Source organism: Rhinolophus ferrumequinum, chromosome X (assembly GCF_004115265.2).
Source record: "Rhinolophus ferrumequinum isolate MPI-CBG mRhiFer1 chromosome X, mRhiFer1_v1.p, whole genome shotgun sequence".
NCBI classification, from domain to species: domain Eukaryota; kingdom Metazoa; phylum Chordata; class Mammalia; order Chiroptera; family Rhinolophidae; genus Rhinolophus; species Rhinolophus ferrumequinum.
In genome coordinates this window covers 51186965-51331143 of record NC_046284.1, presented here as the reverse complement: position 1 = coordinate 51331143, position 144179 = coordinate 51186965, and the positions used below count along the sequence as shown (strand labels likewise).

General features: G+C 43.9%; 3 protein-coding genes and 1 pseudogene across 7 annotated transcripts; 2 read left to right on the top strand and 2 right to left on the bottom strand.

Moving 5' to 3' along the window:
* The first annotated feature begins 17620 nt into the window (after positions 1-17620).
* Positions 17621-19707, top strand: TCEAL1 (transcription elongation factor A like 1). Of its 4 annotated transcripts, XM_033107188.1 has the most exons (3): positions 17647-17774; positions 18232-18285; positions 18636-19707. In XM_033107188.1, the coding sequence occupies exon 3, from the start codon at positions 18648-18650 to the stop codon at positions 19155-19157; it is 510 nt and encodes a 169-aa protein (XP_032963079.1). In that variant the 5' UTR covers positions 17647-17774; positions 18232-18285; positions 18636-18647; the 3' UTR covers positions 19158-19707. The 4 variants fall into 4 exon arrangements, with proteins under 4 accessions (XP_032963070.1, XP_032963079.1, XP_032963062.1 ...); XM_033107179.1 differs by lacking the exon at positions 18232-18285 and having other exon boundaries at positions 17621-17774; XM_033107171.1 differs by lacking the exon at positions 18232-18285 and having other exon boundaries at positions 17669-17774; positions 18618-19707.
* A 17936-nt stretch (positions 19708-37643) lies between these two features.
* On the top strand, positions 37644-60975 carry LOC117022662 (glutathione S-transferase Mu 1-like; annotated as a pseudogene).
* Positions 60976-64986: 4011 nt separating this feature from the next.
* MORF4L2 (mortality factor 4 like 2) lies at positions 64987-77240 on the bottom strand. Of its 2 annotated transcripts, none has more exons than XM_033106812.1 (4): positions 77222-77240; positions 74485-74556; positions 68140-68242; positions 64987-65935 (listed from the first exon to the last, which is right to left on the bottom strand). In XM_033106812.1, exon 4 carries the CDS (start codon positions 65909-65911, stop codon positions 65045-65047), a length of 867 nt encoding a protein of 288 aa, XP_032962703.1. In that variant the 5' UTR covers positions 65912-65935; positions 68140-68242; positions 74485-74556; positions 77222-77240; the 3' UTR covers positions 64987-65044. The 2 variants fall into 2 exon arrangements, with proteins under 2 accessions (XP_032962703.1, XP_032962694.1); XM_033106803.1 differs by lacking the exon at positions 77222-77240 and adding an exon at positions 75943-76125.
* A 16717-nt stretch (positions 77241-93957) lies between these two features.
* LOC117024875 (glycine receptor subunit alpha-4) lies at positions 93958-119295 on the bottom strand. The gene is made up of 9 exons (XM_033110521.1): positions 118915-119295; positions 115249-115379; positions 114912-114979; positions 114038-114261; positions 113817-113899; positions 112150-112290; positions 109175-109389; positions 104389-104538; positions 93958-95668 (listed from the first exon to the last, which is right to left on the bottom strand). Exons 1-9 carry the CDS (start codon positions 118983-118985, stop codon positions 95378-95380), a joined length of 1374 nt encoding a protein of 457 aa, XP_032966412.1. The 5' UTR covers positions 118986-119295; the 3' UTR covers positions 93958-95377.
* Positions 119296-144179: the final 24884 nt, after the last annotated feature.

The following is a 144179-nucleotide window of genomic DNA, read 5'->3' as shown; positions in this document are numbered from 1 at the left end:
CTATGTCCTTGGATCAGTAATCTTTAAATTGTTTACCAGGAGCCGGTTGGGCTCCCCACCCACTTCCTGCATCTGGGCTGGTATCCGATGGGGCAGGCCTTCCCACCTAGCTCCCTTTTCTACATTTTTTTCCTGTTAGTTACTGTTCTCTTTGGCCTTGAGTTGAGGTCCTCAGTTTTCCCATCTCACTTTGACACTGTCTGGGCCTTGATGCCCTCCACCGGGTCCTGTCCCTAACTGCCTATGGCTTTCCTATCTCAATATAGCCACGCAAAACTTAAACACAAATGTTCATTGCAACATTGTTTATAATAGCCAATGGAAAAAGTGGAAAAAAATCCCAAATGTCCATCAACTGATGAATAGATAAGTGATAACTGATGTGGTATATATCATATAATAGAATATATTTCACAATAAAAAGAAGTACTGAAACATGCTACAACATGGATGAACCTTTAAAACATGCTAAGTGAAAGAAGTCAGTCACAAAAGACCCCATATTTTATGCAATTTATAAGAAATTGCCATATCAGCAAATGGATAGAGACAGAAAGTAGATTAGCAGTTGCTTGGGGCTGGCAGCAGGGTAGGGATAGGAAATGATTGGTAATGGATACCAGGTTTCTTTTTTGGGATAATGAAAATGTTTTAAAATTAGGTTGGGTGATGGTTGCCCAACCCTGTGAACGTACTGAAAACCATTGATTTGTATTCTTTATACGAGTGAATTATATGGCATATAAATTATATTTCAATAACACTGTTAAAGAGAAATAATTATACAATAAAAATAATAATAACATATTGTAGGGTTGTAACACATGTAGAAGAAAAACGTAAAATAACAATAGAATAAAGGATGAGAGGAGGAATATAGAGTTGTAAAGTTCTTCCATTATCCACAGTCATATAATATTATTTGAAGTTATGCTGTGATAATATAAAACAAATACTGTAAACTCCAGAGCCATGGTTCAGATATTTCACCTGGGCAGAGAAGCAGTCTATAAAACAGAGTTGCAAATCTCTTTTCAAAGAAAGTGACTTCATTTGCACAGAGTATAGAGAAGATCAAGCCTAAAGTTGCTCTTGAAAATAGTGGAGGTTGTGGTGTGTTGTATAATAAAATATATATATATTTGGGTTTTGTCTCCAGGTCCTGGCACAGAGCTCCTAAAACTCGGGGTTTCCTAAATAACAGGAATGTCTTTTGTTATTCATAATGAGCTCCTTTTGACCACATCTGGGTTTATACTAATGAAGTGACTCACCCCTAGTTTCAGGATGAGGGATGGTCACCAGAAAGATAAAACAAATGATTAGAGGATTGGAACTTGCGGAGTCACCCCACCTCTAGGGAGGGAAGAGGGGCTAGAGATTTGAGTTCAATCACCAATGACCAATGATTTAATCAATCATACCTATGTGATAAAACCCTACATCACTCCCTCCCCCCAATATTTTCCTCTATGCCTCTCTTCCATTTAGCTAAGTCGTATCCTTCAAAATAAACTGGTACTAGTAACTAAGGCACTTGAGTTTTGTGAGTTGTTTTAGTAAATTATCAAAATTGAGGAGGGGGTCATGGAACCCTCAAATTTGTAGTTGGCTGGACAAAAGTGTGGGTAGCCTGGGCACCCCATTTGTGGCTGGTGTTTGAAGTGGGGCCATTCTAGTAAGATTCAACCCTTAACCTATGATACCATAGGTTAACCTATGATCCTGCATTCACTCTGATGAGTTAGTATCAGAATTGAATTGAATTGTAGGACACCTATTTGGTGTTGGAGAATTAAGAGAATTGGTTGGTGTTGAAAAACACAACGCCTTTGGTGTTAGAAGTGAAAAGCAATTAAGAGGGCAATGGTAGATTCATTGGAGATACAGACTAAATGCTACGTCTGCTCATTGATCTGAGAAAACCTGGGGGAGAGAGAGCTAGGAGGAGACCTAAGAGCATAGTCTGTGTAACAATTTATTCCTCAGGGCATTGTTGAAAACAATAGGGCAACCAGCAGGCAATCAGTGGCATGTAAAAAGCTGTGTGTGGTCAGGGAAACAGACAGTCAAAAAGAGCCCTGCCAAAACCACTGTCTTCCCGGAGTGACTGGGTCCACCGAGGAGCAAAATAAGAGGTTTCACACTGTGTGTGGGCACAGACATTATTTGTTTAGAGACTAGCTAGATTATCAAAAATAATCTAAATCATCTAAAATAATCCAGCTAGGGGCCGGCCTGGTGGCTCAGGCGGTTAGAGCTCCATGCTCCTAACTCCGAAGGCTGCCAGTTCGATTCCCACCTGGGCCAATGGGCTCTCCACCACAAGGTTGCCAGTTCAATTCCTCGAGTCCCGCAAGGGATGGTGGGCAGTGCCCCCTGCAACTAAGATTGAACATGGCACCTGGAGCTGAGCTGTTGCTGAGCTCCCGAATGGCTCAGTTGGTTGGAGTGCGTCCTCTCAACCACAAGGTTGCCAGTTCAACTCCCGCAAGGGATGGTGGGCTGCGACCCTGCAACTAACAACGGCAACTGGACCTGAAGCTGAGCTGCACCCTCCACAACTAAGACTGAAAGGACAACAACTTGAAGCTGAACGGCAACCTCCACAACTAAAACTGAAAGGACAACAACTTGACTGGAAGTACGCACTGTTCCCCAATAAAGTCCTGAAAAAAAATAAAAAATAAAATAATCCAGCTAGTCACTAAAAAATAAACATGAAAATAACAATAACAAGCCCCAGACGAGGAGGGGGAAGAAATATCCAGAGTTGCTGCGATACAGTATCTAAAATGTCCAGTTTCCAATACAAATTTATGATGTGAAAAAAAGAGAAAAAACTAACAAACAAACAAAAAACAGGAAAGTATGACCTATATATCAGAAAAAAAGCAGGCAACAAAACCTGCCTGAGCGAGTAACCAGATGTCAGATTTAACAAAGACTTCAAACTAGCCACTATAAATGTGATCACAGAAATAAAGGAAACCATGATTAAAGAAGTAAAGGTAGATGTGACAACAATGTGAAATCAAATACAGAATATCAATAGACCAATTATTTTTAAAAAAGAACAAATGGAAATTCAGGAGTTGAAAAGTACAGTAACTGAAATGAAAAATTCAACAGTGGATTTGAACTGGAAGACTAATTAAATGAACTTGAAGACAGACTGATAGAGATTAAGCAATCTGAACAACAGAGAGAAAAATGTACAGAGCCTCAGAGAAATGTGGACAATATTAAGTGCTACAATGGCTAAGGAAATGACTCCCAATGGTAACTCAAATCCAGAGGAATCAAGTGAAGAGATCCAGAAATATGTAAGAAGGTTAATATAACAAAAACTATGGATATATACTCACTTTCTTTTTTTCTCTCTGAGTCTTTAAAATATATAGTTACATAAAGTAATAATTATAACAGTATATTTTTGGGTTTGTAAGATATATAGGTGTAATATATATAACCAGAAAATCACAAAAAAAGGGCAAAGGAATAGAGCTACCATAGGAGTAATATTTCTGTATCTCACTAGAATTAAGTTAATATAAGTCTGAAGCTGATTCTGATAAGTTAATATGTATATAGTAAGTACTAATGCAAACACTAAGGGTATAACTACAAATACAGCAAAACAACATCAAAGAAATTAAAATGCAACATTAGAAAATATTCACTTAATGGAAGAGAGGAATAGAGAACAAAAGATATGAGACATATAGAAAACAAAAAGTAAAATGGCAGATGGAAATCTACCTATATCAGTAATAACATAAAGTGTGAATGGATTAAACTATCCAGCAAAAGGGAGAGTTGTCACACTGGATATAAAAAGCAAAATCTAATGATATGCTACCTATAGGAGACACACTTTAAATTCAAAGATATAAATGGATTGAAAATGATAAAGGAGTTATATCATACAAACGGCAATCACAAGAAAGCTGGGGTGGCTGTAGAAAAATTAGACTTTAGAACAACAATGTTAGTAGAGATAACAAGAGACTTTTTATAATGATATTCCATCAGCAATATATAACAGTTATAAACATGTATGCACCTAATAAGAGGGCATCAAAATGCATGAAGAAAAAAGACAAAAATAAAGGGAGAAATAGACAACTCAACAGTAGTTAAAGACTTTCAACTTGTAATAATGGATAGAAAAACTAGGCAGGAGATCAACAAGAAAATGGAAGACCTGAACAATACTATAAACCAACTAGACCTAACGGACATCTATCGAATATTCCACCCAACAACAGGATATACATTCAAGTGCACATGGAATATACGCTATAATAGACCATATGCTAGGCAATAAAACAAACCACAATAAACCTGAAATATTATAAATAATACTAAGTATGTTTTTTGCTAACATGGACTGAAAGTAGAAAACGAAAACAAAAAAAATTTTGGGAAAATCACAAATATGTGGAAATTAAACAATACACTCCTAAATGACCAATGGATCAAAGAAGAAATCAAAAGGGAAATTAGAAAATATATTGAGATGAACGAAAATGAAGACACAACATACGGACATTTATTGCTGTAAATGCCTATATTAAAAAAGAAGAAAGGGCCAAAGATGTCATCGAGGAGTACTTCAAATGCAAGAAATGAACAAATAAACTTGACTTTTGTTTTTCAAAAAAAAAAAAAAGAAGAAGAAAGATCTCAAATCAATAATATAATCTACCAGGGGCGGCTGGTTAACTCAGTTGGTTAGAGTATGTGCTCTTAATAACAAGGTTGCCAGTTGGATTCCCGCATGGGATGGTGGGCTGCGCCCCGGCAACTAAGATTGAAAACTACGACTGGACTTGGAGCTGAGCTGTGCCCTCCACAACTAGATTGAAGGACAACGACTTGACTTGGAGCTGAAGGGTCCTGGAAAAAACAGTTACCCAATAAAATTTTAAAAAAGGAAAAAAAAAGATAGATATATATATATATATATATATATATATATATATATATATATATATCTCAAATCTTCCACCATAAGACCCTAAAAAAGAGAGCAAACTAAACCTAAGACAAACAGAAGGAAGAAAGAAATAAAGACTAAACAGAAACTAATGAAATAGAGAATTTAAAAAATATAAACCAGAGAACATCGAAAACCAAAAGCTGATTCTCTGTAAATATCAATAAAATTGACAAACCTTTAGATTGAGTACCCAGGGAAAAAAGAAAACTCAAAACTAATAGAGTTAGAAATGAAAGAGGACATTACTACTGACTTTACAGAAATAAAAAGATTATGAAGGAATACTATGAATAATTGCATGCCAATACATTAGATAACTTAGATGAAATGGACAAATTCCTAGAAAGACACAAACTACCAAAACTGACTCGAGACGAAAAAGCAAATATGAATATACCTATAAGTAAAGAGGACTAATTAGTAAACAAAAGCTACCGAGAAGGAAAAGTCCAGGCCCAGATGGCTTCACTGATGAATTCTACAAAACATGTAAGGAAGAATATCGCTTCTTCACAAACTTTTCCAAAAGATAGAAGAGAATACTTCCTTACTCATTCTACGAGGGCAGTATTATCCTGTTACTAAAAACATACAAAGACATCACATGAAAAGAAAACTATAGACTAATATTTCATGTAAATCTGGATGCAAAAATCTACCACAAAAATGCTAAAACACTGAATCCAGCAACATATAAAAAGAATTATACACCATAACCAAGTGGGATTTATTCCAGAAATGTGAAGTTGGTTTAACATCCAACAATAAATCAATGTAAAACATCACGTCAGTAGAATAAAAAACAAAAACCACACAACAATCTCAAAAGGTGCAGAAAAAGCATTTAAAAAAATCCAACAGGTTTTCATGATAAAAACACACAACAAACTAGGAATAGAAAAGAACTTTCTCAACCTGACAAAAGTCATCTATGAAAAATGCACAGCTAACAACTTAATGGTGAAACATTGGAATTTTTACCCTTAAGATCAGGAAGAAGACAAGGATGTCTGCTCTTTCCACTTCTACTCAACACGTGCTAGCAGTTCTAGCCATGGAAGTTAGGCAAGAACAAGAAATAAAAGGCATCCAGACTGAAAGAGGTAGAAGTGAAAGTATCTCTATTCACGATGACGTGATTTTACATGGAAAATCCTAAGGAATCCACTAAAACAACTGCTAGAACAAAATTGTATCCTGTTACCACAAGGTAGCAGGATATGATTTCAATATACAAAAATCAATTGTATTTCTATATACTTACAATAAATAATCTAAAAGTGAAATTAAGAAAGCAATTTCATTTACAATAGCATTAAAAAGGATGAAATATTTAGGGGTAAATTTAACAAAAGAAGTACAAGAATTGTACATTAAAAACTAAAAAACACTATTTAAAGAAGATCTAAAAATGGAAAAACATCTCGTTTATGGATTGGAAATTTAATATTATTAAAATGACAATAATCCCCAAACTGATTTACAGGTTAATGCAATCCCTTTCTGAATCCCTGCGAATGTTTATAGAAGCATTATTTATAATAGTGAAAAGCAAAAAACAAATCCAATTGTCCATCAACTGATGAATGGGTAAAAAAAAATGTGGTACGAAATATTATTTGGCTATAAAAACCAAAAATGTACTAATACATGATACAACATGGATGGACCTTGAAAACATCTTGCTAAGTGAAAGAAGCCAGTGACAAAAGACCACATATTACATGATTCCATTTACATTAAAGTTTCACAAAAGGCAAATCCATAGACACAGGAAGTAGATTAGTAGTTGCTTAGGGTTGGGGAGGATGGGGGAGATGAGGGGTGATAACTAAAGGGTATGGGCTTTCTTTCTTTCTTTTTAAATAAAAACAACCCTACAGCATTTATTGTCATCTGGTAATAACAAGGACAATCCAAACAATATGAATAAATGTCTAAGAATTATACTCCCAACAAAGGACACCTAAAAAACATAAACTGCATTGCCTTCTCAACAATTTCTCACTTCATTAGTCATTTCTAGTTGGAGACATTTTGGAGCAGAGTAAGATTATCTCCGTTTAGCATTATCTGATCCAGTTGTTTCCTTTGTTTTAGAATGAATCTCTTCCGCATCATTTAACACAAGGTGCACAGGCTCATCAAAACCAACGATACAGCCCTCTATCCACACATTCACTTGCTCATAAAGCCACACCTGAATCTGAGACCTATTTTGCAAGTATCTGAAGGTGAGGTTGACAGGCTGCACCATCACCTTCTGCACGTTTTGGCCCTGGCCACAGTACCCACGGTGGAAGCTGACAAAGACCACCCTAACCCGCACCTGAGCTTTCCTTTTTGAGATGATGAAAATGCTCTAATACTGACTGTGGTTGCACATATCTGTGAATATACTAAAAACCACTGAACTGTACATTTTCAATGGGTAAATTGCATGGTATGTGAACAATATCACATCACAATAAAGCTGTTAAAAAAAAAGAAAAAAAGAAAAAAATGAAAAGGGGCCATCATTATAGATCCTCCAAACATTTAAAGGATAGTATAGGAATATTATGAACAACTTTATGCCAATAAACTCAATGATGTTGATAAAACTGTCAGATTCCTTGAAAAACACAAATTATCAAACTCACTTAAAAAATAAATAGAAAACCTGAACAGAAGAGTGGTATTTCACCACCAGGTCTCTAGAAGAAAAGAAAGCCCCTGATTGATAAGCATATCTGATTTCTGTGGTGTAAACCAAGGCCAATTTTAAGCATCAATGTGACATTACTGCATGAGGATTTAAGAGATGGTAACAATCAGCTCTTATTAGCTGGTACAAGCCAGCTCCAGAATGCCACTGCCTATATCTATAAAAGAAAATTGGTTACTAAAAACAGTCTAAGAAAACTAACTCCAGGCCCAGATGTGTTCACTAGTGAATTCTATCAAACATTTAAGGGTGAAATAATACCAATTTTAAGCAAACTCTTTCAAAAAGTAGAGGAAGCGGTCTCCTCTATGTATAGTAAAGCCAAAATTACCCTGATACGAACACAAAAACATTATAAGAAAACTAAGACCAATATACTTTATGAAAATAAACATAAAAGTCCTTTAAAAATATTTGGGAAATTCAATCCAGCTATACATATATAAGAAATATAATAGGGGCCAGCCCGGTGGCTCAGGCGGTTGGAGCTCCATGCTCCTAACTCCGAAGGGTGCCAGTTCGATTCCCACATGGGCCAGTGGGATCTCAACCACAAGGTTGCTGGTTCGACTCCTCTACTCCCGCAAGGGATGGTGGGCTCTGCCCCCTGCAACCAAGATTGAACACGGCACCTTGAGCTGAGCTGCGGCTGAGCTCCCCGATGGCTTAGTTGGTTAGAGCGCATCCTCTCAACCACAAGGTTGCCAGTTCGACTCCCGCAAGGGATGGTGGGCTGCGCCCCCTGCAACTAACAACGGCAACTGGACCTGGAGCTGAACTGCGCCCTCCACAACTGCAATCGAAAGGACAACAACTTGACTTGGAAAAAATCCTGGAAGTATACACTGTTCCCCAATAAAGTCCTGTTCCCCTTCCCCAATAAAATCTTAAAAAAAAAAAAAAAGAAAGAAAAAGAAAAAAAAAAAGAAAGAAAAGAAAAAGAAATATAATAAATACATCATGACCAAGTGAGGTTTATCCCAGGAATGCAAAGTTGGTTCAGCATTGTTGGGGCAGCCGGATGGCTCAGTTGGTTAGAGCGCAAGCTCTCAACAACAAGGTTGCTGGTTCAATTCCCACATGGAACGGTGGACTGTGTCCCCTGCAATTAAGACTGAAAACAGTGACTGGGCTTGGAGCTGAGCTGCGCCGTCCACAACTAGATTGAAGGACAACAACTTGGAGCTGATGGGCTCTGAAGAAACACACTATCCCCCAATGTTCCCCAATAAAATTTATGAAAAAAGTAAGTCAATGTAATTCCCTGGGCATTGCTTCCGTTTGTTTGTGCCTTTAAACACTCACCAGGAGAACTTGCCTCTCTGGATCTGTGAGACTTGAACTAGTTCTCCTATGTAGAGAGGGATTTTTGTTGTTGTTTTTTAATTAGTCCAATTTATACTTTTGGTTGATTTTTTTAAATCTCTATTTTCCCTTCAAAATCCCAGTGAGCCCCACTATGAATTTAAACACTGATAGTGCTCTATTCTCTATCTAAACACTTAGAAAGACAAAATTCATTGTTTTTCAAGGTAACATATTCTTTTTTTTCCTGTGTAAAAAAATGACTGTAATGTATTCAGTAACCTGTCTTATATTGAGCCCAAATTTGTCTTGTTGGTTATAATTCCCTTTACTAGAGCATCCAGAAAAGCTAACTCACCCTTCCATATAAAAGCTCTTTAATCACTTTAAAATAGCTAACAAAGTCTTGACGCCTTTTTCTCTTTATATTTTTCTTGTGTTACCTTGTCTTGTCAAAAGTGAACATTTTTAGAATTTAATGTTTGCCAAGTCAACATAAGGATAAATCATCATTAGTAAAGAATAAACATTAGGGGCTGGCCCAGTGGCTCAGGCGGTTAGAGCTCCATGCTCCTAACTCCGAAGGCTGCCGGTTCGATTCCCACATGAACCAGTAGGCTCTCAACCACAAGGTTGCCAGTTCAATTCCTCGAGTCCCGCAAGGGATGGTGGGCTGCGCCCCCTGCAACTAAGATTGAACACAGCACCTTGAGCTGAGCTGCCTCCTGGATGGCTCAGTTGGTTGGAGCGCGTCCTCTCAACCACAAGGTTGCCAGTTCGATTCCTCGACTCCCACAAGGGATGGTGGGCTGCGCCCCCTACAACTAGCAATAGCAACTGGACCTGGAGCTGAGCTGCGCCCTCCACAACTAAGACTGAAAGGACAACAACTTGAAGCTGAACGGCACCCTCCACAACTAAGATCGAAAGGACAACAACTTGACTTGGAAAAAAGTCCTGGAAGTACACACACTGTTCCCCAATAAAGTCCTGTTCCCCTTCCCCAATTAAATCTTTTTTAAAAAAGAATAAACATTAGCCATATTGTTACATTAAAAAAAGTCAATGTACTTCAACAAATTAACATAACAAAGGAAAAATTACGATTATCTCAATAGATACAGAAAAGGCATTTGATCAAAGACAATATGTATTTATGATAAAAATCTCTCAGGAAACTATATTTATAGTTTCTATCTATAAAGAAAATTCCTCAGCCTGAAATAAGGCATCTGAAAAAACTACAGCTGACATCATATTTAACAGTGAAAGACTGAATGCTTTCCTCCTATAATAGGGTCTGTTATTACCGCTGCTATTTGACAATGTATTGGAAATTCTAGTTAGTGCAATAAGGCAAGGAAAAAAGGCCTGTTAGACGGGAAAAGAAGCAAAACTCTATTTGCAGGAATATCATGAGCATGTACATAGAATGCCTTAAGAATCTATTAGGTTGGTGCACAAGTAATTGCGGTTTTTGCAATTGTTTTTAAGCTTTTAAACCGCAATTACTTTTGCACCAACCTAATACAAATAGTTATTAGAACTAACAAGTGAATTTAGCATGGTCTCAAGGTCAATATATAAAAATCAAGTATATATCTTATATACTAGAAATAATTAGAAAATGAAAACATTTAAATACCATTTGCAATGGCATCAAAAAGCATGAAGTAATTTGGGATAAATTTTATACAATACATGAAGACTATGATATATTGCAGAGAGTAATTATGGAAGACCTAAAAAAATGACAAAGTATACCATGTATGTCAGGAGTATATCAGAAGACTCAATATTGTCCAAGTGGCAATTCTCCCCAGATTCATCTGTATAGTCAATATAATTCCAAGTAAGATCCCAGCTGACTTTTTGTGTGAAAATCGACAAGCTGATTCTAAAATTTGTGAGGAAATGTACAGGATCTGTAGCAGTTCAAATGATCTTGAAAAAGAACAATATCAGAGGACTGACTCTGAGCCTCCTATAAAGTTGCAGTAATAGAGACAGCATGGTATTTGCAAAAGGGCAGGAGAGGAGAAATGCAATGTGCATCTGCCATTGTTGCTGACCCACTTGCACACTGCATTGCCTGTGCCCCAGAAGCACAAAATACCAGTGGACTCAAAGCAAGTAAATAATAAGCATGTTACTTCTATGACTGCTGACAGCCAGGAAAGGCCACCCTTTTGGCTCCATTCAGAACTTACTTCCAACACAGAATCACATTTTAAGAAACACAAATGACCAAGAAACCCAATCATCCATTTTTACATGTGCTACTTCCCTGTATTTGTCAACCACTTCTGTTGAAAATGACGACAAAGAAGGGAAAGATAGAGCAACCCACAGTTTCTTTTCCTTTCAATCCTGTAGAATGTGCACATGTGCACGCATCCAGAAATGAAATAAAAACAGTTAGTTCTGAGCAGCGTTTCCACTGTGCTGGTAAGAAGTAAATACGTAGGCATGTACAGGCTACAAAATATGACTTGCGTGATTTTGGTGATTCTGCATGAATCTTGTATTTGCATTTAGAACTGGCATTGTACAACATAAACTATTTAATTCATACTAATTACTTAAAATTTTAATTTCCCTTTACTTAGAACAACATTAAATGATAACTGAAAAGCACCATGACAAGGTCAACATCAATGGTCATAAATCATATCGATAGCACGTAGCCTTGATAATGATGTGATGAAATGGCACTTTATCTCTGTGATCTTCCTCCCTAAAACCCATAATCTCAGTCTAACCAAGAGAAAAACACCAGCCAAATCCCAACAGACAAGTATTCTACAAATACCTGACTAGTATACTCAGAATTATAAAGGTCGTCAAAATCAGAAAAAGTCTGAGACACTGTGACATGACAACTAAAAGTAACAGGGTATTCTAGATGGTATCCAGAAGAAGACAAAAAAGGGCATTAGGTAAAAACAAAGGAAATTTGAAAGAAGTATAGACTTTAACTAAAGTATAGACTTTAGTTAATGACAATGTACCAACATTGGTTCATTAATTATAATACACGTGCCATACTATTGTAAGATGCTACTGGGAGTATATGAGAATTCTCTATAGTATCTTCTCAATTTCTCTGTAAATCTAAAACTGTTTTAAAAAATGAAGTCTATTTAAAAAAAAACAAAACATGCAAGTTGAAAGAGAGACCACAGTCGAAAGAAAAGCTTTATATCTGTATTTCAGTACCTTTAATGGTGATTTTCTTCTTATTTTTTAAAAGTATTCCAAAATGAAGAGTTTATTTTTTTTCTTGGTTTTTGAACAAGAGGTCTTACATTGTCATTTTCACTAGGTCCCACAAAGTAGTAGCTTACCTTGCCTCTGTCCCAACACTTGTCACCCAGACCTCAGAATGAGGTTGTTCTGGGCCCTTCTGAGTCTCTGGAAGGCCAAGAGTAAGGCTGTGAGCGTGCAGGAGCTGGGCAGGGAAGGTCAGCTTAGGGTGAGCTCTGTCCTCTGAGCTAGACTGGAACCTGGGAAAGGCAGCTGCAGCCACAGTCTGCAGAGATCCCCTCTCAGGCTGAAGGGTGTTCCGAAGAAAAGCCCCTCCTCCCCGTGGCAGGCAGCACCATGCCATAGGATCCCAGAGCTGGAAGAGATCTCATTCATTGTTCTACCACAGCCCCTTCCTCCACCTTATAGGGAGAAGGAGGAGGACACAGAGGTGTGGAGAGAGGTAGAAGGCTCCCAGGCTTCTGGAGCCCTCTGGCGAGTGACAGCCCAAGTCCTGCGCAGCCCAGAGCCTGGTGCTGCCTCCCCTCAACACAAATTAGACCTGCCTTCCCTGTCCCTGCGTGTTTCCCAGCAGCCTGATTTTTTGCTACCCCACCTTTCCTCAGAGCCCTTTTCTTATTTCTCTGGGCATGTACAAGTGTCTCTCTCTCTCTCTCTCTCTCTCTCTCTCTCTCTGCCCAGGCAGGATGAGACCAGAAGCAGAAAAGAGAAGGCTGTAGTCACTGCATTTCCCACCTGGCTATTTCCCATGGGGCTGGGGAGCCACAGGCTGGACAGGGCCTGCTGCAGCCCACAGCAGCAAGTCTTGAGGCCAAAGTACTGCCATGGGTGTCATTAGGAAAGAACGCAGAGGCAGCAGCAGTAGGGGGAACTGGGCTGGAGAGGGCAGAATTCCTCAACTCCAAGCAGATAAGCCCTGCACAGTAAAATGAGAGAGACCTCGGTGGAGTTTGTGCTGTAGAAGGGCTTTGAGGGAGGGGGTGCTCTGGCACTGCCACAGAAGTGCAGCCTCACCAGGGTACAGAAATCCCTGAACCAGAAACCCACCCTGGGTTTCCTTAGATCCCTCAGAGAAAGGCCACGCCCCTGGAGACTACTGTCATGGGAGCAGCTGCCAGGGGCTGACTGCCCTCCCCCTTGCAGGCATGGCTGCTCTGCCCACCTTCAGCTCCTGCGACATGAAAAGGCCTGTGCTGCACATAAACATGTCTGGAGCCCACTGCCCAGGAGCGGTTTTACAAACTGCTTAAAGGTTCAATCTCTCATGTCATACTGCAGGGTTTAAATCCCATCTCAGCTGCTTACTAGCTCATGTGTTTCCATGGAAACAATCTGCAACCTCCTAGAGCCTTAGCTATCTCACCTGTTAAACAGAGGTACTTAGACTTAAACCTTCACTACCGTGTTTTCCCGAAAATAAGACCTAGCCAGACCATCAGCTCTGATGTGTCTTTTGGAACAAAAATTGATATAAGACCCGGTATTATATTATATTACCCAGTCTTATAGTAACATAAGACCGGGTCTTATATTAAGTTTTGCTCCAAAAGACACATCAGAGCTGATGGTCCAGCTAGGTCTTATTTTTGGGGAAACACGGAAGCAGTAGTGAGCTCAGCAACATGTCCTCCCGGGACCCTAAATCAGCACTATCAAATCAAATTCATCAGAAGGATTATTTCACAGCCCCACACCCCGACCAGACACAAACACGTAGCTGATCACATTCCTTTGTAACAAATGGTTGTCACCATGGCAGAACCACCTTCACCTATTCCTTCTTAAAGAGCCCTCTCTCTCAAGGGAACCCCAAATCAGCTACTGTCAGGCAGAGACTTAGAGCCAATATATGAAGACACTGTGTCCCTTCCTCCTTTCCTGGTTCTAATTCCTCCTATCTCCCTTGCTGAGCCCATCACGCTTACCAAGTTCTCACGAGGGTTAATTTGTACTGGCTTGGGAGCCTTCAGGGGCAACTGTGTCTTCTATCAGCAGCACTAGCAAGTAATCCCACCCTGAGAAGTCACACTGAGAGAGGAAAGGAAGAGAAACTGGCCGAGTAGGGTACACTCCTGGCTGCCACAGAGAAAAGGAATTTTTTCATTTGGAGTCAGAGCTCCTTGCCGATCGCTCCTAGATCTTTGCTGAGCTTGTTGAAGTTGCCAGCCTATTTACATAGTACTAATGGTGTGCTTTAAATTAATACTTTGTAGCTAATGTACTGAATGACAAAATCTGGATTCAGAGAATGAGGGAATGAATTGAAGACATTTAACCCAGAAAAACAGAAGCTTCTGTACTTGGGTTAAAACTAAAATGACTTACAGAAGTGCATTAACAGGGATGTATGAAACAGATCTGAGGGTTTCAGTTGACTAACTTAAAGTGGATTCAACTGTATTGTATGGTATCCACAAAAATCTACTATGATCTTAGGATGCATCTATAGATACATAGTGGCTATTCTAGAATGAAGGGTGTGATAAGATCACTCCATTCTACATTAGGCAGAACATTCAGTATTTTCAGAGCCATTTACAAATTCAGGAGTATGTAGGATAGTGAGTGACTTTAAAAAAATATGTCACATCAGAAAGAGGTGAAATAACTGGGGAGGTTCTTGGTAAGAACATAATTGTTTAAGGATTAAATGAGATAGCATACTGAAAGTGTTCAGTGAAATGTCCGGCATAAGTGCTCAATTAATAATAAGAGAATGATAATTAGTAATGTTATTAGCACTGTCATACGACTATTATGATTACTATTATTATAGTTAAGGCTTATAGAGTGCTTTCTATATGCTAGGGACTATTTCAGATCCTTTACATATACTGACTTATTTATTCCTCTTACCCATCCTATGAGGTAAGTACTACTATGTTTCCAATTTTGCAGATGAGGAAGCTGAGTCACAGAAAGGTCAAGTAGATTGCCCAGTGTGTCTCACAGATGGGAAGGGGAAAGAACCAGAACATTAACTCTGGCAGTGTCAGGCTACCAAGGGTAAAAGGCTCTTTCATTCTTTCATACTTGTTTTGTACCACTCCAGAGGGCAGAACCAGGACCAAATATGTACAAACTACTGGGAGGAAGATTTCAGCTCAACAACAACAAGAAACCACTCTGAATGATTAGAACTGCCTGAAATCTCAGTAGGGTGTCTTTTAAGGTAGTGAGTTCTCCATCATGGGATGTAAGGGAAAAAAGAATACAAATGAAGAAATGAAAGAAATGGAGCTCCTCTTGGAAAGAAACCATACAAATGATGAAGTCAACCCTTGGTGCAAAGAATAAGGAAGACATAGTGAAACTTGGTTTAAAAGACATTACTGAAAAATTGAAAAGTTATGGAAAAGATATAAAGGTGAACTGATACCTGTCTTGCTGCTATCTCAGCTCAAAGTAACTTAGATGTTGAATAAAAAGCAACAAAATGGTATATTTCACATATGAATTTGTTTAGAAACTCACTAGACAGCCTGGATTTGAAAGAAGCAATCCCAGGATCCTCACAGATCTGATGGCCACCTACGTTGAAAGTGTAAAATACAGACAGGAGAGGTATAGTCTGCTCTCTGGAAGAAAGGGCATCTGCCTGAGAAAATAGCATCAAGGCTGATGTGAGTAGGTGAGATGCAGGCATGAGGTTGAAGATTATAAAACACCATTAGATCCAAAAATACAGACTTGTAATGACAATTGAGTATGTTACCATGATTTTAATCCTGCTACACAGTATGTGGTCAACAGACTTATTTCACAGTTTAATATGAATGTCGTCTGTGCTGAATCTATCTTTCTGGGTACAGCAGTCCCACGATCCAAATATTTGCTGATTTAATATAAACTTTCTCAACCAGCAACACCAAGCGGTGGCTAGTTAAGGATCTGAGTACCAGCAAAATATCTTACTTCTATTATGAAAAAATGACTGAATAGTATATATACATATATATAATAGTATATGTATAGATAATAGTATATATATTAGTATGTTATATATAATAGTATACACATACATACACACACACACACACACACACACACACACACATATATACTGGGGGGTGCCAAAAAAACGTATACAAGTGGAGACTTTGGTCAATGTTGCTCAAGCGGTAGTTTGCCATAATCAGAAGTATCTGGATGCTGATGGTAACCACTTTGAGCACCTCTTGTAACTGCAGAAGTCAAACGTGACTTGTATTCATCTTTTGTTACCAGTATATATTGAGTATTACAATTTTAGTAGTTTTCCTTTCTTAAAATGTGTCTACATTTTTTTTGGCACCTTCTGTATATAATAATATCACACTCTCCACCAAAAATGCTCCCATTTCACATAGTAAATAAGTTTTCAGACTATTTGTACTTGGACAAAGGTGTATTTTGATTTATGAAATTCAAAGTATTTGGTCTTTTTAGACTTACAAACTTAATTCTTTCTAGCATTCTAGCACTGAATGATTACCAATTTAGACAGGAGCTTCTATTTGTCATATAGGTCTGGGGCTCACAAAAAATAAAACCATGTGGGGGCAGCCGGTTGGCTCAGTTGGTTAGAGCGTGGTGCTCTTAACAACAAGGTTACCGGTTCGATCCCCACACAGGCCAGTGTGAGCTGCACCCTCCACAACTAGATTGAAACAACTACCATGTTTCCCGAAAAATAAGACCTAGCCGGACCATCATCTCTAATGCTGTCTTTCGGAGCAAAAATTAATATAAGAGCCGATCTTATATTATACTATATTATATTATGTTATATTAAAGACCCTGTCTTATATTATAATAAAATAAGACCGGGTCTTATATTAATTTTTGCTCTGAAAGACAGCATTAGAGATGATGGTCCAGCTAGGTCTTATTTTTGGGAAACACAGTACTTGACTTGGAGCTGATGGGTCCTGGGAAAACAAACTTAAAGTAAATAAAAGTTTAAAATAAAATAAAATCATGAAGTCATGGAAAAGTGAAAGCTTATCTCCCATGAAAGTCACAAGAGATGAAAACCATACTGACAGAGCCTAAATGAACACGATGGAGTTATAGACGTGGATTAAAACTGGGAGAGGTGGCATATGATATTGATTCGTTAAAGAGAAATAGTCAACTTCAGCGCAGGATCTGAACTGTAGGGAAAATAATGGGCCTTGATGGCTGATGAAGCCAGAATGAGAGGAAGAGGAAAAGGCAATAACCCCCAGCACTGGACGCTGACCGTCTCGGGTAACCAGGAAAAGGCAAACATAAACAAAGAGCTATGTGACGATGCCTGGAGCGTTGGGGGGTCAGGAAATACTAGCAGGTTCCTGCAGCAAGGCCGCGGGTCAAAGTGGTAACTGGGGATCTGAGCTCCGCGGTGACGCGCGGCTCTCACGTGACCAGGAGCCTATGTCTGCCCAAGTCCCTCTCGTCCTGGTCCTTTTTGCCTGTCCACACACCATCTGTGTATTGCCCTTTGGTCGAAGGGAAAAGCAGAAATAAGTAAGTTCCCTTGGTCCTTTGAAATCGGTGTGAGTGCCGGTGCTGCCCTGTAACCCCTGGGATCGGGATGGCAGAGGCCAGGCCTATCCCTATGCCAGCACCGCGCACGCACTTCGGTGCAGAAAATGGTGGTCTTGGGGGGTGGGGTGGGGTGGGGTGGTGAGTGGGCCACCCCCAGGGGAGAGCTACACTTAGAAATAGTTTCTAAGTAATCCTTCGCTTCCACTTCCCGCCTGAAAAGAAATAACGAGCATTACGGGGTGGGGGTGGGGGCACGGAAGACGAAGCTTGAGATGGGGGGAGACATGGGGGTGAGGGGAGGCATGGGGGGAGCCAGAAGGGGATGGCGCGGGGGCGGCGGCTGGTGTCTAGAAAAGGGGCGTGAGTGTCGGTCAGTCCTTCCCCCTCCCCTCCCCCCGCCCCCTACCCTGTCAGGCGTCTGTCTGCTGGTCTGCAGGTCACAGCGGGGCACCTCCAGGAGAGAACGCTCGGGAGCCAACAGCCTGGAGAGGTCCGGGAAGGGGTGGGCAGGGGACCGAGATGGGGTCCCAGGGAGGACGCCGGTGGGAGCGGAGCAGGCGGCGCCGCCGCCCCGCCCCTACCACTGCGGGAGAGGCCCGGGGCAAGGCCTGCTGGGAAAACGGTGGGCTTTCGGGAAGGAGGGGGCGAGCCGGGCGGGGGCACTAGAGGCGGCCGGGTCCCCGGGACCTGAGCCTCTCGGCTTGTGTAGGTGGGAGGACCTGGGTCCTCAATCAGCAAAAGGCAAGTATTGGAACCCGAGGCCGGGGTTTTGGTCCAACCACCAAGTATGCTGACTCGACTCTGCCTTTCTTGTCTCCTCTGAATTAACTGCTCATGAAGACCATTGCCAACATGGAAAAATCCTGCCAAGCAAATGAAGAACAGCCACAGAGCGCGCCCAAGACGGAGGAGGAGCAACCTCCCGCGGAGCAGTCTTCCGAAGAGCCGAGTCCAGAGGAGCCGTCGTCCGAAGAGCCGAGTCTAGAGGAGCAGTCCTCCGAGGAGCAGTCCTCGGAGGAGGAGTTCTTTCCCGAGGAACTCCTGCCCGAGCTCCTGCCGGAGATGCTGGTGGCGGAGGAGCGCCCCCCTCAGGAGCGCCTTTCTCGGAAGGACCTGTTCGAGGCGCGCCCTCCCATGGAGCAGCCTCCTTGTGGAGTGGGGAAACATAAGCTGGAAGAAGGAAGCTTTAAGGAAAGGCTGGCTCGTTCTCGCCCGCAATTTAGAGGGGACATACACGGTAGAAATTTGAGCAACGAGGAGATGATAAAGGTAGCAGAGGAGATGGAAGAGATGAAAAGAGTACGAAACAAATTGATGATCATGCACTGGAAGGCCAGACGGAACCGTCCTTATCCTATGTAATGTGTCAGGCCTTCGATGCTAGTTGGCCTGATTTAAGTATTGCCACCTGAACTTTGCATTGTCTCGTATCCCTCTGGCCATCTTCTTCATTTTAATTTTTTGTGTGGCTTTATTTAAGGTGTTTCACTTGGGCTTCCACTCCATCCCCCATCTGCAATTCTCTCTCTTCCAATCATGTGTCTCACCTATTTGCATGTCAAGATGGACGTTATATATTGTGAAGTGAAAAGAGCAATTTTTGAAAAGTATATGTAATATCCTGCTTTTGTAAAAAATGTATATTTATATATTAATATGCAAAGAAAAACTGAAAGTATATACTTCAAAGGCTTAACAGTGGCTATCTAAGTGTGATAAGATAATAGATGACTTTTTTGTCTGTTTTCTTTCCATGTTTGCTTTGTTGGAACTTCTCGTTTTTTCAAGACGAACACATTTGTGTTGCAAAAAAAAACCCAATATAATGGGAAAAAATGTAAAGCAATTAAAAAACTGTCTATCAGTTTATAAAGACAATGTGGCACTTAATAAATACTTGTCAGAACTTAAAGTAAATCTCATGTTTCTTCTGAAGCTCTTAGGCAGAAATATAAACCAAGTACTTATATTTAAGGGTCATTCTTTTCCCATTTAAATAGGAATAATACTTGACTTGCAGGGCTGCTGTGGAATCAAATGAGGTAAAGATCGTTTGAGCTGTGTGTTTTTCTCCCCACCTGCAACATGCAGGACCCCAACCCCAATAGAGCCCCTTCAAATCCTGGGGCTGGTACCCAAAGGAGGGCTCACATGCACATGCACTCACAATTCCTGTGAGATTCCAGGTGAGTGCCACATTCTGTTTCTGTCCTGTTATTATCTTCCCTTGGATACTGCCATGTGTGCTGGGCACAGCTGCCCCTTCTCCTGGATCCTGCTTCTTCCACGGCTTCCATCACAGCCAATCCTTTAGTGCAGAGCCTCACCGATTGCTTCCGAGTTCCTGCTGGACCAAAGCTGAACTGTGTCTCCCACAGGTATCTGGTGAATGCCCCTCCTCCAGCTTTCATGTTACACTTATCCAAGTGGATACCATCCCAGTGCTGCCTAAATCTCAATGTCTTAAAGAATTCTTAGCAAAATAGTCCTTTCCAATTTTTTCCTGAAGCCTCCGTTTTATCCACTGGACTGGAACATGAGTTCACCTGGACCTAGGCTTAGGAGACAAATTTGTGAGCCAGACACTATGTTGTGTACTCAGAATTGGAACCTCCATCCCAAATAATATCCAAGGGTAACTATGTTTTTAATTGCCTCGGGTGAGTTCTCTCCGAGGGGCTTCTGGCAGGCTTGCCTTATGGGTTCAGCTGACTTGTTCAACTTGGCTACACTTGGCTACAAAGAGGAAAATAAGACTTAAGCTCAAGTTAGGACATTTCCCTTCTACCTCACTCACATCAACAAGAAACATGCAAAAGTACTTTGTAAGTCATTAAAGTACTGTATATGTATATGCATATACATATGGGGAGGGGGCGTGTGCCAACAAAAAAAAGTATATACATTTTAAGAAATGTTACCTTAAAATGTGTATACATTTTTTTGTCAACCTCTGTATATGTATCACCCTCTGTTGTATGTATCAGATACTATGATTTCTCTGTTAAACTACCCTTATAAACTAAGATTTTGCTCTATTGTTCCTGTTAATTCTAGAAACACAGATAGTGGTTAATATTTTTTTAAAAGTATGGCCCAATCATAAGCCCTGGATTTCTGTTTGATTGACTGTAAGCTTCAGTAAGTGTGTTCACTTCTCTGGAAAGTATGATTTTCAATTCCAAAAGAATCAGAGTGGGGGGGATTGTTTCTCCAATTTAACATTAAAATTATATATTTTATATATCAGTGTTTCTCTTATAAAAAAATACAGAGACCTGGGCTGTACCCTAGACCTACTAAATCTACTTTTCTGTAAATTAGCACACAAATTGGAGAGATGCTGCTATATACAACATACTTCTGGTTTTAGTAAGAATAAACTATGAAATAAATAGAAGAAAATACAGATGATTGTATCATAATTAAAAGGGTGAAAGTCTTGTCCAAGCATATTTTTAAAGGAAGAAACTAAAATCAAACTTCACCAGTTTTACTACATAACATTTAGATTTCTTGCAGCAAAGCAAGACCATGTACAAAATAAAAGGCTAAGAGAGATGACAAAATAGCAAGATTTATTTTCTGTGACAGACATTATGTAATGCCTTGCATTGCTTCCTTCCAATATGAGTAAAATGCATCAGAAATAAATTCAGTTCTCCTTTGGTTGTCAACCCACAAAATGCAAAGCCAGCCATGTGCCCTTGACTTTGTTTTTGTTTTTATTCTTTCACTGTGTGATGTCATTTGGGGGGATCTTCATGTCTCCAGACCAGTCTTCAAGGTTATGGCAGCCTGACGGTTGCTGGTGGGGCTGGATTCCAGCTGGGTGAGACGAGGGTCCAGAAACTCACTGGCAGTTTTACAGACAGGACGAGTCCATCTCCCTGGCACTCTGACGGGTGGCGCTCAGGCGGGATGTGGAAGGGCTCACCCCAATCACACTCCTCTCCAGGGTGGTCTGACTTCAGTTTCTCTGCTCCAGCCTGCAGCGGGCACCAGACCCTCCTACGCTCATGGACTTGCTGTCCTGGACACATTTGCCTGGAGGATGACTGTCTCCATTACAGGTCAGAGCACACTGCCTTTTCCTCATTTCCCTTTCTATTTTGGGGAATTTTTTTAGGAGAGGAGAGGAACCCCCTAAGGATTCTTAGCTGCAAACATTGGTCGGGATCGTCTTTGAGCAGGCAGGTGTCCAACCTGACCGGGTAACTTGGGGCTGAAGCAGAAGGGGCTAGCCCTTCTCCCAGAGCCCAGTGAAGTAGCCTCCCAAAAATGGGGGTAGACCTCACCCATCCCTTTCCTATCCACCTTGCTCGAACTCCCAGAAGGGCCTCGGATGTGCCGCAGCCTGTTTTGCTGGTTCTATGGTGACTGTAGCTGTGTGTGATCCCGGTGCAGTGCTTGTGATGTCTGCATCCCCCCCAGGCCCAGAGGCACAGGGACCCCAGGTAAAGGGAGCTTGGAAGGCACGTGGTCCTACAGCTCAGGAGAAAAGGGGTGTCAGCACTCTGTGAACACCCCTACGCGCTGCAGGCCCAACCCATGACTTGGGGGCCAGGGCCATCAAGCTGTGGATCGGTGTGAAGATGGTTTTGAAGGTACTGATGGTGGAGGGTGAGCAGCATCCAGAGCCTGGTTCGCTGGGCCCCTCACCACCTCCCTCCCCAGGCAGAAGGTTGTTATCTCCATCACATGTCCAGAAGGCAGCTTGCCTGGCCAGCACCAGAGCACAAAGCACTGCGGGTCCAGGACCCTAGGGAGAGAACCCTCTGCTAACCAAGATGCCCTGGCTCTTAGGAGACAGTGCATGAGAGTGGGAGTCCCTGTGGTGAGGCAGCAGAGGGGGCTCAGGTTCAGAGTCCAAGCAAAATTCCCAGAGACTCCTCCCTGTCCCATTTAGAAATACTAATCCAAATTCAATTATTTTTTTACAAATGAAGAATAACATTATACAGATAAATAAGAGGCCGATCCTGTATTCTAACTCAGATTTGTCTTAATCAAATTCTGCCTTCTCCCCACTCTACCACACTGCCCCCAATTTAGATTGTAGCTTTCTGAGGCTTAGGGAATAATTGATTTAGACTTGCTAAATATTGTATCCTTATTGTGCATTTGGGTGAGTTTTCACATTAGTATCTTTCTCCAGGTATAAATTTCCAATAGGCAGTTAGATATAAGTGTCCAGAGTTTGGAAAGGAAATTGGCATGGAACTATGGATGATGGCTGTTGATACCTGGCAGAGTCAGCACCCTATGAATATTTATTGAATTAAATGAATGAAGAATCCACTTGTATATCCTTTTCTATGAATATGTATTTTTCAAACAGAAGTGGGATTCTACTGAATGCATTGATTCATAACCTATATGTAAAAGTGAACTTTTTCTTTAGACCTCTACCAAGACAGTATGTTTTGAAGAGTATTTATAAAATAGTGAGCGAGCGCGCCATCTGTTGACCAGAGCGAGAACTGCGAGTTGAACACAGCTAACAGAGGAGGGAGGGAGAGAAACTATTGAGGCGTTGGGAGTAGACTTGATATTGGACAGGGAAATGCCTCAACAATGACTCAACCTGGACGGACACAGTATCAGTCTCTTCCTGAGGGGTGAGGTGGCACAAGAAGCAATATATAGTTGCATGGTTTTTCCATGTCTCAAGTCGAGATGTGTATGTGTGCATGTGTGTTTAAACTGAATGGTCTTACACTATTTTTACTTTTTCTCTTATTGTGGAAGTTTTATGTTTGTACTAGAAAATATCTGCAAATGTAGAAAAGTATCAAAGAAAATATGTTACCTATAGTTCCTCTACCGAGAGAAAATAATTGTTAATGTTAACACGTGTACTTGCATTGTGTGTATATGTATATCTCCTTTTACATACTCTTATCAATTTCCTTTTTTATATAGTATATATGTATATTACTTTATATATTACACATTCAAATACCTTTATGTATTCATATATATATTTGTAATTATCTCTTATATAGCATATATTTTTTTCTTTTCTTATTCTATGTACATGACATTCATCTGTCTGAGTATTCCATCAACCATACCCCTTGATGAGAGAGACAATCTTACCTTAGTCAAGCTGGCTAAAATGGAATGAATTTCTTCATAAGGGTTTTAAACATAAGCTTTAATGCCAATAGTGTACTTATGTAAAACTAAAACTTAACTTTCTTTTTCTCTGTTAAAAGGACGAAGTTATCTTGGACTATTGGATTGCTCTTGATAAGAGATTGTGAAAGGGATTTTTTTTACCCTTTAAATAATATGCGAGGATTATTTATAGATATAGAAAGCAAGAATTTTGTGTTTTACCAAACTGCCTTAGACTAAACATGCAAAGCGATAAATCTGCTACTCAGTGAACCACTTCACCAAGGCCTAATGTCCAGGCTCCAGGCCTTGGCATTCTTTCTGTGACAGAACTGGGAATGCCTCTCTTCTGTGTTTGCTCTTCTGGGAAGGAATTTCCAATGCATGTCAACTTGAGGGGATTTTTTTTGGACAAGGCAGGGCATGATCTACCTCATTGGGAGGAGACAATTTCCAACTATGCTCAGTTTGGCAGAAGAAAAGTCTTAGGGTATTTATTCAAAGAGCACAGGAAAAGGAATTGAGGAACATACAGCATAAAGGGCGGCACAAGGAAGGATGGGAGAAGAGATCAAAGGTGTTCGAAGTGAAGGAGACCATTTCTGTACCATAAGTGATGAAATCAGATGTGGACTACAAGCCAAGCAATGGGTCCACGGTGCTCTGAAAGAATCCTTTTTTCGGTAGCCCGAGCTAAACTCTCTGATTGTCTCCAAAAGCAATGATGGTGTGAAGCCTTTGCTGTCATAACGCTGGCTACTTAAATGGCTCTCAGCACCTGTTCTCTATTTTTATGTTCCTGAAACATCCCAAGGAGCAATTCCTTTATGAGATGTACGTTCCTTTATATTACCTATTTCTTTTTAGTACCAGATCTGAGGAAGTTACTCATTCTAGGAGAATGGCACAGCAAGAACACAACAGAGTGGGTAAGTATAAAGCATGTTTGGGTCACACTGATTAAGGGTTTCTTTTGGCTGGAGCAGAGAAAAAATGGTTGACAAAGCTTAGAATATGTGACTCAGGCTGGATCCTAAAATGCCCTGAATGTCAGGATAGGGAATCTAAGAATATTCAGTGGATTGTGGGGTTACCATCCAGAGCTGTTGAGCAGGAAAATGGCAAGACGAAATCTGGAAATAAGATAGATTAATTTGGTCATTTACTTGTTCTTTGAATTTTTTTCTGACAACTCCAGTCCCCACTGGACATTGTCATCTCCAAATTCCTATTAACCTGCTAATAATCCCAACCTCACAAACTGGCGAGGGGGCACATGGCCTATACAAAGTAACTGTCCCCATGTAGGTCACATATCGGGCACAGTAATGATGAAGTTCCCAGAGGTCTCTAGAGGACAAGTACCATTTCCTTGTGGTTGGCCTTTGTGTCTCCCCCAACCTATCCATCCTAAACCTGACATAACCTGGTGGACATAAGAAATCATGACTGCCTTTCATTGCATGCCCAAGATGTAAGGCTCTATCATCCCCCAATTTAGGTCAATGCTAAAAATCTTAGCAGCAAAAACAATGTTGGTCAATTCCGCTTTTAACTTCTTTTAGAACTGTAAGCAACTCAGCTTTTACTTCTGTTAGAACTAGTACCTGCCCATGTATGGGTGAGATTTGGGGGCCTCCTTGGGATGTTTCAGGAACATAAAAATAGAGCACAGGTGCTGAGAGCCATTAAGTAGCCAGCGCTATGACAGCAAAGGCTTCACACCACCATTGCTTTTGGAGAAAACCAGAACCGAATACAGTTGTGTCGGTAAAGTGAAAAACTCTAAATGGGTACAGGAATACAGAGGTGAATTCACCTTTGAAGACTAATGAAACTTAAGCTTCACGGCCCCTTCATGTGTCAGGGCACCATCTAAGGCCTCTAGGAAGGGTTATGGTCCCCAATTACCTTCCCTCCTCTTGACTGTAGATGGAACCTGTGAATATGATGAGGTATCACTCCCATGATTCCATTACATTATATGGCAGAAGGGATTTTGCAGATACAATCAAGCTCCCAAATCATTGAGTTAATCAAAAGGTCAATCACTAAATGGGCCTGACTTCATCAGACGAGCCCTGAAAGAGATGACCCTTCCTCAAGTCAGAGAGATTTGAAGCATGAAAGGGATTAAATGTGAAGGAGATTTTCCACTTTTGGCTTTGAAGATATAGGGGCCATGTGGCAAGGAATGTGGATGATGTCTGAGCTGACAGTGGCCCTCAGCTGATGAATAGGACAAAAATAGGACCTCAATTCTACAACCACAAGGAACTGAATTCTGCCACAACCATGTAAGCTTGGAAAAGGATTCTAAGCTCCACATATGAGTACAGCCTGGCTGACATCTTGACTTCATTCAGCCTTATCAGATCCTGAGCAGAGAACCCAGTCACATGTCTGAACATCTGAATTACTGAACTGTGAGCCAAATAAATGGGTGTTATTTTAAGCAGTTAAGTTTGGTATTTTGTTACATGGCAATGTAAAACTAACATAGGGACCATACAATGTCTTGTTAAGATAGGGGATTGTAATGGTGACACTAAATCTTATTACAATCCCATCTTAACATGTCTTATATTTTTTGTAAAGTTAGCAAAAACAAAAATACAGACCACAATTTAAGACTACTGTCTTTTGTGACTGATTTTCGGTGAGATGGATGTGGGCATGTTTGGGATCCAGCTAAAGGGAAGTTGATTTGGAATTACATTTAGTTTGAGTTTAATTGGATAATTTATCCATGGGTTTCTCAGTCCCTTCCATGTATAATTAAGTAATTACTGGTAAGATTTCACAGGGTAGCTCTAGGATTAAAACTAGTGTTGTCTGACTCCAGTCTAATGAGCCTAACGCTACACTCTATTACCTTTTATATGCTTAGTGAACCATAAATAAATCTTATAGCTCAAATTAAAAGCCTGTAGTTTAACACCAGCCACTTACAGCATTTGATACTATTCCTCACTTCATTACCTGATTCCAAGGTACTTTTTCAGTCTCAGGTCCCATTGCTGCCCTGCAAGTGTTACCAGAGAGCGGGCCCTTCTTGAAACGCTGTCTGGGCTTGGATTCCACAGTGGGGGTCGAACCCGGCAGTGTCCGGGCTAGGTTCCCAGACTGGGGGTCGAACCTGGGACTTTAAGCAAAACTGGGAAGCTTAGCCGCTCCGGCTGCCAGAGGATGGGTCCTCCTCAGTGCGGTGTCCAGGTTCTTGGTGTCTCGAGCAAAGAATTGAATGAGACACAGAAATAAAGTATTGAAAGAACAGTTTATTAGAAGAAAAAGTACACTTTAAAGAAGTAGAAGCAGGCCCGAGCAAAAGGCAGTGGCTCAAGGACCATTATTAGAAGAGAAAGTACGCTCCAAAGGGTTAGGAGTGGGCCACGGCTCAAAGGCACAAAGGCTAAAGGCTCAAAGGGCCAAAAGGCCAAGGGCAAGGGGGTCATTATTAGGAGAAAAAGTACACTCCAAAGATTTTGGAGCAGGCCGAGCAAAAGAAGAGGTTCAAAAGGCTCAAAGGGTCAAAGGCCAAGGGCAAGGGCTCAAAGGCCCGAAGGCCCCAAGGGCCAAGGGTCAGGGTCAGGGCCAGGGCCAGGGCCAGGGCATCATTACTAGGAGAAAAAGTACCCTCCGAAGAGTTTGGAGCGGCCAAGTAAAAGAAGGGGCTCAAAAGGCACTGACTGGCGAGGACTTGGAGTTTTCATCCCTTTTCTCTAGAATGGGCTGTTTCGCTCCGGGTGTGGGACCACTTGATCGACACCTGTGATTAACAACAGGCTATTACCTCACTTTTTAGACTGCGCACATTCCTTTCCAGAATTCAGTCTTTTATAATGATAATAATGAACCTCCGGGCAAATGTATGATATTATAAAAATGTTATAATGAGGCCCAGATGAGGGCCTCATAAAAAGGTCGTTGTGGCCTTCTTTACTGCACAGGTGCAAGTGACTGCTCTAATCTAGTTGGGTATTTTGTACCTATTTGTTTCCTCATAGAGGTAGATAATTACAATGAAAAAGGGAAGTTTTGGACAGAGAGGGGAGGTCTTTTGGGCGGTTGCATTCTGTGGGTTGTGTTGGACTTGCAGGAATGCAGAGACCCAATGCCTGTCTCTAACTCCCTGCCTTGTTTTCTCCTTGAGAGACGTGATCCCCACAAAATCTCTATGGGAAGTTGAGGGACAGGAGGTCTTTTCCTCTGTATCTGCTTCCTGCTGGACAGGAGCATAGAGCTGTCCCTACCTATTGGGGGATTCATGGAACTCTCGACCTATCTGATCCTGCCTTCTCCATTGATAAGGGTTTCTAGAGATTTAGTCATCCTCCTCTTCCTGGTGCAGAGAGGGAATCACCCTCACAAATGGAGATTTCCCTTATACATGTAAATGCCTCTCACAAAAGAGTAACTTCTATTCAGTTTTCAGAGCTTTTCCTATTTCTGCTGTTCTAAAAACAAGCAAACAACAACAAAAAAAACAACAGCCTAAAATAATCCTTATGTCTAAGAGGCATACTTTGGGATGGCAAATTCTGCTCCCCTTCAGGACATTGATATCAAACTGGTTTGTGTCATTATTAAGAACATTTATGATAAGAATCTGCACAAGAAAACTTAAATCTTAAGTCCATATAAGAAACTAGACAGAGGTTGACAGCAGTTTACTCAAATTTAACAATACTAAAATTTTACCCATCACCAATGAGCTGTAAAGCTTAAACTTTTATCAATAATAATAATAAATTGATGAACCATGCAAAAGAAGGATTGAATTATCTTTATATTTTATCTAGGAAAAAGATTACAAAAACTGTCATATGAAGAGAGAACCAAAGTTTGTAGCCACAAATTGTAGGGAAAAAAAGTCATAGAGGTGTGCCAGGCATATGGAAATTGAGATGTTTTGTATATGTCAGCTGTTCCAATTTTGTAATTTGCTGTGATTTCTTTTTTCATTATAAACAAATACTAACTTTGGTACCTAATTGTCTGCATTGGGGGTCCCCCTGTTACGGATACCAGGACCGGAAAGAAGCCAAGCGGCACTCAGAGTTAGGCGAATCAGCTTTATTACGCCAGCAGGCTCAGCGGGATCCTGCCCAAAAGACTGAGCCCCTAGCAAGGTTTTGAGCAGGTTTTTATGGGTTGGGGACTTCCTTGAGTTGGGGAAGGGGTAGGTGTCCTCTGGTGATTGGCTTGGGGTGTGGCTTGGAGGGGGTTATGCGGAAGTGGGCTGGGGCTGAGGCTGGGGACCTCTCTCTTTGCTCAGGACACCATCTTAGGTCAGTTCTACATGGCAGGGAACCATTTTAGGTCAGTTTCTCCATCACCCCAAATTGTAAGTTTCAGGCCCCACAACCTAGATCTGTCCCTGAGAAAGTAGAAACTTTGGTTGCAATTGGAAAGGGTTAACAGGGATATGAATGTGGTAGAAGACAGGGAAATAGAGCAATTATGGAGGCCAGAACATGGTGACTGTTAGCGGAGAGTGGGCCCTTTTCAGCGCGATGTCCAGGTTCTTGGTGTCCCGAACAAAGAATTGAACGAGATACCAAGGTAAAGTAGTTGTGTGGCCAGAGCCAGGAGTGCAGTTTCCAGGCTCTCGGCCTCACATGGAAAGGTGCTGGCTCACGTAGTAAATGGCCATCAACTCTGATTGGATGGCCATCAGCTGTGGCTGGTTGGCCGTCAGCTGTAACCAGTGAGCCATTGGCCACTAATGTAACTGCCGTGGCTACGCTAGCAGAAAGTGGGGGCTAGCAAGGAGATGGTGGCTGGCAAGTGCGGATTGCAGTTAGCACAGCAGAGTGCGGGTTGTGAATTGCAGAGAAATGGACAGCCGGTAGCGGATAGTGTGGCTCCTGCTTCCTGTGGCTCCAACCCAGCCACCAGTGAGAATATAGTTGTGTGACTCTCCTATCTACGGCTCTGTGGGTGCTCCTTTTCGGCCTCACCATATCCTGCGTTCTTATGTGAGGAGTGGGACCAGAGACCCCACATGACATCCTGCGTGACAGTAGTGAAAGACCAGTTTATTAGAAGAAAAAGTACACTTCAAAAAGGTAGAAAGGGGCCTGAGCAGAAAGCAGTGGCTCAAGGCCATTATTAGAAGAGAAAGCACACTCCAAAGGGATTGGAATGGACCTGTCAGGCAGGGTTTCTGGTCCCACTCCCCGCACAAGAACACAGGATATGGTGAGGCCAAAAAGGAACACCCACGGAGCCATGGATAGGGGAGTCATACCACTATAGTCTCGCTGGCGGCTGGGTTGGAGACACAGGAAGCAGGAGCCACATGATCCGCAATCCGACGACCGCTTCTCTGCCAACCAACCCACCTGCCGGTGTAGCCATGGCAGTTATATTAGTGGCTAATGGCTAACCAGTCACAGCTGATGACCATCTACTACCCGAGCCAGCACCTTTCCACGTGAGGCCGAGAGCCTGGAAACTGCTCTCTGGGACTCTGCCCCCACACTCCACCTGTACAGGGTCTCGCCTCACAATCTACGCAACAAGCATCTTCCGCGGGGGGGGGGGGGGGGGGTTCTGAGTCGTATTAGCCCATAGGCACCTACGAGTGGAAAGATATAGTAGTCATAAGAACCAACAATGGCAAATCCCTTTCATCTGGGAGGATACATGCCAGCTCTTTGTCCTGGGAAAGGAGGATTGCTGCCACTGGCAGCTTTCCTGGTTTGTGGTACCAGACCTTTATGGCAGTGCTTGGGGTCCCTTGCATAGTTTCAACATGTAGCAGAACAGGGGACCCCATAATAGGCCATAGTGAGAGCACACAGGTTCCCTGCAAAATCGTCCTGGCATCAGGACCTCTGTATACCACAGTCACTTGTGGTGGCCACTCGGCCACCACCCCTGGCGCGTCACTTGCAAATCATGGGTCACACTAGCCCCCCATGGGGCTATCAGGCCCAACCACCAACAGTGGGGGCTTTTCACCTGCAAGGGCCAAGTCCATTCCTGCCGTTCCCCTGCTTTCAAGCATGTGGGTGCTGGCAGCTAAATGTTTCCATTTCTGCCATAGCCTGGCTTTAACAGAGTCTCACTGGTGGTAACTTGTAATTGAATGGGAGTGGCTGTTCGATGTAGCAGAGCTTCTACTGGTGCGGGCCCTCCCTTCCGTGGTCTCTCATTCAGGATTCTCAAGACTACTGTGGGGACAGAGCCCCAGAGAGCAGTTTCCAGGCTCTCGGCCTCACGTGGAAAGGTGCTGGCTCAGGTAGTAAATGGCCATCACCTGTGACTGGTTGGCCGTCAGCTGTAATCAGTGAACCATTGGCCCCTAATGTAACTGCTGTTGTTACGCCAGCAGCAAATGGTGGCTGAGCCAGCAAGCACGGATTGCAGAGAGGCGCAGATTACAGATTGCGGATTGCAATTAGCAAGTGAGGTTGGTTGGCAGAAAAGTGGACGGCAGGTTGCGGATTGTGTGGCTCCTGCTTCTTGTGTCTCCAATTGTGGGGACAGAGCCCCAAAAAGCAGTTTCCAGGCTCTCAGCCTCACGTGGAAAGGTGTTGGCTCGGGTAGTAGATGGCCATCAGCTGTGGCTAATTGACCATCAGCTATAACCAGTTAGCCAATTAGCCACTGATATAACTCCCCTGGCTGCATTGGTTAATTGGTTGGTTGGTAGGCAGAGAAGAGGACAGCAGTTTGCAGGTCATGTGGATCTAGCCTCCAGTGAGACTATAGTGGTATGACTCCCCTACCTATGGCTCCGTGGGTGTTCGTTTTTGGCCTCCCCATATCCTGCGTTCTTATGTGGGGGGCGGGACTAGAGGCCTTGCAGACCGCCCTGCACATCAAATGGCGCAGCGAGCAGGATCCCCCGCATGACACCAATCCAGCCACCAGCAAGAATATAGTGGTATGATTCCCCTATCTTTGGCTTCATGGTTGTTCCTTTTTGGCCTCACCATATCCTGCATTCTTGTGCGGGGAGCAAGAACTGAGACCCAGCATGACACCTCTGTACGGGTACTGGCGGATATTTGCTTTTGTGTCTCGACCAGCCGCCAGTGAGAATATAGTGGTATGACTCCCCTATCTATGGCTCCGTGGGTGTTCCTTTCTGGCCTCACCATATCCTGCGTTCTTGTGCGGGGAGTGGAAGCTGAGTCCCTGCATTAAACCCTGCTTTCTGCGTCATGCAAGGTGTCATGTGTCATGCATGGTGTCTGGTCCCGCTCCCCGCACAAGAGCGCAGGATATGGTGAGGCCAAAAAAGAATGCCCACAGAGCCATGCATAGGGGGTTCATACCATTATATTCTCACTGGCGGCTGGGTTGGAGATATAGGAAGCAGGATTCACACGATCCACAATCCGCCATACATTTCTCTGCCAACCAACCCACTTGCTGGCATAGCCACAGCAGTTAGTGGCTAATGGCTACCCAGTTACAGCTGATGGCCAACTAGTTATAGCTGATGGCCATCTAATAACCAAGCTAGCACCTTTCCACGTGAGGCCGAGAGCCTGGAAGCTGCTCTCCTGGCTCTGTCCTCACAGGGCCTGAGCAGAAGAATGGGTTCAAAAGGCTCAAAGGCCCAAAGATGGCATTATTAGGAGAAAATGTACACTCCAAAGTGTTTGGAGCAGGCCCTGAGAAAAGGCAAGGCTCAAGAGCTGCTGACTGGTGAGGACTTGGAGTTTTTATCCCTTTTTGTCTTTAGAATGGGCTGTTCTGTTCTGGGAGTGGGACCACTTGATTGACATCTGTGATTGACAAGAGGCTATTACCTCATCTTTATAAACTGCACATATTCCTTCCCAGAATTCAGTCTGTTATAATGATGTTACTGAACTTCCGGGCATATGCATGATATTATAATGATGGTATAATGAGATTCAGGTGAAATGAAGGTCGTTGTTGGGAAAGAGCCAGGAGAGCAGTTTACAGGCGCTCAGCCTCACGTGGAAACGTGCTGGCTCAGTTATTAGTTGGCCATCAGCTGTAACCAGTTGGCCATTAGCCACTATTGTTTTGTATATAGTAACTGCTGTGTCTACCTTGGCAAGGGCGGGTGTTGTGGATCTTGAGGATCCTACTTCCTGTGTCTCGCCTGGCCGCCAGAGAGACTGGGATGCAGGAAGACCCCTTGTTGGGGTATGGGTGGATGTTTGCTCCCTGTGTCTCCAACCCAGCCGCCAGAGAGAATATAGTGGTATGACTCCCCTACCTATGGCTCCACGGATGTTCCTTTTTGGCCTCACCATGTCCTGTGTTCTTGTGTGGGGAGCGGGAGCTGAGACCCCACATGACACCCTGCGTGACACCTATCTCTAACTGCCTGCCTTGTTTTCTCCTTGAGAGACGTGATCCCCATTATTTTAAAATCTCTATGGGAAGTTGAGGGACAGGAGGTCTTTTCCTCTGTATCTGCTTCCTGCTGGGCAGGAGATAGAGCTGTCCCTACCTATTGGGGGATTCACAGAACTTCTGCCCTATCTGATCTTAGATGAGAGGAAGGGGTCTCGAGATCTGCCTGGAAGACCGTGTTGGCTTCTTTAGTTGGGACTGGTAATCTTGCTGGGGTATCATCTGTATCCCCAAGGCCCCTGAGTTAGGAAAAATAGATTTTGGTTAAAGAGAGTTAAAAGTGTTGACCCAAGAAGCAGGACCCAAAGCCATCGACACAAGGTGGCTGTGTGAAAGAAATTCTGTTTAGCTTTGTGTAGCCTGTGGTCTATTCTTCTGGTTAATCAGGTCATTCAGGTGGCAGTGCTCACCCAGGAGCTGGGCCTGGAATGGCATGGAGCAGTGGTAGGGAACTTCCTATGATTCAGGCTAGGAACAATCTTCTGTTTAAGATTCAAAAGCTGGGGGTGGCCAGACAGCTCAGTTGGTTAGAGAGCGAGCTCTGAGCAACACAGTTGCCCGTTCAATTCCCACATGGGTTGGTTGGTGGGCTGTGCCCCCTGCAACTAAGATTGAAAACGGTGACTGAATTTGGAGCTGAGCTGCGCTCTCCACAACGACTTGGAGCTGATGGGCCCTGGAAAAACACACTGGTCCCCAGTGTTGCCTAATAAAAAAAAAAAAAAAGATTAAAAAGCTGATTTGAAAGGTGATTAAGATCAGGAACTAGGGAGTTAAGAAACTTGTTTGGCCTGTATCATGACTAGCTTTTTTTTTTCTTTTCTTTTTCATTTTTTAAAACTTTTTTTTATTAGTTTCAGGTGCACAAAACAATGTAATAGTTAGACATTTATCATTTCTATCCTTCACACAGAGACAACCCCCCTCTCCCCATCCACTACCCCTCTGACATCGCACACAGCCATTACATTTGCACTGTCTCTATTCCTAATGCTGTACTCCACTTCTTGTGACTATATGTATATATATCTAAAATTGTAGTTGACATTCGTTTTTTGTTCAGCTTCAGCTTCAGGTGTACGGTACAGTGATCAGTCATCTACATCATCCCTGAGGTGGTCTCCCTAATGAAACAAGTGTCCATCGGGTACCCTACAAAATCTTTAGAACATTATTAATCAATAATGACTAGCTTTTAAAATCCTCAATTCCAAGGTTTCCTTGGTACTGTGAGATTATGGGACCGCAAAGGCTGACTTCATGGAAAGCGGCCCCCCCCATGGCCTTCCCAAGGGGTGCCTCCAGCTGCTGTGTACATTTCAAACTTCAAAAAAAGTGGCCGCCTAAAGGATCTATATTTATATTATCACTGAGCAGGAAAAACAGGTGGCTGGGTTATTTACCCACACAAATTCTTAAATCCACCTCCTGCTTCCTAAGTGACAATAGCTCTTTTCTATTCTCTAATGACAAACAGAATGTAGGCTGATAGTAATAACAGTAACAATACCATGTTTCCCCGAAAATAAGACCTAGCCGGACCATCAGCTCTAATGCGTCTTTTGGAGCAAAAATTAATATAATACCCAGCCTCATATTAAAATAAGAGCAGGTATTATATTATATTATATTAGACCGGGCCTTATTTTAATATAAGACCAGCCCTTATTTTAATACAAGACCCAGTATAATATAATATAATATAATATAATATAATATAATATAATGTAATATAATACCTGGTCTTATTTTAATATAAGGCCGGGTCTTATTAATTTTTGCTCCAAAAGACGCATTAGAGCTGATGGTCCAGCTGGGTCTTATCTTTGGAGAAACACAGTAATAATCATAAGGAATAGAACTGACAAATATTAAAAAGTGTGGACGGAAAAGGGGCTACATATTAAACCTGACAAGCTCAGGAGACTGAAAATAACCACATAAGATGGCATGAGCATAAAAAATTTCATAACTAAGTGGGCCATGGCGGAAAGTCACATCTTTAGCTTCCTTTATAAAGTTAATCCGTGCCTTTAAGCAGGCCTGTCTGTGGTCTTTTTGCACCTAAGATAACATCTTTGGAATGTCAGTAATCCTTTTTCCCCACCAGAGGTGGAAACTGCAAAATTCCTCATTATGGTTGTCTCCTGATTACCATCTGACTGTTAACTATCCTGCAGCCACCTCTGTAAAAGAAGTACCTGTCTCTCCAATTTACTTTTATCCAATTATAGAGATTCCCCCCTTTGCTTTCTACCACCCCTTAATCTCACCAATGGATTTCATGTAACCTTCCTCCTTTGATTTTATGTATAAAATAAGCTGCAAACCGCCATTTCACGGAGCATTTTCTCAGTCCGTTGATACTTCGTTTCCCGGCAATTGTCGTCAGTTTGGCTCAAATGAACTCTTATAAGCTTTCTCTTAGGCTGGATGTTTTTCGTCAACAAAAGAATTAGTAAAAATCTCTCATTCTGAGCGAGACTCGTTTCCTGAATCCTATTTTGGTGCCTGGACAGGACTGCAAGCAAAACAGTGGTAGACCTTCGGGTCTTGGGGGAGGGGCAGTGGAGAGTCTTGGTAGCTGGAGAGAAAAAAAGACAGGATGGATTAACCCCAAGGGGCTGATCCTCTCTGAGATAGGCAAATAGAAATTCCAGGGAGGTGATACATTTTTCTTGTTTCTGGCAAAGACACAAACCCGGTGGGGGGCCGGGCTGGGAGGGACCACCCTGCCCCTGCTGCGCTGATGGGAGGGTTAATTGGGGACCCAAGCTCACTGTTAATGTTGCCGTGCTGAAAGTCTGGCTGTTCGCTGCACGAAAGCCAAAACTTGATAGACGAGAATGATGGAAAGAAAAGCAGGTTTATTCAAAATGCCGGCATTCCGGGACGAGGGCAGACTCCTGTCCAAAGCGGCCTCCTACCTCCTCCCCAGTATGGCCAAAAGGTTTTATTGGCAGGTAAGGAGAAGCAGAACAAAGGAAACGGGCAATTGATCAGGCCTGGAAAAAGGTGCTTCCCGGAGGTTGGTTTGTTTCAAGGATAGGAGTTAAATCTTACGCAGATATAAAGACTTTCAAGTCAGAGTCCTGGCGGTTTCCTTGGGGAAGCAGGGTCATTGAGCCTGGCCTGCGTATGGTCTGGAGTATGCAGAACCATCGAAACTGGTATGGAGTAAACAGAACTGTTAAGACAGGATTGTCACGGTGGCACTATGTATCTTCTGTTTTGAGATTTGGATCTCTGGTATAATTTGACTTAACAAGTATAATTTAGGCTGGGACTTTTTGAAAGTTTTTCTTTCTCTGTTTCCTTTCCGCCAGGCCTCAATGATTCTGCTAGCTGTACATTTACCATGCATACCAGTTTCAAAGTTTCTGTTTACTTTGGCCCAGTGTTGGCCCTGCGACTGGGAGAGGTTTTGCATTAATATGGGATCCACTCCTGGCTCCAACTTAAATCTGCATAACGTATGCAAAGGTTGTGATAACCAGCTTTACCGCACCTTCCCCCAACCCCAACTGCTGGAAAAAACAAAACTTGAGACCAAAGACTCGAGGCAGTAGTTTGCAGTAGTTTCCAGCAGTCTCTGCCCAGCGGACCCTCCTACTTTAACTGATCTTCCTTCGGTATTTCTACCTGACTCGTGAATTCCTTCACCGCCAGTAAGTGAGCAGCCACAAGAACCACTGAAAGTGGTATGCATAGTAAATGTATATAAACAGTCATTAAGGTTTTGCGGGAGGGGAGGGGAGCGAAGAAAAGAAAAACTCAAAAAGTCCCAAGCTAAATTACACTGTTAAAACGAGTTACACTAGAGGTTTAAATCTCAAAGTAGAAAATATAGTGTCACCGTTACAAGGGCCTCGCTGGACAAAGCTGACGTGAACTGAAGCCACTGTACAGCCTGAGTCCTTTCCTGCCTGAGCATCGTCTTATTGCATTGCAGGCAGGCAGGCGCGCTTCTGGACCCAGACAAGAGGAGGGGAACCGCCTGGCCGAGATCTGAGGAGACTTGAAAGAGCAGAGGCTATCCCAAGGTGAGGGCCAACACAAAAGCGGGCCCAGGACTGCATTGCCTATGTCCCCTTTCCTGCCCCTGCTCGGGTCCATTTTGGGGAAAAAAAATTAAAAAAAAAAAAAAATGGTGGGCTTGGGGGAGGGTTGGGGAGGGCCGGTAGTCAGGTTTGAGTAACCGCTCTACTGCATGGAGTGCAGGCTGGCCTCTGGCCCAGGGAAACAGGAGGTGGTAAAAAATGCCCGGCTTCCCTGCAAGTGGATGAGAAGGTAGGAGCCACCCGCAAAGAACTGTAAAGGAAAAGGGGGCCGAGGAGCTGATCCCGCCCCAAAGCCACGCCCTTTTCGTTAAGATGCATAAAATGGCGTGCCTTGGGGAATTCTGGGGAGGTGAGCGGAAAATCCGCGTGGGCGTCAGCTTCCGATTGTGCAGGATGTGGGCGTGTTCACAAGAGAAAGGCTGAGGAAGAGGTAAGCACGTACGGTCTCTGTAAAAGGGTGAAATAGTGGCTGGTGACTGCAGACCCCAGGGGTGGGGGCGGGCAGACACAAGTGAATTTTTTCTAGCACTGCATTCCCCACACTCTTGTTGCCCAGCTGTGTGTGCGCGCGTGCGCGTATTCCTCATAATTTCACCTTGCCTTGCATGAGTATACCCTACATTCTCACCTTCCGTGTGTGTGTGTTCACTCCTGACACTCCCTGTGTGCATGTTGTATACATTTCCCACAGTCTCGCCCTGCCATGTTCGTGTGTACATTCACCACATTCAACTGCCGTGTGAGTGAGTGTGCATTCCCCACAGACCCTCCCTGCCGTTTGTAGGTGCAGTCCCCCACGCACTCGACCTGCCGTGCACGTTCATAACTCACTCTCACCATGTGCATGTGAGTACATTTGTGTGCATTCCCTACACTCTCACCTAGCCATGTGTGTGCATTGCACAAACTATTACACTGCCGTCCGTGTGTATTCCCCACACTCTCACCCTGTAATGTGTGTGAATTCCCCATATTCTCACCCTGCAGTGTGTGTGCATTCCCCACACTCGCTCTACTGTGTGTGTGTATTTACTACCCTCTCTCTCTGATCTCTTGGTGTACATTGTCCACACTCTCGCACTGCCTTGTGTACATCCCACAAGATCGCCATGCTGTGTGTGTCCATTCCACATTCTCCAACCCTGCTGTGTGTTTTTTACTTCCCCACAACCTCACTCTGCCCTGTGTGCGTTCCCCACACTCTCACCCTGCTGTGTTCATTCCCAACACTGTCAATTTGCTGTGTGTGTTTAGTTTGTGGGTTCATGCCGTATGTCCCTCCAGTGTCTAGGTGTATTACCACACACGTCTGGCCTTGTGTGCGTATTCCCCATACTCACCGGGATGTGTGAGTGCATCCCCAACACTATCACAAGGCTGTGTGTATGTGTTCCCCACACTCTCAGCTGACTGTGTGTGTGCATTACGCACACTCAGCTGGCTGTGTGTGTGTTCCTCACACTCTCACGCTGCCCTGTGTGTTCATTCCCCACACTGTCACCTTGCGCTGTGTGTTGTATGTGTGCATTCCCCACACTCTCTCCCTGCTGTATGGGTTGATACCCCACACTGTCTCCCTGGCACATGTGGGTTCGATCCGCAATCTCCCTGCTGTGCATGTCCATTCTCCACAGTCTTGCACTGCTATGTGTGCATTACACATATTCCCACAATGCTGTGTGCATGTGTGTGCATTCCCCACACTCTTGCCTTGCTTTTCTGTGTGTGTACGTTCTCGCATACTTTCACCTTGTGCACGTGTGTACATTTCCCATTATGTTCGCCTGTCGTGTGTATGTTTGTGCATTTTGCACACTTTCACTGGGCTGTGTGACATTCCCCCCACTCTTTCCTTGACATGTGTGTACATTTCTCACACTGCCTTGTGTGTGTGTGTGTGTGTGCGCGCGCGCATTCCCCACATTCAACCTGCTGTGTGTGTGAATCCCCATGCTATCTCCCGGCCATGTGTGGATCCATTACCAACACTACACACGTATGCATGTGTGTGTACATTTCTAGTGTCTGGCCGTACGGTTTGCACGTGTTGCATTCCCTACACTCGCCTTGATGTGTGTGTGCTTTGCACACACTTTCCTTGACGTGTGTGCATTGTCCCCTCAAGCCCTGCTGTATGTGTGTACATTTATCAGTCTCGCCCGGTCATGTGTGTGCATTCCCCACACTCAACAGCTGGCTGTTAGTGAGTGTTCCCCCACTCTCAGCTGGCCGTGTGTGTGCATGCCCCACACTCTCAACTGCCTGTGTTTTTCTGTTCCCCACACTCTCACCTGTGTGTGTGTTTATTAACCACACTGTCAACTGCCTCTGTGTGTATTCCCTATAGACTGAGCTGTCCATGTCAGCCCATGCCCCATACTTGCACCTGGTTGTGTGTGTTCCCCACAATCTCAGCTGGCCATGTGTGTGCATTCCCAATATTATCACATGGCTCTGTGTGTGTATTCCCCACACTCAGGTGGCTGTGTGTGTGTGTGGGGGTTCCCCACACTCTGAGCTGTCTATATGTGCATTCCCCACACTCAGCTAGCTGTATGTATGCATTACCCACACTATCTGCTGGGTGTGCGTGCCCCACGGCCTCAGCTGTCCGTGAGTGTGCATTCCCCACAGTCTCATCTGGCTGTGTGTGACTCCCCCTGCTCTCTCCCTGCCATGTGTGGGTGCATTCCCAGCACTCCCCATGTGCATGTTTTTGTACATTTCCAATGGCTGGCCATACTGTTTGCGTGTGTGTGCATTTCACACACTCTCCTTGGCCTGTGTGTCCTTGGCCTCCTCGAACCCTGCTGTTGTGTGTGCATTTTTCACTCACGGTCATGGGTGTGCATTCCCTACGCTCTCACCTGGGTGTGTGTGTGCATTCTCCAGACTCTCCAATTGCTGTGGGTGTTCATTTCCCACACTCTCAGCTGACTGTGAGTGTTCCCCACAGTCTCAGCTGCCCATTTTTTAAAAATTTTATTTTATTGGGGAATAGTGTGTTTCTCCAGGGCCCATCAGCTCCAAGTAGTTATGGAGGGCGCAGCTCAGCTCCAAGTCCAGTCACCGTGTTCATTCTTTAGTTGCAGGGGGCGCAGCCCACCATCCCATGCGGGAATTAAAGCAGCAACCTTGTTGAGAGCTCGTGTTCTAACCAACTGAGCCATCCAGCCGCCCTCAGCTGCCCTTTTTGTGTGCATAACCTACACTGTCAGCTACCTGTTTGAGTGCATTGCCCACTCTTTCACCTTGGTGTTAGTGAGTGTTCCTTACATTTTCACCTGGTTGAGTGTGTGCATTCCCAACACTATCAATTGGCTGTGTGTATGTGTAATCCACACTTACATGTGGCTTTGTGTGTGTAGGTTCCCCACAATTTCAGCTGGCTGTGGGTTCATTCCCAACACTCGCATCTAGCTGTGTGTGTGCATTTCCCCCACTATCTGCTGTGTGTGTGTTCACCACAGACTCAGCTGTTAGTGTGTATACATTCCTCACAGTCTCACCTGGATGTGTGTGTGTTCCCCACACTTTCTCCCTGCCCTGTGTTATTTGCCACCCTGGCACGTTGCTGTGTGCATTGTACGTGTGCATTCCCTACCCTGACCTTGCTGTGTGTGTGAATACCCATATTCTCTCCATGCCATGGGTGGGTCAGCTGCCAACACTCCCCGTGTGCATGTGTGTGTACATTTCTTTTTAGTGTCTGCCCATACTGTTTGCATGTGTGCATTCCCTACATTCGCCATGATGTGTGTGTACATTGCACACACTCTTTCCTTGGCGTGTGTGTCCATTGCCCCCTCGAGCCCTGTTGTGTGTGCATTTTTCACTCTCGAGCTTTCATGGGTATGCACTCTCCACGCTCTCACCTGGGTGTTACTGAGTGTTCCCCACATTTTCACCTGGTCATGTGTGTGTGCATTCCCAACACTGTCAATTGGCTGTGTGTATGTGTTATCCACACTCACATGTGGCTTTCTGTGTGTGAGTTCCGCACACTTTCAGCTGGCCGTTTGTGTGCATTCCCACACTCTCAACAGCCTTCATTTTTGTGTTCCCCATATTCTCATCTGGGGGCATGTGTGCATTATCCACACTCAGCTTGCCATGTGTGTTCATTCCCCTCTCAATCACCTGTCTGTTAGTGAGTTTTCCCCATACACTCAGCTGGCCCATGTACTCATTCCCCACACTCTCAGGTGGCTGTGTGTCTGTTTCCCACAGACTCAGCCGGCTGTGTGTGTGCATTCCACATACTCTCAACTGCCTGTATTTTTGTTTACTCTCACTCTCAGTAGGCCGTGTGTGTGTGTGTGTGTGTGTGTGTGTGTGTGCATGTGTGCATTCCCCACACTGTCAGCTGGCTCTTTATGTGCACCTCCCAGATACTCAGCTGTCCTTGCGTGTGCATTCTCCACACTCTCCACGGCCTCTGTGTTTGTGTTCTCCACATTCTCAGCTGGCTTGTGTGTATTCCCCACAAACTCTGCTTGCCTTGTGTGTATATTCACCACACTCTCAGCTAGCTGTGTGTATTTCCCAACCTCTCACTTTGCTGTTTATGTGTTATGTCCCACATTTTCAGCTCGTCATATGTGTGCATTCCCAACATATCAATTGGTTATGTGTGTGTGTTCCTCACACTCACATGTGACTTTGTGTGTATATGTTCTCCTCACTTCCAGGTGGCCGTTTGTGTGCATTCCCCAAACTCTCTACAGCCTTTGTTTTTGTGTTCTCCTGTCATTGGGCATGTGGGTGTGTTCCCCACACTCTCATCTTGTCTCAGCTAGTATTGTGTGTGCATTATCCACTCTCAACTTGCCGTGTGTGTCCATTCCCCTCGCTAACACTTGTCTGTTAGTGAGTGTTCCCCACACTTTCAGCTGGCCCGTGTATTCATTCCTAACACTATCACATGGCTGTGTGTATGTATTCCCCATACTCTCAGGTGGCTGTGTGTGTGTGTGTGTGTGTGTGTGTGTGTGCACGTTTCCCACAGACTCAGCTGCCTGTTCGTGTGCATTCCACACATTCTCAACTGCCTGTGTTTTTGTTTTCTCTCACTCTCAGCAGGCCGTGTGTGTGCGCGCGCGCATTCCCCACACTGTCAGCTGGTCCTTTATGTGTACCTCCCAGACTAAGTTGGCTGTGAGTGTGCATTCCTCACACTCTCAACGGCCTTTGTTTTTGTGTTCTCCACACTCTCAGCTATGCGTGTATATCCATTCCCCTACCTCTCACTTGGCTGATTGTGTATTTCCCATATACTAAGTTGGCCGTGTGTATGCATTCTCCACACTGTCTGCCAGGTGTGTGTGTTCCCCACAGCCTCAGCTGTCCGTGAGTGTGCATTCTCCGCACTCTCACCTGGCTGTGTTTGTGTTCCCCACACTCTCACCCTGTGCTGTGTGTTGGTTTGCCACCCTGTCATGTTGCTGTTTGTATTTTATTTCATTCCCCAGCTGACCTTGCTGTGTGTGTGAATCCCCATATTCTCTCCATGCCATGGGCGGGTCGACTGCCAACACTCCCCGTGTGCATGTGTGTGTACATTAACAGAGTCTGCCCATACTGGTTCCTTGTGTGTGCATTCCCTACACTCGCTGTGATATGTGTGTGCATTGCACACACTCTTTCCTTGGCATGTGTCCATTGCCCCCTTGACCCCTGCTATTGTGTGTGTATTTTTCACTCTTGCACTCTCATGGGTTTGCATTCCCCACGCTCTCAGCTCGCTGTGTATGTCCATTCCCCTTGCTATCATCTATCTGTTAGTCAGTGTTCCCCACACTCTCAGCTGGCTGGTGTATTCATTCCCCACGCTAACACGTGGCTATGTGTATGTATTCCCCACTCTCTCCGGTGGCTGTGTGTGTGTGTTTCCCACAGACTCACCTGACTGTATGTGTGCTTTCTGCACACTCTCAACTGCCTATGTTTTTGTGTTCCCTCCCTCTCAGCTGGCTGTGCGTGTACATTCCCCACATGCAAAGGCCTATGATTTTGTATTCCCCACACTCTAAGCTCACCGTGTGTGTCTATTCCCCTTGCTATCACCTGTGTGTTAGTGAGTGTTCCCCATACTCTCAGCTGGCCTGTGTACTCATTCCCAACACTATCACGTGGCTGTGTGTGTGTATTCCCCACACTCTCAGGTGACTGTATGTGTGCGTCTGTATGTGAATGTGTGTGTTTCCCACATACTCAGCTGGCTCTTTATGTGCATTCTGCACACTCTCAACCGCCTGTATTTTTGTTTCCCTCACTCTCAGCAGGCTGTGTGTGTGCATTCCCCACGCTGTCAGCTGGTCCATTATGTGTACCTCGCAGATTAAGGTGGCTGTGCGTGTGCATTCCCCACACACTCAGCTTGCCTTGTGTGTGCATTCAACCACACTCTTCAGCTATGTGTTTGTGTGTATTTCCCAACCTCTCACTTCGCTGTTTATGTCTTATTTCCCACATGCTGTGTCGACTGTGTCTGTCCATTCTGTACACTGTCTGTTGAGTGTGTGGGTTCCCCACTGACTCAGCCGTCCATGAGGTGCATTCCCGACACTCTCACCTGGCTGTGTGTGCATTGTACAGTCTTTCCTTGGTGTGTGTGCATTGCCTCTGGAGCCCTGCTGTTTTGTGCGCATTCATCACTCTCGTGCTGTCGTGTGTGCATTCCCCACACTCTCAAGTAGCCAGGTGTGGGCATTCCCTAACCTCTTACTTGGCTGATTTTTTTTTTTAATTAAAGTTTATTGGGGTGACAATTATTAGTAAAGTTACATAGACTTCTGGTATACAATTCTGTAATACATCATCTATATCTCACATTGTGTGTACACCACCCAGAGTCAGTTCTCCTTCCACCACCATATATTAGACCCCGTTACCCTCTTCTAGAGCCCTGCTCTCCCTCTCCCCGCTTACCCTCTAGTAACCGCTAAACTATTGTCGATGTCTATGAGTTTTGTTTCTTCATTTGTTTGTCTGTTCTTTTGTCGTTTTCAGTTTTATATACCACATATCAGTGAAATCATATGGTTCTCTACTTTTTCTGTCTGACTTATTTCGCTTAGCGTAATAATCTCAAGATCCATCCATGTTGTCACAAATTGTAATATTTCATCTTTTCTTACCGCCGAATAGTATTCCATTGTGTATATATACCACAACTTCTTTATCCATTCATCTATCGAAGGACATTTTGGTTGTTTCCACGTCTTGGCCACCGTAAGCAAAGCTGCAGTGAACATTGGAGCACATTTGTCTTTATGTATAAATGTTTTCAGATTTTTTGGGTACATACCCAGGAGAGGGATTGCTGGGTCATATGGTAATTCTATTTGTAAATTTTTGAGGAACCTCCACACTGCCTCCCATAGCGGCTGCACCAGTCTGCATTCTTACCAACAGTGTATGAGGGTTCCTTTTTCTCCACAGCCTCTCCAACACTTGTTACTATTTGTCTTGTTGATGATAGCCACTCTAACTGGGGTGAGGTGATATCTCATTGTGGTTTATATTTGCATTTCTCTGATGATTAGTGATGTTGAGCATTTTTTCATATGTCTATTTGCCATTTGTATGTCCTCCTTGGAGAAATGTCTCTTCAGGTCCTCTGCCCATTTTTCAATTGGGTTGTATGTTGTTTTGTTGTTGAGTTGTATGAGTTCCTTGTATATTTTGGATATTAGCCTCTTATTAGAGACACTGTAAAAATCTCCTCCCATTCAATTGATTGCCTCTTTATTTTGTCGATGGTTTCTTTTGCTGTGCAGAAGCTTTTAAGTTTGATATAGTTCCACTCATTTATTTTAGCTTTTACTTCCCTTGCCTTTGGAGTCAAATTCATAAAATGCTCTTTGAACCCAAGGTCCATAAGTTTAGTATCTATGTTTTTTGTTTATTGTTTCAGGTCTTATGCTTAAGTCTTTGATCCATTTTGAATTAATTTTGGTACATGGTGACAGATAGCAGTCCAGTTTCATTCTTTTGCTCGTGGCTTTCCAGTTCTCCTAGCACCATTTTTTGAAAAGGCTGTCTTTTCTCCATTGTATGTTTTTGCTTCTTAAATTATGTGTCAAAAATTATCTGTCCATATTTATGGGGTTTTATTTCTGGGTTCTCAATTCTGTTCCATTGGTCTGTGTGTCTGTTTTTCTGCCAATACCATGCTGTTTTGATTATTGTTGCCCTATAGTACAAGCTAAAGTCCGGGAGTGTTGATACCTCCAGCATTGTTCGTTTTTCACATCGTCGGTTAAGTTTATTCCTAGGTATTTTATTCTTTTTGCTGCAATTGCAAAACGAATTGTTTTTCATATTTCTTTCTCTGAGATTTCATTATTAGTATATAGGAATGCAATGGACTTTTGGACATTGATTTTGTAGCCAGGAACTTTACTGTATTCGTTGATTGTTTCTAATAGCTTTTTGGTGGAGTCTTTAGGGTTTTCTATATACAGCATCATGTCATCTGCAAAGAGTGACAATTTAACTTCTTCATTCCCTATGTGGATGCCTTTTAATTTCTTTCTCTTGCCTGATTCCTCAGGCAAGGACTTCCAACATTATGTTGAAAAGCAGAGGTGATCCTGAACGTAGAGCAAAGGGCTTCAGTTTTTCACCATTAATTATGAGATTAGCTGAGGGTTTGTCATATATGGCCTTTATTATGTTAAGGTATTTTCCTTCTATACCTATTTTATTAACTGCTTCAATCATAAATGGAGGTTGTATCTTGTCAAACGCGTTTTCTGCATCAACTGATATAATCGTATGATTTTTGTCCTTTATTTTCTTTATGTGATGTATCACATTGGTGGATTTGCGTATGTTGAACCATCCTGGCACCCTTGGGATGAACCCCACTTGCGTGATGAGTAATCTTTTCCATGCATTGTTGTATTCGATTTGCTAGAATTTTGTTTAGGATTTTCGCATCTGTATTTATCAGAGATACTGTTCTGTAGTTTTCTTTTTTTGTGTTGTCCTTACCAGGTTTGGGTATCAGGGTAATGTTGGCCTCATAAAATGAGTTGGGGAGTACTGTCTCTTCTTCAATTTTTTGGAAGAGTTTGAGCAGGATTGGTATTAGATCCTCTTTGAAGGTTTGGTAGAATTCACTAGTGAAGCCATCTGGTCCAGGACTTTTGCTTTTGGGAAGATTTTGGATGACTGATTCAATTTCGTTACTGGTGATTGGTCTGTTTAGATTTTCCAGTTCGTGATTCAGCCTAGGAAGGTTATATATTTCTAAGAACTTGTCCATTTCTTCTAGATTATTGAATTTGGTGGCATATAGTCCTTCATAGTATTCTTGGATGATCCTTTGTATTTCTGTGGTATCCGTGATAACTTCCCCTCTTTCATTTCTGATTTTGTTTATTAGTGTCTTTTTTGTTTTTATCTTAGTGAGTCCAGCCAAGAGTTTATCAATTTTATTAATCTTTTCAAAGAACCAGCAATTTGTCACATTATCTTTTTGTTCTCTATTTCATTTAGTTCTGTTGTGATTTTTATTATTTCCTTTCTTCTGCTGACCTTGGGTTTCATGTTTTCTTCTTTTTCTAGTTCTTTAAGGTGTAACATGAGGTTATTTATTTGAGATTTTTCTTGTTTCTTGAGATAGGCCTGTAATGATATAAATTTCGATCTTAAAATTGCTTTCGCATCCCAAAAATTTTGGTAGGATGTATTTTCATTCTCATTTGTTTCTATGTATCTTTTGATCTCTCCTCTTCTTTCTTCTTTGACCCAGTCATTCTTTAAAAGTATGTTGTTTAATCTCCACATATCTGTGTTTTTTCCTGCTTTCTTTTTGCAGTCGATATCCAATTTCAAAACCTTGTGATCAGAGAATATGCTTGGTATGAGTTCAGTCTTCTTAAATTTGCTGAGGCTAGTTACATGTCCCAACATATGGTCTATCCTTGAGAATGTTCCAGGTACACTAAAAAAAATTGTATACTCTGATGTTCTATGATGCAGTGCTTTATAAATGTCTGTTATGTCCATTTCATCAAATGTGTCATTTAGGGCTGCTATTTCTTTATTTATTGTCTGTTTGGATCATTTATCCATAGCTGTCAATGATGTATTTAGGTCCCCTAGTATAATTGTGTTTTGGTCAATTTCTCCCTTTAGTTCTGTTAGTAGTTGCTTGGTTTCGGTGCTCCCTGATTGGGGGCATAAATATTGATGACTGTTATGTCTTCTTGTTGTATAGTCCCCTTTATCATTATGAAATGTCCATCTTTGTCTCTTGTTACCTTTTTTCATCCTGAAGTCTGTTTCATCTGATGTCAGAATGGATACACCTGATTTTCTCTGGATACCATTTGCGTGGAGTGTCAATTTCCACCCTTTCACTTTGAGTCTATATTTGTCCTTGTAGGTGAAATGTGTCTCTTGGAAGCAGCATATGGTTGGGTTTAGTTTTTTGATCCAATCTGCTATTCTATACCTTTTTATTGGTGAGTTCAGTCCATTTACATTTAGGGTGATTATTGATATGTGAGGATTTCCTATCATTCTATCTTTGGTTTTCTGGTAAGACTGTCTCTCCATTGTTTCTTTGCCTTTTTGTTATTATCTATTATTTCTGTGTTGTGGTATTCTATGATTTTTCCCTCTGTTTCTTCTTTTGTTACATTATATATTTCAGTTCTGGATTTTTTTTTTTTTTGAGTGGTTGCCTGTAAGTTTCTGTAAAAGAAAGTTTCATATTTAGAGTATTCCATTTTCTTCAGGATGCTTACTTTCTCCATTCCCATATTCCAGTTCAGGCCTTTACTCTCCCCCCTTTTGTATTTTGGTTGTCACAAATTATTCCTATTCATGCTGGTCAAATTGCCTCCTGCAGTATTTCTTGTAATGCAGGTCATGTGTTAGAAAATTCCCTCAGCTCCTGTATGTCTGGAAAGTCTTTATTTCTCCTTCATATCTATAGGATATCTTTGCTGGATATATTATTCTTGGCTCATAATTTCTCTCTTTCCAGTATTTTGAATATTTGATTCCACTGCCTCCTGGCTTGTAGATTTTCTGCTGAAAAATGTGATGATAATCTAATGGGTTTTCCTTTGTAGGGTACCGTCTTCTTTTCCCTGGATGCCTTGAGGATTCTTTCTTTGTCATTAAGTTTTGACAGTTTCCATACAACGTGCCTTGAAGAAGGCCTGTTGGGGTTGAGTTAATTAGATGTTCTATTTGCTTCTTGGATTCGAGGATCCAGTTGTTTCTACAAGTTGGGGAAGTTTTCGTCGACTGTTTGTTAGAATATACTCTCTGTTCCCTTCTCTCTTTGTTCTCTTTCTGGTATGCTCATTATTCTTATATTGTTCTTTCTGATGGAGTCAGAAAGTTCTTGTAGAGTTCCTTCGTTTCTTTTAAGTCTCAAGTCTCTTCTTCCATCCATGTCATTTCTGGATTTCTATCTTCGATATCACTGATACTTTCGTCCAACTGGTGAACTCTGTTACCTAAGTTGGCTATTTCATTCTTCATTTCTTATTAGTGAGTTCTTAATCTCCAGAAATTCTATTTGGTTGTTTTTTTAAATTTCAATCTCTTTGGTAAAATGTTCATTTTATTCTTTGATTTGTTTCTGAGTTCATTAAACTGCCTGTTTGTGTTTTCTTGCATGTCGTTGAGTTTTTTAAGAACTGCAATTTTGAATTCTCTGTCATTTAAGTCACATATTTCCATGTCTTTAAGTTCGTTTTCTGGAGACTTTTCATTTTCTTCCTGAGGTGTCTTGTTACCTTGGTTATTCATGGTAATTAATGATTTATTATTTCTCTTCCTAGACATCTGCAGGAGTCAGTTCTGCAACAGGTTGATAGAAAGAGGTCTTTCTTTTGTTTTCCGGTTGCTGTTGGTAGAATGTTATATTTTCTGTCTAACTGCAACCTTTTATTCTCTCTCTCACTGTAGTGTTATATTTTCTCTGCACTATTCCGGCTTCTCACACAATGGGGGGATTCCTTGGGAGACGGGCTTCTCCTCTGTTAATAGTTCGCTTGGGTCACAGGGCGCAGTGTCCGTGTGGGTATGCGGAGAGCTTCTGAAGTTCCAAAGCTCTTCCTGCACCAGATTCAGAGCCTGTATGTTTCAGCAGTTCTGTTTACTCCTGCAGGGATCCGCCCAGATAGGTGGGGCCAGGGGCGGGGTGAGTTGTGAGAGGTGGCCCAGAGCAATTTTGGTGACCACCACCACAGCCAGCTCTGCTTCCACAGCTCCCTCCCCTCTGCCGGAACTATTTGGGCTGTGAATCTGTGTCTGCGGTCCACAGTTGTCAGAACAGCAAATATTCTGTTCTTTTGATCTGACACTGCTACTGTTCAGCTTCTACCACCGGGCAGGTGGGGGTGGGGTGAGCTCTGGGAGGGTAGGGAGGGGGCGGCTAGTCTCAGTGCCTAAGGCTTCCGTTCTCTGCTTGGCAGTGAGGACTTAAACCACTGTTTTCAGCCTTCTTCCCTCAGTCTTTTCTCCGAGGTCTCTGCCGTGAGCGTTGTGTTCATCCGTGTTATATGCTGCCCCCTCAGCCCTGTGGGCCATAAGCGGAGCCCTAGCAGTCCGAGTTCTTCCCTGTCCCGCAGCTGCGGACGTTCCTGGATGCAGCGAGCTCGGAGCACTGAGCTAGGTCTGCGTCCTGTGCCCGTGCATCCCCATCTCCACACTTCTCCTTTCTTCCCTTCCCCGCTCATGCAGTTTGCCCACCTTTAGATGATTTCAGTAGTGGGCGTCTTCGTCTTGCCTGTCTGCTGTGCAGGGAGTCCTTTGTGGAGTTATAGTTGTTCAAGATTTTGTAAATTCCAGGGGAGATTTCAAGAGGCTCACTCATACCATCATTTTTATGACGTCTTTACTTGGCTGATTATGTGTGTTTCCCACATAGTCAGCTGGCTGTGTGTGTGCATTCCCCATACTGTCTGCCGAGTGTGTATTTCCCCACAGCCTCAGCTGTCCATGGGTATGCATTCTCCGCAGCCTCACCTGGCTGTGTGTATGTTCCCTACACTCTCACCCTTCGCTGTGTGTTCATTTGTTATACTGTCATGTTGCTGTGTGTATTGTATGTGTGTATTCCACACCTGACCCTGCTGTGTGTGTGAATCCCCGTGCTCTCTTCTCTGCCATGTGTGAATCCGTTCCCATTAATCCCCGTGTGCATGTGTATGTACAGTTCCCTTTTCTGGCCGCACTGTTCACGTTTCTGTGCATTGTGCACACTCGCCGAGATGTGTGTGTGTGAACCTAGTTCTTGGCATTTGTGTACATTGCCCCCTCGAGCCCTGCTGTTATGTGTGCATCTATCACTTTCTTTCTGTCGTGTGTGAATTTCCCTCCCTCACCTGGGTGTGTGCGTGCATACCCTACACTCTGAGCATGCTGTGGGTGTTCATTCCCCACACTCTCAGCTGGCTGTCAGTGCGTGTTCTCTGCACTCTCAGCTAGCTCTTTTTGAGTGTTCCCCAGACTGTCAGCTAGCCATGTGTGTGCATTGCCCACCCTGTTACCTGTCTGTGTGAGTGTTCCCCCCATTGTCAACTGTCCATGTGTCTGCTTTCTACATATACTCAGCTTGCTGTGTGTGCATTCTCTACACTCTTGTCTAGCTGTTTGTGTCCATTCCCTTACCTCTCACTTGGCTGTTGATATGTATTTCCCACATAGTCAGCTGGCCGTGTGTGCTTTCCCCATACTGTCTGCCAAGCGTGTGTGTTCCCCACAGCCTCAGCTGTCTGTGAGTGTGCATTCCCTACAGTCTCACCTGGCTCTGTGTATGTTCCCCACACTCTCTCCCTGTGTGGTGAGTGCATTCGCCACACAGTCATGTTGCTGTGTGTATTGTATGTGTGCATTCCCCAACTGACCCTGCGGTGTGTGTGAATCCCCATGTTCTCTCCCTGCCATGTTTGGGTCCATTGCCATTAGTCCCCGTGTGCATGTGTATGTACATTTCCAGTGTCTGCCCATACTGTTTACTCATGTATGCATTCCATATATGTGCCGTGATGTGTATGCATTGCATACTCTTTCCTTGGTGTGTATGTCCATTGTACCCTCGAGCCCTGCTGTTCTGTGTGCATTTTTCACACTCGCGTTGTCATGGTTGTGCATTCCCCACAATGTCACTTGGGTGTGTGTGTGTGCATTCCCCATATTCCGGTTGCTGTGAGTGTTCTTTTCCTGCACTCTCAGCTGGCTGTGAGTGTTCCCCACACTCTCTGCTGGCCATTTGTGTGCATAACCTACACTGTCAGCTGTCTGTTTGTGCGCATTCTCCACTCTCTCACTTTGGTGTTAGTTAGGGTTCCCCACATTTCCACCTGGTTGTGTGTATGCATATCCAACACTATCAATTCGCTGTGTGTATGTGTAATCCACACTCACATGTGGTTTTGTGTGTGTAGGTTTCCCATACTTTCAGCTCGCTGTGCATGTGCATCCCTATACTCTTAACAGCCTTCGTTTTTGTGTTCCCCATACTCGTATCTGGGCTTATAAGTGCATTCCGCACACTCTCATCTTGTCATGTGTGTTCATTCCCCTCTGTCACCTGTCTGTCAGTGAGTGTTCCCCACTCTCTCAGCTGGCCATGTGTGAGCATTCCCCGCACTCTCAGCTAGCCTTGTGTGTGCATAACCTACACTGTCAGCTGGCTGTGAGTGTTCTCCACACTCTCAGATAGCCGTTTCTGTGCATTATCCCGTGACTGCTGTCCGTTTGCGTGCATTTCCCTTTCTCACCTTGCTGTTAGTGAGTGTTCCCCACAATTCACTTGGTCGTGTGTGTGCATTCCCAACACTATCAGTTGGCTGTGTGTTTTATCCACACGCACATGTGGCTTTGTGTGTGTGTTCTCACTTTCAGATGGCCGTTCGTGTGCATTCTGCACATGCTCAACTGCTTGTATTTTTGTTTTCCCTCACTCTCAGCAGGCCGTGTGTGTGTGTGTGTGTGTGTGTATGTGTGTGTGTGTGTGCATTCCCCACACTTGTCAGCTGGCTCTTCATGTATACTTCCAAGATAGTCAGCTGGCTGTGTGTATGCATTTCTCACACTCTCCACGGCCTATGTTTTTGTAATCCCCATACTCTCAGCTATACGTATGTGTTCAACGCACACAGTCAGCTGTCTCTGTGTGTTCCCCACACTCACCTAGCCGTGTGTGTGCGTTACCGACAGTGACAGCTGTCCGTGTGTTGCATTCTCCACTCTCTCACCTGGTTGTTAGTGTTTTCCACATTTTCAGCTGGTCATTTGTATGCATTCCCAACACTGTCAGTTGGCTATATGTGTGTGTGTTCGCCATATTCACATGTTGCTTTGTGTGTGTTGGTTTTTCACACTTTTAGCTGGCAGTGAGTGTGCATTCCATTCCCCACACTCTCAAAAGCCTATGTTTTTGTGTTCCATTCATTCTCACCTGGGTGTGTGTGTACATTCCCCACACAGTCTGCATGGTGTGTGTGTTCCCCACAGATTCAGCTGGGTGTGAATGTGCCTTCCCCAGTCACGCCTGGCTGTGTGTGTGTTCCTCACACTCTCACCCTGCACTGTGTGTGCATTTGTCACCTTGTCCTGTCGCTGTTTGTATTGTATGTGTGCATTCCTCAACTGACCCTGCTGTGTGTCTGCATCTCCATGCTCTGTTCATGCCATGTTTGGGTCCATTCCCAGCACTTCCCGTGTGCATGTGTGTGTACATTTCTTGTATCTGGCCATAATGTTTGCATGTGTGTGCATTCCCCACACTGGGTGTTAATGTGTGTGCATTGCACACTTGTTCTTTGACATGTGTGCATAGCCCCCTCGTGCCCTATGTGTGTGTGCAATTTTCACTCTCACCTTGTGATGTGTGCGTGCCCCCCACCCCCCCGGCTTGTTGTGGGTGTTCATTCCTCACAGTTTCAGCTGGCTGTTAGTGAGTGTTCCCTACACTGTCAGCCATCCATTTGTGTGTTCCCCACACTCTCAGCTAGCCATGTGTGTGCATTACCCGTAGTGACAGCTGTCCGTGTGTTGCATTCCCCACTCTCATCTGGCTTCTAGTGAGTGTTCCCCACACTCTCAGCTGTTGTGTATGTGCATTCCTTGCTCTCTTGCTCTCAGCTAGCTGTGTGTGTGCATTACCCCCACTATTTGCTGGGTGTGTGTGTTCACCACAGACTCATCTGTGCATGTGTCCCCACAGTCTCACCTGGATGTCTGTGTTCCCCACACTTTTGCCTTACCTTCCTGTGTGTTCGTTCCCACAGTTTAATCGTGTGCGTATGTGTACATTTCTGCTCTCTTGTCCTGTCACGTGTGTTTGTGCATTTCCCCCACTTTCACTGTGCTGTGTGTCTATTCCCCACGCTCTTTCCTTGACGTGTATGTTAGTTTCTCACACTCTTTCTGATGTGTGTGTTTGTGCATTCCCCACCTTCACCCTGTGATTTCCCAGGGTCTCTCCCTGCCATGTGTGGGTCATTCCCCACGTCTTACCATGTGTATGTGTGGTTACATTTCCACTTCCTGACCCTACTGTGTGCGTGTGTGTGCATTCCCCACACTTTCACCAACATGTTTCTGGGTGATTCCCCACACTCTCTCCCTGCTGTGTGGGTTGACAACCCACACTGTCTCCCTACCACCTGTGCGTTCATTCCCCCCAGTCTCACCTGGCTGTTTTTGAGTGTTCCCCACAGTCTCAGCTGGCCGTATGTGTCCATTCCTCATATTCTCATCCTGCTGTTGCGTGTTTGCATTCCACACGCTCTTACCCTGTAGTGTGTATACTTCACACTGGCCATGAGCATGTGTCTGTGCATTTAATACTCTCTCCTTGCTGTGAGTGTATTCTGACACTTTCAGCCTGCTGTGTGCCTGTGTGTGTGTTTGTGTGTCTGTGTGTGTTGGGAGGTGCATGAAGCTCTCAAATGAGTAGCTTGGATTCTCTTTTCCATTCCTCTTTTATAGGGAGTAGATGGTCTTTTACAAGAAAAGTTATGTCATTGTAACTCACCAGAATAACAAATTATCTGTGTGTGTCAGAGTTCTAGTTTTTTAATTTTTTCTTTTTGTTTGTGCCTTCTCATTTTTCCAAAAAGAATATCAATTATCTGAGTAACAAATACTATTATTAGGTTAAAAAAATGAAAAATATAAAATTCAAAAGGATTTGTCTCTGAGCTGACAAACCAGTATAGTTCTCTCCTATCACCAGTCATCTGTAAGTTTATCCCCCCATCCGTTTTTGTCATACATTATGCATGTTTACAAGTTTTACAGGTCACTCCACTTACTAGACTATAAACTTTGAGAGCCATCACTGAGTTTACCAGGGTAGGCTAACCTTATGCTGGTGTAAGAACCTCCACACCTTAGTAGTTTAACACAGGGAATGTCTGTTTCTAACACACAATACATGTCCAACATGTATTGAGAAGATAAGGGGCCAGGGGGCTCTGCTTCCCATAGTCAGGGATGTCTGCTGACAGAGGCTCCACAACCTGGAACATCGCTGGTCACTGGTAAGGGGAGAGTGTCCCTCCCACTCATCTAAAGTAACTTTAGCCTAGAAGGAACATGAGTCATTGCTGTGTACAGCTCATTGGCCCAAATTAGTCACGTGGCCTCACCTAACCGCAAGTGTTTGGGGTGGCCGGGGGCTTGGGAAGTATAATTTTCTACGTGCCCAGAGAGAGTATAAACTATAAAGTGAGAAAACAAAACTATAAGAAGATATTCATAACAATTCAAGGGGGGGGGATGCCTTTCTAATGCACTAAAACAAAGAATGAAAAATTGTAAACATAAAGTGACGAGTGTAATATAAGAAAACTGTTTCTATAAAGCAAAGCAAGAATGAAGGTGCCCTTGGCTTTTTGTTTCCTCTGTGATACCATTTTGGGGGGATCTTCATGTCTCCAGACCAGTCTTCAAGGTTATGGCAGCCTGACGGTTGCTGGTGGGGCTGGATTCCAGCTGGGTGAGACGAGGGTCCAGGAACTCACTGGCAGTTTTACAGACAGGACGAGTCCATCTCCCTGGCACTCTGAGGGGTAGCGCTCAGGTGGGATGTGGAAGGGCTCACCCCAATCACACTCCTCTCCAGGGTGGTCTGACTTCGGTTTCTCTGCTCCAGCCTGCAGCGGGCACCAGATCCTCGTAAGCTCATGGACTTGCTGTCCTGGACACATTTGCCTGGAGGACGTCTGTCCCCATTACAGGTCAGAGCACACTGCCTTTTCCGCATTTCCCTTTCTATTTTGGGGAACCTTTTTAGGAGAGGAGAGGAACCCCCTAAGGATTCCTAGCTGCAAACATTGGTCGGGATCGTCTTTGAGCAGGCAGGTGTCCAACCTGACCGGGTAATTTGGGGCTGAAGCAGAAGGGGCTAGCCCTTCTCCCAGAGCCCAGTGAAGTAGCCTCCCGAAAATGGGGGTAGACCTCACCCATCCCTTTCCTATCCACCTTGCTCGAACTCCCAGAAAGGCCTCGGATGTGCCGCAGCCTGTTTTGCTGGTTCTATGGTGACTGTAGCTGTGTGTGATCCCGGTGCAGTGCTTGTGATGTCTGCATCCCCCCAGGCCCAGAGGCACAGGGACCCCAGGTAAAGGGAGCTTGGAAGGCACGTGGTCCTACAGCTCAGGAGAAAAGGGGTGTCAGCACTCTGTGAACACCCCTACGCGCTGCAGGCCCAACCCATGACTTGGGGGCCAGGGCCATCAAGCTGTGGATCGGTGTGAAGATGGTTTTGAAGGTACTGATGGTGGAGGGTGAGCAGCATCCAGAGCCTGGTTCTCTGGGCCCCTCACCACCTCCCTCCCCAGGCAGAAGGCTGTTATCTCCATCACATGTCCAGAAGGCAGCTTGCCTGGCCAGCACCAGAGCACAAAGCACTGCAGGTCTAGGACCCTCAGTCAGTAGACGATATGTGGATGACTGCCAGGCAAATCACAGGGTCTGTGGTGGCCGTGGAGTCACACAGCTCAGGTATTTCCTCCGAAGAACCTTTGGATCTGCCTGACATTTCTGCTAAGGCCACTCTCTCCCCAGACTCCTCCCACACTGTAACTGAACACAGCTGGGCTGCTGGAGCCAGCCCATTTTTGCTCCTTGGATAGATAACTCCTTTAATCTTTGCTTGTACTGCCCACCCCCATGGCCTGGTGCAAACTTTCTTGTCTTCATACTGCAGTCCGAGGCTCCTCGTGCCTAATCCTCCTTCCCTCCCTCTCCTTTCACAGGTATGAGATGTGCTTCCCAGTCTGAAGTTTCTTCCAATCTCCTCCTGCTCCCTTTATTTTTCACCAGTGTTTCCCCATCAGTGTCTTGTATGTCTAATCTTCTCTGGGTGTCTGCTTCTACGAGGCCCTGAAGTGATACATAGGTTCAGGGTGCACTCACAGATGAGACCTCAAGTTTCACATTTCTCAGTAGCTGTACTATTTTTCTTTAAAGGATGGTATAGTCTAGCAGTTAAGAGCTTGACTAACTGGGTTCAACTCCCAGGTCTACCACTTTTAGCTCTGTCCCTGGCCTCTGTTCCCCTTCTCTAACGTGGGTATAATGGCATTACTTCCTCTTGGGCTTGTTGTGAGGTTTATATGAATTATATAGATCAGTTAGGGTCTCATACATATTAAATAATATCAGCCATTTTACCGTGTTTCCCCAAAAATAAGACCTAGTAGGACAATCAGCTCTAATGCGTCTTTTGGAGCAAAAATTAATATAAGACCTGGTTTTATTTTACTATAAGACCGGGTATAATATATAATATCATATATAATAAATATAAAATATACTATAAAATAAAATACTAGGTCTTATATTAATTTTTGCTCCAAAAGACGCATTAGAGCTGATTCTTATTTTTGGGGAAACACGGTACCATCTTTGATAAAGTCAGAAGAGGGGAAGGATCTTACCAGGTCCTGTAGCTATTGATGAGTTTGGCGGTGGACCTCTCAATATAAAGTTCTAAAGCTCTAAGTACATCTGCTTTACTGATTTTTAACCTAAAAGCTAAAATGAAGGTTCAGGAAACACATGAATCAGTTAAATGGTATAATGATTGTGTCCCCTACCTTCAACTCCATTGGGTGGGTAACACAGAGTGAGAGTGGTATATTATTTACCCCTTTTCCTATACTGTATCCATCAGACAATTTATTCTGGAATACAGAAATGGTACTGAAGATCATCCCTTCTTTCCCTTTCTTGTCTTTACATTTACAAAACCTCTTTATGGTAGTGTGTCAAAGGCATGTTTTTTGAGGACGGGAAGAGGCAGGGTGGGAAGGAAACTAACATTTCCTTGAGTTCCCACTGAGGGCCAGATGCAGCATCTGGTGTTTTAGATTGGTTCTAATTCCCATAACAATCCTGTGAGGTAGGTAGCAGTACTCCCTTAAATGAAGAAACAACTGGGAAAGGTTAAGTGTATTTTCCGAGACCCTAAATCTAGTAAGGTGCTGAGCTTGTGTTCTAACCTAGGTTTGTCACACTCCAAAGCCCATATTGGTTGGTTTAAATTTGCATGACAGGATGTTAAATTGGAAGTTTCCTCTTATGCACCAAGATAAAGTAAATGTGAATTTCTAAAGCTAGGTTTTCATTGGAAATAACCAAGCAATTTATCAGGATTAAAAAGGGTCGAGAGAGGAGATAGGGAGAAGGAATTTTTGTGAGGATTTCTGGAATAGGATTCCAAGGTGAAGAGCTGAGGTACCTTCCCATTCACTGCAAGGCTGCAACTGGACCCCTGGAAGCTTGGTATGTATCTCCTGGATTTTGGAGGTACAGTGAAATGGGATCTGATTCCAGAATGAGAAATCTTACAGGCTGGGGAGGGTGGCTGTAGTGATGGTGGGAGCAAAGGAGAGGTGAATGAATTGAGATGTCTGCATTCTCAATTTGTTGGGGGCCAAAGACATATGGGTGTTTCTCTTGTACCAGGAGTGGGCCATGCAGGAGAGAAAGCTGCTTGGTATTGAGGGATCTGCAGAAGAGAACTGTTTGGAAGTGCTATAGATTCTAACAGTACGGAATGGACAACTGGAAAGCCAGAGCTGAAGGAGAAATAGCAGTAGAATGTCTCACTCCTGATACAGGAGTTGCACTAGGGGGGCGTCCGAAGAGAAAGAGCTGGAAACAAGCTAGACCCTGAGAGCATTAAAGCCAACTTAACTGTGCGACCAGTCAAGAACTTTCTGCTTACTCTCCTCCCTTCAACCCCAGACAGGCCTGAAGTCAAAATCAGCAAGCTGGTGATGGGGAAAGAGAAGAAACCCAGCACATCCCTTCCCCCAGAAGTGGGAGGTCCGCCTTAAGTTGGTGCTAGCTGAGGGAGAAGAAAAGGTTTAACTCTAAATCAAGTTCAGAGAGTCCTTTATTATTTGGAACTGGGGGTGCTAATCACTGAATTGAGGCTCAATTTGTAGTTTAAAGTGACTGTAGGGCTCTTTAGAGTGAGTTAGCAAAGCCACAGGGCCTGGGGAAACCTTTACAATTAGATAAAAGTCAAGTTGCATTTTGATTATATCTAACCAGTGGTTCTTGTTCAGAATGTTGAATAAATCTGCTTGGTATGGTGTTTGTGATGTGCCATGCTGCTGTGGGTCAATACTACTGTTTTCGCATTAATTTTGCTACACCAACTTTCTCTTGCTTAGTACTATTTGCCTATAGTATATTAAATATAAAATATATACTATATATTTCTCCATTCCTTTGTTTTGAATTCTTCTGGATAATTAGAGCATCTCTGAGAAAAAGCACGAAACTGGAATCTGTGCTTTCAAAAAAAAAAATCCCATCTGAGGTTTTTCTTTTCATGAGTTTAATCTATGTACATTTATTATGAGTATTGACATATTGCAGTTCTATTTCTACTTTCCTCCTTTGTGATTTCTACTTACTATGTTTTCCTTTGCCTCCTTCCCCTCCTCCTTTCCTGCCTTCTGTTAGACCAATAGAGTTTTCTTTGGAATGGATATATTCTATTTTTAATATTTTAGTGCTTATTCTAAGAATTTTCTAGTTTATCTAAATTTATATTTTTAAAATAAAATCATGACTATCTCCAACTTCTATCCTTTCTTACACACTTTTACATTTTGAAACATTTTTTCAGAAAAATATACAGCTTCTGATAATTGGCATTTCTATAAAGAAGCACACTGTTGACTGTTATTGTAGTTCACAGTTCATCATGCACTTTTAAATATATTATCTCATTTGATTCCAGAGAAAGCTCAGCTCAGTGTTACCTTCATAATGAATTAATGAATTAGAAACAAAAAGAAGAGGAAAGACAAGAAAAGAGCTCTTTAATTCCTAATCATATCTTTAAAGACCTTAAGAGTCCCAGGACCTCAGGTTGAGAACTACAGATCTTAGGAATATATTTTTCACCCTTTCCTTTTGGGAAGGGAGAATTATCATTTTCGAACATTCGTTCTGTGCCAGAAATTTATTTTAGGCAAGAGAAGCCTTATATTGGAATTTCTAGCACGTCTCTGAGTGCCTTGAAGCCATGAAACGCTGACCATGGCCATGACTTTGGGTTACTGGGACATCCGCAGGTGGCCTCACGCCATCCGCCTGCTCCTGGAGTACACAGCCTCACACTATGAGAAAAAGTACACGATGGGGGACATTCCCGACTGTGACAGAAGCCAATGGCTGAGTGCCAAGTTCAGGCTGGGTCTGGACTTCCTCAATCTGCCCTACTTAATTGATGGGGCTTACAGGCTCACCCAGAGCAACGCCATCGTTCGCTACATTGCTCTCAAGCATAACCTATGTGGGGAGACAGGCGGAGATGACTCGAATGGACATCGTGGAGAACGAGGTTATGGCTCACCGTAGGGTGTCCTGGCCAGAGTCTGCTATAGCCCTGACTTTTGAGAAACTGAAGCCTGTACTTGAAGGCGCTCCCCGAAAAGATGAAGCTCTTCTCAGTTTCTGGGGAAGAGGTCTTGGTATGTGGATTTCCTGGCTTATGACATCCTAGACCTGCTCCGTATATTCGAGCCCAAGTGCCTAGAAGCATTCCTGAGCCTGAAAGCCTTTGTGGCCCGCTTCGAGGGCCTGAAGAAGATCTCTGCCTACATGAAGTCCAGTCGCTTCCTCCCAAGCCCTGTGAACTCAAAGATGGCGTCTGGGGCAATAAGTAGGGCCTTTACAGCCAGGAGATGGGCGCGAGAAGCCAGTGCTGTGCCTGCTATGCCCAGACCCTGGAGAAGAGCCGGATATCCCTGAACCGCCAGAACCAGCTGTCTTGTTCATTTGTCCTTTTTTTCTTTCCTTCACTTAGGCCCTATTTGGCCTTTTCCCCTTCCCGAATCCCAGTTCACCCAGGATCTGAAAGCTTCACAGCACCCCAGTTTTCTCAGTGAAGTCTCCCCCCTAACATTGTCCTCCCTGCACTAAAGCCAACCAGACTACCTTCCTTTCAGTGGTTGCTCTGGTTCGAGGAGTCCGACTGGACCCCTGGCCTGCAGAACTCAGCCCTGACCTCCCAGCACTGCCCTGAAGACCAGTAGTGGCCTGGGGTGCAGGCCCTGCTCACCCAGTGTGAACCCTGCCCAGATGTGTGTGATCCTTAGTAAAGCCTTAATCACCAAAAAAAAAAAAAAAGAAAAGAAAAAGCAAAGTCTTATATTTAATGGCTACCTTCCTTTTAGGTGTTTTACGGGTGTCATGAGTGTTATTTCACAACATGCTTCTGTACCAATGCACATAATTCTCCTGAATGGAAACCAGGCTTATTTATGTTGATAATTATATTGATGAAAATAATAATTCTAATAGCTGTTTATTATGGACCCACCGTATTAGCTGGGTGCTGAATCTCATGGAGTAAACACTTCAAAACTATTCTTTAGTTTTAGAAGGGAAGCCATTTAGGCATCTAGATGAAACTGTATCACCTATGTAGTTTCTGAATACAGAACCTTGCTAAATCAACAGATTTGGGTAATAGAGTTTGGGTACACTTATAATTGCCTTTTTTTTTTTTTTTTAAATCAATAGGATGGCCTGGTTTAGGTCCTAATAAAGTACTTCAGGAGAGTATTCCTGAACTGTTTTAAAAACAATGAAACAAGAAATCAACTAAAATAAAAATAAAAAACTTTGAACTTCACTGGAAAATACAGAATTATTAAGTCATTGAGATGCTAACATGTATTGTGTTTGTATATTTTTCTCTCCCATTTCCTGCAGAAATCCAGGGAAGGGAGGTTTATGGCAGAGCTGGAAGTAGAAGCTGCTAGAAGCCAGTGGCTTTTGTATTTTGAAAAGGATTCCATTCCTTAATGAAATCAAGCCATTATGTCCCTGGGAGGGAATGGAGCGCATTGAGAGGTCAGGATTTGTGGGTCCTTCCAGTAGCAGAGACTTACGTCTCCTTATCAGGACCCAGGGGAGACTGGTGGGCTCAGGGAACCTGGGCACCTAGTCTTTACCCAGATGAAAGCAGCAGGGGCAGGGACAAGGGAGCTGAAGATACCAGGCCAGTTCAATAAATGAGCATCTCATCCCTACCCAGTGTGGACGGACATGACGGAGGGACATGGGGGCTCAGGCTTTGGTGCTAGATAACACCACGTGTTTGTACAGCTAATGGAGATGGAGATCCCCAATAGTAACTGAAGTGGACATCCCACCGACATGCTATGGTTGAATCTCAGGGTCATATTTATGTTCATTTAAAGGCAATTTAAACGTGGATTTCTAATATGCTCAAGCATGTGAGCTAAGATCCATCTGTTTGCTAGGCCTCCTATTCAGTTTCAGCAACGAAACAAACCCTTACAGAGTATTTAATGAGTGTCACAAGCTCTTTCACAACTGTCCTCTTAAGAACTCATCTAGTTGCAGGCCCTAGGTCCTACAGGACATCATTCTTCTAAGAATACAGAGGGTGCCAAAAAAATGTACATACACTTTTAAGGAAAAAACTTAAAATTACGCTGATAGTCACCACTTTGAGCCCCTCTTGTAACTGCAGAAGTCAAACTTGACTTGTATTCATCTTTTGTTATCGGCACATATTGAATATTACAATTTTAACAGTTTTTTCCTTTCCTAAAATGTGTATTTTTTTTTTTTTTTGGTATCCTCTGTATATGGCAAAATATGAACTACGGTTATTTCAGGAATGTGTGCTAGAAATCTCATTTGTCCCCCTGATCCACTTTTCCTCCCTGCTCTGTGTCTATGTAGACTGTTGCCCTTTGGCTTCCAGTTTGGCCAAAGGCAAATAACCTAGCAAGAGATAAAAGGGAAGGAAGAGTGAGGTCAGGTATATATCCCACCATCCTGGATTCTCTCCAATTCTTTTCAATGTCCCTGAGCTGCCTACATCCTGAAGATCACAGCTGCTGTTAGGTGGCCCTTCCTACACAGCTACCATTCCAGTAACCCCTCCCCCCAGCTCCTAACCCACCCCTCCACTCCCTCCCCTTACCCTGCTCCCTCCTCTCCTATTCTTTGCCTAGAGGTAGTAACAACCATGTTACAGACTGAATTGTGTCATCTCCAAACTGATGTTCAGTTCCTAATCCTCAGTACCTCAGAATGTGACCGTATTTGGAGATAGTCTTTACAGAGGTTAATTCAAATTAGGTCATCAGGGTGAGGCCCTAATCCAATATGACTGGGTTCCTTATAAAAAAAGATTAGGACACAGGCACAGGGAGAATGCTGCCATCTACAAGCCAAAGAAAGAGGCCTCAGAAGAAACCGCCTTTGCTGACACCTCAGGCTTCTGGCCTCCAGAAACACAAGAAAATAAATTTCTGTTGTTTAAGCCGCCCAGTGTGGTACATATTTGGCAGCCCTAGCAGACCAATTCACATCACGACCCTACTCTCCTGATAACTTGGGAAAAAATTCATTAAACCCCTCAAATCATCCACCTTGAGTCCCATTTATTTCCTGCTGGGACCCTGACTAATTCAGTAGGATTATGTGATTATTTCCATACTTGTTCTTAGTGTATTTTCTAAAATTTTCGCAGTAACTACGAATTTTTTTTTTCTAAATAAGTAAAAAACTCAGGAGGGAGGGGGTGAGGGAATGGGCAAAAAATATAGAGGGGATTAAAGTAAGTCACAGGGATATAATGCACAGCATAGGGAATACAGTCAATACTGTAACACTGGTGACAGATGGTTGTAGACACTGGCGGTCATTTCATAAGTTATATAAATGTCTAATCACTATGTTGTACACCTGAAACTAATATAATGTATGTCACCTGATTAAAAAATATAAAACACTTATGAAACGAAAGTTGGTTTGACTAGGAAATTTCCATGTAAGATGGATTCATAAGCACAGGCATCCCACACCACCTCTCCTCCACAGATCCCCTACTCTAGCATTCCCAATGCTATACCCAAGGTATTATAAAAGCGGGGAACATACATGACATGAACGCTGGGACTAGGGAAAACTGCTATCCTTGGCTCCAAATCTACAAGTATTTCTGATAGAGGTAACACTGAAGGGGGAGGGGAGCCCAGGCTTCCTCTGGTGAGAAAGAGCAAAACATAAGTTGAAGGGACTGTTGTTATGACCACCAAATATCCTATTATACTAGCCCAACTTATCGGGAACAAAACTACCTTGTTTCCCGGAAAATAAGACCTAGCCGGACAGTCAGCTCTAATGCGTCTTTCGGAGCAAAAATTTACGTAAGGCCCGGTCTTATAGTAAAATAAGTAAGTCTTATAGTAAAATAAGACCGGGCCTTAAGTTAATTTTTGCTCCGAAAGACGCATTAGAGCTGACTGGCTAGGTCTTATTTTTGGGGTAACACGGTAGCTCTTCGAGCAACACTAGAAAGTGATACCACCGTGAGAAGCCACACTGAGGGTAGAGAAGGGGAACTGGCCTGACAGGAAGCTCCTGGAGGCCATACCCAACCAAAAGGAATTCTTTCACTAGGAGTCAGAACTCTTTGATACGACCTAGCTCTTTCCCGAGCCTGCTGACTTGTCAGCCTCAGTAACATTAAAGGCACATTGCAAATTACTTGCTTTGAAATTTAGAAACAAATTTTATTTAAGATCTGAAATACAATTCCTAAAATAGCGACTTCTCCAGAAAACCATGGCTACACAATAATGCATTGCCTCTATCATGTTAGAACGTGCATTAGACTCAAATACAAAAACCATGAAACAAACCACCATCCTTCAACAATTTGAGCAAAGATAGAATAGAATGCCTAAGGAACAACATAGATGGACTTGCAGAGGATGGGCTGTTTTACTTCAAGCACGAGAAACAAGAGCACAAATGCATGGGTTTTCGGGTATATACATTAAGTTGAACCTTTGGCACTAGGAATCAGGGCATTTTGTCATGTAGCATTAACACAGAATTAGAAAATTGTGTAGTGTCAAAGGGATAGAACCACCAGCATTCAAGCAATGTTGTCAACTAGGCAAGAAAATGTTCTACTGAATATTTCTTCTTTGTCTAATTACTGCATACACTGGTAGCAACTCTGAAATGAGAAAAGGAGCTCGGCACTCCTTTCATTTTCTGTTTAGAACAAAACAGAAAACAACTGAAACATAAGCCCTGTTGTACATTAACAATTGGAAAGAACATCAATCATACAAGAAAAAGACTAAGAACAAAAAGAGTGTTTACTGATACCAGACATAACAGTGAGTGGTCAGTAGACCCTCACAGGGCTTTGCGGTGGTACTCGGCTGAGGCCACTTTGTAATCACTGGCAGTAAACAGAGACGCAGCATTCTTTGCCAGATACTTTAGGAAATCATGCAAGTAGCCCAACAGTAATGCAAGGCTCTTCTCATCAAGGGGCGTGTACGCCAACATCGCTCCGATTCTTACGAATAATCTCAGTAGGTGTGGCGCTCCGTAAACCTGGGACATGGGCGCATCCGGGTGAGCCAAGAGAATTTCAGCATACTGGGGCCTCTCAAACTTGTAGAGCAGCTGCGTGCCCAGCATCACGTTGAAGTATTCCTTTATGCCCGCCACCACTTCATTCACTGCGTATTCCTTGTTGTCAACATTACCTTGCGACTTCTTGCAATCGGCGTACTCCTCCAGAACGGCATCTACGTTTTTCTTCGCTGGCAGTTGGAATAGCTGCTTCTGCCTGGTAACTAAATCCCAGTCCTCAACAAGCCATGGCTTTAATTCTTCAGGAATCTTCACTTTAACTTCCATTCTATTCTTAAATGCCTCCTCGCTTTCAACAGTAGGGTCAGCCCGGGCCCTTTTCTTCCGAGGTGGCTGAGGGGCTTCGCTGGTGCTGCCACCATCTCCGTTTCCAGGAGTCTTCTGTTTGTTCTTTCTTGTCTTCCTCACAGATCCTGAAGCTGGGTTCTCGGCAGAGCGCCCCCCCCATCTGCCTGGGAGGGCTGGATCCAGATTTTTCTGCTGTGGACCAGCCGTCTTCTTTCCCGAGGAGGCCCCTCTCATCTTGCTTCTCTGCATGTTGCTTCTAGTTGGTTTTTTGAAGTTGTCTTCTTCTGCAGATTGTTGTCCACGAGTTTGAGAACCCTGCTTTCTGGAACTCATTCAACCCTGCTTTTATTTCAACCACTGTGTGAATATACAAAGTATTTTACTTGGTTGTTTTCTATTATCTTTAACACTATGTTCCACAAACGCCCCCACACACTATTATCTTGGAATCTGGATTTCCAGTCCTGTTTCAGGACCATTTCTAAGTGACTTACCACCTCCTCCCTCTCCCTGACCCTCACTACCACCCACTACTCTCATCCCACCCAATCACTCATCAGACCTGCCCATAAATTAGTTTTCTGATACCACTCAAAAGACAGGAATATAATTTTGGAGAAAGAATGAATTAACTGGGAAAGAAACTACAAAAGGCAGTGGAATTAAAATTCAAGACTTACAAACAGGAAAAACGACATGATTAAACAAAGATTAATTTAGTTGACCGGAGGCAAAATGAATAACAGTAAAGGTTTTTCTATTAAGTCCAGGCAGGCCTGAACTCGGGTGATGACAGAATCAAGAGAAACTGAATACAGAACTTGGTAAATGAAGGAAAGGGAGGAGTCAAAAATGGCTCTGCAATTTTAAGCCTGGGCAATTAATGAATTAATAAAAGCACTGGTTTTTAATGATTAGTTTGGAATCAGCATAAAAGAATAGGACATAGGTCATTCATCCATTAATTAATCTATTCAGTCATCATACACTATTGCATACCGTGTTTCCCCGAAAATAAGACCTAGCTGGACCATCAGCTCTGATGCGTCTTTTGGAGAAAAATTAATGTAAGACCTTACATAATACAATATAAGACCGGGTCTTATATTAATTTTTGCTCCAAAAGACACATTAGAGCTGATGGTCCGGCTAGGTCTTATTTTCGGGGAAACACGGTACCTGCTTCGGAACAGGTACTATGCTAGGTACTAGGGATTCAAATATCTAAAGAGACAATTATAAAACGACAAGGTTAGTGGTGGGATTATAAACTGGTGCAGCCACTATGGAGGTTCCTCAAAGTTAAAAATAGAACTACCACACGACCCAGCAATTTCACTTCTGGGTATTTATCTAAAGAAATTGAAAACCCTAATTCAAAAAGATATAATATATGCACCTCTATGTTCACTGCAGCATTATTCACAATAGCCAAAATATGGAAGCAACCCAAGTGCCCATCGATAGATGATTGGATAAAGAAGTGGTACATACATACAATGGAATATTACTCAGCCATAAAAAAGAATGAAATCTTGCCTTTTGTGACAACACAGATGGACCTAGAGGGTATTATGCTAAGTGAAATAAGTCAAAGAAAGACAAATACCATATGTGACTCTAGAAACCAAAACAGATCAATAAACAAAAACAAACTAATAGATACAGAGAACAAACTGATGGTTGCCAGATGGGACGGGGTGGGGGATGGGTGGAAAAGGTGCAGTGGATTAAGAAGTAGAAACTGCCAGTTATAAAATTAGTCACGGGGATGTAAAGTGCAGCATAGGGAATATAGTCAATAATAAGGTAATAACTATGTATGGTATCAGATGAGTACTAGACTTATCGTGATCACACTGTAAGGTATATACATGTCTCATCACAATAATTAAATTTCAACAAGGGTAGTAAAATAATAGTTACAGGCACAGAACATTTTGGGAGCAAACAAAAAATGGTACATGACACCACTTAAAGCAACCGCTTGTGGGAGGAGGTGATAAGTTGGTGAGCGAGAAGTCAGTGACGACTCCAGATTCTGAGAATGGGGGATTAGGTCATTAATATTATCCCCAAATGAGACTGCATCCAGAGGAAGAGGAGGAGGAGGAAATGGATTAGAGAGCAAAGAAGTTCACTACTGGATCTATTGAGAGGTGTGTAGTTAAAACATGTGACTTTAAAGCTCAGGTGAGAGGTCAGAGCCAGAAATGGAGATCTTAGAGTAATTACCATATAGCTGGTAGTGGAAATTAGCAGAGCCAATGAAATCATTCATGTAGAATAGAGGAAGAAACACTGAACCAAGTATGGGATTCTGGAAAAAGCTCGGAAAGAATGATACTTAAAAGGGTGTGCAGAGAGAGACCACCAGTAAAACAAAAATGGTCAGTGCCACCACAGGGGAATTGGGAGGTTATTCTGGAAGCCAAGGAAGTTGAGTGTGTCAAAAAGGGATCATCTACAGTATAAAATGCAGCAGGGAGGCTAGTAAAATAAGATGAAAAAAGTGTTCTGCTTCTTACGGTGTGACAGATGCAACAATTCCTTTGACTTACATAATCCTCTTCCTTCTTGCTCTTCCAAGAACTCCTAGTGTTTTCTCAGATGCAGTCTTATAGCTCTTCTGGGATGGTCTGGAAGGATGGGGGGAGTCACAACCTAGAAAGGAAAAGCGAGTGGCTGTGATGAACTTTTGTGAAACACAGGAAAAAGAAAAAACTAATTTATAAACACATGGTTTACAATTGTGGTATCAGAAAAAACATGAGCTCTGCTGTCAGACACACTTCTACTTCAGTTGGTCTCTGCCATTTATGACTTGTAAGGCCTTGGGCAAGATACGTAAGCTTTTAACCTTTTTCTCATCTGTGGAATGTGGCCAATTACCCGTAGCCTTCACAGGTTCTTTTGAAGAATTCCCTACTGTGAGGCTGAGCAGCTAGCACTGTACCTTGCAGGAACACCTGCACATGTGAACATGGATAAAGATGTTCGCTGCAGTGTTTTTAATACTATTCAATAAGGAAATGGTAATATGAATTATGTATGCACACTATGGAAGAATATTTAAATGAATTAAGAAGAGATCCACATACTGACATTGAAAGATGTTCAATTACATATTATTAGGTAAAAAGACAGGTTGCATAATATGTACAATAGAATCCCAGAGGGAGCACAGGGCGAGAAAAAAGCATCAGTCTCAGTTCTTTTGGACAGTGATCCAATTTTTGTTTTAAACCGTATGTATACAAATGCACAGGAAAGTATCTAGATGGATAAATACCAGACTGTTAAAATTAGGGTAATCTCTGGGAAAGAATGAGGGATAGTGGCCGAGCCTTAAACCAGGTTTCTCTGTTAACTACAACTTTCACCGACAGAAAAAAGCCCTTCAGCCAATCCCTAGCCCTTAAGATGACGTCGGAAGGTGTCAGGGAAGCTGAGAGGGGAGTAAGAGGTAGGCAATGCTACGAAACTACAGCCCTGAATCACGGAAGCCAGTTACTGGAAGAGAGGCCTGGGTGCTAGCGCTTTCACTAAGCAAAGGATATACTCTACCCAAGGGTATAAAGCTCTAAGAAATGAAAGGGCAACGGTGGCGTTCTGAGCATCAAAATCTGTAAGCAGACACTGACCCTGTGGGAATCCAAAGCCTTCAGGCTGAGGAGATAGATATATCCTGTGAATGATCAGACAATGGCGTGTCATGGCAGTTACTGTAAGCTATCACTTACAAAATGTTGCTTTAAAAAAAATCCAGTGACTGGGACGGAGGGGGGCACAGTATCTGAGGATGAAAATTTAGTTAATACTGGTGAAATCCGGAACCCAAGTTGGGATTAACAGTGTTTCCACAAAAACAAGGGGATAGGTAATATACAAACTAAAGAAAGCAAGACAGCCCAGTGCCAACCGGACTGTAAAATACCGTAGAGCCAGGCTGGACAGGAACTATTTTGGAAGCCACATTGGGCATCAGCATTAGTGAAGAGGAACTGAGAATGACAGCTGAACTTACTGTACAATCCTTGCTATTGACTGTATACTATATAAATGAAAACTACAAAAAGTAATTTCACCTGTCTCTCATTAAGTGGGTGAGTTTCGTCATTCTCTGTAAATGCTTCATCACATATAAACTCCCAAGTTGAATGAAATATGATTATATAAATACCTGCACCACTAGCCAAGGTTGGTGCCAAGCGAATACAGCCAGGAAAGGAGTCTTTCTAAAGAATTGTCTCAGTACCTTTATTTTCATGAGTATCTTCAACTACTACTACCTGGTGTCAGAAGACATCAAAAGGGAATACCCATCGTTTTGATGTCTGGCTCCCACCTATACAAATTTATGGATAGCTTTACTCAGGTCACTGCACTCCAAACCTCCCTTCCCAGACTTACACTGCTCCATGGACAGGTGACCGATGTGCTGTGCACCTTCATTTAAAAAGCTGACAGTGTACTTTTTAAACTTTGAATCTGCCAGTTTCCACCTTGAGTTTTGGGTTTTATTGTTTACTGGCTCAGTGTACCCACTCTTTGCTCCAATCATGCTTCCTGTCTCCCTCACCTACTACGTACCACGGAAGTCCCATTTCCTCTTTAAATCTCTATTACTCTAGCCCACGTCTCTCTCCCTTCTCTAATACCATATGAAGCTGACGTTAGTACATTACCATTTAAAAGCTTCATGTTAATTTTGCTCATGGAATACCACCAATTTCCATTTGCCACAGGTCTTGTGTTATACACTTTGCACCTTTCGCAGCAACATTTGTATCCCCGGTGGGTTGGGTATACAATAGTGAATCAAAGTGAGGTATTCAACTAATGGGGGAAATGGAGGCACAATTTAGGGACAAGTCATCAAATATTTTTCCACTTGTTCCCTACAGGTCAGCTCTAGGGTATGTGAGACTGTGAAAACATTGTATGTTCGTCTTATTTTTCTATCTTTAATTTCTGTGTACTCGTTTAAACAAAGGTGAGCTCATACTGGTTATCAAATCTCAGATCTCCCCTTTTAAAATTTGCTATTACAATTATTTCCCCATGTTAGTAAGGGTTTAATATGCATACATCTTGACAGCTGTATATTCCATTAAATTGGCATACCTTCAATTTACTTCACCACTACCTCATTTTATCCTGCAATTAAAATACTTTCTACTCTCATTTTGTATTATTCGAGATGCCCAGATGCAGATTTAGTGAGTCAAGAGGTAATACACTGCCAAATTACTTCCCCTGAAAGTTACACCAATTTCCTCCCTCACAAATGTGTAAAAATATCCATCCCACTTCATAACTTGTTTCCCCGAAAATAAGACCTAGCTGGACAATCAGCTCTAATGCATCTTTTGGAGCAAAAATTAGTATAAGACCTGGTTTTATTTTACTATGAGACCAGGTCTTATATAAATTTTTGCTCCAAGACGCATTAGAACTGATTGTCTGGCTAGGTCTTATTTTCAGCGAAACACAGTATCTAGCGATCTTCATTTAAATAAACTTACGAATTTGGTAAAGAAAATGGGTTTAGTTTTTGTTTGCCTTTATTAGTGATGTTTTAACATTTAAAAAAATGTGTTTATTGGCCATTTGTACTTTAGCTCTTGTCCTCTGCCCATTCATTTTCAACTGGTTCTTAGTGATTTCAACATTTATTATAGCTCTTTATGTATCAACAATTGCCATTTTGGGGGCAAATATTTCCCATTTTCTTTCATGGTGTCTAAGGTTAAGATTTTTAAGTTTTATCTGATGAATTTTTCTTTCATTGTTAAGGTTAAAAACGAAGATGGCACACATTTATGGATTTTAATTCCTTAATCAACCTAAGATTTATTTTGTGGCACCATTTATTCTTTCCTTTACATACCTATAAATATCAAAATACAAACATGGGCATTCTTCCCTTAAACCACTTCAATCCCAGAATGAGCGTGTATAGCTTTCACATCTCTTTATAACAGACGTTTAAAACTAAATGTGTATATTATATACATATGTGTATATCATGCATTTACTTGGTCTTGACAAAGGTGAGATACATATTGCTCCACACCTTTTCTCACTTTATCAAAGGCCTCATTCTGTCTGCACATATCTAGCTCATGCTTTTTAAAATCCACATCATTCTATAATCTATATGTACCATAATTTAACCACTGCCATACTAGTAAAAATTCAGGTCATTTCCAATACTTCATTACAGTAATAGACATCAGTGTAGAGATACATTAGAGCATTAGGTATTTCAGAAGGATATATTCTCATAACTGTCAACTATTCAAAGGATTTGCTAATTTGTAACTTTGATGAGATACAAGCCATTTTAATTTGTAAAGGACCACTTTAATTTGCACTCCCAGCAAAATGTAGTTCATTCTCTCATACCTTCAGCAACATGGAATAAACATCTGTGGTTTTTTGGGCCAATCTGTAATATTTTGTGTGTATTTTTTTATACATTCATATGTATGTTTTTCTTGTATTTCTGAATATTTTTTGTCCCCTTTTCTACTAGGTTGTTTGCTTCTTTTGATTCCTAATAATTAAATACTAAGTTTCTTTGTTATGTTGGAAATATTTTTTCCAAACTGTCATTAATGTTGTTGCCATCCTTTTCCTTTGTGAACTTGGGCATTTAAGTCATGTCTAGGAAAAATAGTCCCAAGTAACTGTCTAAAAATGATTTCCTATATTATTTCGTGGCATTTTTATAGTTTCTTCCAAATATATAAATAATTTTTCCTAATATTAAAGAGTCCATCCTTTCCCCAATTATTTGAAATGTTACTTTATAACATTACAAATTCCTAGAGGTATATGGGTCTTTTAAGAAAGTCTTCCCAATTATTTTGGAGTATTTAATTTTTAAAGGTATCACTGTTTCTAGGTCACCTTTTCTGTCACAGTGATGTCTGTTCTCACACCAGTATCACACTGGTTTAATTATCATAGTTTAAAGCCATAAATGTTGCCCCGGAGTAGCACCTGTAACTGGGTTCCAAGGATGTTTGATGCAGTATTATTTGAAGTGGCAAAACAGTGGAGTCAACCTAGAGGACTAGCAACAGTGATTTGGCAAAATAAAATGTGGTTTATCCATAATCACGCTAGTTAAAGGAATGCCACTGTGAAACAACTCTCTGAATGGACATGAAGACATCCCAGCTTGTTGATTAGAAATAGCAAGCTGCAAAACAATACCTATAGGGAGACACATTTATGTAAAAGAAAACACAAAACAGTATTTTATACATATCCATTTTTAAACAGGTATATAATTTAGAGATCTAGAAGGAAATAAAATTGATAATAATGGTTAACTCTGGGGAGAGTAAGAGAACTGAGGTGGTGAGAAAAGGAAACCTGAGCCTACTCTGTAATACTTAACTTTTTTTTATATTACAAGGAGAATGTATTCACCTATCAATTCTGTGACTAAACATTTATATTAAAATATACATATTTAAAATCCACAATGACTTTCTGATTTATTTGTATCCATGGATCTCACATACAGCTGGATTTGTCAGTTAGTTACCAGTGTACTGTACACTTTGTAGTCATACCATTCAGACTGGTTTCCCTCCCTCCTTCTAAAGTCCTGCTCATCCTCAAAGGCTCAGGTCAAGGTCCTTTTTCTCTCTGAGGCTTTCTCCAATTCAGGCTACTCTGGCTCTTGCCTTTTCTGAGCTCCTATTGGCCTAACAGTCCACCTCCCTCCCTTTAGCCTTTAATCATTCTCCAAATGGCCTCTTGTAAAGGGCTTCTGTGCCTACCCACCTACTGCATGTTTTCCACCAGGTAGTGTCCTTCTCTGCAACCTAGCTTTCAGAAGGGAAAATAACAAGAAGGAAAATACAGTGATTCCATGGGAAAATGAAGCTGCCAAGAGGCTGAAAACCTTCATCTCAGGAATGCAGACTCCGAATGCTAACATTTTTGTGTATGAGTGTGTCACAAATGAATGTGAACATCTACAGTATATTGAAATAAACCTTTAAGTGCACCTATACCACGTCAGTTCCATTTATTTGATCTCTTCTGGATGTTGGAACACTTCCTTTATGTATAACACATTTTTTGAGTCTGAGACAAAGGAGGAATAATACAAAAGCTGTTAGCAAAGTGAATATGGTTACGGTTTGCTAGTTAAAATTACAGATCCTGGAAATTCCCTTCTAAGTTATGTTCAATATACTCAATCTTTCTAGATTGTTAGGACAAGTCAGAAGTCGTAATTTCAGAATTCAGTTCTAGTAGTAAGTGCTGCTTCTGGAAAATCAGGGGAGAAACCAACAGTATTAACTTTTTTACAATTCCAAAAAGAGGCATCCACTGCTTTTAGAAGTGTGTATGTATGTAAAACAGGATATACCAGAAGGACTAATAGAGCCATAATTATTATTAAAGCAAACACGTGTCAAACACTGTCCTGATACTTTATATGTAGGAACTATTATTATCTTTATTTTACTTTTGAGGAAATTTAGGGACAAAGTAAGTATCTTGCCTAGGATCATACAGCTAAGTGGCAGAGCCAAGATTTAATTTAAATTCAGTAAGTCAGCATTTGCTCTTAATCACTAAATTATGCTGCATATGGGATGCCACAAAGTAAGAAAAACAATATATGGATGTATGGAACTATCAGGGATCAATTGTAGTATCTTTTATCAAGGAATGTAAAATTACACAGTCCTCTGTTTTTTAGGCACTTTATATACTGGAAGCACCAATGGACTCAGCTCCACCCTACTCAGAATTTAGAGTGATTTCCCAGATAGACGCTTATTAATCTTTAAAATATTCCTGGACAGTTAAGAAGGTTATGTGGAATGATCTTGCTTGAGAACTGAGGCCAGGAGAAGGGAGACACTTACCTAAGATTCTGTAATCAGGATCAGATCTTCTGATCCTTATTATACAGCAAACTTAGCTTTTCTGATAATGGCCTAGAAGGTTAAACAAGGGGACGGGAAAGGGCACAAAATAAAGAGATATGAGATGATGGTTTTCTTCTCTGTCAATCAATGCATTTTATCACACACAAAGGGCACCAAAGCTGATAAATAATGTACAAGTGTTTCTTTTTCAGTTCTTGTGGTTACATTTTCAAATTTATTGTATCTATCCTGATTTTTGATAAAGTAATTTGTTTTCGCTTTTGGTTTTTACTTTTCATTAGGGAAAATGTGAAATGCATAATATCTGAAATTATGTAGAAGGAATATTATAAACCCACAAGAATCTATCATCTAGCTTCAACAATTACCAACTGAAAGCCATCTTGTTTCATCCATAACCCCACCCACTGCTCCCCCCAACTCCGTTTTTAAGCTCACCAAATAACTGAGTTTCTGTATTTTATGGGAAATTTCCAACACATACCAAGGAAGACAGAACAATATAAGGAACTCTATATGCCTATCACCCAGCTTAAACGATTAACTTAAGAGCCAATTTTGTTTCATCTATACCCCCCCAACTTCCCCCTATTGCTGAGATTATTTTGAAGCAAATCCTAGTCATCAACGTATTTTGAAGCAAATCGCAGACATTTTATTATTTAATCCGCATTTTCGTATATATCTCTGTAAGATAGAGACAGTTTGAAAACATAACCACAATACCATTATGACGTCTTAAAAAATCAACACCCATTCCTTAAAAACACATCAAATATCGAATACGTATTCAAATTTTCCCGATGCATCTTAAACATTTTTTTTTTTTTACAGTTGGTGTGTTTGAATCAGGATCCAAACAAGGCCTACTCATCGCATGTGGTTCATCTCCAGCTCGCCCTCGTTCTCCATCTTTCTCCCCCTCCCCCCTTTTTTTAAACTTTTCAATATGGAAAATTCCCATCCCCGCTATTTTGAGGTAATTCCCAAATAGCATATTATTTCACCAATAAAGATAGTTATGTTTCTCTTATATCTCTAGTTTCTTCTAGGGAATAAGTTGATGGGCAGGAAAAGCACTATAATGAGCAAATTTACATAATTTGTTTTTTTCTCATTCTGTTACGCAGGTTTTTCTGTCCACAATAACAGTTAACATCTTTCGGAGCCAGGCTTCCCATTAAGTGCTTTATACGCACTAATATACATAGTACACGCCTCTGAGGTACACGTCTCTGAGGTAGATACTATTATTATCACCATTTTACAAACATGGAAACCGAGACACAGAAAGGAGCCAGCCCGAGCTGGGCGTTGGCGAGTAGGAATCTGAATCCAGCTCTGCCCGATCGTGAAGCCATGAGTTAATCTTGCCTAGATACTCGACGAGAAGAGGAAATCGTCAACCCTTTCTCCCCACCCCCACCCCGAAACCTGAAACGAGAATCCAGCTCTTTCCAGCAGCCGACGTGTGCTCACTGCCGTCCCTCGAACCGCCATAGTAAAGCCAGGTTTCTCTGGCAACTGATATCCATAGGCAGACACGTCACCCTGGAGGCGGGCTCATGACCTTCAGCCAATCACAGTCGTCTTGTCTAAGTTTTAGAATGTTCCATGACCAAATGATTGGACGAGGCCAATCACGTCACAATGACACTTCGCCGCAGTATAAGGGGGTGCTAGCAACCTGCTTCTTCATGGTTAAGACTTGACGCAAACCAATCATCTTCTCCCTGTAGTGCGGCTCTGGCCAATAACGTTCACCCTCTTAGGTTCTGAGCCCACCCTCCAAAATCGCAACTGTAGTTGGGTCATAAGTCTATAGGGCAGGGTGTTCACGTGGCCTATTTTCACGACCCAGAGTTCCCCTGACCAGAGGTTCTTTTTTTCTTTTTTTTTTTTTTTTTTTGCAGGGAGGCATTATGGGTTTTCATTCCCCCCACTGGGAAAGGAAGTGTCTACGTGGCCTGCGGAAACAGGATGGGCGGAAATGAGCTAAGGTTCCCGCGAGTGGGGAAGCGCGAGGTCAAATCTGGGGCCACGCCCCTGAACCACTTGCGCAACTCTTGGAGAAAAAGAGGCACAACGGGGGTGGTGGGCGTGCGGGCGCGTGGTGGTGGGGCTAGTGTGGATGTGCGCGGACGAGCTCGCGTGGTCTTGGGATTGGGGTGCGTGCGCTCCAGCCCTCGTGGCGCTGGACGCGGTGGGTATGCGCAAGCGTGCGCGCCTAGAGTCGGGGCCGGTGTGTCCCAGAGCGAGGATGTGCCTGCGTGCGTGTGCGTGCGCGGCGCGTGTGCGTGCTCTATACTGAACATTTTCTTATGTTTGAAAATTGTTCTAATGAAAAGGAAAACAAGCCACGGCGCCCATCATAAATAACGGGCCTTTGTTAGAAATATTTCGGTCTCCCCTATCGATTCAATTTTAGACCCTAAAAAATGTACTTCTCACTTTTTCCGGCCACAATCCTTTTCTAAACCGTAGCCCTCCGATGGTTAAGAGCCAAACAAACCCACGCATTCCCATATTAGCAATTCCAAGGAGCAGCTTTTCCTGTTTGCTAGTATCGTTCTTCCACTTCTTCCCCGAACCCCCCCCCCCCAATTCCGTGTAATTTTTCTGGCACAAACAAAATTTTCTGCTGAAAATATCTATACGATAGGCTTCCCCTCCACTACGAGCTCCGAATTTCTGTGGCGGCGGAAGCTCTCACCTTTTTGTCCTGATCTCCAAGCACAGTGCCCTTTAAGCAAGTACGCACTCAGTTAATTTTCCAGAAAGTTCTCTGGGTGAGGGTTATACCTCTTGAGTCTGCCACGAGGTGCCGCCAAATCCCAGCAAAGAATTGCCTATTTGGTCCCTGGAATGATGGGATTTTTATTCTCCCCCTTTCTGATTTCTGAACTCTTCAATCTATAGGGATCATGTATATCTTTCATTGCTAGGGAAAATCAAATTAGCTTTTATAAATAGCTCTAGACAGGGGACTATGGCCCTAGATCTAAAGGTTTTTTCATTTCTTTCCTCCTTAAAAAAAGCCCCCCTTCCATCCCTCTCTTCTTCCTTCTTTGCCTTTTCTTTTGGGGGAGGGGGGACGGTAAGAATTGATGAATGTCACCAGACACTAACGCTGATGAAGATCCTAACCTTTCTGTGCACTTTTTCAAATGCTCAATATCCCGTCCCCCCCCCCCAAAAAAAAAAAGAAACCCCAGAAAATAACAGGTGGCTGGTTAGTCAGTAAAGACAGATAAGAGCTTGGACCCTGGCATTGAAAACTGACCTTCTCTTCCTCTTGAAATTTTTATTAGATATGTGTGTTTGCGCCCTATTTTCTGTAGTGGTACTGCTAAACTTTATTACGTCTTTGGAGTCAGAGACCTAATTTTAAACCCCATTGCACCACTTACTAGCTCTGAGAAGCCCGGGCAAACGATTTATGTTCTGTGTTCCTTAGGTTTTTGCATGCTTTCCATATTTTAGATGCTGTGTCATATCCTTTACATATATGTTATTTTATTCTTCACAAAATCCTTATTAGATGGGTAATAAATCAAAATCGAACAACAAAAGTTATACCTCTTTCAGTTATCAATCATGCGCGCGCGCGCGCTCGCACACGCGCACACACACTGGGAGGGAGGCGGGATTTAGAGCAGTGGTTCTCAGTGTGTTTCCCAAACACGTCAGTACCATCATTATCACTTTTCGAGAAGTTGTCAGATTCAGATTCTCGGGCCCCATCTCAAACCTAGTGGATTAGAAATTCTAGGGGTAGGGTTTGGCTGTCGCTGTTATAACAATCTGTTTGGGTGATTGCAATGCACACTGAATTTAGAACCACCGCTTTGGAGGGCAGAGATGCAGTGCTTATTTTTCTTTGCTCCACTAGAGGGTGCTACAGAATTTAAAGCAAAATAATAAATGATATATGTTTTATTGAGATACCCTGCATATTATCAGTCCCGTTATACAGATTAAAAACTAATGTGTAGAGGTGTCAAATTATTTTCTCAGTGCATACAACTATGGGAACCAGGATAAGAATTTCACCTGTTTCTCGAGCCCAAGCCCTTGACAGTACTCTTTTGTTCAGCCATCATAGCTTATCTTTCTGGGCCTTAAAATACATTACAGATACCTTGTTCTCTGCTTTAGCTATGTTGACTGGAGCATCAAGAAGGGGGCAGGAAAGCAAACTAAATAAATGGAAATATTTTAATGATTTCATACTTTCCCTCATCTCCATTCTATACTATCACATTAAAGCTCATGTGTTTCCCTTCTTGCTTTTATATTTCCCAAATGCTCTCTACCCTGCAGTTATCTTTTTTAGTTTATTTCTGAACCTCTCCTATGTGTGTGTGGGGAATCAGGGTGGTGAGGAAACACAGTTGTTGCAAGCCTATTATGGGCCACACTATATGGCTCTGTGCCCATTAATCCCAACAATAGGCCTGTAAATTAGGTAAGGATTTTCATCATTTTATAGATCATGAAGGTGAGCCCCAGAGCCTATAATTATTTTTCTTTGGTCATATAACTTGTAAGAAATAGAGCCCGGGTAATTCCTGGTATATCTGACAGTACTACCCTGCTAAACTTTCTACTGCTTGGTTTTCAATGTGATTTAGTGTCGTGCGCAGAGTCCAGCGGGGTCTCTGGTCCCGCTCCCCACACAAGAACGCAGGATATGGCTAGGCCAAAAAGGAACACCCACGGAGCCATAGGTAGGGGAGTCACACCACTATACTCTCACTGGCGGCTGGGTTGGAGACACAGGAACCAGGAGCAACACAATTCTCAACCCTCACTGTGCCGCTTGCAGGCTCAGCCACCATCTTCTTGCTAGCCCCCATTTTCTCTTTTTGCTACTAGCCTAGCCACGGCAGTTATATTCATGGCTAATGGCTCACTGGTTACAGCTGATGGCCAACTAGCCACAGCTGCTGGCCATTTGATCACAGTCAATGGCCATTTACTACCTGAGCCAGCACCTTTCTATGTGAGGCCGAGAGCCTGGAAACTGCTTTTTGGGGCTCTGTCCCCACATTTAGTTACTTAATATTTATGTGACTTCCAACAAGTTCTTTAACTTTCCTGAGCCTTAGTTTCACTGTATATTAAGTGGGAATAATTATTCCTCATAATCTTAGAGCTGCAGTATCCAACATGGTAGCCACTAGACATATGGGTACTTAAATTTGAATTAAAATTAAAAATTCAGTTCCTCAGTTGCACTAACTACATTTCAAGGGCTCAGTAGCTACTTATGGCTAGTGTTAGTACTGGCGGGTCCCTGGGCAGGCCTCCCCAAGATAGCTCACAATGGCATATTGATTATTTCAAATTGAAATCACTTGAGAAGCAGCAGGAGCAGGAGGAGCTCTCTGACTCTCCAAAAGCAGGAAATAAATCTCCATGTAATAGGTGCTCTCCCTTCTCCTGAGGGCTAACAGACAACCTTATCACAAGAGTTATAAAATCCAGAATCAAAAAAGCCTATATAAACAAACTTTGTGAATCCTTTACTAATTTACTACTTAAGCCCAAACTGCTTAGATTCCTTTCTAATGAGCACTAACTTTCTTTGTCTTGTTCATTGCTCACAGAATTATTGTTTCTTTGTCTAAAAAAATAAAAAGGTGCCTAGTTTGATAATTTTTTAATTAAACTTATTGGGGTGACATTGGTTAATAAAATTATATAGGTTTCAAGTGTACAATGCTATAATACATTATCTATATATTGCATTGTGTGTTCACCATTCAAAGTCAGGTCTCCTTCTGTCACCATATATTTGACTTCCTTTTGAGCCTTGTTTTGTGACCTGAGCATCATATTGTGATTCTCTCGTGTGCACGTATTAAATTGTTTTTTTTCCCTGTAAATCTAGTCTTGTGTCAATTTTATTATTTTACTGTTGGTCCAGCTGTAAGAACTAAAGAAGGGTAAAAGTGGGGGATTCTCCTCCTCCCCAATGGTACCATATTAGATACCAAGAGATAAAGAACATTCCCACCATGACAGAAAGTTCTATGGAACAGTGCTGATTTAGACTATATAAGGTATGTAAAAGGGCCTAGCATAGTGCATATTCATGGCATGTGCCCAAGAAAAGTGATTCCCTGATCTTTCCTTTCAGCATCAGAGCTAGGCAGGTTCTCCGGTTTTATTGATAGGGTCAGGAGAGGGGAGTAACTTACCCAAGGTACTATAACGGGGATGCGTCTGCCATTAGGACCCAAATCTCCTGACTCTCGCTTCCATATTCTGTCTAGTAGACTCATCCTTGTGCTCTACTGACTGAGGTCTCAAGGCCAAGGGTGTGAATAATGTGAATTAACTTCCGAGTCAGGGTAGTAGCAGGAAAAGACACAGCTGAATGTCTTCTAGGTATGTGCCAGGCAGCACTGCTCAGCTCTTTACATCGATTGTCTTAGTGAATCCTCACTGAAGCCCAGAGAAGTTAAATGCTCACTCCAAGTTGCCAGCTAATAAATGTCAGAACAAAGATTCTGACTTCTCTCTGACTCCCAAGCCCATGTTTTTGTCCCATTGTGCCATGTTACCGTCTCAAATGTGAATACTCTCCTGTCCCTTCCACTTACTAGTGGGATGAAGCTTCAGCAGATTCCTGACTCTTAGTGGGTCCTCAAAATGGGAGTTAACTCTTCTTTGGAATTTACAGCTGAACCACTGTCTTCACAATCTGCTTCAACTGGAAGGGAAAGATAGCGTAAGTCAATGTTTGTTTGGCTTCAAGGCCTGAACAAGACTATTTACAGCCCCAGCCTTTACAGAACATTCAGTGGCTCCAAGATCTCTATGTCACTTTTCGAGGCCACATTTGCTCATTCAATCCCTTTGTGCTGATCAGAAGCATGTGACACCTGGGGGGCAGATATTGTGCAAACAAATGATCAGTGGAACAATGAGAAAAATACTTTTCCTTCTCAGGGATGTTGGAGCTTCACCAGGGCAGCTGAAGAATGAATTTCAACCTCCACTTGTTCCATTTCAGTTGGGTAATCTTGTGCAGGGTGCAACCTTCCCTGGCCATCAGTATCTGCTGGCTTTGCGTATCTTACCTCGCGGCTAAGAGAGCCTTCCTAGGTCTGGAAAGTAGTGCTCAGTCTGTTCTGGAGGGTGGTCAGGGACATCAGTGTCCTCGCCTGTCTTCCGGGTGGAAGATAAAATTGCTCCCTTCTAAGGTCAATTGGATATTTTTTCACTTGGTTCTGACTACTTTATGGGATGATTTTTAAAAGAATGTTTGGTTAATTTAAGTTAAAAAACCCTAATATTTCAAGGCTAAGCAGAATGGTGTTTCTTTAATAGTAGTGTTTTTCTATCTATTTATACCTGCCTCATTCCATAGGGATTTCCTAAAACCAGTTCAGCAAATTAGTCTGCTTCAGTCTAGTTTGCTAGCCCAGGACAGACAGGGCAAACAATGGAAATCGTCTTGGGAACGTTTTATATCCTTTTAGTGGTATCCATTCTCTCTCAGCTACTCTCTCCTCCTGTAATCAACCCCCTCCCCGCTGCTCCAACTGACCCATCCATTTGGCAGAAATAGGTTACCTCAAATGATTGAGAACCTGACTCTAATCGATGTCCTTGGGTGACCTTGGGGTGCCAGATTTACACATAATCCCTAGGTTTCTCCTTCCTGAGTCAATAGTTTAGCATGCAATTCACTGAAATTTGTGGTTTTGCAAACCATAGACTTCAAATGGAATGATCATGTTAGATCATCCATGTTACACATCAACCAACAGAGATGAGGACTGATTTCCACCAGTCTACGCTGACTCCTACAATCCGACATTGCCACAGGTGGATGCCTTGAGCCGGTTTTCCAGAGATAACTGTTCGTGCTTATAACCTGCACCCGCAGTCCCCATTTTACTGGGAATGATAAAAGCTATGTCTTTGGAAAATTTCAGCTGTCATATTATTAAAGAGGACAAACCAGCAGTATTTAAACTGCTGCATCTTTGGTCTAAATTAGACCAAAGCTTAATGATGGGTACATGGGGGCGGGGGTTCATTATACTATTCTTCCTATTTTTTTTTTGAAGTTTTCCACAATAAAACATTTTTAAAAGATAAAAAAAATTTAAAAGTTATAAAAAAATATAAAAGTGATAAAAAAAATTTATCACTCCTGGGGAGAATACATATGGGTTTTCCTTTAGAAGAGTACTTATTAACCAAGGGGCTGGGTGGAATGCACACCCCTGTAGTAGGATGTACCAGATAAAAATCTGGGGAGAGAGGTGTTTTAGGTTGAAAAAGCCTTTACACCAAAAATTCTGATAAGGTCTAGAAGGGGAATGTCCTCCGGCCTGCAGTCCCCCTCCACCAGACCCCTGAAGAAGCCTTGCTGTAATGAGCCACTGTTCATGAAAGAGGCATTTGGGAGTGGAGGGAAGTTGAAAACCATGGAAACGGGCCTTAGTGAATGGGTGAAAACTCTGTTAGCCAGCAGGCAGAGAAACACAGGCAAAGGGAACCTGGGGGCAAGAGGCAGCTGGTAGTATAATAGAGCTTCGCTCTCACCCCAGGTGAGTGCTGGAGAGGACAAAGCTGCTGAGGAAGGAGGAGACGGAGCAGAATGTGGCGAAGAGGCCCTCACCTGGGATCTCAAATGATAGTCGTTGAAGGCTCCAGACCCCACTTGATTTGCAGGTTTTAAAACAGTAGGAAAGCCGTCTGAAGGCAAAGATTACACACACACACACACACACACACACACACACACACACACGTGCGCGCGCGCGGTTCCAAGGACCTAGAACCAGTCTGCTTTATTTCAAAGGCAAGTTCCATAAAGTACACATTGAAAACTATGGTTTGGTTCTTTTGTGGTGTTTTTACTGTACGACAGAGCAAACGAGGGTGTTGATACAGCGCTGAGAGTGAGAAGATATGGTTGGAGAGGTGGGGCATTGTTTAGGGTGTGGGGACCTAGGAGGACATGTTCCTGCAAGGCCCTGAGGTTGAGGTAGCATGATTAGAAACTGGGGACAGAGAAGAGAGCCAGGGCAGTTCCTAAAAGGTACAAAGCCGACATTCACCCTGCTGCTCCCAGGCCAGGGTTGTGGGTGGTATGTCAATGAGACCCAGGCGAGTGCAGCCAGCTTTCAATAGAGCTGGTCTGTGAAACTTGGCTGAGAGGACAGAGGAAGATTGATGTTTGCTCCATAGTGGGGCTGTCAGCTGTGCTCACTGCCTCACCATGGTCCCAGCTGTAAACAAAAGTCCTGGCCCTTCATGGCACTGCAGAGCAGTCCGGGCTGGTGTAAGTCTCTGAGGACAGCTAGACCATTTTCTCATCCTGGCTGACAACCAGACGACAGAAGAAACAATAGAAGGTGGTGGTGGCAGCAGGCGGACAGAATCATAAGTGGGTGAGAAGTAGACCAGTGGGAAGGAGCTGTCGACTTCAAATCTTAGGTCTTTGGATGCAAGTAGTGGAAACTTTTAGGGAAAGCAGACTTTGTCAGCCTCGCAGATCATAGAAAATTACTAAAGGAAGCCTGCAAGGACTCTAGTGCCTCATTCATCTATTCAACGAGTACCTTACTGATCAATGTCCATCACTGTGCTAGGTATCCTGGTTGATGCCAAAGTAATCGAAGACAGTTCACAAATTCAAGTTGCTTACAAGGAGTTTGGGGATATGTGTCAAGTAACAATACTAAATAGTGTATCTTTAAATGTTAAGTGAGAAACATGGAATAGGAGTCTAGAAATGAGAGAAACCATATCTAGGTGTGATCAGAGAGGGTGGGATTTCAGAGGGCCTTAGAAAGATAGACATGGTTTAGCTAGAAGGGAAAGGCACTCGGCATTCCGGGTTGGCACCAGAGCATTAGCGAAAATGAGGACTGCTTTGGCTAAAACACAAGGTTACTGTGTAGGGACTCTCTTCACCCCCTCAAACTTCTCACCATGGCTCACCTAACCTTCAAGTCTCACTTGAAATGTCCCTTACTCAGGGAGGCCTTTCTTGGTCTCCAGGACCTGGTTAAGTACCCCTTGCTTTATGTTCCCCTAGCACCCACTACTTTCCGCTTTTTAAGCCACTACCGTTTTCACCCAATGACCTACTCTTGTCTCCCTACAACTTGTTCTTCACACTGCACTCACAATGTTCTTTGCAAAATGCAAATCTGTTCCATCACTTCTCTCTGTAAAGCTCTCCTATCCCTAACCCCTTCATTCTTTTTTGCCTCCCTTTCCATCCTTCCTGCTTCCCTTCCTCTTACTTTTCCTTCGGCCATATCCTAAATGTCTCTGTCTCAAGAAAGCCTTCCAAGACATCCCCTCCCCCAACTTCTACCACAACTAGGTCAAGTCCTCCTCTTATATACTTCCATAGTACTTCAACATTTTCTCTAGTTTACTGTTCTCCAAGAACATAGTCCAAATTTGTCTTCCCCACCAGAATATAAGCCCTCTGAGGGTAGCAGCTATGTTTCTTTTTCAGTGTGTTGCCCTTGTAGTTAGTTACAGTGCCTGTCACAATGTGGTAGGAGCTTCACAAAAATCTGTGAATGAATGCAGGGGACATGAGGCAATATTGGTAGGGAAAGCCAGCCTGAAGAGATTGTTTTTACATCTATGGGCAAAGGGAAACCTTTAAAAGGTTTTGATTATGGAATGAAGGCATCATTAGACAATCCTGACTTTTGAAAAAACCAAAACCAACTCAGACAAACAAAACCCAGAGAACTCCAACCTCAGGGCTTACCCTGAACTCTAGCCTCCCAATTATCTTGTGGACTCATGTTCTCTCCTTACCTGTTCCTCCCCACCACTTCCTCCTCCAAAAACACAAGAAAATGCACTCATTGGTCTTTGTAACCAGACAGATTTGGCAGTAGGGCCAAATGCACTTACTTCCACACGTGCAGTTCACTCAGCTGGCATTTATTGCCCATCTCCATTGTTTCAAGTGCTGCACTCTTAGCTACAGATGAAAAACACCGTTTTTCTTCCTGCCTTAATGGAGTTCACAATTGAGGGAAACCCTCCTACTGATCACTCACTTGATGGCTTCATATTTCTGGTGAAAGGCTTTGCCTTACCTAGATTCAGTTAGGGAGACTTTTCAGGGCACTAAGAGCCTGCGAAGGACCTAAGTCTTGGGGGTAGGTCCTCTGTAAAACTGGGGACATCTAATACAGGTATCAGCCAACAGGTTAACGTGGCAGAGGTTGGGGACTGAATGGGGACTCGGTGAGACTTAGGGAATTGATGTGTATGCCAATCTACACTAGACTTTTATGTTTCCTGGCGGAGGCTAAATGGCAGGGTGGAGAATGTCTGAAAGGTCATTCAGGCAGTAACCGTTCCTTAACCTTAGGAGGCCGGGTCTAATAAGGCAACTAGGCCTCCAAGGCGCACTCCTTGAGTAAAGCAAAGTGGAGTAACTCAAGGAATGACAGGGAAAGGAATTAGATTTCCCAATAAAAGTTGAGGAGCTGTCTTGCCCCCTGATGTGGGCTGAAACAAAAATGTGGCTCCAAGAAACCTTTCAAAGATAATCAAAAGCACCCATCCTCACTCTGGGGTAGACATTGCTGCCAGGAGATGGTTTCTTTTCATCTTAGATTCAGATCCCAGGTGGTTAGGAAGAAAGCAAGACAGTGTACCTCTGTCCCTTCCCCAAAGAAGGGTAAAGGGAAGAAATGGGTACTGTTTTGTAGTTGCAGTCCTAGCTGGTTATTTCTTGGTTGAGAGATAACATCAAACATGGTATCAGTGATGCTTTGAAGACATATTCATTAGTTTTGACCTTCCCTCTCTCTCCCCTAAACCGTTTGCCCTGACATGCATTCACCAGGGAGAGAGATTACATAAGTAGCAGATAGACATGAATGAGATTAATTTCCATGATTCATTGCTTTACTCTGAATCATGTTAGGCAGCTTTGGGTGAAGAGGGTTCATACACGTGGAATTTGAAATCCTAAGAGACGGGACAGGAAGGGTTAACTCCGAAATCAATGGAGTGTATTTCATAGAAGGATAACAGTGTATTAATGAGAAACCACATTGTGTCCTTCCTTAAAGGAACATCCTGAAGCTTAAGCCAATCAAATGGGGTAACAGGTTATATTTCTATTAGGGAAAGGCTAGATGAAGTATAAGTCTAAAGGATTCACAAATAAACTCACAAAGAAACTCTGGAGAAGGATACCCTGAGTTTGTAGAATTTGGAGCTTGGCACGACCATTTCATACTTGTAATACCATAACTGTTGCCCAGATTTGTGCTATCCTCTTTCTATGGGGACTGTGGACATCTAATATGGGTATCAGCCAACAGATTAACATGGCAGAGGTTGGGGACTGAATGGTCATCACAGGAATAGTTTCCTCCGCTACAGATTACCTTTGGCCTTGAATCTGCCGCAGTCTATGTGTCAACGTAGTCTCAGAAGTGAGCCTCAGGAGCTAATGAATTAATTGTAAGACACATTGGTTCTTTGATTTCTATTTTGTTCTTTCCCTTCACAGCTCAACTAAGTTGAAAAAATAAGGAAGTTACACCTAGGGCCTGGGCTTTGCCCAGTTAGGTCCTCAGTGTCCCTATATTTTCTGATGAGCAGACCAGACTAATGATCTGGGAAGAAACTTACAGCTCTATTGAGCCAAGTTCCAGAATTGTAAAACATTGTGATCCATTGACCCCATTGCCTTATGGGAAATCCCATAAGAGATTAGTTTTCTAAAAGAGCCAATTGTTTGTTTCTCTGTGTGGGAATAGTGGTAAATGCAGTCAAGATAGCAAATGTACTATGACCAAAGGTCCCAAGCATTCTCGACCTTGTGATGGTCAGGGATTTTTTTTATCACAGTGGTTCTCACTGCCTGAAGCAGTTAGGGATTAGTGTTAAATTAAGGACTGATAAGACTGAGATCAGCCAGCAAGTCATTGTTAGTCAAGGGGAGGGATTCTGATAAGGATTCAGGACTGTGTAGGTTGGTAATTTGAAGAGGAGCTTAGGGTCAGATAGATGCTCAATTGTTAGATTCCTTTGTGATGACAACCTTTCATTTTGGCCTATTCTCAAAAACAAGGTCTTTCTATATACTATTACTCAAATACTAAGGTTGTAACACTCCTTGACCTGATAAATGGATTACCTCTGAGATGATGCAGTTTTTTTTCCCTAAAAAAATTAAAGCAGCCATAAACTCTCTCTTTGCCCCCCACCCCACATTCCGACCCCAAACAAAATATTATGGTGAAGTAAATATATCAACCAAAAGTAGAGTTACTCTAACTGAAATGTATATGTAGTGTGTGTGACAGGGGTGGCTGCCTGTTCTAGGACTCCTTGAAGGTGACTTTGAAAATCCCTTGCTCAGTAGATAAGGCATTGAATTGAGAAACAGGAAGCTTGCATTTTGGTTTTGCCACTGTCGCTAACACGTTGTGAGACTTGGGTAAGTCACTTGGCCTCTCTGAGCCTCATTGCCTCATCTCCTGCATGGATGCATGGTTATTTTACCTCAAAGATTTGCTTTGAGGATGACATGCCACTTAAGTGCTTTGAAAAGGAAAAGCATACAAGGATGCTTGTTACCTTCATATTACAGCCCCTCATGACATAACCCTTGCAAAGTAAGTATAGATGGTGAGAACTAATGCAGCAGTTGGCTAGTTAAACTTTTTTTTGAAGAACTACAGTGCTCAGTACTTAAAAAAATTATGTAGCAAACACTAATTCATTTCATGCTATGAGCTTGGTATGGGGAATTCAAAGATAAATACATTATAATCCTTGACCTCAAACTCATTTATGTGAGGGAAAAGGACAAGAGATCTCTATGTAATCTTACAAGTACAAATATAGAGCTATGTACAGGGTGTTACTGGAGAATCCCAATCTGTCTGGATGTTGGGGTGACGGGTTTGAGAAGGCTTCACAGAAAATGTGTTATTTGGTTAGAGTCTTGCCAGATGAGTAGGGTGGAAGAGTTCGGAGGAGGGCATTTAAAGGCTAGAGAACAGCATGTGCAAATGCACAGAGCATTACACAGGATGAGCTTTGGGTTCAGGAATGTGTGGGTGAATCAACATGGCCAAATGCAGGGTGCATTTAGGGGAGCAAGGGGAGTGATGAGAGAAGAGATTGGAGGCACTGGCAGGAAACAGAGCAGAAAATCTCTCAGAGGTCAATTTAAGGTATGTGGACTTTTTCCTGAAGACAATAGGGAGCTATTGAAGGATTCAAAGCAAGGAAATGTCACAAATAAATTTATATTTCAGAAAGGTCAAATTGGCAGTAGTGTGGAGGATAGGAAACAATGCTGGAATCAAAAGCTGAACCAAGATGAAGTCAGGGAGGACAGAGAAGGAGGGACAGATTTCAGAAATATTTGAAAGGTAGACTCAACAGGACTTGGTGATTGATTTGACCTGAAGGCTATGGAAGAAGGAGTTATCAAGAATGACTCCCAGTTTTCTGGCTTAGGTGACTGGGTAGGTGGAAGTGCTACTCATCAAGATTGGCAAGATTGGAGGAGGGAATGGAGGAGGAGGTTTGAAGGAGATTGTGAGTTGTTTGGCTCTAGACATGTTGAGTTTGAGGTACTTCTGGATCATTCAGGTGGAAATGTCCAAAAGAAAATTGAAAAATAGGACTACAGCTGTGGATAATCGGGATTGAAGGTAGACATTTGAGAAGCATCAGCATACAGGTTATGACAGCCAAAATAGTTGAGAACAGACAACAATAGGTGTGCAATAAGGAGGCAAAAGCCAAAAACGAAATCCAGAGAATAAGAGCACCAAGAAGTGATGGCCAGAGGGGTAAGAGAAGAAACTGGAGAATGAAAACCAAGGGAAAAGAGAATTTCAAAGAAGGCATGAGAGAACCAACAAATGTTACATACAGGAAGTCATGAACGATTAGGATTGACGTGATATAGCAATTAAGAAGGCAGCATGAGGGGGCGGCCGGTTAGCTCAGTTGGTTACAGCACGATTCTCCTAACACCAGGATTGCCGGTTTGATCCCCACATGGGCCAGTGCAAGAAAAGCATTTTCGGGAGGGAGTTAGGGAGAAGGCAGAGGATAGTTTGCAGTGTGTTAAGGAGTCAATGGTAGTCATGAGGATGCAGAAACATGTAATAAGGATATCTTTTTTAAGAAACCTGGTGATGAATAGAAGGAGGGCAATAAATCAATAGCTAGAGAAAAATTTAGGGTAAAATGGAATGTGGTTTTTATTTTTCATTTTGAATAGGAGAGACTTTCCCTCTTTCCCTGCCCCTCTGCTCCTTCCTTCCTGATCTTCCTCCTCCCTCCTCCTCCTTCTTCTTTCTCTCTCTCTCTCTCTCTCTCTCTCTCTCTCTCTCTCTCTCTCTCTCTCTTTCTCCCCCCACCCCCGAAAAAGCTGAGGCTCAGAGAAGTTAAGCCATTTGTCACGGTTACATCATTTGTAAGCATGTTATATGCCAGCAGGAAGAGCCCAGTGACTGACAGTGGATATACTGAAAATATAAAAGACAGGTGATTTTTAACTTGACCCCTTCTGTGCTTTTGTGAGTGTGGACTCAGCAAGATGAGACACATAAAATAGAAATCTGAAGTTCCAACCAGGTGCACATGCTAGAAGTTTGACAGGTGTAGAAGAGAGACTACTATGATGTGGTCTGGTCATGGACTGGCTAATCTTTACTGAGCACTTACTGTGTGCCAAGCACTGAAACACTACCTACATTCTCTCATTTAATTCTCACAACAACCTTATGAGGTAGACACTGGTATCGCCTTCATTTAACAGATGTGAAAACTGAATCACAGAAAGATTCAATGATTTGCTCAAGGCCACATAGTTATTGTGTGCTAGATCTTTCAGAGCTTTCAAATGAAACTTTAGAGGAGGCAGTCATTTGTGAGGCATAAAGTGAGGCTGACGGAGGGGAAGTCATTTGTCCAAGCACCCATTTCCAGTGAGTATTGGTCTTGCAATGCAAACCCAGGCTCTGTCTGGTACCAAAGTCATGCTCTTAATCACTACACTATCATCAATGGAAGCTATTAAAATAGAGAATGTGTGCATATTTTTCTAGATCCAGCTCAGTAAGGCAAAACGTCCCCTGGACTTAAGCGATAGTAAGAATGGCCCTTGTTCCAAGGAGTTGATAATTGTATTTCCTTGGTAATGCACCACCCAGTACAATGCAGCCAGGGCATTTGTAGGAAGCCCCAGGGTGAAAGCAGAGACTGAGGAACACAGAACTACTCAGGCAGGGCGGTCATAGCTGAGTTCTCATGTGACTTTTTCAGATGGCTTCATGACAGCAGCCATACTTCATTCTTCCGTGGAGAGAATGCTCTGTGAGCGAGAAAGCCCCTGGCTCAGACATCTTTCTTTCTCCTGGCCTAAGATTTGCTAACATGCTGTTCTGATGCCACCAGTCCAAGTTTGTGGACTTGTAAATGTCATCCTAGATGTGAAGTATAATGAGGCAAGGACTATGAGGCTGGGAGGAACAGCCTAACTGCCGTCACTGCGGGGATGACTGGCTCTCCAGTGGGAATAGCACGTGGACCAGTGAGAGGCAGGTGGCTGTACTGCCCCAAACCCCTTGAATGTACTCGCTTGTCACTGCTAGAGTTTTCATTTGCTGATTGGTTTTTGAAATATAACTCGATACTAATCTTCATATTTGGAATATGATTAATGTTTAATCAGATCATTATCATTCGTTATCCAGCAACGTAATTTACTGGGTTTCGATGTCTTTTAAACTTTGGTTCTGTTATACCCAAGGACCAGTGTGTGTGTGTGTGTGCACTTTATCTGATTTTGTAAGTTCCTTTCTAGGTCTGTTTTTCTGTGATCAATAGGTGAATGGAAAGGGGATAAATAGAAATGTGGTATATAATAAGCCATGTGAGAAGTCATGCTTTTATTCTGCACATACATATGCTATGAATCAGGAGCTGTGTGGACTAAAAAGTTGCATAAGATGCAATCCCTGCCCTCAAAGGGCTGATTCTACATCTCTTCCATTCCACAAGTGATCGTACTACCTACATTCCTAATCCCTTGGTGGTTCCCATGCTTGGCTGATATGTCTTTCATCAGCAGAGCAGCCTGGGAAGATCTTTGATTCCAATATAGCGAATTTGCATTTAAGATTTTGACAGCCAGAAATGATAAGATAATAATAATTATTACAACATTAATAAGAGTAAATAGAGAATGGAGAGAAGCAACTGGGGACACATAAATATTTCCAGGAAGTGATATATTCTGGACAAAGTTGGGTATTTGCATGGCTCAGTGAAAAGGGAAAAGAACTTCAAGAGTCAACTTAATTTCAACTAGAAGAGTGTCAGTTCTTTGGTGATAGGTGGGGAAAAGGGCTTATGGGAAAAAGTAAAAGGAATAAATTGTATTCCCTACCATTTTTCCACACAGAAAGCTCCTTTTTTATTATGGTTATTCTTTTTTTTTTTTTTTTTTTTAACAGGACTTTATTGGGGAACAGTGTGTGTACTTCCAGGACTTTTTTCCAAGTCAAGTTGTTGTCCTTTCAATCTTAGTTGTGGAGGGTGCAGCTCAGCTCCAGATCCAATTGCCGTTGCTAGTTGCAGGGGGCACAGCCCACCATCCCTTGCGGGAGTCGAACCGGCAACCTTGTGGTTGAGAGGATGCACTCAAACCAACTGAGCCATCCAGGAGCTCAGCGGCAGCTCAGCTCAAGGTGCCGTGTTCAATCTTAGTTGCAGAGGGCGCTGCCCACCATCCCTTGCGGGACTCCAGGAATTGAACTGGCAACCTTGTGGTTGAGAGCCCACTGGCCCATGTGGGAATCGAACTGGCAGCCTTCGGAGTTAGGAGCATGGAGCTCTAACCGCCTGAGCCTCCGGGCCGGCCCCAGAAAGCTCTTTTTGATTTGACTGTGAATTCTGGGAGAGCAAGAGGCCCTGCTAATGGATGGAAGGGCAAGAGGAAGACAAATCACTGGTTTTTCAAACAGCAGAAAACTGAAAGGAAGATGGAGGCATTGATAGCCTCCACAACTGAATAAATAAATCCCTTTCTCTGGAAAAATATATGTATAAATATTTAACTGGCATTAAATATTAACAATGAATGAATGAAAACACCAAAAATACTTTATTTATATGGGAAGTGTTTTTCTTCTTTAGAAAATATGCTGTTTTAAAACTCAAAATCACTTTTCATGTGTGATCCACGCAGAAAGTAATGTGGGTCTCTGGCGGGGTGTGTACTATAAGAATGAGGGTAAATGGAAGAGACCTCCAAGCGAGTCTCTTATATCACCTCCTGCCAACTCACTGTGGTGAGAAGGGTCTAAGTTCAAGAATTTCATGATTGAATGGATTTATAGGTGTCAGACACTTCCAGTGGGACCCAGCATCCCTCCCGTCCCCAATACATGTGTGGGAACGGTGAGGAAAATGAAAGCCATTTGTACCAGATTCTGACACCATGTGTCTCCCTTCTCCACTTCGGGGCTCTGATGGGAAGGGACAGTACCGTCCACCTGGGGTTGCCTCTGAGTAGCTTTGTGAACTCCTTTGGGCTATTATGTTGGTTGGTACTTTGGCTTCTTTGGCTCCCAGCACCAGCTGATGCCCTGAGCTGAGTTCCAGTTGGGCAGGCTCTATTGCTCAGTGCTGTGTCTCCAGGGCATTGTTCTTGAAACTTCCAACAGGGCAGATTTGTGCAGTTGGCCCATCTGGACAAGATCTATAACAAGTAGAGCTCTGTGCAATAAGCTCATCTCCATAGTCCACCCCCCACAACCCCCGCCGCCGGGCTGCAGCAGCCTGACACCCCAGCCCCGCCATAGAGAGTATCAAAGAGATACTCTCTGCTTCTTTCAAAGGGGTATTGCTTGTGGCCTGTCATTGATTGGCAGTACCTGGGCAGAAATGGGAAAACAGGGACTCTCTGCCCTCTCAATTCAATCTCCTCCCTTAAACCAGTCCTTTAGTTTTGAATCTCCTTGGCATGAGAATCATAATTGATATCGTCAGTAGGATTAATTTCTGGTCCAGCCACCCTGGTCAGCCTAGAATGAGAGGACTATCTCAGTGAATGGGAAAGAGCCAACAAGATAATAGGAAAAAGGGAGAAAGAAAGCTGAACTCTTGGTTTGACTATAGGATTTGCATTGGTCACTGGATTTATTGACTTTCAATTTAGAACACCATTTTGAGGAAGAGAAGAAGGGAGGAAGAGAGGGAGGGATGGAGAGAGAGGTGGAGGGAGGAAGGGGTAGAGAGATTGAGAGAGAGAAAGAGAGAGGGAGAAGAGGGAGGGAGAGAGGGAGAGAGAGTGACGGAGAGAGAGAGAGAGAGAGAGAGAGCGAGAGAGAGAGAGAGAGAGAGAGAGAGATTGGACTTACATAGTTATTTATTCTAGGTCCAGGGAAAAGGTCAAGATGTTCAAGAGATCATTTGATCACCTCTGTCTTCCAGCTGTTAGCTCTGCACTTTAATCTTCCCCTTTTCAGTTCCTCACAGTTGGGTTTCATTTCAAAGGACTCAGTGTACTAGGCCCATGCTTCCCCATATCCCAGTGGTATGTCAGGCCTGAAATGGACTCTTCCACACCTTTTCTATTCTGACATTTCTGGTAGCTTCAACTGACTGCTACCCCTCCTCACTGTGGAAGGAGAAGGGAAGCTAGAGAAGGGTTAAGAAATAATTCCAACTTATGGCTCTGTAACTTCTACAACTACTACCCTGGCCGAGTCAATGTTTGTCCAGGATAGGGGTCCTCTATATGCTTAGTTCCTCCCAGGAACCTTGAAGCCCACTTTATCCTGGACAAAGTTGGATGGCACTATTATTTGCTCACTAAAAGGTGAAGGAGCAAGTTGGAAATAAGGGGTCCTGGGAAAAAAACTTTGGAGAAAAATAAGAAACAAATGAAACCCCAGCCAACAAAAGACTCTGTGAAGATAGTTTCTGTACTCTACTCTTCCTGGTTCTACTACCTTGGATTTCACTTTTCTTGAAAGTTTTCTAGCATCGTTGAGTAAGTTTCTTAAAGAGTAAGCATTTTTTTTTTTTACACTCCCCAGCAGCCAAACATGCCCCGTTACCATGGTAGTTAGGGAATAAAACAAATATTTCCGAGACAAGGAAGTTCAGGTGGATCTGGAAGGGTGGTCTGAGAGTCCAAAATTCCTGACCCCATTCTGACAGTGTTGAGCATCTTAGGAGACTTGAAGACCTCTCTGTTTGGTCATATAACAACGCCCTACCCCAGTGCAGCCCATGACTGTTCCAACCTTGCTGAGAGGTGGGGAATATGTCACCTTGCCTTCCTCCCACAGTCAAGGAAACCTGACTGGGTCACACAGGGCAATGCCTGTGGATGGGAAAGACTCCCTATTTGGGCCTGTGGTAGGAGGGACAGAGGGCACAGTAAAGGCCAGGCTCAGGGTGGTAGGTAGCAGGGCAAAGAGTGGTGCAGATTAAGATGACAAATGCCAGAATCTAGTAGCAGTGGTCTGAATATTCTCCACTGGAGAAATTGAAAACAGAGAGGCTCCAGCTAGGGAAGAAGGTCATCCTGGCCTCAGGAACATGGCCAAACTTTACTCTCATGAGAAATGGGATAGCATGGAGAAAATCTGGATTCGGGTAGTCAAACCATCTTTGTAAGAACAGCCACCATTGGCATTATGCACTGTAGACCCACATAGTTTTGGGATTCGCTGATGAAGTTCTGAGTGGGAGATCAGGAAGGAACTGTCCAAGCTCTTGATGGAATCTACCAGAAGGGGAAAGTCCATCCAGGAGGAAGCAGGAAGCCAACAGCTGCACTCTCCAGCCCCCACCCTATTCACAGTGCCTGGTGGAGATCTTCTGATCGTAGTACTTTATAGACTACCCAGTAGAAGATGTTGAAGATGAGGAAAGTGAAAGGGAAGACAGCCCGGGAGATGGTGTCAATCCTCTTGGCTCGGTCCACGTAGAGTTTCCGCATGGTTTCTCCCTCCCTTAGAAGAGGGGCTGGAGGGTGGGGGCTATAAATGCCAGAACTTTCCATTGGACCTCCATCCCTTCCCTGTAGGCAGTGTCCCAGGCCATAGCCACGGAAATAGAAGTGACTTTCTCGGATGATATCTTCTTCCTGGAGTTACATGGAAGAAAAGGCACAACTTGAGGTCACAGCTCTATGGCAGAGGGATAGAGACCAGGCCACACAAATAACTCATAGGTGAGCCTATGCAGATGAAGCATCTGGAGGGCCCATTGCATGCTTTTTAACTACTCATGAGATACTGTGTTTCCCCGAAAATAAGACCTACCCTTAAAATAAGCCCCAGTTAAGATCACCAGCCTGACGGATGCATTTAGTACGTTATGATGATGTTCCAGAGAAAGATGATATAACTGTATTTGAATAAATGTAGATTGTTGTACATGAAAAAATAAGACATCCCCTGAAAATACGCCCTAATGTGTCTTTTGGAGCAAAAATTAATTTAAGATCCGGTCTTATTTTCGGGGAAACAGTACTTGTATGCTAAGCAGCTATACATGGTACCTATGGTATGTTATGATTCCATTTGCACATAAGCCCTGAGCTGCCTTTTAAAAATGCGTAACATCATTTACAGCCATCTAAAATCCAGTGAAGTGCCAACTCACTGTGGGAGGAACATCTCAATGTCAAGTTATCTCTGAATGATAATAAACAGAATAAACAGAACAATGAAACCTTTAGAAAGCACAGCTGAGATTTTTAGACTTGGTGAACTTGACTTTAATGCCTTTCAAGAGCTGCAGAATTAATTCTCCTTGTACACAGTATCCTTTTAAAAATTGTTTATATCAACATAAAGCTGAAAATTTTAAAAGTTTTAAATAACTTAGTGGGTTATCCAAAGTAGGGTAAAGCTGATTACTCTATTGCAGATACATGTGTTCCTCTGTAAATCAGATTTTGACATAGGGGTGAGTACATCTAGGGTAACATTTGTTACCCAGTACATATCCCTTTCACCTATAATACATGCATTATGATGAACACACTAACACTGAGGAAGTAAATTTCATATAAGCACTAAGTAATGTATCAGACTACACAAAGTTCATTTATCCAATAGTCAGCTGACCAAGTAGCTATAACACAGCTGAGATCCAGGAAGTAAGGGGAGAGAGAGAGAGAGAGAGAGAGAGAGAGAGAGAGAGAGAGAGAGAGAGAGAGAGAGAGAGAGAGAGAGAGAGAGAGAGAGAGAGAGAGAGAGAGAGAGAGAGAACCAAAGCCCCTAGGTGTTTAATAGAGAGAGCTTTGCTCACTCATATAAGAGTCCTTCCAGGCCCCTACTCAGAGCCTTTTTACTTAGTTTATGTACAACCCAAACACACCTAATTTTGTCTACTTTTAAAGGACACCTTGCCATCAGAAGTGATAGTTCAAGAATAAAATACCTAGGAATAAACTTAACCAAAGATGTGAAAGACCTGTATATTGAAAACTACGGGACATTTTTTCTCCTTCTTCCGCCTCCCTCCCCCACGCTTCCCCCCTCCCTCCCATGCCAGCTCAAGCCATTGTCTCTCAGTCTAGTTGTGTAGGACACAGCTCCCTGGCCCACGCTGGTATTATGAGCCTTGCGCTCCCCGCGCTGAGGCAGTTGGTGGCCGGTGGTGGGTTGGCCGCTCACAGCAGCTCCTGGCAGATCTCGCTAGTGGTCACCGGCTGCTCCTGGCAGCACACAGCAGCCCATGATGACCTCCGGCTGACCTCCGGTTGCTCACTGGCAGCCCAGCTCCAGGGAGAGCCGTTGTTCACAATCTTAGCTGTAGAGGGCGCAGTTTACTGGTCCATGTGGGAATCGAACAGGAGACCTCAGCATTAATTAGGAGCACTGCGCTCCCAACACCTGAGCCACCGGGCCGGCCCAACATTTTAAAAAGAAATTGAAGAAGACACAAAGACATGGAAAGACATTACGTGCTCATGGATTGGAAGAATCAACATAGTTAACATGGCCATAATACACAAAGCAATATATAGATTTAATGCAATCCACATCAAAAATCCCAATGGCATTTTTTAAAGAAATAGAACAAAAAATCATCAGTTTTGTATGGAACCACAAAAGACCCCGAATAGCCAAAGCAATCCTAAGAAAGAAGAACAATGCTGGAGGTATCACACTCCCTGACTTTAGCTTGTACTACAGGGCAGCAATAATCAAAACGGTATGGCATTGGCAGAAAAACAGACACACAGACCAATGGAATAGAATTGAGAACCCAGAAATAAAACCACATAAATATGGACAGATAATTTTTGACAAAGAAGCTAAAAACATATAATGGAGGAAAGACAGCCTCTTCAATAAATGGTGCTGGGAGAATTGGAAAGTCACGTGCAAAGAAATGAAACTAGACTGCTATCTGTCACCATGTACCAAAATTACCTCAAAATGGATCAAAGACCTAAACATAAGACCTGAAACAATGAACTGCACTGAAAAAAACATAGGTACTAAACTTATGAATCTTGAGTTCAAAGAGTATTTTATGAATTTGACTCCAAAGGCAAGGAAAGCAAAAGCTAAAATAAATGAATGGGACTATATCAAACTAAAAAGTTTCTGCACAGCAAAAGAAACCATCGACAAAATAAAGAGGCAACCAACAGAATGGGAGAAGCCTCCAATAAAGGGCTAATATCCCAAATATATAAGGAACTCATACAACTCAACAACAAAAAAACAAACAATCCAATTAAAAAATGGGCAGAAGACCTACAGAGACATTTCTCCAAAGAAGACATACCAATGACAAATAGACATATGAAAAAATGCTCAACATCACTAATAATCAGAGAAATGCAAATAAAAACCACAATGAGATATCACCTCACCCCAGTCAGAATGGCTATCATCAACAAGACAAATAGTAACAAGTGTTGGAGAGGCTGTGGAGAAAAAGGAACCCTCATCCACTGTTGGTGGGAATGCAGATGGCTGCAGCTGCTATGGAAGGCAGTGTGGAAATGCCTCAAAAAATCAACAGAATTACCATATAACCCAGCAATCCCTGTCCTGGGTATCTACCCAAAAAGTCTGAAAACATTTATCCGTAAAGATATATGTGCTCCAATGTTCATTGCAGCTTTATTTACGGTGGCCAAGACATGGAAACAACCAAAATGTCCTTCGATAGATGAATGGATAAAGAAGTTGTGGTGTATATACACAATGGAATACTATTCTGCCATAAGAAAAGATGAAATAGTACTATTTGTGACAACATGGATGGATCTTGAAATTATAATGCTAAGCGAAATAAGTTAGAAAAAGTAGAGAACCATATGATTTCACTGATATGTGGTATATAAAACTGAAAACAACAAAAGAACAAGACAAACAAATAAAGAAACAAAAATTCATAAACCCAGACAGTAGTCTAGTGGTCACCAGAGGGTCGGGGGGAGGAGGGTGGGAGATGAGGGTAAAGGGGATCAAATATATAAATATATGGTGATGGAAAGAAAACTGAGTCTGGGTGGTGAACACAAAATGTGGTATATAGATGATGTATTACAGAATTGCACACCTGAAATCTATGTAACTTTACTAACAATTGTCACCCCAATAAACTTTAATTAAAAAAAAAAGTGATAGTGGGGTGGCCGGATGGCTCAGTTGATTAGAGCACGAGCTCTGAACAACAGGGCTGCTGCTTCAATTCCCACACGGGCCAGTGAGCTGCATCCTCCACAACTAGATAGAAGACAACGAGCTGCCGCTGAGCTTCCGCACGCTGGGCCGCGCCCCCTGCAACTAAAGATTGAAAACGGTGACTGGACTTGGAGCTGAGCTGCGCTGTCCACAACTAGATTGAAAGACAACGACTTGGAGCTGATGGGCCCTGGAGAAACACACTGTCCCCCAATATTCCCCAATAAAATGTATTTAAAAAAATGTGATAGTTCATAGTTTGGTAATTAGAAGACATGTAAGTATATACCAGAACCTAGAAATACTTCATTCAAAGAAGGTTACATTTTTTTTAAAAAGTATTGATGTTTACACAAGTAAAAGCTTCAGTTATCTAAGAAATCACCTGAAGTGAAATGCCCCCTTACAGATGATGCCAACTACCTTCTTGGTTTACCCAGAACTGAGGGCTTCCTGAGACTGGAGACTTTCAGTGCTAAAACAGAATAAGGTATATGCATATTGAATGGATGTGACATCGATATACATAACCCGTTTCCCCGAAAATAAGACCTAGCCTGACAATCAGCTCTAATGCGTCTTTTGGAGCAAAAATTAATATAAGACCCGGTGTTATCTCTGAGTTGTTGTAGTGGGGCAGCCTGAGCTCTCTCCTCAAAGTCATTCACATAACCTCAATCACCAAAGGCCCTGGCTCACTTCACCTGTATTCTCGAATTTATTTCCGTGCTATTCCTACATGACAGGTTGTGCAGGACCCCTTTCAGAGATGAAGAACCAGAGGCAAATAAAATATCTCTCAAGTAATTGAAAAATGGGGGGCCTTATAAATAAGATGATTTTCTGTTTTGCTTTCCAGTTCAGGGTCCCTCAGACCCCCCATTCCCCACCACTCATCAGGATCGCCTAAGCACCCCAGCCAGAGGACACAAACACGGAATAATTTTTTCTCAAAATGCTCTGAAAGAGAAAGTTGAATCCAATTGCTATTTCTATAGATCTAATTATTTCCCGTTTTCTGCAATCATAGTAAATCTAAAGGGAATTATTTGGAAATATTGCCAAGGCTGAAAAATGCTATTTTACAGGAGCGAAAATATGGCTAATAGAGTAAGCAGTTCTTGGCTTCTTTTTTGTTCTTTAACATGTTAAACCATTTATAGTTGGGGGAGCAATGATGAGTGGCCTGACATGCAAAGGTGGGGGTCCTGGATTTGGGTATTATCTATTTAGGTCCAATTCTGGTGTGTGTGTGTGTGTGTGTGTGTGTGTGTGTGTGTGTGTGTGTGTGTGTGTGTTGGGGAGGGACAATGGAGACTTAACCACCACATTGTGGCTTTCATAGTTGTTGAAATAGAACATTTTTGTTGCAGCTATCTGTAGGGGAGGAGGGCTGGAGAGCTAGAGAGGGAAGATATTCCAAAACCAAGCTGGGGAGGGAATACACAGTGTGGGAGGTGAGGTGTGGAGATGAGAAAGAGTGATAGCTACTGAGTGATAGGTATTGAAGTGAAGAGAAGAGATTGGAGAATGGGGGAGTGTGCTGGGGGAGGAAGAGAGGCAAGCAGCATTCTGGGACCAAGGCCCTGAGAGAACGTGGCAGTATTTCGAAATTTCTTCCATTTCTCAAGGTATTCTATTGCTAATGGCAAGGCTTCCGTTCTGTCCAGCTTGAAAGAGAACCCTCGTCAGTCAGCCTGCAAAGAATGGTAAACTGAGTTACATGGCTGCTGTGTCCAGAGGCTGGCGCTAGGGCCCGTTGAGGTTATAAAAAAAAATACACAAGAGAGAGAGAGAGAGAGGCAGACCCCTCCCTGTGAAACTTATAGACTAGCTGGGGAGACAAAGCAGAAATGTATGGGAAAAAAGATAAACTACTTTAGATAGTAACATGGAAGAAGACTGCCATGCATTGGAGATGGGTGGTTGAGGAGAGATTAGAGAAGAACAGGATTAAGCCCAGAGCTGGGTGAATAGCTGGCTGGCTCCTAACTTGCTCTTGGCAAAGGGCTCCCTGAAAATCATATGGATTCTCTTCCCTTCCCTAAAAGGGCTCCTCTCAGACTAAAGATTTCTGATTCTCTAGCTGGAACAGCAGGTCCCAGACAAAAGTTCTAGAAATGGCTTAACTCTGCATAAACTTTTGCACCTTGCTTGGTGATCTCCAAGATCCCCTTGACCATTCTGCAGGGATGGCGATGGCTTTAGGAAACTCGAAAAGGGACATGGACTAATGGCACAGGTTTTGATTTTCAGGTTTTATTTCCATTAATAATAAGCTGAGCCCACTCAAAGGCAGGATCCAGGAGCCTAAGCAGAGCCCTGCCACTGTTAAAACTTTGTCATAATTGAGCACATAATTGAGGACAGACTTCATTATGAGGTCAGGATCAATCTATATATAACCAGGATAGCTTGTGGGCAGTTGGGGGTTGGAGAGGTGCAGGGGAAGTGGTGGGACTAGTGTCAACCTGGAGTAGCTCTATAGTAACTGCAACTGTCTTCTGTTGCTGGGACACCCATACAGGCAATTCAGCTGGCAAAAGTGCTCTGGAACTGGTTGGCGGTTTGCTCTTGTTTTCCAAGGTAGGCATTGAGAAAGCATCAAGATCAAAAACTCCTATAAAGATAAGATTTTGGTACCTGCAGGCAGGTTTGACATAGCTAAAGAGACAGTAGAGGCAATTAGCTTACTCTAGCCCTTCTGCCAAGTCTGTGTATTTTTTTTCCAACCCTCAGCATGGAATAGGAAGGGCTTACAGGTCTTTTGAAGAATGGGTCCTACTCAAGGAGATGCAGTTATGGATCTTTCCACTAGAGGGTGTACTTCCCAGGGCCCAAACAAAGGATTAAAGTAGGGCAAGAATCGACAAATTTCTGTGGATTGATATTGAACTCAGAATACATTTTGTTTCATTGTCTTTACCTGTATGCTAATGTTTATGATTACAGAACATGTATATGATAACTGTTAATGCTCTTTTTATGGCTTATACTATAATGTAGTAAACATAGTAAATATTATACTAGATACTAAATACAGAAAAATTAGACAGGAGGCAAAACTTAGATCACGATAGTGCATAGGATAGAAATGATCCAGAGTTTTTCCGCAATGAAGGCCCTAAGATCTGACTGCCTTCCATTTATCTACCCTTCCCTTTTTGGGAAAAATTGGGCCTCAACTCAGATCCCACAGTTACAGTATTGCCCTATCCCCAAAGGTCGACAAGACGACATCGATACCGAGACTTCCTAGGAATGAGCCTTCCTAGCACTGTGCACCATACTATCCGATCAAAAAGTTGGTTATCAATGCATCCTTTGAATTGATTTATGACCAAAAGGGAGAACTGGGGGAAAAAAAAGGGGGTTTTATGGAAAGTAACCTCACAGGATGACCTGGTCATAAATTCCTAACTGGGCAGGTCATTCATGGTGGGTAGTCATGCCCCAGACATAAAACTTCTTTAGTGAAAGGCTCATCTTTGCCTTAAGCAAGTCCTGTCCAGTTGTTTCTGTGCATCCGGGTTAGTGCATCTTTGAAATAAGCCGTAACCACCCTCAAGAGAGCACATAACCTTGTTAACTATCCTGTAATCCAATCCCCACCTTGCTTTCCACCACCTCCATGTAATCTTCCTTATGTTCCCTCCTTAATTTTAAATGCACAAAAGAAATTGCAGGGCGGCTGGATGGCTCAGTTGGTTAGAGCGTGAGCTCTTAACAACAAGGTTGTTGGTTCAATTCCCGCATGGAATGATGGGCTGCGCCCCCTGCAACTAAGATTGAAAACAGCGACTGGACTTGGAGCTGGAGATGCGCCCTCCACAACTGGATTGAAGGACAATGACTTGCAGCCGATAGGCGCTGGAGAAACACACTGCTCCCCAATTTAAAAAAAAAGAAGAAGAAAGAAACTGCGAAACTGTTATTCTGCAGAGCATTTGAGATCTTGCTCCCCAGCACATGTTGTCAGTTTAGTTCAAATGAACTCTAAAAAAAAAAAAGAAGAAAAAAAGAACTGATAAATTTCTAAAAACCACTAGATGAGATAGGTACCCTGCCCTCTGCAGAAAGGGACCTTAGCAAGGGACATGAAATCTCAGAGGTAGTTGTGAGATGTATTTAGTGAGAACATATGATAGGGGTATCCCAGGAGCAGCTTAGGCGGGAGGTGGGGTGTTAGGAGGAGAGAAGAGCCTTAGTGCTAGAGTGGGACAGGCTAGAGCTCAGATCATTGTTTTCTCTCCCCTTTCCCCCAGAGGTCACATGCGCCTGCCCCTTTGGCCTTAGAGCTTCCAGATTAGGCAGAAAACAAGGAGTCAGAGCTGAAGACAGACCAGAACTCTGTGTCTTGATGATTAAGCAGCCAGTACATACTTTAGCAAAGGCTTTCTGCTTTGCTCATAATTGGGCACTTTATTCTGTGAGAGTGCCCAGGCACCTCTGTTGCCATGACAATGTACCTAGCACCTATTATCTGGGCAATGGGGTAAACTCTGTTGTCATGACGACAAGATCCCTACTCAATTTCCCCAGGTGATCACTCTACTGTAGAAGAAATGGGGTTAACAGACAAGAGTGAAGGAGAACAACAGCTCATACCCAACAACTCTGATGTTCCCAATGAAGATCAAGGTGAAGAAATCCAACAGCCAGAAGAGGCAAGTGGTGGTTTTCCAGCTTAGCTATGGGGACCCTTTTACAATGCTCCCCTAGAAAAGTACCAGTGCCTGACTCTTGAATTCTTAACCACCAATCCGTATATGACAACTTGGAGGTACCTTTCTCCTGGGTTGGGGGAGAGCCAGGAGCAACCAGTACTAATTCTCAAAGCAATCTCACATTGACTAACATGATAAGGTTCTAATACTGGCTCACATTTTTTTTCAGTGCTTACTGTGTACCAGGCACTGTGCCCATGCTCTTAATCACCCTACTGGACTGCCCTACAGGGATTAATGTCCCATTGTACAGATAAAGAAATGGAACCAAAGGGGTTAAAGTACTTAGCTTATCTGTGACCAGCCTGGGGCTAGGATCCAGGCTCCCTGTCTAATCCTTGCAGCCCCAGGTTGGGTCTTGGTTTGGGGGAGGAAGGAGTCCCAGGGAGAAAGGAAACAGGCCCCTTCCTAGTTATACACACCATGTGTTGGCGCCTCTGCCGTCTTCGAAGTCTTATGAATTCCTTATGCTGACGTGAGACAAAATTGACAGCGGCATATTCGAGCAGGGCGGCGAACACGAAGAGCAGGCACACAGCCATCCAGATGTCAATTGCCTTCACGTAAGACACCTGCAACATCGACCAACAGAGTAGTCAGCCTTCTCGGAGTCCTTCCACGGCCTAGTCAGTGGATTGCCAGCCCTTATCAACTGCCCGCTGTTCTTCAGTTTTATCCTGAATTTCTTCTGCCTTTTAAAGAAGCTTTCCCCGATCTGTCTCCTTTTGTCTGAAGGCCCATGTCAAAAAGAGCAGGCTACCTACCATTCTTCACGTTTCTGCATTCTCCACCCCCCACTAGCATCTGCCTTTCCTCCCTACACTTCTTTTCCTTCCTTTCTTCCTTCTTTTTGTACTTCTGTTTCTGATTCTGCTGCTTCTTATTCTTTTCATTCTTATCTTCTGATTCTTTCTTTCAATAAACAGAACATGAACACTGCATGTGTCGGCCCTCTGTTATCTCCTAGGACTCTCACGGTCACGGTGGTAATTGGGCAGGGTTCCTTATTTCCATGTGAGACACGTGAGGCTTAGAGAGGAAAAGCCTTAGGAGGCATAATCTTGGGGTGGAGGTTCTGGGCTTTCAGTTCATTGTCATTTACCTAGGCCGTACTCTCTATCAAGACTAGGAATTCCTTCCTTTCCCTCCTCCACCCCTACTCTTCCCTTGACCCTGTGGTTTTTCCTGCTGCTCTTTGTGAGAAGCCCTGCTGAGGAATTGAGCTCAGTGGTGAACTGGGGCCTCACCTCCCACACTGGAGAGTAGAACAGGCAGGGATCCCAAGGGAGCACCACCCACCCCAGCTATGGAAACTTCTCTAATTTCAAGGCACACCATTGGCATCGCCTATCCAGTCCTTCGTGCTCTCCTCTCACTACCAGCCCTTAAGTACTTTTCTCTCTCATTTCCCTTGTGAAGATTGAACACTCACCTCTCCTGGAACAGGGTTATGGCTGGGTAGGGCTAAGAGAGAGTTCAGAACTCGGTTTATAAAGTCCTTTCACCTCTTCAACTAGATTGATTCCCTCCATAGTTTTGAGCTGCTGAATTCACCCTAGGGGTCTCCTCAGCTGGAGAATTGATGACAGACAACCTCTTTCATCAGCCTCTACTATGTTGGACAGTGAAGGTACTACAGACTCCAGGTAAGGAGCAGGTCTCACTGGATAAACCTTCCACCTCTGTGGTTCTTAACCTGGGATGACTCCCCCCACTCTCCCTACAAGGGCATTTGGCAATATTTGGAGACATTTTTGGTTGCACAATTTTGGGGGGTGGGGTGGTAGCTACTGGCATCTAGTTAGTAGAGGCCTGGATGTTGCTAAACATTCTATAATGCACAGGACACCCCGCCCTCCACCACACACACACAACAAGGAATTATCTTACCCCTAACTGGCAACAATGCTAAGGTTGTGAAATCCTCTTCTATCTCTTTTAGGGCAGTTTCACTGAGGTAGATGGTGATGGTGGGTTGCTAGGCAACCCTGATTAAGTATCCTTTGGTGTTTCCAGTTGCACTTACTACAAAGAGGGCATCCTATTTCATTCACCATCTCCCAGTCCCACTGTGCCCCCAGGGAAGTCAAGTAACTGCCATAAAGATTAGCAGTGAGGTAATGACTAGGGAGGTCCATAAAGGCCTTTGGACCATCAAAAGAAAAGGACACTTTAAGCAGCAGGAAGAAAGTCTTGTTAACGATGAGTGTGTCAATAATACATCTCAAATATCTCTGAAATCCATCCACTCACTATCCTAGCTTATCTGAAGGACTGCAACAGTTTCTTAAATGGTCTCCCTGGATCTATGCTTGTCACCTCCAATGTGTTCTCCAACAGCAGCCTGAGTTTGTTTTCAAAATATAAACCTGATCTTATCACTCCCCTGCTACCAACCCTTCTTTGGCTCTCCATTACCCTTACGATACAGTCTATACTCTCCTTAGCATGACATCTTTGTAGTCCCTGCCTACTCCTTCAGCCTCATCTCACCCCTTGCAATCTATGACCCTGACATGGTGAACTATTTCAGTAGTCTCCCAAGGAAACAATCTCTCTCTGTCTTTTTCCTTTACCTCGATAAGTTTTACTTAAACGTTCAGTTTAGATACCACACCCTCTGGGAAGCCTTCCGTAATCATCCCAGTCTGAGTTAGTTGTCTCTGCTACGTATGCCCAGGTTATCTACACTTTCTTAGCATCCATAAAATACAATTGGCCGTTTCCTTCACTAGACTTTGAGCTCTTTGATGGGAGGGACAGTTTCTATCGTGTCCACTGTTCAATCCCCGGTGCCTAGCTGAGTGCCTGGCAGTAAAAATAGTACAATAGTACATATTTTTTGAATGGATGGATGGATGGATGGATGGATGGATGGATGAACGGGTGGATGGATAGATGGATGGATTGGTGGTTTAGCATGTATTTGTCTGCTGGCTTCTGTTTGCTCTTTTTGCCCTCCTTTTTACTGCCTGCTCCAAGAACTATGGGCCATTTAGATTACTGGATGTTGAGAAAATTGGGTCATTCCTCCAACTGCTGAGACTTTAGGTCAAATCTGTCAGTCTCTGGTAAAAACTTCCATTTAGCCATTCCATTCTACACCAAACCACCTGCAGTTGTAGAGAACAAGAACCTGGCAAAGAGACAGTGATTGGTGTCTTCGGAAGTCTCATTACGGCAAAGCAGTGGTTTCCCGGGGAATGGCCATCCCAGTTGAGTTCTCTTACAAAGTGAGCCTTTGCTTCTCTCATCCTGGACACTGGGGTCATATTGGGGGTAGGATTGGTGTAGTTTGCAAAAGCCCCTGATCTGGCCCCACCTCTTCCCTTGAGGCTCGCACCAAATCTAATGTTGCACAAATCAAAAAGTGAGCAGAAGCTCCCTGACTTACTCAGTCCCTTGCTCCATGGGGCTGGTCAATGAAGCTATTTAGTCTGGGGTGCATGCCTATAGATTTTGCTTACTGGTCAATGAGGCCACAAGAAGGTCATCAAACTCTGATGATTAGGCACCAAATACTGCAAAAACAAAACAAAACCCTCCAACAAAGTCCATTTTTTTTCCAAATGAGGAAACTAAGTGATTCCTGAGAGCCGACTGATTGTGCTTGCTCACAGGAGGACGCTAAAGAAGGAAATGCTCTTGGCAAAAATAAGGCATAAATCGCAGCACCTCCCCAAGTTAGAGAAGAATCTCCTTGTGTGGCAGTGGCAATAAACTAAGGTAGGGTTCTTCGGTCTGAACTATTTTCTGCTTCTGGTCTTCATACAAGGCCATTACCACAGCACATCCATCACAGCCCCTTCTCAATACCCCTGTCCATTTAGGAAACACATTTATAGGAAAAGATCTCTGACAATTTCCCCTGAGACACTTGATCATAACCTGAACTTTGTCACCATTTATCCATAGAGGCATTGGACCACCTCAAAGGTTTCTCAGTATCTCAAAAATAATTGGGACCACTATAAGCTGCTTTAGCCCTAGGTCCACCACTCAGTTCTTTCCACTCTGACATCTAATAATTATGACAATGGCTAGCATTTACGGTGTGGTTATTATGTGCCAAACACTGTTCTGTGTTAATACATTGCCTTATTTATTTCTTGCAATAACTCTATGGAAGAGGTTAATATTCTTATTCCCACGGGAGAGGAGACTGAAAGGTTAAGAAATTTACCTAGAGTCACCATTAGTAAATGATGACGCTGGGACTTAAACCAAAATCTGCCCAAATCTAATCTCCTGTTAACCACACTATTCACTCTCATATGGTAAACTGGTAAATTCACCATTTATGTCCAGATTACCGCTGTTTAAGTCCCCAGTAAACATCTTTTTAGGAATAAGCACTGGGAGATAAGAGATTACAGGACCTGGTTCCCGTCAAATCAGAGCAAGAGGGGATATGTTCACTGTAAGATCCACAGGGAACTGTATTGCTTTTGCTTTCCATGATTTCTCCATGGCCTAGTACAGTGCCTGGTACATAGTACATGTTCAATAATTGTTTATAGAATGAGTGAATGGGCTTGCTCTCTGATTTTCTCAGAGGCTTGCTGACTATAGGGACTTTGAGGTGACCTCTAAATTCCCTATGTTAAGAGACGAGGCAGGGAGAACCTGGCCCAGTCCCATTAGCACAAATCTCTGCATAATCAAAACATCACCAGGCCCTGTACGATCAAAGTCCACTGACTTTAATTGCTATTTGCTACCTCAACATTTTCTCATCCAAAAAGAACGGACATTGTCTCTAGAGCTCTTTGTAATAGGTAGTATCTGATTTCTGACATAGTAAGAGACAGGTGCTGGTTTAAACTCCTTGTATTTTTTTTTTTTTTTTTTGTGGCTCATGACCTTGTGAAGGTCATTCTGTCTCTCTGGGCTTTACTGTCCTCATCTGTACTATGAGGCAGGGGGACTTGCTACTCGCTAAGAGTCTTTTGATCTTCAACATGCTAGTATTGCCTGTTGAAAGTCAAAGTAAATCAGGCACTTTATCTACCCATTCCCTAGCCAGACAACCCCAGCATCCATGCGGTTAGGGAATGGTGGGGGCGGGTGGAGAGAATGCAGGCCACTTGCTTTTGTTCAATGGCTCTACTCTATCTTAAATCCAAAGAAAATAGTGAGCAGGAGGAAATGGGATAGATGGGAAATGGGGAGCTCTATAGCAAGCAAGTTCCCTTGCCTGTCCTTTACCTTAGGCAAAGAGGCCCGGGAGCCAGAGCTCTGAGTGGTCATGGTGAGTACGGTGGTGATGCCTAGGCCCACACGGGCAGGGGCAGCATCCATGTTGATCCAGAAGGAGACCCAGGACAAGATGACGATGAGTAGGCTGGGGATGTACATCTGAATCAGATAGTAGCCCATCTGCCGTTCCAGGTGAAACTTGACCTCAATGCAGGTGAATTTCCCTGCGATGGAAGAGGTGAGGTATGAGGCCCAAGGTCCCCAGCCTGCAGCTGAGCCTGGGAGGCAGGACTAGAGCAGTCTCATCTCTGAGGGCCAGCCTTTGGGTACCTCAGCTGGGCCAATAAGTGAGCCTTTCAAAATGGCCCCAGAGAACGCCAAATGTGTGTTTGGAAGGAAGCTCTCGGAGAAGCCATCAAGCACTTGACCTCCTGTTCCTAGCACTTTAGTTTCCAGCGGAAGGACTTCCACATGACAGCACAGCAAGAGGATTAAGAGCAGGAGGACTCCAGAGCCAGAATGCCTGGGTTTGAATTCTGAATCTTCCATTTCCTAGCTGTGTGACCTCAGGTAAAATAGCTAAGCTTTCTGAGTTTCAGTTTCTTTGCCTATAAAACAGAGTAATAATCAACTCCATTACTGGTTATTGTGGAAATTAAATGAGATAATGTATTTGAGGTGTTGAGCACATAGGTAGCTGGTACTATGATCATTATTAGCAAAGCAATGAGCTTAGACTCTGCTCAAATCTCAGCAGCCTTGCTTGAGTTTGCTGGTACCCCAGAAACTCTCTAGCAACAACGATTCACTGAAATAAATACTGCCTGTGTCTTAAGCAAGTGAGAGCAGCTGGAGAGCAAACATCGGGAAACAATGTCCAACAGAAACCAGCTCTGGACAGCAAGTGGTCGGCAGGTTCCCATACAGCATCAGGCAGCAGCATTCTAGTCCACCAACACAAAGTGCATTGGTTCCGGGCACATGTACCAATGCTCTGCCTCCCCTGCCAGCCACCTTCACTTTACCCTACTTCCCGCACCCCGAGGCTAAGAAAACACTAGCTCAGAGCTTCTCCCAGAAGCAGAGGCTCAGGATAACCAAAGGCAGAGGATGTGTATACTGGTATTTTATTCTGGCCTAAGCTTGCTGTTATCAGGCATGTCTGTCCTCAAGGCTAATGATTTCATCAACGATTGGTCTTGGCTTTGACATGCTCTGTGATGCTGTGATCTCCTACTGCTCCTTGAGTCCATCCCACCTCACCTCACTCCGGACTTCTAGTCATGTAGGTATTCACATTTTCTTTTTTTCCTTCCTTTCTCCCCCACCCCCTTTTTTTTTGGTAATAGCAGTTTTGTTTTTAATGACAAAATTCACATTTGTTTAGTACAGAAAAAAAGTGAGGAGTAGAGAAGGAATAATAATCTTCATAAACTGACATTTACCAAGCCCGTACTAAGTGCCCTGACTTTATATAGTGTAATCTTATTTAAATCCCATAGCAACTTTTAGGGAAGGTAAAATTATTGTTTTCCATTTTATAGATAGGAATACTGAGGATGGAAGAGATCAAGTCATGTTTCTCAAGGGCACCCAACTAGTAAGCGTTGGAGCCAGAATTCAAGCTCAGCTCTGACTTCAAAGTTCTTGCTCTCATCCACTTTAGAAACATTTTGTGCTATTTCCTTCCAGGCTTTTAACGACATGCTTTTGATTTGTTTCTTTTACTACAGTCTAATCATTCTGTGTATACAACTTTGAATCTAAGCCTTTTCCACTTGTACTTTCTCATGTTGATACAAGCAACTTGCAAGCATCCTTTTTAAAATCTGGGTAATATGCCACCAAGCAGATGCACTATGTAATTTACTTAACCTCTGCCCTATTGGTGGATATTTAGAACAGTTCTAAATTTTTGCTGGTACAAACAGTGACCCAGAAACCTTCTTGAGGTCTAAAGTTAATATGACATTTTAGAATATTTCCTTATAATAAACTCCAAGGAGTGGGATTCCTGGATCAATAAGAAGGGGAAACATTTTAGTTTCTAGATTGAAGTTTCTGGACCACATGTATCAGAAGCCTCAGGATAATTGTTCAAATGCAGATCAGAATCTCTGAGAGGTAGAGCCCAGGAATTAGCATTTTAATAGTTTCCCCAGGGATATATAACGCACACCAAAGTTTAAAAACCTCTGACCTATATGTGAATTACCAGGTTTCCCCTCTCCCCCAATAAAAGTTACACCAATTTCTACTCCCACCAGCATTTTCTAAATTCAGTGGCCCTGTTCCTCTCCCCACTCCCCGCACCCCCACATACATGAATACACATATTCATAAGGTGGCACCGAAACCATGTCAGCACACCATTGGAAGGACCGAGGATCTTCCCTCTTCAGCCTGTGGCCTCTATCTCAGGGTCATAGCTCTTTGCAGCCAAATTGCCAGGGGAAAAAATGAGGACACAGCGGGGGCCAGAAAACAAACCAGTTCAAGGGAGTTGGGCAGTGGTGGCAACAGTAGGAGGTCGTGGTGGCAACAGTAGGAGGTGTGGACAAGAAGCCCACCAGGGCAGCCACTGATTACTCCCAGATGTAGATTCCCTACCTTCCCCACAAAGTTGGCCTCAATACAGGTGGCACACCCCTGCCACTCATTGGCACAGGTCCATTTGCTCTACAACATGTGACAGGAACAAGAACACAGGCTCTGGAATTTGACAAATCTGGATTTGAATGCTAAATCAGCCATTTATTAGCTGTGTGACTTAGACACTTGATTTTACTTCTTAGAACCTCAGTTTTCCCTTTCTGAAAAATGGGACTGATAACCCCTACCATAATGAGATAAGGCACGTAAAGCACTTAGCACCACATCTGGCACAGATCGGACCTTCCATAGAGGCTGGCTGTCTTACGTCCTTCCCTCCCATCTGGAGACCCTCCTGTGACTCACGGCCAGTAAAGATCCTGGGTTTTTACCTGTGTTGTAGTGCTTGGTACAATAGCCTAGATCCTTCTCATCTCGCAAGATAAACTGGGGCAGAGTCAACCCCTCGGCCACCTGGACAGCAGGAGCATCTTCCAGCCACTCAAACATGAGGTCATTCATGGTGTAGCCAACTGAAAGTGACAGAGATGGCAGAGGGCTGCAGAGTGTGGGTGTTGGGTGGGGGTAGGGAGAGGGTTAGAACTGGCAGGAAAGAACAGATGAGGATAAGGCCTGGGTTTTAGGAGTTTCATGCCCATCTTGGAAAGGGCAACCTTTCTGAAGAGGGTACTTGGTCAATTGCCTCATGCGCCCATTCAAAATGGGTAAATCAGAAAGATTCTAGACTCCTCTCCTGCCTAGTTTTCAAGATTGAGAACAGCCCAAAGAGAAATTATTCTGGCAGACCTAGAAAGCATGTCAAAAAGATTTGAAAGATGCCAAGGAACCCAGCTGGGAACCTTCTGCCACATCTCAAACCCAGGGGAGTAAACATGTGTACCAACCACATGTCTCGAGCAGAGCCAGCATCAGAGCCAGGGCTTTTGCTACCTCACTCCAGGGAGGAGAGAGCTACTTATACCTTGCCAGTCAGGCATGGGACAATGTGCACATCACAGACTCCTAGCCAGGGCCTTGAACTGGGGCAAACTGAGAGCTAAGGTCAGAACATGGCCAAGTTGCTCACAGAGAGCTAGCAGTTTGTGAAGGCTCCTGCCACATATATGACAATATTCATACATGTCAGGTAGAAATCGGAGCAGTAACACCAAGACTCACAGATGTCCAGAGTAGGGCCTTGACCCAGAGTAGCTCTGTGACTTTGGGCAAGTCACTTCCCCTTCTGGAAAATGCTCTACCTGCTTTTTAGAGTTGTTGTGAGGGGGTAATGGAAACCTGGATGTGAAAGTGGTTTGTGAACTCTAAAGAGTTGACCACGTAGGACACATTCTATCCATCAAAATCATTATATGCTGGAAACATACGAGCCTACTTCTCTGAAGACCGAATGGATGTCTCCTGATCTCACAGTCTCACCTTACCCAGAGGATGGCAAAGGAGTAGATATAGATGATGGTTCAGCCTTGTCCTTTAGCTTCTCTGTACTTGGGGAAGCCCCTTCAGGCTGGCACCTCTGCCACAGAGTAGTCCTTGGCTGACCTTGCCACCCTGGGCACTGTCCTAGAACTGTCCTCTCCTACCTCTCTACAAAGGTTATCTGTGTTCATGAGGTATCAGGGTTCAAAGAGTACCCCATCCCTGCCAACTCTGACATTTTTATTGGCATCTCGAATGTCTTAACTCAGGGGGAGTCGTGGTAGAATTACTTCAGCACTGTAAGGGGGAACATATCTTGGGTCGGGGAAAGTGCCCCTCGAATGGTTGTCCACAATCAACACAAATGTGTAAGGCTGGGGCCTTCCCATTCCCTAGCCCCACAGAACACCCAGGCCAGCAAATAACATGGGAATGGGAAAACACACTGGATTGTGTGCTAGTGAGCCCTGGCTGCTTGTCTCATCTGTGCCAAGAACTGATTTGTGTGCTTGGCAAAGTCCCTCCCCACTCTGGATGCCCTCTTCCTGTCTGGAATATCACGGGATGGGGTTAAGTAGCTGGGATCCCAGACCTTGCTCAGTGACTCTCCGGGGACACTTACAGCTCTCCAGCTGCATCGTGCAGGTCTGGATGTCCATGGGGAAGTTCTTGAGGTCCATCGGGCAGGACAAAATGAGGGTCAGCCTGGCAGGGACCGTAAGAAAGAAGTGACGTCAGCTTACTGGGGCCCAACACAACACAGGGGACCTTCCTCCTACCCCTCAGCCTTCATCTGGCTTCATCCCCTTGATCCAAACTCTACGGGCTGCCCCCCAGGTGCACCTGATGCTGTACAGCACATTCCCATTCTTGAAGATGCGCAGTAACTTGTTGTCCGTGGTCACCTCATGGAAGTTGGCCCCTTTCTCATTGGCAAAGAACAGGTCTGGTTTCCAGATAGAGTCCAGCATGGAAGGATCGAGGTCCAATGAGTCATCAGGGTATTCTCGGTAGGCCAGGCGCGGGTCATTCCACTGCTGCCGCAAGAAGACATTCACCCGGTAGTCCTGGGAAGGTGCAGAGATGGGCCCGTCAGAGGCACTGCTATTCCAGGGGCACAGCAAACCTGCATGGGCAGGAGGGCTGCGGGGAAGAAATGCTGTGAGCACATTTCAGAGGCAATGGGCATTTTCCACTGGGGAAGGAGCCTGCCTTGGGCTGATATGGCAAAGATTGGAAGGGAAAAGACATTTATTAAGTCCTTACTATGAGCCAGGCTCTGTGCTAAATGCTTTCTTTATGTGCACCTGTCTCAATTAAATCTCACACTCACCTTGTGAGGAAGGTGCTGTTATGACCCCCACTTTATAGATGAGGAAACTGAGACAAAGAGAGATTTAAGTAAGTTGCCTAAGGTCACACAGCTATTCGATGGTAGAGTCAGGATTTGAACACAGGTTTGTCTTGATTCCAAAGCGTGTGCTCTGCACTAAGCTACCTCCCAGACTGGACCATTTACTGCTTAAGCTTGTCTGCCTTTAGCCATTGAAACCCCAGGCTGGGGAAAACTTCCCTCCTACTGACCAACTTCACACATATCATGGCTTTGGCTATGACCATGAAACTGGGGGAGGACAGCATAGGGAGAAAAGGCTTGCTATCTGGAGGGCTTCTCCCATTCACACCAGAGTGGAAGCGGGGAATGGGGAGACCTTACCATGGTAGTCTCAGTGACAGAGCCGAAACTGTTGATGAAGATGTTGCAGGTCACGTTCACGGGCGGGCCTATGGGTAGCAAGGCATAGCCATATTGGCAGGGCATTCCAGGAGGCTGGGAGCAGGTTCCAGGACTCCCTCCCTGAACTTGAGGCCAGAGCACTTCTGGGAAAGGGCAGAACCAGCTACATAGACCCATGGGCAACGGGGAGGGGAGGTTTCTTCTGAGCTGTACCTCCATCCTCTTATCTTTCGGGCAGGCAATAGGGGCTGGCTCAGCAGTGTGTCCCCAAAACGGAGTGGGGAAAGAGGGGCTTTGTAGGAGGAATGCTTCTTACCTTTAAAATTGGGCCGAATCCTGGCATCATATCCAGATGTCCGCCCCATAAGCTTGTCCAAGAAATCAGAGGGAGACATGAGCTGGGACCCCTTGGTCCCAGATTTGACTTCCTCTTTTGCCAAGGCCACCCTGGACAGGAGAGATAAAGTCTGAGGCCAGTTGTATTCTGCCTTTATCTTTCCCTGTCCCAACCACTTCTGGCTGGTTTACCCATCAGGCAGGAGGCTGGGAGGAGATGGGTCTCTGGGTGCCCATTTGCAAAATGAGAACACAAACAGCCATGAGCCAACATGGCAGCTCACCAGTTAGTCCTAGAAAATGGCTTTCACATATAGTAGATCTTTTTATCCTCACCATTTTCAGTGTGATGGGGGTGAGGACTATTATTTCCATTTTACAGATGAGAAAAACTGAGGCTTCCAAAGGAGGAGCGACTTGTGGGATTGTAAATTGGTGCAGTCACTACGGAAAACAGTATGGAGGTTCCTCAAAATATTAAAAGTAGAACTAAAACATGATCCATAAATTCCACTTCTGGGTATCTATCTGAAGAAAACAAAAACACTAATTCGAAAACATATATTCACCCCTATGTTCATCACAGCATTATTTACAATAGCCAAGATATGGAAGCAACCTAGATACACACACACACACACACACACACACACACACACGCATGTATTACACATACAATGGAATACTAGACAACAATAAAATGAAATCTTGACGTTTGCCATAATATGGATGGACTTAGAGGGTATTATGCTAAGTGAAATAAGTCAGAGAAAGACAAATATTGTATGATCTCACTTATATGTAGACGCTAAAATAAAAAGTAAACAAACAAACAAACAAACAGAAAGAGGACTGACTTGCCCAATGTCTCAGAGCTGGTAAGTGACAGGATCAGGACTCAGATCCAAGGCTGAGGCCTCATCCAGTGTTCTCTTTCTGAAGGTGCCTTGAATGTACTCAGAGAGTGACGGCTCACTGGAAACAACGTGGCCGTTGCAATGTTTTGCCCATCTGGCCTAACCAAGGATGGGAAGGGTTCAAGGATAATTGCATCCTTGACAGTTGGCTTCAGTTGCTTGGCCTTCATGCTGAGCTGCTCAGGAGCTAGGACCCAGCTTCTGGAAAGGGAGGGTTGCTCCAGTGGGAAGCTATGTTAGAGCTGGACCACAGGTCAGGGTTGTAGCAACTGCAGGCAGGTAAATTTGCTTTGGCAACAAGATAGGTGGGGAAGCAGGGCTCTAGGAGCATAGGAAAGCCTCGCAGTAGGATGGCCATGCTGATAAGGTCAACTCCCATCTTTTCCCCCAATGATTTGATTTTGAGGAAAGAGCCAGTGTGCTTTGGCCTAGCCTGGAGGCCAGCCCCAGTTTCCCCTGATAAGTTTCCCTCTAACAGCAGCAAAGCCCCTTCCACATGCCTGCTTGTCTGCTTATCAGCCAAGAGCTTCCCAGGAGCTCAGCAAAGCCCCGAGTGTAGGGCTGGGGCTCAAGGCTGAGCTCACGCTGGACTCCTGGCTGGGCCCTGCGCCTCCTACTCCTCCTGCCATCACCTCTGCTCCACGGGCTAGAGCTGGCTCACCCACTGCTGCCCTGTGGGGCTGGAAGTAAGGTGACTGCTGTCCTTCTGGGTCCAAGTCTCCTTTGAGCCAGCAGGTTCCTCGTTCCCCGTAAACCTATGCACCCACCAGTAAAGGATAAGATAATAAAAATGCCAAGACACCATGCTAAACGCTTTACTCACCTTATCTAGTTTAGTTCTCACATCAATCCTCTCAGTAAGTACTATTATTATCCCCATTATATAGATGAAGAGAGAATCAGCAAGGTGAAGAGACTTGTTCACGATCATAGAGCTAGTAAATGGTAAAGTCGACATTCGAACCCAGGCCCACTGACTTCAAAATTAAGTCCATTTGCCACAACACCATGATACAAGCAGGGCAGGGTGGGCTGCCAAAGAACCAGAGTGGGAGAGGGTGAGTGGCAGCCACACCCTGACCTCCTAAAGTTCTGCCTCCTTGAATTCCCCGAGCAGAAGGAATCCCTTACCCTGGGCACAGAGGCCACCTTGGCCCCAAGCAGGGGCTGCCAGAGCAGGTGGCCTAAGGAGACGGAAACTCCAAGGAGGCTGGTGGTGGTGCTGGAGCAAGCGGAAGTGCGTGGCTTCACCACAGGCTGTCCACACCGACTGGGTGCTGCTGCTGGCCACCGACCACCTGCCAGCTGGCAGGCCACATGGACCTGCACGCAACGCAGCCTGACCCTCGCCACCTTCCTCAGCCCCACTTTCGGGTCACCTGTCCCGCTAGCCCCAGCCCCAGGACACTGGCACCGGCTGTGGGCTTAGCTGTGTTGGGCCCCAACCTCTGTTGCAGCCTTTCTATTCTGGGGCTACCTAGTCTGTGGACCTGAGAACAGAGTCACTGTGTACAGCTACTCCTTCCTCCCTTTCATTCCTGGGAAGTCCCAAACGCTGGCAGGCCTGGCTGGTTCCAGTGCTGAAAATCTTGCTCAGGCAAGGCCCTGGGGAGGGGTAGGGAGCGAAATCTGATTCTGCTCCTGGGTACCTGAGTGACCTTGGACAGGTCACTCCTCCTCTCTAGGTCTTAGTTTCCATATGTACTACAAAGGACTGGGATTCAAGACTTCCTAAGGGTCTGCCTTGCTTTAATTGCCCAAGTGGGAATGCTGATGCTGAAGTTTGGGTCTTGAGGCAGCACCCCTCCAGGAGGGCCAGCAAGGCCCAGCTGGGTGCCCCCTTCAGCCTGCATCCTGCTATCAACTCCACCTGAGCTGCTATTCTACTTTGGGCTGCCTTTCACTCATCAGAAGTTTTTTGCCCCCCCACACATTGCATCCCTGCCTGCCTGCCAGCCACTGTGTCTGCAAGCAGTGAGGCAGGAGGCTCCTGAGAGGCAAGCAGTCCTGGGGTGCTCCTAGAATGAAGAGGAGGAAGAGGATACTGTGCTGGCCCTCACCCCTCCCCCGCTTTGGAAGGCACTCTTCTTACACCAGTGCAGCCTAAGCCACAGCCATCTTTCCTCCTCAGCTCACCCTGTCCACCTAGATTGGCCCCTGGTCTAGTGGGAACGGGTTGGGGGACATTTATCGGGAGCCCAAAGCATGTCTTGCTCCTCAAGGCCAGGCAATGACTGCCACTTAGCGCCCCTCCAGGGACAGCAAGCGGCCGTGTTTGCACAGGCAGGGTGACGGCAGAGGGCCAAAGTTTGGTCAGCCCACTTTCATTCTGATGTTGTTGCAGGCAAACATCCCTGCTACTTGAAGCCTTTTGGGTGGGCAGCTGGCAGATGTTGGTGTCATTTTTAGGGATCCGAGCCGTGTGTGGCCGAGATGGTAGGGAGACACAGTAGGATGGCAGGACAGATGGCCTCCGTTCTGGGACTCAGCTACCTAGCCCCTCCCCAGGCCCAGAAAGCTCCCACCCAAGCAGAAGCCTTCCCACTAGCTCCCGGGCCTTAACATGCTTCATGAAAGGCTCCTGGGTTCTGACTGGGGAAAGACGTGTCCTCCCCTGGAGCCCTCCAGACTGTGGGCTTTTTGCAAACTTGGAGGAAACTATGCCAGAGGCCTCTGCTGTCCCCGGTCAGAGTTTGCATGCACCTCCTTCTCACCCCCACTCAGCTCACCTGAGGAGGACCTGCCCTGGCAGGGTCCAGAGGAGAAGGATAGAGAGGGTTGCAGGAACACAAGTTGTCATTCCGCGGGGACCCTGGAGCCCTTTCTCAGCCTGGCTGCCAAGGTGAGAGGGGATATCCTGTGGGGAGCGCTGAAAGTACAGAGCCTTCCTCCAACTTGGTCAGCTCCCAAGGAGCCGGGGCCAGCCTAGGAGTTGTGCAGCGCTCTCTTCTCTGCTCTCTTCTCCTCTGCCCAGCCGTTACCTGTCAGGGGCCAGAACTCTTCCCCTGGAAATGATCCTCACACAGATAACCCTACCGGCTCCTGCTCTGGCTCTCTGGGCTCCGGAGGGCCTCAGCCTGCCAGCGGGAGCTGGAAGAGATTCTCTTTGGGCAGCAATCACTCTCCAAAACCTGGAGAGTCTTGGAGGGATGGGAGGAGGGAGACTGGTAGGAAGATGTTTCCTTCCCTCCCCACCTCCCCCCAGATGCACCCTCCGAAAGCAGCAATTTAAAGGCACAGTCTCCGGCAGCTGGAGTGGGGTTCCGAGAGCGCAACCGTGTGCTCGGGAGGGGCTGAGGCTGCCGCTGCTGCCTGGAGAGGGCCTGAGGTGTTCTGTCCAGCTTCTATCTCTCCAGCTGGAGGAGTGCAGGCAGGCTGCCCTGCTCCCGGTTCCCCAGCAGCTTCCCTTTTAGCCTGGAGCCAGGCTGGGGCTGAACTGTAAAGTCCTAATGATTTTTTAGAAGGGGAAACAAGACCTGGGAGGAGCCACCGAGTATTCTCAAGCTGACAGCTTCAGGTCTGAGAGGAGGTGAGGAGGAGAAAGCCAAAAGCCAGGGCAGCTTTTCCTCAGCCCTCTGGGTAGAGGCACAGGGGATGGAGGAACAGAGAAACTTTGGACTCCTCCTCATATGTGGTCTGCTTGCCTGTCAGTCTGTCTGCCTGTCTGTTTCATGTCCTTCGTCCTTGCAGATGCGCATCCTTTTCCCTGCCTGCTGCCCTCTCTCAGGTCGTCTCTGGTCAGCTTGGCCGCTCCTCTGTAGCTCCCCGAATGCCCCTTTCCCCAACACCCTTTCTCCAGCTCCGCTTGGCTGTGGGAAGGGATAGGGGTCCCTGGCAGGGCCAGGGCAGGCCTGGCACACAGCAGGCTTTGCAAGCTTCAGAGGAATCAAGGAGGGCAAGAGCAATGACATAGAGACTGGCAGCCCTGGACAGAGGAGAGAGAGGCAGGGAGGGTGGGCCATCTCCTCCCTTGCCTCTGTCCATTTGCTTACAGTATCCAGGTGTTTCAGCAGCTCCATGTCCTCTGCTGGACCCTTCCCCAAACTTGCCCATGCACCATCTAAATGGCTCTGAGACTTCCCCAAGTTCCTCACCCTCCCTCCCTCCCTCCCTCCTACCTTGCCCTCCCTTTCCTCCCTCTCTCTCTTGCCCCTCCCCCGTTTTCTCCATTCTCTTCCTCCCTCTCTCCTTGAAGCTTTCCTTCATTTATCCTCTCTCCATCTCCATTTCCCTCCGTGTTTCTTCTCTGTATCACCTTTGTGTCTGTCTCCCCCTCCTCTGCCCTCACGTTCCCTCCATCCCTATCTTCTCTCTCCACCTCCCATCATCTCCATTCTCTCACTCTGTCCACCTAAATTACAACCGCGAGAAGCCAAGGGTTTTCATTTCTTTTTCAGTGGAAACTCACACACCAGCTCTGCTGAGTTCTGAGTGTGTGCTGGGGGCGCGTTCGTGCCACTTTACAGGGATTAATCCCAGAGCTGACTGCAGCCTCCCAGCCTCTCCAGACAGAGGTTTGTGGGGGATTGCAAGCTCCTCTACTGGTGCCCATGGGGTACTTAGAAGGATTAATGATGACAAGGCAACGATGGGTGGAACTCGTGCTGCATCTTTCTTGTGGCTGTGTTATTACTAAAGAGGACGGATTTTTAAACCCCAAATGAAAGGGAAAGAAGATAATTTTAAAGAATACACACTGAAATGTTGATGGAGGATCTGGGCTTTTGGAATTGGCACTGGGAGCATTACAAACCTCAAATAACGCTTACGTGGCCAATAAGTACAAGGTACTAATTTTCCTAAAAATATCTTTAGCAGCCTTTTCACCTGTTCTTTCTCCCTTCTTGCTTTCTGTTATCATCACAATCCTCACTCCGAGGGCAGGACCAAGCCTTACAGAATTTTCCAGGGCAGGACTCCAAGCTAGGGAGCTAAGGGTGGGTGGGGGTGGGTGAGTTGGGAAGCTCTTGGCACCTTCGTTTAACTCACTCCCTTTGACAAGCCTAATCCTGTCACTTCCGCTGCCTCAACTGTTCCCCATTGCTCTCAGGCTGAAGTTCAAGGTGTTGCATGATTTGGTCACTCTGCTTGTCCCACTGATGCATCTGGACTTACCTGTCTCTCCAGCTTCCAGGTACTCTCACATCTCGTTCCTCCACTCTTACTCATTCTTCTAGACTAAGTTTTGTTGGCACTTTCTCAAGAAGGATTTCTTGAACTGCCCTCCCCCCCTCAGGTGTGGGTTAGGAGATCTTCCAATGTGTTCCCACAGGACCCTTGCCTTCTCCTTTCCCAGCACCCCTCACAGTCCATTACAGTTGTGCCTCGTTCCCTAGCGATACCACTATCCCACAAGGCTATCCCACGAGCTCCTTGAGGGCAGAGATGCATTATCCACCAAATCCCGGGGCCCCGCCCAGAACATGGAACATTATAGGCAGTTCGTGAACGTTTGTTAAAAGATGTACCCAAAGATGCTTCTCCAAGCACGGTGCCTCTGCATCTTTATATATATATATATGTATAAAAAAAAAAAGAATGAGAAATTTGACGCACAGCATGAGGTAATGGTAAGAAGGAGAAAGGAGGAAGCAGTTTTCCTTCCCTTGTCCCTTAGGCCTGTGACATCACACTCAGTCATCTGGAATTCTTGGATAATGGAAGGCATAGGCTCCTGGAGAAGGTTCCATTGTCTTGGTGTCACCTCCTGTGTGCCCCGAGGGATTTCTGAGTACTGAGAGCAGAGCAGGGTCAGCTTGCTGGGAGGAAAGATCGCTCCTTATGAGAGGCTGTAGCAATGACCAAATGTCTGGCTGACATGAAGAAGGGATTTAGCTTTCCTAGGCTGCTGGAAGCCGACTGTTTGGGAGAAGAAGGGAGGAAAGAGAGGCAAAGAACTGGGTAGGCTGCTCCTAGGAGTTGACAAACAGCAGGGGAGATGCCCATTCAAGAGTCCCCTGTACCAACAAGTTGACCTCAGCACTTTCTGGGAAGGGTACAAAGTTGTGTTCAGTCTTGCCCCATACCCTTATCTCTTTTTTTTTTTTATCAAACTATGGTATATATGAATCTTCATGTCTGAAAATGTATTGCACCCTTTTCTTGTTTTGCAATTTGCTGCCAAAATGGCCCAAGAACTGGCTGTATTGCAATGCTGAGGTTGTGTAGAAGCCACAATTTTTTTGAAAAAAGGTTTCTTCAGGATGAGAGGTACTATTTCAGCATGAAAAAAACTACTGAGATGTTAAAAATGGATTAAGCACATTTTCATAAAGATGTCATTCCAGGAAAGAGTCTGTCACATTACAGCCCTACGTAAGGCAAATTGCAATTGCGCCCTCCTGACAAGCAGGCTTTCTGAAACCTCAGTCTGAGGAGCAGTATGTCTGTGTTGGGATGGGTATTGTTTGGTGAATTCAGTGACTTCTAGGGCTTAATTTTGGGGGCAAAGCCAAAGACTCATTGGCATACCTTCCTGGACCCAACTCCCCCATAGTGCCTATCTCATTTGTTGCAGTAGAAAGTGGTCTGAGGAGTACCTCAAAGAGCAAGTTGTGTCCCCAATCTGAAGAAATTCCCAGGGCATTAGCTACTTTTCAGAAGCATTGGGATAACACGTTGTGTGAGTGCATGCGTGTATGTGTGTGTGAAATAAAAGACAGATGCCTATTTAAAAATCTGCTGATAAGGATGAGGGAGTTTCAGTTGGATCTCCAAGGAGCAAGGGTGCATCTTTTTCTGTGTGTCTTTTTCTATTCAGGGTTATTTTCAACTTCCAAGGATGTGACAGTTTACTTGAAAGTGAGGGCTCAACTTCTGGTGCTGAGGGAGTGCTGCCAGCCAAGGCAGGAAGCCCTTTCGCCCCTCTGACTCAAGGAAACATGCATAGTATGTATAGGTTGCGTGGCGGTGGGATTTTCACTGTCCTCGACTCAGTTGGAGGAAGGAAGAAGAACAAAGACATGTTCAGTGCTCTCCTAAGACTTTTAGAGAGTGATTGGTTTAAGTCCGATGTTTCAAAGATTAGCCTTCCTTCTGTTTATGGAATGTTTCAGACATGAGTTTTGCAGACAAAGCCTGGGGATTCTAAACTTGAGGGAAGCCCATGGAGAGGTTAATTGAACCCCTCTCAGTCCTCAAAGACAAACCAGGTATCAGCACTGGGATAGCACCAGTGAGCACTGGTCCTATCTCTGTTGCTGGGCTCTCTGTTTTGTGTCCAGGGGATGACAGAGAGCTAGGGCTCCAGTCAGGGAAGATATATTGACTAGCACCCAGGTATGCACCATTTCTCCTCTGCTGGGCCCTCAGAATCATCACTCATCCCATCAGCCACTTGAGAGTAATTCACTAGGTGTGCAGGAGAGTTTCATTAAGATTTCCACAGAGTTTGCATTGACTCTCCTTGTCTCTTGGCTGTCATAACGCTGAAACATTCTTTTTAGGAGATGTCACGCATCTCCTCAAAAGTAAATTGGTTTTTGCTTGTGATCACGCTCATGAATATCTTATTTCACTCATCTGGGGATTATGATCATCCATGCTATGTAAGGTGTGAAGCCTTTACATAACATAAAAGCAACAGAACTTGGAAAGATGAATAAATATTTACTGTGTGGAATGGATAGCTTTCCCACTAATTCATGCGTGCACTCAGCACATATTTACCGAGTGCAAATCATACATCAGACGTTCTAGGTGCTGTAGATACAACAGTGAACAAAGCAGATGAAGTCTATGTCCTCATGTAGCTTACATCTAGTGGAGTAGTAATGGTGACCCTTGAATAACGTGGGAGTGAGGGGCACTGACACCCCCCCACAGTCAAAAATCTGCATATAATTTTTGACTCTCCCAAAACTTAACTACGAATAGCCTACTGTTGACCAGAAACCTTACTGATAACATGAACAGTTGATTAACACATATGATGTATATTATATGTGTTATATACTGTATTCTTATAATAAGGTAAGCTGCAGAAAAGGTTATTAAGAAAACTATAAGGGAGAGAAAATCCATTTACAGTACTTTTACAGTACTGCCGTGTTTCCCCGAAAGTAAGACCTAGCCGGACAATCAGCTCTAATGCATCTTTTGGAGCAAACATTAATATAAGACCCGGTATGATATGATATGATATGATACGATATGATATTATACTATATTATATTATGTTATATGAAAGACCCTGTCTTATATTATACTAAAATAAGACCGGGTCTTATATTAATTTTTGCTCCAAAAGACGCATTAGAGCTGCTTGCCTGGCTAGGTCTTATTTTTGGGGAAACACGTATACGTAGTTATTGAAAAAAAATCCATGTATAAGTGGACCCGCACAGTTCAACCCCACGTTGTTCAAAGATCAACTGTAATTTCTTCCCAAAGAAGGTTCTGCATGGGTCATCAGCAGTGCCGCAGGGCCTCAATACCTCTCACAGCATTTGAGTTGGGTATTTATTTATTTAAAAAAGTATATTTTTAAGGACAGCGCAGCTCACAGTGGCCCATACGTGGATCGAACTGGCAACCTTGCCGTTATTAGCACCATGTTCTAACCAACTGAGCTAACCGGCCACCCTGTATTTATTTATTTTTAAAAATTAAATTTATTGGGGCGACATTGGTTAGTAAAATTACATAGGTTTCAAGTGTACAATTCCATAATATGTCATGTATATATCACATTGTGTGCTCACCACCCAGAGCCAGTTCTTCCATCACCATATATTTGACCCTCTTGATCCTCATCTACCACCACCACCCCCTTTTACCCTCTGGTAACCACGAAACTTTTGTCTGTGTCTATGAGTTTTTGTTTCTTTGTTTGTCTGTTCCTTTGTTGTTGTCAGTTTTATATATCACATATCAGTGAAGTCATACGGTTCTTGATTTTTGCTGTCTGACTTATTTTGCTCAGCATAGTAATCTCATGATCCATCCCTGTTGTCGCAAATGGCACTATTTCACCTTTTCTTATGGCAGAGTAGTATTCCGTTGTGTATGTATACCACAACTTCTTTATCCATTCATCTATCAAAGGACACTTTGGTTGTTTCCATGTGTTGGCCACCGTGAATAATGCTGCATTACGCATCAGGGAATTGGGCATTCATTCCATGGCTTAGACAAAAGAGACACTACTTTTCAGTAAGCAGAAATGAGTTTCATTTCCATCCATCTCAGAGTCTGTCTGCTAGTCACGTCACACAGATCCTCACTGACTAGACACCTTCCCAAGAAGCTTATCCTCCAATAATCCAACCCTAAAAAGAATACACATGTCCAAGTCCCACGAGTATCTCTGGAGGTGCATACATATTTGTCTGTGACCTCTAATAAGCACCTTCCTCATTGGGAGACTTAGGGGGATTAGCAGCACTCAGCACTCTTGCTGTGGTGCTTCTCTAAATGGTCTCCAATTAGTTAGGATTCTCTGTCTCTTCCTTCCTCCCTCCCTTCTGACTTTGTCTTTCCTTTTCTTCTCCTTCTCCTTCTCCTTCTCCTTCTCCTTCTCTTTCTCCTTCTCCTTCTCCTCCTCCTCCTCCTCCTCCTTCTTCTTTTTCTTCTTCTTTTTGGTTGTACCATGAATATATTCAATGTCTACTGCAATAGGCATTGGACACCGACGTAAGGAAAATTTTAGTTGGTGACTACATAGAAAGCTGAATTTGCATTAATGATACCAATCATATAGTTATAATTAAATAATCAACAAATGTTATATGACAAGAATTAGAAATTTAACATTAGGGAAGACGCACTAGGTTAATCTCACACTCCTGTTCACTGTCAGAGTATACACACGTGTGTGCATGCAGACAAGCACATCCACAGAGAGCTCTTCCTGATAATCTAAAGGTGATGTCCCTGCTGCCAGCAATTATTATCCAAGAGTGTGACATTGGGGTGTGATGAGTAGTCCTTTTCATCCTGAGTGCAAGTGGATCCTGCTCTTTGATTTGTGGCTGTGGCTTCTACATGTACTGCACTAATGAAGCCCTTTCAGCCACAGTCATTTATGAAGAAAAAAATGGAATCCTTAGGTAAAGTGCCAAATTGAATCACTTCTCTGTACAGAGTGGGTTAATTCGTTTTGCAAAAGTTATGCTGCATATGGCCCAAAGTGACAGATTCTAATCAGTGATAGTCACTCCCAAAGAGTCACCAGAGATGCTAATCATACAACGGGCTACTCCAAACCTTAGCAGATCACACACGCTAGCTTTTGCTGCCACCCACTCATGCATTGTCAGCAACATCATTATTCGACATCGAGAGAGTGTTGCTTTGAGAACTCTGACTTCTCTTTCCTGCCCGTTCATTGTCAATTTCTTTCTGTAACCTTCACATTGCCTTTCTACCATGCATTACATCCCACGTGTTCTATAATCTCCTCACTTTCCACAGCAGTGTGCCTGCCTGCTGCTGAGTCAAAAGCAGGTGCTGTTTCACAACTGCAACCCCAGTACAACCAGCCTCAATTATGATCCAATTTCAGGGGAGACAAATAGGATGCTGAGGTCTTGACATTTTCAGGCAAGCTGTGGCACAGAGCCGGGGAAGTCTGCTCAGGTGCATCACCTTCAGCAAAAGCACCTGGGAGACCAAATTATTTTCCATGTACAGAACCAGGTCTATGAAATAGTACAAAGGAGGAGAAGAGGGCCATTAAGATGGTTCACTGAGTAAGGGTGGACATTTTCACACTTCAGAGAAGAACTCAGGAGGAAACCGGAAGCATGGGCAGGGGAGCTCAGCTCAACCTGAGCTGACGGGGGAAGAGAACTTGAAGTGACTCTTTTTTGATGGCTCAGATTCTGGCAAAAATTTTGCTGAGATTCCATTCAAGATCAAGTAGCAACCAGCAGTAGTCAGAAGATTCCCAGAGAAAGCTAAACTAAAGAGATATGCCTCAGACCAGAGACCAAATCCTAGAGAAGCTGTTGATCAGTGCTAAGAAAGCCAATTAATTGCATCGATTGACTCTTAGTGTAGAACTGAATCCACCAAAGACTCTAATGACACCAAAGGGCCCTTTTCATCCCATTACTCTGACCGGATTCTCTTGTCCCTGTGGAGACTGCAAAGCAGTTCTAGTTACTGTGGAAGAGAAGTTTCTGGCTTTCAAGTGCTTCCAATTGTCAGAGTTAAAGAAGCTTCTTTGTTCCAAGATTGTGGGATGCATAACTATTATTAGATACATTTCAGTGTCTTTATCTTAACTTCAATTTCAATCTGGTCTGTCATTATTGATCCTTCCTAGATCCATTTTACAGACGGGAAAATGAAGATGCACAACACTCTCATCTCTGTCTTCTCTGCCTCACATCCTGTACCTCTACTCTCATTCCACCTCCACTTTCCCAAACATAACTATATTATGTTTACAAGTTGGTGAAAATCAAGCCAACCAATACGATAAATTGAAGCAAAGATGACAGTAGGCTTCTTTTTTGTAGTTAGTGTCCAGGAAATGTTTAGATGTCTGTCTCATGTCTAATTCCATATTCAGATTCTAACCTCTCCACTGCTCTGCACCTACTCAGACCTCTATTCATTTGCTTTCCTAGGAGTCAAAGGCCACTCTGGAGGCTTTCATAGGAAAAAAAATTACACATCTCTAGGCTGCATTCCACAGAACTTCACTGTGGAATAGGCATTTTTCCCTAAAAGTCAAACGATTTGGCCATGAAGCCAAGAGACAAAGCCAGGCAGGCCTATCACCCAACTGGCTGCTCTAGTCAGGTGAGAACAAACTGGATCCTTAAAACATTAAGGGACGGTGGACAGTCAGTCCACATTCAATACTGCTTTCCAAATCAAACTTTGCTGTGGTTAGTCGTGAAGTTTCTATCCTAGTGAGGGAACCCTTCCAACTACAAGACAAATCATGGATGAAATGAACACAGCAGGTATTTTTTTCCTGAACGGCACGATTCTTCTCTGCTCTGCTCCACTGCTTCTTGCTCCCTGTCACCAATCCTCTTCAAACCTGTTCTTTGCCTGAGCTGAGTAGAAGGAAAGTGTGGTTGACTCTCAAGTTCCTTCTATTGTCTGTGCAGAAGCTTGGCCCAGCCTACCATGAACAGAGATGGCAGCAGTCTTGACTGCCCTCATAGGTGGTTTAGAAGGGCCTTGTGGCTTCCATTTGGTGCCTGAAATATATTGATTTTCTGAGGAATGGGGAGAAAGACTAAAATTCTTTTTTTTATATTAAATTCATTGGGGTGACAATGGTTAGTAAAATTACGTAGGTTTCAATTGTACATTTCTGTAATACATCATCTGTGTATCACATTGTGTGTTCACCACTCAGAGTCAGTTCTCCTTCCATCACCATATATTTGACCTCCTTTACCCTCTTCTACAACCCCCCTCCCCCCTTACCCTCTGGTAACCACTAAACTGTTGTCTGTGTCTATGAGTTTTTGTTTCTTTGTCTTATTCCTTTGCTGCTTTCAGTTTTAGATCCCACATATGACTGAAGTCACATGGTTCTCAACTTTTTCTGTCTGACTTATTTCGCTTAGCATAATAATCTCAAGATCTATCCATGTTTTCCCAAATGGCACTATTTCATCTTTCCTTATGGCAGAAGAGTATTCCATTGTGTATATACACCACATCTTCTTTATCCAATCTTCTATCCAAGGACACTTTGATTGTTTCCATGTCTTGACCACCGTAAATAAAGCTGCAGTAAACATCGTAGTGCATATATCTTTATGGATAAATGTTTTCAGATTTTTTGGGTAGATACCCAGGAGAGGGATTGCCGGGTCATATGTTAATTCTATTCATAATTTTTGAGGGTCTCCACACTGCCTTCCATAGCGGCTGCAGCAGTCTGCATTCCCACCAACAGTGTATGAGGGTTTCTTTTTCTCCACAGCCTCTCCAACACTTGTTATTATTTGTCCTGTTGATAATAGCCATTCTAACAGGTGTGAGGTGGTATGTCATTGTGGTTTTGATTTGCATGGGAAAGACTAAAATTCAATAGGAGAGACTTGAATGGGACAAATGGAGAATAGGGGCTAGAATTCCCCTCAAAACCTTATGCACAACCACCAAGTCATAGAATGTTAGAAATGGCTAGGATATTACAGATGAAACCCACTCCCTTCTTCTTCAAAGCCAAAGAAAAGACTAAAAGGGTGAAATGACAGGTTGAAGGTGATCTGGCTATTTGGTGCAGAGCTTAGAGTAGATCTCAGACACTGGCTCCCTGTCACATTGCTGCCTTCCACCAAAAGCCCAAACCAGTCCTCTCCTGTCCCCATTATTATCTGCTTTGGGCTCTGTGACATTTCCCCTGGGCCCCTCCACCATGCATACATGTACACACCTACACTCTGCACTGCACCTGGCAGCCAGGAGCTCTTCCCACTAGAGCACAGGCCTGGGCAATCTGGCCTTTCCGAGTTGCTGCTTTGCAATAAAAGTTCAGCAGTAGGGCCAAGGGAGTCCCTTTATATTAAGCCACAAGTTAGCTAAATTATGCACACATAAGTTGGTTTCTCCACTCTTTACCCGATAACTCATTCTCCTAAAAAACAAACAAAAAAACCACAAAGAAACAAAGGAAAGAGCAAGAGAGAGAAACAGAAATGAGTAGATTTTCTTAGAATTTCTTGGCACCACCTCCCTGTCTTACCCAAACCATTTCTGTAATCCCTGTTCTGTTGGGCCAACTTCCCTTGCAACCCTGGGCACACACAGTCCTGCTAATAATGATAAAAATGATGCTGCCCTGGCAGTATATTTCTTTACCCAGAGACCTTATCAGCGTAGAAGATTGGTGTCAGAACCAAATGCTGTGTTCTACAGAGGGCTGGGTCTCCTTGGACCACAAGAAGTAAGCCGTTTGGAAAGAGGAATCTGTGTGCTCCAAGAGGCAAGTAGGTACATGTTGTGGGCAGATTTGGGTTCCCTTGCTTTGAGAGAGCCCACTCCTAAGAGAGTTGGTAGGGGGCTCAGCACCTCCAGACCCATCCCATCTCAGGGAGAATTCTGCAACATGCTCCCACTCCCCTTTGTTTCAGGAGAAACTTTCTCATGTAGAAGTGATTCTACCTCTACAAAGTTTACCCCCCTACCCCTTGTGTCAGGCACCATATTCGGTGCTTCTAGAGTCGTGGTTTTCATTAGCTCACAAGTATTATTATCCCCCGAAACAGGCTCAGAGATGGTAAGTGAAGAGCCAGACCTCATAAACAGGGTTCCCAGCACCCAACAGTCTTTCTGATTGGGTAGGTAGATATATAGAAATTAGCAAGAGAAGGAGAAATTTAGCCCTGGTTAGAAAGCCCCTTGCTGCAGCTCCTACTTAGGTCAAGGCCCCTGGCAGCTGCCCAGCAGGACTCCAGGCTTACACATACCTGTAAATCAAAGAGATATGTTGTTAAAAGTCAGAGAAGGGGTGGAGGAACCCATCCTGTTTGTGACCAATACCTTACTAGATGCCAGGTTTTCACATACCCTAAAGGGATGTGTTTACACATGCCCCTAAACCAAGGGGATGTACATGTTCGGACAATTAAGTTTGCGAACTCATCCTAGAAAAAGTGCTACATGCCTCATTGCGGAATATCACTATGGTCAACTTTGAAGTACTCCCCTTGGGAAGCTATACACTGATGCCAGTGCCTAGTCCACCCTTCAAAGCAGTTTTGGAACTCTTTTTCTGGAATGGCCATCACAGCTGTTGTCATATTACCCTTGATGTCCTGAATGTCATCAAAATGTCTTCCTTTCAGTATTTCCTTTATCTTTGGGTAAAGAAAGAAGTCACTGGGGGCCAGGTCAGGTGAGTTGGGGGGGTGTTCCAATACAGTTATTTGTTTACTGGCTAAAAACTCCCTCACAGACAGTGCCGTGTGAGCTGGTGCATTGTGGTCATGCAAGAGCCACGAATTGTTGGCGAAAAGTTTAGGTCATTTTCATCTAACTTTTTCATGCAGCCTCTTCAGCACTTCCAAATAGTAAACTTGGTTAACTGTCCAGTTGGTACAAATTCGTAATGAATAATCCCTCTGATATAAAAAAAAAGGTTAGCAACATTGTTGCAACAAGTTCACGAACTTAATTGTCAGACCTCATATTTACACATGCCCCTAAATCAAAGAAATGTACTGCTAAACGCCAGAGGACCAGGCACCTCACAGGAAGAAGGAGAGATAAGAGGGGAGGAGGGAGGCAATTCCACCCACGGAAATAAAAACGTTCACATAATATAAGGCGAGGCTGCTTCCCTGTTTTGGGTCAGCCTGCTCCACGTCTCAGAGTGTACTTTCTTTTACTAATAAACTTCTGCTGTTCATGCCGCGCAAATTTCTGTCTCTTGATTGAAGTCGTTCCTTCAAGAAGACAAGAGGCAATGTCTCAACATCTTTTTCCTGGTAACATTTCTACAACAACACAGATGCCTATGGATAGGCTGTGGAGCCTGCCTCATGGGAAATTCTTGCTAAATGTGTGTTGGATGAATGAAAGAAAGAGTGAATGCAAGAACAGAGTGTCTGGAGGGGGATGAGGCTCATAGCTAGGGCTCCTCAACTCTGATGCTCCTCTTTCTGTTCCACTGTTCACATGGACCTAAGCAGAAAGACGTGTTTGTTGTCCAAGACCTTTTTATTTGTTGACCAGAACCCCTCCAAATAATGCTGATTAAAGGGCCTACCTAGACCCCATTCTCATTCGGCGAATCAGGACAAGATCTCCCTCCCTAAACCTCTTCTGAAAGTAGTTGTGAAAGGGGCAGGATTTGGTGCGAGGCAAATTGGCTTTAAATCTTTGCCCTACTACTTATTAGCTGTGTGACCTTTTACAAGTGGCTTAACCAGCCGAAGCCTCTGTTTCCCCATCTGTTAAGTGAGATAATAAATAAAACTTGTGCCATCAGGGTTGTCATGAAGATTAAATGTGATAATAGACATAAAGCTTTAGCATAGGGCCAGACACATAGTCAGCACTCGACAAACTATCATTATTCTGGACCCTGGAACACCTTCTTTCCCTTTATCTTCTCTGTGGGATGAAGTAGTTTTGATGCACTGTGCCCCCAGCTGGGGTTACAAGAACAGAGGATGCCAACTTTGGAGGGAGTACCATATAGTGTTTGTCCAGAGCAAAGACCAATGCTTATTGCTTACTAGGCAAATAGAACTGCAGCTGATGAAACATCCGGGATGAGGGCTTAGCGCTGAGAGAAGAGAGATGGTTAAAAATATTGCTTCCCGGGAGAGAGGACAGGAAGTTGTGGGGACAGACAGAATAAACAGAGTAAATAGACTGAAGGGAAAGGAAGGATGAGGAAACAGGGGAAGAGAAGGTTTGGGAGAGACAGGGAGGGGCTGGAGAGCCCAGGAGAAGCTAAATTGCTATTGGAACATTAAGCACAAATGAGGGGAAATAAAATTAACATCTTTATTGAAAAGAAAAACAAGGAAGTAAGAAATATCCCTGTTTAGGGAAATCTTGTGTAGAAAGGAGCAGGTGCTGGGGGCCTTTGGAGGATTGTTGCCATGGTGATGCTATATGTCTTCTATTACACTGCAAATCTGGCAGCTGATAGTTTCTGCTCTGGTTTCTAAGTTCAGAGTTTAGCCCTCGATGAAGCTTTGGTGTTTCCATGTCCAGCTCTTTGGTTATGCTGTGGGACCTGCTGGCTTGCTGTCAGGGCTCCTTTTTGAAATGATACCTGTACAGAAAGAAAACAAAACAAAACAACAAAGGAGAGGGTGCATGCTGAGGAGCTGGAGGGAGAAGCACTCTGTGCAGCTCTTTCCAGACAGATGAGAAGGCAAGTTTAGCAGGTAAGGAGCACTTTGGCCAGAGGCAAATGGGGTGGGGGGCTTTTAGTCACTCCTTCCTTTTCAAGGTGAATCTAGGTGGGCAGTTCTCTAAGAAACTAAGAAGACCAATCATCCTGGTTTGCCAACACAGGGATTTCCTGGGACATGGAACTTTTATTACACAGTAGGAGAATCCCAGACAAACCAGATGATTGGTAACCCTAAGAAAAAAACCCACTCAGAATGTCCAAGATGGGGCTGGCCCCATGGCTCAAGTGGTTAGAGCATCGTGCTCCTAAAAGTCTAGGTCGACGGTTCGATCCCCACATGGGCCAGTGAGCTGCGCCCTCTACAGCTAAGATTGTGAACAACAGCTCTCCCTGGAGCTGGGCTGCTGTGATTGCTGACCGATGACTGGCGACCGACTGCCTCAGCCGGGGTGAGCGCAAGGTTCATAATACCAGCATAGGCCAGGGAGTTGTGTCCTACTAGACTGAGAAACAATGTCTTGAACCAGTGTGTGTGTGGGGGGGGGCAGGAGGCGGAAGAAGGGGGAGCAAAAAAAGATAGTCCAAGATGAAGGGAGCCCATACGCTTCAGAGCGTGACATGAAAATATCACATTCAGGGGCCACAGAAGGCTCTTGAGAGAAAGTCACTATTTAACCCAGGCTCATAAACATGGCTATAATTTCATAGCTTGGTTTTTTTTTTTTGCCACCAAATCATCTTCTACATACTATAGCACATAATAATAAACTTCTAATAATAAAAAGTTTTCTAACTTCCAGTAACATCAGAACCATCTGGGGACCTTGTTAAAAATTCAAATTCTTGGGCCCCATCTCAACTTGCTTAATCTAAGTCCCTGGGGGACAGTGCAGTGCCACCCAGGCATCTATATTTTCTCTAGCTTTCTAGCTGTGATGCACGTGGCCTGAGGGCTGGGCACTGAAAAACCTGGGTGACAGCAGTCAGAGAGGTTGGCAAATGAAAGGCAACAGGTGTCTAGAGCTCAGAAAGCCTGACACCACCAAGGAAAACGGGCTTGGAAATGCCCTGGCCTGGGGGTGGGAGCACACCTCAGCCTCCTGCACCCACCTCCCTGCTCTCTTTGCCTGGCCGGTGGCTTCTCTTCCTCAGGGTCGGGCCTCAACATCTCAGAGTTCTTTCCTGGCCTCCTTCTCCATCTTAAGAGACATTCACAACATTCTTCTTTTTATTTTCTTCTGTTTATCACAAACAGGGATCTCACATTGTGTGTGTGTGTGTGTGTGTGTGTGTGCGCCCGCGCGTGCATGTGTGTTTTCATAAAGGCCCCCGTCCCCACTAGACTGTAAGCTGTCGAGGTACAGATCCATGCCTGTTTTTCACATCGCTGAACGCTCTACAGCACCTAGAGCAGGGCAGGCACAGGAAAAGTGGCAGCTACATGTTTTGGAATGAATGCATGAATGAATAAGTCAAAGAATGCATGGGGAGGCACTGGTGGCAGCTCCAGCTTGGACAGTGCCGAGTGGCAATCCTCCGTGGGGACAGTCCTAGCTGCTCTGTTGGCAAGGTTGCTTGCAACACCATGAATGGACTTGAAAGGTGACAGAGCAGGGCCTCTTCTTCGTAGCCTCCCCTCTGGGCAGAAACCTAGGTGACTCCCCACATGTAAAGCAAACAGAAGCCAAGGCAGCCAGGCCTGGGGTAAGTGGAAGCACTACATTTCCAGCTGGTTAGCTGGGCACCGAAGGCTGGGCTGGACGGGGGAGGCCCTGGGCCTTGCTGCCTTCTTGCCCTAGCCCTGGCCTACCCCATCTCTGGCTCCCTGGGGCAGGGCACAGAAGAGGAGCAGAATTTGCCACCCCCAAAAGTTCCTTTTAGGCATAAAGATTATTTCAGGCTGATTATTTTTGAAACCAGCAGACACAGGGAAAGCTCTGAAAACTGAGTAGAAGTTACTGTTTTGTGAGAGGCATTTACGTGTATAAGGGAAATCTCCATTTGTGAGGGTGTCTCCCTCTCTGTACCAGGAAGAGGATGACGAAATCTCTAGAAACCCTTATCAATGGAGAAGGTGGGGACTTAAATCTGTTCACTGTGGTTTGCCTGGTCACCTCTCTTACCTGTCCCCCCCCCCCCCCACCAAACACACACATTTTTTTTTGTCTCTAATTGGAGATGCTATTTAAGGTGGTGGCTTGGGCCATTTCCAGGGGTTACTCAGTTTCCCTGTGTCTCTCCCACGTATACAGGAGGTATACAGGTTATTAAACTTCTTTGTGTTTTCTCCTGTTAATCTGTCCTTTAATACAGGGGCTCTCAGCCAAGAACCTACAAGAGTAGAGGGAAATTTACTTTTCCTCCCCCACAGCCCTTACCCTGCCATATGCAGTTGTGGGCAGGTGGCCTCAAAGCCCGGTGCCTTGGTCTCCACAGCACCGTTCCCAAGGGAGCCTCAAAAATGAGAAGGGCCACACATGCGTTTGCACGAAATCACATGCGATGTGCATCGATCTGCATGTATTCCGAGGGCTGGCTCAGGCACCGTGCAAACCACGTCTTCTCATGGCCGGAATGTCATGCTCTCTCTGGAATGAAAAGCCAAGTCCCAGTAACCTGAACACTGGGACAAATGACAGATCTGAAAGGTCACCACTCTTCAACAGCTCAAATGCTGAAGAATGAGGATCTCTGATGAGACAAATAGCTAGCGTTTTAGAGTGTTTCCTAAGGGCTGCTGTACCTGCGTTGCTGCAGTCTTTTGAGCTGGGTACTGTTGTCCCTAGTTTACAGAGGAGGAGACCAAGGCTTTGTGGGGCTAAACGTTTTTCATGGTCACTTACTTGGAAGAGGCAGAACTGGGATGTGAACCCGGACAGCCTGGCTTCAGAGCCCAGGCCCTGAATTGCTGCCTCCCTTTTGATACAGGAGAGCCCCCTCACTATAGAGATTTTAAGTTCCCTTTTTATTTGGATCTCTGGTCTTTTTGAAAGCTTTCTTTTCTTTCTTTGCCTGTTAATGATTCTGCTTCCTATATATTTACTATGCAGACCAATTTCAATGCTCCTATTTCCTTCACCCCAGTGCTGGCTCTGTGACTTTGATGTAGGATATTTCTTATGTGTGCTCCGGGATCGTGGTCTCACAGAACCGAAGAATGGAGGCACGGACCAGAGAGGTAAGGTTTTGTAGAAGAGGATAGCTTATTAAAGCAAAGATTTACAGCTTTCAAGCGAGAGTGGGTAACCAAAAGTGGGATGCCCACTAGCTAACGCAAAAGGCTTTTGCTTTTATACTTTTTCTTGCATATCTGAGGAGAATAGCTTGCGCCTAATGGTACTGTTTATCAGATTTGCTCTGTTGCCCAGCCTGAAGGAGGCTTTTGAAATGATGTACTTGCCCCAGAGTTTCTGTTCTGGTAGCCCCAGAGCGTAATTTATGTTTTTGCTCTGGTCGGAGTGAGTTATCTCAGGGCTAAAGCTTTAAAGATATGACTGTTTCTGTTCATTCTACCAAGGAATTCCTGACTGCTGGATGTCATGCTAACTAACCTGTCTCAATCCCCCCTCTGAAGACGAAACCCTAACTGCTGTTAGGGAGTAGGGGCGATGACTGCTCTGGCTACTTCAGGCTGAGGAGGGGTGTAGAGAGACCGGCAGCTAGGGCTTGTCCAGAGGTCTAAGGGTCCCAGGTAGATAAGCGAGTCCATGTGAGGTTGTTGTAGTCGTGCAGGCCATTGTAGCAAACTAGTGGGTAGTCTGTAAGTCGAGACGCATTGCAGGCAACAGCATGAGGTAATCCCTATAATAATGAGTGAAATAAAAATGAGAAAAGTTTCTTTAAGTCCCACTAAACTGGGAAGCCAGGAAGCAAGGAAGGAAAAATCTAGGCTGAAGAATCCTGTGGTTTTTTTTGTTTGTTTGTTTGTTTAATTGTAAACTATATCATGAATTTGTTGAACTTTATTTTTAATTAACTGTGAATTATCAGAGAGGTTGAAACAACATAATCCTTTAAATTTTTCACATCCTTGATTGTGTCTGAGAAGTAGATAATCTATGGTAGCTTTGTTCTCTAGAACTGCTTCTCTGACCTGCCCTAACTCTTGTTCCATGGCATGGATAGCCTGCGAGGTAGTGTTTAGGGGCTTTGCCATTGAGCAAGCTATTCGACTAATCTCTACATTTAAGGCAATGGTCATAACAAGTACTACAAAAAGGGATAAGGATACATACTCAGCCGGGCTGATTAATGTACATCTCTGTTACAACTGGAGTCCAAAGTAAGTTCTCTATGATGTCTACCCTGATGAGGCTCCTGGGGTAAAAAGACAGTTAATCTTCTGAGAGAGCAGGGTCCTCTGGTGCTGTAAGCTGGGACATAAGAGTAGGCAATCTTCCCACAAATGAGAAACCATCCAGCCGGCAATTTGACATGTGCATTAGGATAACTCATAGAAGTGGTAAAACTATAGTTTAAGCTGTTACTGCCGAAAGATTAAAACACTGGTTGGAGCAGCCGGTGAAATTAACACCTTTATCAGCCAGAGTTACGGCTCTTACCTGGGGAGAAAACATGCTTATGTCCTTTTGAGTGCTGATGGGACCCCAATTGTAGATGTCAGAATAAGATAAGGGCTTATAAATAAACTGAAAGATAGTATAATTTTTTATAAGACTCAAGGGTGTGCATACCCCTACTAGGCAGGAGGTGAAGGTTTGTTCTACATAGATTCCTCCAGTGAGACAAAAATCTGATACATTCATTATATGTTTGGCTAAATAAACCCACACATTTTCATTTTTTTTGAAGATTATAGGACTATCTGAAACTCCCCTTAGGAACACCACTAAAAAGAGCAAGAATTGATATTGATACATTTTTAAATCTTTTAGAGTTTTACTGGAATAACTGAGTGACTCTGTTGAACAGCTCTTAAGCCTATAGGTGGTATAAGTATGTTAGACATCAGAGAATCTCCAGAGGCTGATTATAATGTAGTTTAGGAATATATTGCAGACTATTCCTAATCCTAGACCCACCCAAGATAGGTAATACCATGCAGGGGGAGCTGAATCTAGGACAGCACACGTAAGTGAAGCGATAAAAAGAATAAAGGCTATAGGTAGAAAAATGAATACCCCAGCACACTTTTTTTGAAGTTAAATTTTATCATCTGAGTACTTATCTGTACGACACAGAAGGAGTTTTAGGTCCCCTAGAGGTTGGCTGGAATATTTAGGACTTTTGTCTTCTTTCTTTTTTGGGGATATATTTGTCTAGGGCTTGACTCGAGAGTGGTGAATCCAAGAGTCAAATTCTGGGACTTTTATTGCCGTGGGGGTAGAGAGAATCACGGTGTAGGATCCCTTCCACACTGGATCTAGCGTTGGAGACAGAGAAGGGAGAGGTTTAATAAGAACTTCATCCCAATTGCTTCTCGGCCTTTTGGCTAAGATCAAGTGTAGAACTTCATCCCCTGGGTTAAACAGGGGTTTTTGATCTGCTCCGGGTTGAGCTTCTGACAATTGCTGGATTGTGCTTGAGAGGTTATATGTTGGGTTAATTCTATAGCCTCACGATTGACCAGGAGGTCATTGGTTAGAAAAAAAGGTCTTCCATACAACATTTCGAAAGGGCTGAGGCCACACTTAATTGGAGTATTTCAAATGTGAAGGAGAGTTATGGGGAGTAGAGATATCCAATTTTGACTGGTTTCTTGTGATAGCTTTTGAAGATGTCTCTTGATGATGTCATTGGTCTTTTCTACCTTGTCTGAGGATTGTGGTCTCCAAGCACAGTGGAGGTGATAGTTTATTCCTGGGGCTTTGGATATACCCTCAGTGACTGAAGACTTGAAAGAAGGTCCATTGTCACTTTAGAGAGACCTGGGGAGGCCAAACCTAGGTATAATTTCCATGATTAGGACTTTAACTACTTCCATCGCCTTTTCTGTCTTACAAGGAAAGACTTCGACCCAGTGTGGGGAGGTGTCTACTCATACTAGGAGATGTTTATATCCCTTGGCTTTGGGCACATGGGTGAAGTCTAATTGCCAGTCTTCCCCTGGGCATTTACCTTGTCTTTGTACCCCCATGGGTGTCTGAGGGTTATTTTTATGACAGACTTCACAAGGTGTAAGAATATATTGTATAGTCTTCTGAAGACCTTTTCCTTTGAATAATCTTTGGGCCATTTGTAAAGTTTTGTCCCTTCCCAGGTGGAAGGTTTGGTGGAAGGTTTTAAGAATATTCCATTGATTGGCAGCTGGGAGGTGTAGACTTCATCCCCTGGGTTAAATAGGGGTTTTTGATCTGCTCCAGGTTGAGCAGATCAACCCGTGGGTTGGGCAGTGTAGCCCCTTGTTTTGTAACCAACCCGTGGGTTGGGTAGTGTAGCCCCTTGTTTTGGCCCAATCTTGTTCTTTTTGAGTATATTGGGGCTTAATTTGAGTTATGGATTCATCCCAAACCAGAGGAGCTAGTATAGGGTCGAGACCCATTTTGGCAACGTTTTTAGCTGCTCGGTCTGCTAATCGGATGTTGCCTTCAGAAACTTCATTACTTCCTTTTTGGTGTCCCTTGCAATATATGACTGCTATTTCTTGAGGAGAATGTACTGCCTGTAGCAGTCGGTTGATCTCCTGGTGATATTTGATGGGTGACCCGGTGGCTGTTAGGAAGCATCTTTCTTTCCAAATGCTTCCATGCGCACGTAATACTAAAAAGGCATATTTTGAATCAGTATATATATTGGCTTTTTCCTTTACTTAGTTCTAGCACTTGGGTGAGAGCTATTAGCTCAGCCTGTTGTGTGCTGGCCCCAGAGGGAAGGCTTGCATTTTCTAAGATGTTATGTGGAATAACCACAGCATATCCAGCCTTTCGTATGCCATTTTCCATAAAAGAGCTCCCATCAGTGAAGAGCGTCCAATCTGGATTATCTAGGGGTGTTTCTTGTAAATCTGCTCTAGCAGCATAAATTTGCATTAAAACTTTTGGCAGTTATGAGTTACTTCCTCCTCTGTCTCAGGGAGCAATGTGCCCGGATTAGGGGTGCAGCAGGTCCGTATTTGGATTACAGGACCTTCTAATAAAAGGTCCTGTAGGAGGTGGCTATCTATAAGCCAGTGACTATTATTAACGTTTAAAAGCCCTTGGATGTGGTGTGGGGTGAAAACGGTTAAGTCTTGTCCCATTGTGAGCTTGGTGGCTTTGGGAACTAGGAGAGCAGCGGCCGCTATGGTCCGGAGGAAGGCAAGCTGGCCAGCCACGTGCTGCGAGGTCTAGTTCCTTACTTAGATAGCCCACTGGTTGTTGTGAGGGTCCCCTGGATTTTGTTTGGACTCCTAAAGCCATTCCTTTTCTCTCTTTTACATATAGATAAAAGGATTTTCCTATGGGAAGGCTTAAGGCTGGGGCACTTAATAGTGCCTGTTTTAAAAAAAGGCTGAATTAATCTGGGGAACGTAATTTGGTGGTTACCAGAGCGTAAGGGGGTTGGGGGGTGGGGGATGAGGGTGAGGGGGATCAAATGTATGGTGATGGAAGGGGAGCTGACTCTGGGTGGTGAACACACAGTGTGATTTATGGATGATGTGATACAGAATTGCACAACTGAAATCTATGTAATTCTACTAACAATTGTCACCCCAATAAATTAAAAATAAAAAAATAAATAAAAAAAGGCTGAAGCCTGTCCTGCCTCTGGGCTCCAAAGTAACAGGTGGGTATTTGCAATCTGAGTATCTTTGATCAGTTGATATAGAGGGTGGGCTATTTCTCCATATCCCGGTATCCAAAGGCAGCAGTAGCCAGTGATGCCTAGGAAGCCCCTCAGTTGTTTAAGGGTCTTAGGTAGGGGATATGTGGAGATGAGATGGATCCTGTCTTCTCCCAGGGCCCTAATCGCTTCAGAGATAATTAGCCCAAGGTATTTGACAGAAGTTTGACACATTTGGGCCTTGGCCTTGGAAATCTTGTCGCCCTTGGAGGCTAAAAAATTTAGAAGAGTGGTGGTGCCTCGGCTGATGAGGTCTTTAGATGGAGTGCATAATAGGAGGTCATCAACATATTGTAAAAGCATACAACTGTTCTAAGAAAATTTTGATAGGTCCTTAGAGAGAGCCTGTCCAAATAGATGGGGGCTATCCTTAAATCCTTGGGGGAGGACTGTCCTTGTGAGCTGTGAAGCCTGGCTTTCAGGGTCCTCAAAGGCAAAGATATATTGTGAGTTGGGATGTACAGGCATGCAGAAAAAGGTATCCTTTAGATCTATAACTGTGAGCCATTTGGCAGTTTCAGATATTTGGGCTAACAGTATGTACGGATTTGGAACTATAGGGTTTATAGGAATAACTGTCTTGTTGATGGCCCGGAGGTCTTGAACTAGCCTCCACTCCCCATTTGGTTTGGGAATTCCTAAGATGGGGGTATTGCAAGGACTACTGCATTCTCTAAGAAGGCCTTGTCATTTGAGATTGATAATGATTGGTATTAGTCCTTTCCATGTTTCAGGTTTTAGAGGGTATTTTTTCTGGCAAGGAAATAGAGTGGGGTCCTTAAGATGAATGTGGACTGGGGTGGCCATTAAGGCATGGCCAATTACCCCCGTGTGGCCCAAACATCACACGGGTTGATGCCAGCCCTTATCACCGGGAGGCAGCTAGGAATATTTCCAGGGGCCAGGAGAATAATAGTTCCCATCTCATTCATGAGGTTCCTTCCTAATAGTGGGATGAGGCTTTCTGGCATGATTAAGAAAGAATGGGAAAACATTAGGTCGCCCCATAGGCAGCCTAAGGGTTGGGAAAAATATTTAGTAATTGGCTTGCCCATTACTCCATGGACAATAACATGTCGATTAGAGAGGTTCCCTGGGTTGGAGAGGAGGATGGAGAATGTGGCTCCTGTGTCTAGAAGGAAATCAATAGATTTTCCTTCTACTTCTAGGGTTACCCAGGGCTCGGGAGTCCTGATGATTAGATGGGACGAAGAAGCCTCTTTTAGAAGCCCCGGGTCCCCTCAGTCCTCTGTGGGAGTCTGGCTGGGCGAGGCTGGCCTTGGGGGTGGAGGCCTCCGGGGATAGTCTGACTTCCAGTGATGCCCTTCACAGCTGGGACAGGGCCACGGAGGTCTCTGGGTCGGCTCCAGTCACTGTGGGCATTCCCTTTGCCAGTGTCCAGACTGCCCGCACGGTGGCAGCTGGATTTCCCCTGGGTACCCTGTTGGGGTGTAGTCTGCAGCGCAACCACCAATACTTCTGCATTTTTCTTATTTTCCTCTCCTTATCCTGGGCTCCCTCCTGGTCCCAATTGTAAAAGACAGTGTTGGCTACCTTGAGTAATTGGTCCAAGGTTTTTTTCGGGGCCAATAGCCATTTTTTGTAATTTTCAGCAGATATCTGGGGCAGCCTGAGTTATAAATTTGTCTTTTAAAATAACTTCCCCTTTGGGGGAGTCTGGCCTGATGGGAGTGTATTTAAGTAAGTCCTCCCCAGGTCTTCCTAAAAAGGCTGAGGGATTTTCTTCTGAATGTTGGTTAATCGTAGATGGTTTTGAATAAATGATGGGTTTGTTCCTAGCTCTCCTTAGTCCCTCTAAGATGCATGCCAGAAAGTGTTTTCTCTGCCAATTTCCCATGGCTGTATCAGGATCACATGGTGTGTCGTCAGTGGGACTGCTTGTTTTCCCGTAGGGCAGTGTTCCCGAATGGAGTCCTGTCTTGTCTGTCTATCATGATATACTAGGAACTGATCGTCTCCAAACTTTTCGGCAGCTTATAGGGCTGTTTGTTTTTCAGAACTAGTGAGAGTCTGATTTAAGATTATTAATATGGCATCTTTCCAAAAGAGGTCAAAGACCTGGGTTAAGTTTTCGAAAGCTTCTATATATTTGTTGGAGTTGTCTGAAAACTTTCCTAGATCTCCCTTTATTTGTCTGAGATCCTGTAGGGAGAAAGGGACCTGAACCCTGATAGGCCCAAATTCCCCCCGCATTTCCTGTAAGGGAAGAAGATTTGTTCCAAGCTGGGAGCACTTTTGTACGGGAGGTCCTGGATGGAGGGCAACTAGAAGGAGCCGGGACAGGAGCCGGGTCAGGAGGAAAGTTAGGGTATAGGGTTTTGGAACGGTTTTCTGACTGCGTACCTCTTGTGGGAGCCCCCTCTGGGGAGGAGGATCCCATTGGAGGTGCTTTTGAATGGATCTCCTTTAGAGGAGGGAGACAAGTGACCACAGCTAAAAGAGCTGAATCAACTTTACATTTCTTGTAGAAGTCTGGGTTGCCCCTTAGAATGAAAAAAGCCTGAACATATGGAACTTCTGACCATTTGCCTATCTCGTCTACAAAACAGATCTAGCTGCATAATAGTATTGTAGTTAAAACTTCCCTCCGAAGGCCAAGTCTCCCCATCTTCTAATTTGTATTGCGGCCAAACCTCAGAACAAAAGAAGATCGGGCGCTGCTTCTTCAGAGTCTGAGGGTCAAATTTGTCCCACTGTTTTAAGACACAGTTCAGGGGGGTGAAGGCGTGTGAGGGCTGATTGCCCGTCTGGAAGGGAGGGAGAAAAGAAAGGCGTCCCTTTGTAATTCATCTCCCAACAACCTATCTAGGGCGTCCCCTAGAGCCTGAGCCAAGGAGACAGCACGACCAGTTCCGAGGCTGTGTGAGGAGACACGGGGTGCCAGGGTTAGTCGTGCTTACCTGGGCTGCCTGATCCATGTCCCTGGTGAGTGCCTGCCCAAATCCATGTGTGTCCCCATCTGAATGTATGGTGCCGGTCGTCCACAGACTGATAAAGGTAGTGGCCGACGATAGGGTGTTTTAATTTAGAGGGGTGTATGGCCTGACTCTGGGCATATCAAAAATTGATGGCATGATTAATGTAATGGTGACTTTCCAAAAAGAGGTGGTTAAGGAGGAAGTATATGCTCAAGGTCTGTAAGGAAGGCACATGACATAGGTGAAAGGGTGAGGAAGGAGGCCATGATGTCCAATTTGTGAGGGGGGACAGAAACAGATATTGGAAGCCCCAAAAGGCTTCGGACAAGGCTGCCTCCTCAAGGTAAAGCGAGTCCAGAATATGTCGGTTTTCCTTAAGGATTTTGCCTGACGGTCAGCAAAAACAAAGGTGTAAAAGGAAAGCGGCGAAATATTGGGGTCCCCAGGGGTGGAGTCCTAGACGAATGTGGGCCGCTAAACA

What these genes read in the sequence shown, in the direction of transcription:
- TCEAL1 (XM_033107171.1), top strand. Translation starts at nt 18,630, where the DNA reads ATGAAGACCATTGCCAACATGGAAAAATCCTGCCAAGCAAATGAAGAA.
- LOC117024875 (XM_033110521.1), bottom strand. Translation starts at nt 118,985, where the DNA reads ATGACAACTTGTGTTCCTGCAACCCTCTCTATCCTTCTCCTCTGGACC. An exon ending in CACGATGCAGCTGGAGAGCT is followed by an intron (nt 112,291 to 113,816) that starts GTAAGTGTCCCC and finishes TGTCACTTTCAG; the next exon opens with TTGGCTACACCATGAATGAC. An exon ending in CCCGGGCCTCTTTGCCTAAG is followed by an intron (nt 104,539 to 109,174) that starts GTAAAGGACAGG and finishes TCGATGTTGCAG; the next exon opens with GTGTCTTACGTGAAGGCAAT.
- MORF4L2 (XM_033106812.1), bottom strand. Translation starts at nt 65,911, where the DNA reads ATGAGTTCCAGAAAGCAGGGTTCTCAAACTCGTGGACAACAATCTGCA.